Genomic DNA, 144179 nt, shown 5'->3' with positions numbered 1-144179 from the left:
TGCCTCACCACTACCCTAATGTAGGAGCCTCTGGATCATGACTATGAAGCTTCTGAAACCTTGAGTCCAAATAAACCCTGTTTCTCTCAGGTATGTGAAACAATATTACAACATACAAACACTGTGAAAGAAAAATAAAGTTCCAAGCCATCTGGGCTGCCTACTTGTAGATTCAGTATACTGGCATGTTTTTGTGTGACACTACTCCTGATGAGACATGAACAAAAGTCACCCCAGATAGAAAACAAGTAACAGACCAAAGTAAGGATATCATCACAGTCCAACTTTGTAACATGAGGGGCCGGCTTGTTGGGGTATCTGTTCCCGCCCGGTACCCCACAACCGGCAAGTCCCAGAGAAAATCAATCACACAGAGATCCCTATAAGTTATAAAGCTGATTGGCCCATTAGGTCAGGCTACTTATTAGCTCTTACAACTTATGTTACCCCATTATCCTTATCTACGTTAGCTACATGGCTCAACTTGGTGAATGAATGAGATTTTATTGGGGTTGCTCACAGAAGCAGAAATAACACAGAGACAGCTGCATCATCCACTCCCACAGAGCAGGAGGGCACTGCACAATCTGCAGGCAGCTCCACGGGTTGAAAGTTCCTCTTAGGGAGCTCAATTGGTCAGAGCTTCTGCAGGCAGCTCAGCTGATTTCTGCCTCTTCCACATGACTCAGTTTGCCTGAAGGAGTCTCTCAGAAGTCCTATGGTTTAGAAAAACTTGAGAAGTGAGGGACTTAATGAATCTGGTCAGTTTCAGGGATTTTCTGAAGGTTTGAGTTGTTTACTTCCTGTGCAAAAAGAGTTTCCTAGTAGGACAGAATGTTCTACCTCCTCTGAGAACAATCCGTGTCCTGGTAAGTGTCTTGTTTACTATTGTATTGTTGTAAAGAGACATGATGGTCTTTCACCCCACAACCTCACTAACAGAAGCTGTCATCACTGTTTTTGGTCTTAGCCATTCTTAAAGGTTTAGGATGGAATATCAGAGTTGTTTTGATTTGTATTTCTATGATGGTTAAGGATGTTGAACATTTCCTTAAGTGTATTTCAGTCATTTTAGATTCTTCTGTTTGGAGTTCACTGTTTAGGTCTGTACTCCATTTTTTTATTTGAATATTTGTTCTTTTGATGACCGATTTCTTGAGTTCTTTGTATATTTTGGAGATCAGCCCTCTGTTTGATGTGGGGTTGGTGAAGATCTTTTCCCATTCTGTAGGTCGCTGTTTTGTCTTATTGACTTTATTCTTGTTTTACAGAAATGTTTCTGTTTCAGGCGGTCCCATTTATTAATCATTTCTCTCAATGTCTGTGCTACTGGGTTCTGTTTAGGAAGTAGTCTCCTGTGACAATGCATTGAAGTGAATTTCTCACTTTCTCTTCTATGAGGTTCAGTGCGATTGGCTTTATGTTGAGGTCTTTGATCAATTTGGACTTGAGTTTTATATAAGGTGATAGATATGAATCTATTTTCATTCTTCTACATGTTGATCCAGTTATGTCAGCACAATTTGTTAAATATACTTTCTTTTTTCCATTTTATATTTTTTTGCTCCTTGTCAAAAATCAGGTGTTCGTAGGTGTGTAAATTAATATCTTGGTCTTCTATACAGTTCCACTGGTCCTCCTTTCTGTTTTTATACCAAAACCAGGCTGTTTTCAGTACTGTCGCTCTGCATTGCTGGTGGGAATGCAAGCTTGTACAGCTCCTTTGGATATCAGTATGGCAATTTCTCAGAAAATTAGGAAACAAACTTCCTCAAGACACAGCAATACCACTTTTGGTTATATACCCAAAGAATGTTCAATTGTACCACAAGGACATGTACTCATCTATGTTCATAGCAGTATTGTTTGTCATAGCCAGAACCTGGAAACAACCTAAATGCACCTTGACTTAAGAAAGAAAAATGGAAAATGTGGTATGTTACAGAATGGCGCCCAACGTGGATAACTGCATCCACAGAAAGCCTGAGAAAGCTTGTTAAAGACTAGAGTAAAGCATTTCTGTTTTCAGCCGTAGCAGAAAAAAGCCGCGCTGTTTTAAAATGCTGGTTTTCTGGGCTGTCCTGCCAGGGAAAACTCTGACTCTTTCAAGCAGATGGTCATGGATACACTGTTACAGCTTGCTTCTTGGCAAGGACCTTGAAAAGCCATAGGAGCTTTTGACTATTGTCTTCTCCATATTCTTAGCAAATTAAAGACCCACATGGTCAGAAAGAGAGATACAATAAAGAGAGATTCAAAAAAAAAAAACACCTCTAAATGGTTTAAAGTCCTTAAAAATAAAAGAGAGAGAGAGAGAGAGTAGTTGGCTATGATGGTAGACACCTTTAATCCCAACAATGGGGAGGCAGAGACAGACGGATCTCTGGGATTTCAAGGATAGCCTGGTCTACAGAGGGAATTCCAGGACAAAGATATGCAGGAAAAACTGTCTCAAAAAGCCAAAAGTTCAAAGTAAAAGTTAAAGAAATAGAGGTTAAAACAAAGCCATGTAAAGATGGAAAATACACACAGAATCTTGATACTGTATGCTATTATGCTCTCTTTAAATTATTTAAATGCTGAGGAAGGAGCAACAGTTGTTAAAAAGATATTTGCTTATAAATGCTACAGAATTAATCCAAGCTAGGTATTTTGAAAATACCTTGGCTTCAAAATTGAAGTCAAAAGGTATGCTACTTTGGAGAAGAGATTTTGCTTTTGTTTCCACAACAAACGAGAGGCTCTGGATTTATTCAGAGTTAAGAAAAATCATCTTTGACCAAGGGAGACCACCTGAGCAATCTCCTGTAGGAACAGATGGCCCAGATGTCTGAGTTCTTCATCCAGAACAGGTTCAAGACTGCTGCCTGAGATGATCAAAACTCACAAGATACTTCAGTCAGGACTTGAACATAACTCTAAATTTTCTTTTGGTCCCCATAAGATTATCAGCGCCCTCAACCAGCTGAAATTAGCCTGGAATACTACGTCCACATTCCCCAAAAATGGACTATGGATATTTTCCTTTGTTTTTTTTTTCTTTTTTTTTTAAAAAAAGAGGGGGAAATGGTACAGGAGAATTGTCTGTATTCTGTCAATCATGTTTTAAATAAACACTGATTTGTCAGGCAGGAGGTGTAGGTAGGAAAACCAGACAGGAAATGGAAATGATGCAAGGAGAGCAGGAAAATTCTGGGGAGGAGGAAGCTGATTACTCCTACTCCTGCCCAGATCACCGAAGCAGAAGGATGTGATCTGTCCCACTGAAAAAGGTACTGAGCCACATGGCTAAAATAGATCAGAAAAATGGGTTAATCAAGATATGAGAGTTAGCCAGTAAGAAGTCTGACCTAATGGACCAATCAGCGTTATAACTTATAGAGATCTCTTGTGTGATTTTACTTTGGGACTAAACAATTGGGGGGTCGGGCATGACAGAAATCCAAACAAGCAGGCCCCCTCGTGTTACAGTGGCACATTTACACAATGGAGTACTACAGAGCAGAAAAGAAATAATTACATCTTAAAATTTGCAGCCAAATGGATGGATCTAGAAAACATCATATTGAGTGAGGTAACCCAGACCCAGAAAGACAAATAACATATGTACTCACTCATAAGTGGGTTTTAGACATAAAGCAAAGAAAACCAGCCTATGATCCACAATCCCAGAGAACCTAGACGACCATGAGGAACTTAAGAGAACATGCATGGATGGATCTAATCTACAAGGGAAGTAGAAAAAGACAAGATTTCCTGAGTAAATAGGGAGCATAGGGACCATGGGAGAGGGAAGAAGGGGAGGGGAGAGGAAGGGAGGGGAGCAGAGAAAATGTATAGCTCAATAAATTCAGTAAAAAAGAGACACTATGATCAAGGCAACACATAAAAGAAACCATTTAATTAATGGCTTGCTTGCAGTTTTAGAGATTAGTCCATTATCTTAAGGAAACATGGTAGCATGAGGAAGACTGAGTGCTGGAAAAGTAGCCCAGTACTCCATCCTGAGCTGCAGGTAGCAGAGAGACTAAGCCTGGCATAGGCTTTTGAAAATTGAAGCCCACCCTCCAGAGACAAAATTCTCTAACAAAGAAGGGCACACCTGCTCCTACAAGGCCACACCACTTAACTCTTATACTCTTTTCAGGAGTTCCAGTTCCTAGTAATTAATTGCTCAATATATGAGTCTGTGGGTCCATTCTTACTCAAACAACCACATTCCACTTTCTGAACCTCACAGACTTATAGTCATTTCATAATGCAAAAAATGCTTTCAGTCCAACTTCAAAAGTCCCTTTATGCTATTATTGTCTCAACGCAGTAGAAAAGTAAAAAATTGAAAGTCTCAGATTCATAGGAATCACTTAACTGTAACCTCCTACAAAATCAAAAGCAGATCCCATACTTTCACCATACAACAGAGCAGAATTTACATTGCCTCTCCAAAAATGGGGAAAAGGGAAATATGGTGAGGAAATACTGAAAAATAATCAAGTAAGACATAAAACCAGCAGAGCAAACAACCAAATTCTGTATTCCATGTCTAATGCCAAGTGGTTCTTCAGAACTCTAGTTCCTTCCTGCTTTGTTAACTGTAGCACATTTCTTTCTCCTGGCTGGTTCCACACCTGGTCTATAGCAATGCTTGGCAGGTATCCCACAACTCTGACATCTCCAACATCCTGAGTCTCCAAAAAAATACAGGCTTCACCTTCACAGCTAAACAACAGCCTTTCTGATCCCCATGCAGGTTCACTCCTGACACATGCCTGACCTCAGTTTTCCTTGGTCTCAGAAAGAAATTCCACAACTGGTTTAAATTAAGATGTAAGAGCTACTCAATAGGAAGCTAGAACGAATAGACCAAGCAGTGATTTAATTGAGAGTTTCTTCGTGGTTATTTTGAGCCTGGGCAGTCAGAAACAAACAACCAAGCTCCTAGAGCACACAATCCCTTTCTTGTATCCTTAACTCTAAAGCCAGAATCACATGACTGATAGTGCCAAGTTCTGTAGCTTGATGGGCCTGGAACTTGATCCCCATGGTCAACGGCATCTGCATCAGCTTTTGTTGTTGATGGTTTCCTTTACTTCTTAAGCTTTTCTTTGGTTGCTTTACTCAAGGTGGAAGCTTCATGGGGGATATTGCTCTGAGGTCACCAATTCCTTTATTCCATTTACCATCATGCTTTTCTGTAAGCTTTTATTTTTATGAGCATTGGTCTTAGCTCCAACATTATAATTTTTGGTGTTTCTTTTCTCCTCACACTGTACATGTATTTCATTTTGCCCAGTTTCCTTATTTTCATTGCAGATTAAGAGTGAGTACTAAGAACAAGAGACAGTCTATTCAGGGATACTTTGAAATTTACTGTGTCAATGCCATTAATACAAAGCTCTTCAATTTAGCCTCAGGCAGAGTTTTAAGAGTAGGACGAAAAGCAGCCATAATCTTTGCCAGCATATCCTAAGAATGGATTCTAAACTATCTAGTAATGCTCTTCTCCTCTGAAACTTCCTGATCCATGCTGCCATGATTTACATTGCTCTCAGCATCAACTGTCTTCTGTGTTCCTACTAGAATGGTGCACTAAGCCCAGCTTCCAACTTTCAACTGCTTTCCTAATACAAAGTCCCAAAGCCCACATACTGCCCACAAGCCCCATGTTCAGGACTGCCACAGAAATGCCTCAGTCCGTGGTGTCAACTTCTGACTTAGTCACTGGGCTGTTGCTGTGAAGTGACACTATGTTCAATATATGTTCAATATAATAAATGTTTTAAAAGAAAACATTTAATTGAGGTCTTGCTTACAGTTTCAGAGGTTAGTCCATTCTTACCACAATGAACTTCCCTCCATAATGGGATGTTTTATCTGGAGGATTGACTGCACAGCACTCTGCCCCGCCTCTGGGTGGCGTACCAGCACAACTAGAGCCAAGTTCAAGCAAATGATGTCAAGATTAATGGAACACGCACTTTGGATGTTGCAGAATCAGAACCCTTAATTGCACATCACCAAGGGGGTTTTATATCTAACCCAGACAGGTGACAAACAGGATGGAGACCTCATCTCCGGGTCCTCCCGTTAGGGTCAAGGCAATGCCTACTCAGGAAACTGGGTTGGTAATCAACTCTGAGAGCACAGAACTTGCGAGTTTCTCAGAAATCCAGAACAACGAGGGCAAGAAAGGTCACCAACAGGGGATGTGAGTAGGAAGGCCAGGACTCTGTTAGGTCCCAACATCTGGGTCTTACCTTCTCCTCCTACTCCACTTCTTCTTCCAGTCATGTTACACATTTTGTTTGTTTAATTTTATTTTTTGTCTGTGTTAAGTAAAAATAATAAGAAAAGAGGAAGCTCTGCCAGCACAAGAAATCCAGTTAGGTCAAATGAAACCAAATCAAAATGCCCATCGTTTTATCAAGAATGATGTTCTCAGGTAACCGAGCTAACAACAGGGAGACCCTCAGGGAGAGTTCAGGATCTGACATGCTGGGATTTGGAGTCCATACCAATACAACTTCCAGGCTAGGGGTTTGGGATGGATGCCAGGGGCTGGGGGCTGTGCTTCCAACTTAACATTCCAGACTCTTTGGATATAGGAGCGACAGGAAATTGAAGTGATAATTATGACCAACAATTTAGGCTCTTTTTGGGAAAATGGTGTAGACTTAAGTCTAGCTACTTCCTGTGGGCATAGGGTGATGTAGGGGAGGGGAGAGCTGGGTGTTGAAGGGTCCATGCTCAGTGAGAGGTGTGGCTGGAAAGGCATCCTATTGGCTGTCATCCTGAAGACGCTGGGCATTTGTTTCTTGAGGGAGGTAGGAAGGCAGGTGTCTAGGAGGAGAAACTGTTGTAATGGGGCTAGCCTTGGGATGAGATACAATAGCCAATAAAAACAGATTTTAGTTGGCAGGTATCTGTGATCCAGTAGAGCTGGTACCAACGACATAGCAGGAGTAGTACAGATGCTGTTGGCATTGTCCTGGAAGCGCTTTGTAGATTGGTCTTAGCTTAGGCAGCAGGAGTGACTGCAAAATATGCTTCAAACTGGAAAATTAAAACCTTGGATTTTTACCAGACCTGATTTTGGTGTAGCAATGGAACTTTTCCAGGAACCTGTAGCAAAAGGCTATTTCTTTAAGTTAGAAGGCTATTAGAGGAAATTGGGAACTCTGAATGTCTGAAGGTTGAAACCTGTTAATCCTGGACTATGAAGCCTGTTAAAGAACAGTTATCTTAGGTTGTCAAATGCCTTTAGATACATCTGGGAGGAATAGATGATCAAAAAACAAGTCAGGTTTTGGACAGCAGGCAATCCCAAGTCCTCTCCTGGACTGGGAGAACATCAGGCTTAGAGGCAGTGTTTGCCATTAGCTGTTGAGTGCAAGAGGCCTGAAGGTTTTTCTGTGAGGTGAAGTATATCTTACCTGGCCTGACAGATAAAGCAGATCAATTCCCTGAGAAAATTGATTCCCTGATCAATTCCCTTTGTGGGTGCTTTGCAAATCCAGAGGAAGCCTGGAAATGCAGGCTTTTCTCTTTTTGGAAGACACACAGGATGTCAGTAAAGCTGGCTTATCTCTGTGTTAGAAGCTCTATATGAAATGCCATGGTCTCAGGTCGGTAAACGCACTTGAAAACCAAGTGTTATTGCCTGGTATCTTAAAGTGGGCATATAAGCTAAATTTTAAAGCTGTTCTAATCTGGAAGCACACATAGACACAAAACTAGAGACCTGTGTGGGCTTTGTAAGAGAGAAGAGAAACATAAAGACAAAACACTTTTATAGAGTTTAGAGTGAAGGGACGAGGGAGAAAGTGGATTTGTCAGTAGGGAAGGTTCGGTGTCAGCATAGAGGTGGGGCAGCAATTGTCAGACCATGGAGGGGCAGACCCGGGAAACAGCTGTGGAAAACAGAAGGCTGAGCTCCCGTGGTTGTGACAGGGTTCAGATAGGAACCTGTGTTGAGGGTAAGTACTGCTCTGCAAACCAGCCACTTTGACTTAATTGGGGCTTCCCTGCTCATGAGCACACAGCAGCATGTGGCTTTGGGCACAGCAGGTGCCCAGTGGCAGAGAGCCGTGGAGGCCACAGAGGGGCAGAAGTCTGGGCGGGACAAAGAGCTGTCTGCGAATGAACACACAGAAAGAGACAGAAGTGGGGGCAGGACAAAGCACATGGTCACCAATGAGAAGAGAAAGAACAGCAGAAGGGGAGGGCAGAAGCACCAAACTTGGAAAAGGCAGGCTTGGAGAGTAATTTGCTTTAATTTAGATTATTACAATTTAAAAAGGTTTTAAGTGCCGACTTAAGGGCTTTGAAATCAGCTAGGAATCGCAAGACACTCACTTTAAGTACACGCCTCTGACACGGGCCCGTTCAAGTGAGTCCACCAGAGCTGCAACACTGAGTCAGTGGAAATATACATTTTATCTATACGGGGTACATGAGAAATTCGATGAGAATGTCTTCTGTCACCCAAAATCCTATCTCAGCAGGAGGCCCGGCCTCTGCCTCATGTCAAGCCTCCTGCATGGGCAGTGACTCCAACAAGGCCCCGAAAAAATGAATGGGTCACCCCAAAACCCTACCCACATGCAGTTGAAAAAGGAAACTCACCAAGTGAAGCCAAACTTGCCTGGCAGTGCACGTGTGCAAGAAAGTCCGTTTTTCAGCATGGTCTTGGATTCCAGGCCCTGTGGCCTGGACCCTGCAGGAAAAACCTAAGGCCCCTAGGTGGGACACTCCATATGTTAAGTAAAAATAATAAATAAAGGGCAGTTCTGCTGGCGCAAGAAATCCAATTAGGTGAACAAAAATAATACAATGCAGAAACATATAGGATAGTATCTTTTATGTTTTTTTAAAAAAAATGCTGCAAGATCCTCAGCAGCAGTAGGCAGCAGAAATGCTGTAGGTCCCAAATGGTGGTAGTGGGCCATGTGGTGGCAGACAGTGGGCCCTGGGAGCAGCCAGTCCCAGGCAGAGACGGCTGCCGGTCCCCAAGCAATGGCTGGTCCCAGGCAGGGAGACACATGGCAGGTGTGCAGGAAACAGAGATATGGATAGACAGGACATGCAGAGTGAGGTTGAATATTTATTCAGGGGGTTATGGAGGGGGAAGGGAGACGGGGGTAGAGAGAAAGAGAGAGGGGGGGAGAAAGAGACAGAGAGAAGGGGGGAAGCAGAGAAGTGGGGAGAGAGGCAGAAGCAAGAGGAAGACGGAAAAGAGAGTGAACTCAGGCCAGAAGCTGAAGATCAGCCTGCCTCAGCAGATGGGGGAGGGAGTGGGCATGGCTTGTCTCTTAAAGAGGCAGAACAATCATTACTGTATTGGAAGGAAATTTCAGTGAGTGCTGAAAATTCACCTGTGTTTAATTTCCAACTGTTAATATACCCCTGACTCCAAAATGTAGGAGTAAAACAAAAGACTGCATTAACATACAAATAGAAAGTCATGGGCTACATTCACCACTCATGCCCTAGACTCATGCTTTAGACCAAACACTCTGTAGGCAAACCACTCCCTGGGTGGAATCCCAAGTTATTTCCATAAAGGGAACTAGAACTTAGTTGGATCCTTAGACTTTTGTTTCAGGTAGGAACCAACTACTTCTTTATTTCAGGAGCACAGGTCTGGCAGCTAGCCACACTTGTTGACAATAGCAGCTAGCCACACTTGTTGACAATAGCCCTGACAGAGCAGAACTCTGATTTACAACTAGGTGGGACCTTTGTTTAAGTTAGAAGCTCAATAACCTTGAATGAACTAAAGACAAGTTATAAATTCTCTGACCTTTGGCCTCATTGGGCCTCCAAGATAAACATCCTAATTATTGTTCTTTAAAAAGAATATGATGATGGGATGCCCCGGCGGCCTGTGAGCCAGGCAGAGGCTGCCACCAGAGCAGTGCAGGGTCCCCGGGCGAGCAGCAGAGTCAGGCAGCTGGATGCGGTGGACGCACAGTAAATGGACATAAGGCTATATATAAAGCTAAACATTTATTACTTAAAAAAAGGGAGACATAGACAAACATAGAGAGAGACAGAAAACACGTGTGCACATGGCAAGAGACAGACAGAAAAGGGGAAAGCCAAGATGGCGACGAGGTCAGAAGTGGCTGGATGTGGGCGTGGTTAGTCCTTAAAGTCACTGCAAAGGAATAACACTAAATCTTCTCCTTCTTTGTAATTATGGAGATTGCCTGGGAAGAGGTGTTAATCCAGGCTACCTGACAGAGTAGCCATAGCTGTGGATGTGACTTTAGACCCACTACCCCTGAAATAGAATGCTAATAAATTTCCCCTCAGTTTATGTTTTGGTATAAAAGCTGTTTGGAAAATAAAGGCAGGGGAATTTTTAGGATGTGAACTCAGGATTTCATGAGGGATCACTGAAAAACTCCCTCCTGATAAAGCCATGTGAGTTGTGTCTTTATTTCCAATGCCTCCCTGGCTGGTCTAGAGAAATAATTTATGGTCTGGGCTGCATTGAGACTCTGACACCCAGGGAGGGATCAGAGATTGGCAGACTGGGAGTTAGAGTCCAGGCAAAGGCATTTCCCAGGGCAAGGGCTGGCGCGACACTTCCAACTCAGTATTACATTCCAGACGCTTTGGATGTAGTGGTGTTAGAGCGCTGGGGTCTCATTTTTGACCAAACATCCCAGAGTCCTTGGTTATAGGGGTGTCGGCTCAAGTCAGGCTACTTGCTGCAGGCATGGGGCAAAGTGAGAGAGGGAAGAGCTGGGAGTTGGTGTGCTCACACTCAGCAAGAGGTGGGGTTGGAGCAGCACCTGGTTTGCTGTCCTCCTGGAGTCCTCAGGCAGCTGCTTTTAGAGGGAGATGAGAAGGCAGGTGGCTAGAAGGAAAAAAATATTGTTATTTTTGGCCCTATGAAATGGGGCTAGCCATGGGATGGGACACAATAGCAGATAAGACCAGATTTTAGTTGGCAGGTGTCCTTAATCCAGAAGAGTTGATACCAATAGGGAAGTCCCAGGAGTGAGTGCAGGTGTTTTGGCATTGTCTGGGGGAGCACTTTGTGGGTTGATCTTGGCCCAGGCAGTAGGAGTGACCTGTAAAATATGCTTGAAACTTGTTGGCATTAGTGTATTAGAACTTTTTTCCTGGAACCTGTAAGAGAACTGGAACAGATTTACATCTTGGTGTCATAGCAAAAGGCTATTGCTTTAGGAAAAGACAATTAAAGCGCCTTGAACCCTAGATTCTTTAAGATACACCTGAACCCTGTTAGGCATACCTGCCTATATTTCAGCAGGAAACTTCATTAAATGTCATGGGTGAAGTAATAAGTTAACAGTACCTTAATTTGTCAAATGGCATTAGACACATAAAGGAGGGATAAATGAGCAAAAAATGAGACAGAATTTTAGCTATGCAGGCAATCCCAAATCCTCTCTTTGGCCCTTGGAGAACACCAGTCTTAGAAGCAGTGCTTGCTGTTAGCTGCTGAGTACAAGAGGCTCACAGAACTTTCTTGTGGGAGAAAGATTTACCCTACCTGTCTTGGCAGAGTGAGAAGGTTGATTGATTCCCTAGGCGGCGTTCAAGAAGCTGTATAGGTGAAAGAGTGCTTTTTGCTGTGAGGGTTGCTTTGCCAAACCCAAAGGCAAGGCCTGGAGTCAAAAGGTCCTTTGCAACCATGTAACTTTTTGGAAAAGCTGTAGGGTGGTGTGGAAGCTGTATGTCTCTGTGTTAGATGCGTTTTTTGTTAAAATGCCATACCCTCAGATCTGTAAAGGTACTTGAGAATAGGGTACCATTACTACCTGTTATTCTAAACTGGGATTATAAGCTAAATTTAGATAAATATTTCATTTAATAAATTACAATTGACCAATGCTAGTAAATGTAAGAAGATTGAAAGGAATATTTTAATAAGTCAAAAAATTTTAAACTGAGCACACATGCACACAGAAATATTTCTGAAGTTACACAGACATAGGCAGGCAGCAAAAGCCAGAAAAGCGTAGAGGTGATCCCGTTAAGGACCAGACTAGCAGATGTTGTAAGAGGGAACATAAACATGAGGACCAAACAGCCATACAGTTTTAAAGTGGAAGGAGAGAGGAAAAGCGGGGTCCATTGTAGAGAGTCAAACAACTGGGGGAAAGGGGGCGGGGGTGAGGGATCCCGGCATGGGTGACAAAAACCAGCAAAGCATAGAAAACAGCTGATGGGCAAGCGCAATTCCAAAGGGATGGTGATGGCTCCATTGTCCTTGGCCGGTGGAAAGGAATTGGGTTTGGATCCCTGAATCCAGAACAGGACAGGAGCCGGCTGTGCCTCTGGGCACAGCATTGGAGACCACAAGGCTACGGAAAAATGGAAGTGGGTGCGGGACAAACTATGAGCTGCGAATCAGTTGAGAGGAAGAGGCAGAAGTGGGGAGGGGGCAGAAGAAGGCATCCAAAACCATGGGGCATTTGAATAATCTGCTTGAAATTTTAAGAACCCATTTTAAAAGTCCCATTAGGAATCACGTCTGTTGCAATGTGTCCATTGAACAGGGCCCTTGAGCCAAAATGAGGGTGCATGAGAAACGAGTGGGAAAGGTCTCCCCATGCCCAAGTCCCATCTCAGTAAGGGCCTGGCTTTTACCTTGTGGATCAGGCTCCTGGTTCAAACTGCAACTTCAATAAAAGCGTGAAAAGCTAATGGGTAACCCCGGGGACCCTACTGGCATAGAGCAAAGGAAGGGGAACTCACTGAGTCTTAACCAATCTAGTCTGGTGGAGAGCTTAGGGGATGGGCATTTTCCAGCACAGCAGCGCTGTACCAGAAGGGAAAAACAGATTCATCTTGGAAGAATTTCCAAGATGTTAGGAATATTTCCTAACTGAGCCTCTCTGCTATCGCAAAGAACTCCAATCAAACTAGATTAGACCGAATCAAAAATGCCCACATTTAACAAATGCCACACCCCTGGGTGTAGTGGGACAGCATGGTGGGAAGAGGAGCCCATGCAAAACCCAGAAACCACGACTTTCTTTTTCTGGCATGTGCCTAAACACCCTGTGGGAAAGGTCCTGACCCTCCCCAGAGAGGGGTCAGTGCTTGGCAGGCAGGGAGTTGGAGTCCAGGTACTTGGCAGGCTGGAAATTGGAGTCCAGACAAAGGCAATTCCCAGGCTAGGGGCTGGGGTGCACTTCCAACTCAGTATTACAGTAACTATTGTCTGTTCACATTCTGCCAGAGTGGCCATTCTGGATAATAACAATTTTTGTAAAACTTCTTGAATAATTGCTAACATTCTCTGCAAGATTAGCTCTGACAAAGGAACCTGGACTATATTTTCAAGACTTTAAGAACATTATTCTCAGGATGGCTAGAATAGAGTACAGGTATCTTTGACCTTTGAGACACTCCTTCCATGCCTTTCCTTGATTAGTTGGATGTAACAGGTTCATAGGTAAATCAAGCATGTGTGGCCAACCCTTGCTTGTTTGAGCACAGGCTGTGACCCCATAGTCAGGTAACAGTGATATGATTTCTCAGAACTAATATTTACTCAAGCTCTAGGAAATGGCCATGAGTTAATACTCATCAGTAATGTTTCCTTGATGCATGCTTGTGACTGAAACCACAGGTGCCTCACAGCATGTCCTTTGTCTTGATAGATGAGAAATTTTCTTTAAGGTGAGAAAAAAACAAATCATAACTTGCTTGACTACTTTTGATGCTTTATAAAACTACAGAAAACTCCATCTTAGAAATTCTACAACTCAACCGGTAAAACAAAACGCTTTAAGCACAAAACCTTCTTCTATGTTCTGTGTGACAGAAAACCCTGGAGTGCCAGCAAACCCATTTGACATGGTGCTACCAATATTTTCTGCAGGGTAAAATCTCATTACCTAAAAATTAATGTCCCTTTATTTATTTATTTAAAAAAATGAAGTTTTGACTCAATTACAAAGCTGGCTTTGGAGTTGGAGTGTGGCTCTCTCCTTCTCTAAATCCAATCATGTTGTTAAAAGAAAAATTCAGAATCTCTGTCTCATAGCAGAAGAGCCACCTGCTGTGGGACAGAAGAAAACCAAAATCCAGGGACCATTGTCCCAAATCTCTTTCCCTTCACACTTATTTTTGATTCTTTAGAACCTTTCATTGGATATACACATATCTTAAAACTTAAACTTTTTGTTTTGCTATTAATAATGTTAAGCTTAGCACAGTGAACAATAAATTCTCCTAACAGTGACCCCTGAAGTCTCCAAAAAGATAATGAGGCCTCACAACTATGACTACCTGGTCTATTATAATGCTATTGAGCCAATAAATACCACTCAAAGATCAGGTTTGGACTACAAGCTGCTCAAGACAATTCCAAGGTGGCTAGCTGATCTAGTCCATCTTTTTTTATGCGACACTAGCCAGAACTTCAGATAAGTCTTGCCCATTCATTACTCAGAGACTAGCTATAAATGTTACAGCTAGTCCTCATGAGTCTTACAGTTTCTTACAGGATCCCAAAGAAATACCATTGCACTCCAGACAGCTGGAAGTAATTCTAAGAATAAGACAACCCCTCTCCCAACAGATGGGATGGATTGTTTTTCATTTTCCTCAGCATTATAGATAATTGCCCACTGTAGGGACTGGTTATAAGTTATTATAGAGTTGGGAAAGGAACAATAAAGATTAGAATCAGGAATCTCATTCAGAATAGAAAAACAGGAACAGATAGAATAGTAGCTTAAATGATTCTGTCTACTTTAGAAATAAAATAGCAACTATCCATTTTACATAATTTGTGGTGGTATGACAGTCACATGATTAGGTTTGTTGCTACAGAGTTTTCTGTCCTGCCAGGTTCCCATAATCTTAAGTCCAATGAAATCACACAGAGGTCTACATTAATTATAAACTGATTTGCTTAGTATCTCAGGCTTCTTATTAATTGTTACAACTTATATTAGCCCATTATTCTTATCTGTGCTAGCCACATGGCTCAGTACCCTTTTCAGCGAGGTAGTCACAACTTGCTTCTTCTGTGGTGGTGCCAGGACTGCAGAAGAATGGGCTTCCTTCTTTCCAGAATTCTCCTGTTCTCATTGACCCACCTCTACTTCCTGTCTGATTGTCCCATCTATACTACCTGCCTGACTACTAGTCAATTAGTGTTTATTTAAAATATATTTGACAGTCGCTCCCTGTGAGATCTGTGAGACCAATTTTTGGTGGACATAATAGGTGAGACAACAGTGGCCCTAGGATCCCAGATCCCCCAATCCCTAAAACCTCCACGTGGAAGGAAAGAAAGGTGCCTTCGGCATTCCTAGCAACCAGCAGAGAGCTTGTCTGCTAGACAGCCATCTACCCTGCCCCCAACGGGTCGTTCTCTGCAAGCACCGTGGAGACCAATTCTTATAGACATAAGGAAGAGATGGGAAGGCACCAATGCAAAAATTCCTCCAACATACTAAAAAGCAACATGGTACTGCCAGAACCCAGCGGACACCCAACAGAAAGACTTGGTCATTCTAACCCAGAATATATAGAGGAAAACAACTTTAAACGTTAATTAATGAAAATGATGGAGACCTTTAAAGAGGAAGTGAAAAACTCCCTTAAAGAAATGGAGGAGAAAACAAACAAAAAGATGGAAGAAATTAATAAATCCCTCAAATAAACCCATGAAAAAGCAATCAAACAGGTGAAGGAAACAGTTCAAGATTTGAAGATTGAAATAGAGGTAATACAGAAAACACAAACCAAGAGAACTCTGTAAATGGAAAATCTGGGTAAATTAACAGGAACTACAGAGACAAGTATAACCAACAGAATATAAGAGATAGAAGAAAGAATCTCAGGTGCTGAAGATTCTATTAAGGAAATAGACTCATTGATCAAAAAAAACATTAAATCAAACATATTCTTAACACAAAGCATTCAGGAAATCTGGGACACCATGGAAAGACCAAACTTGAGAATAATAGGGGAAGAAGAAGGAGAAGAATTCTAGCTCAAAGGCACAGAAAACATATTCAACAAAATTATAGAAGAAAACTTTCCCAACCCAAAGAATTATATACCTCTGAAGGTTCAAGAAGCTTACAGAACACAAAATAGACTGGATAAAAAAAAAACATATAATAATCAAAACACAAAACATACAGAACAAAGAAAGAATGTTAAGAGCTGCAAAAGATACAGGTCAAGTAATATATAAAGGAAAACTTATCAGAATCACACCTGACTTCTCAATGGAAATCATGAAAACCAGAGGTCCTAGATAGATGTTCTGCAGACACTAAGAGACCATGGATGCAAGCCAAGACTACTGTACCCAGCAAAGCTTTCATTCACAATTGATGGAGAAAACAAGATATTCAATGACAAAAACAGATTTAAACAATACATATCCACAAACCCAGTCTTACTGAAAGTACTAGAAGGAAAACAAGAACCCAAAGAAGCTAACTACACCCACAATAACACAGGCATCTGATACCCCCACACACACCAGCAGAACTCAAAGACGGGAAACACACAAACACTACTTCTGAAAGATAACCAGAGATAACAACCACTGGTCATTAATATTGCTTAATATTAATGGTCTCAATTCACCTTTAAAAAGACACAAGCTAAAGAGAATAGATACATAAAAGTATCCAGCATTCTCCTGTTTACAAGAAGCACACCTCAAACTCAAAGACAGACACTATCTCAGAGTATAGGGCTTGGAAAAGGTTTTCCAATCAAACATATCTTAAAAAAAAGCAGGTGTGGCTATTCTAATATCTAACAAAATTTATTTCAAACTAAAATCAATCGGAAGAGATGGAGAAAGACATTTTATACTCATAACAGGAACAATTCATCAAGATGAAGTCTCAACTCTGAATATATATATATATATATATATATATATATATATATATATACCCCTAAATCAAGAGCACTCACATATGTAAAAGAAACACTACTGAAACTTGAATGGCACATCAAACCCCACACACTAATAGTAGGAGATTTCACCACTTCTCTCTCAACAATGGACAGGTCTGTAGTTCCCAGATTTTGTATAGATATGTAAAGCTGTGTATGCACATGAAAGTATATGACACAGGACATGAAAGTGGAAGTGCAACTATCCAGGGAATAGAGGGGACTGACAGGAGTGGGAGGGGCATAAAGGAGAAGGGAGGGTAGAGATTAGGGGGAGGCACACATGTTCAGCATAAATGTGACTGTTCACATTTCAGTGATTCAATTAGAACTCTGTATAACTGCATCTTCAAATTGATTAAAGTAAAGTACCTCAGTAGACCAGAATCATACTTAAGGTTTTAAATCAAAATCTGTCTTGATAAGTCATCACTGCCCCACCTAAAAGCTGAAGAAAGCTTTATTGTTTATGATACAACGTGCTCAGACAATAAGGATGTGAGAAGAAAGATTTAACAGGTGACTAATCTTGTGGTCAATGGTACAGAGTAGCAGTTTTAGAACAATGTCCACCTTGAGAGCTTATGTACTGGTTTGACATAGGCAAATGGCAGAGTTCACTACATGTGCAGTCACTGCACATTTTACAAAAGGTCATCCAAAAAACACAGTCACTCAACTGTTTAAAATGAGTGGGAAGGGAGAAATGGAATAAAATTTCATCTGGAGCTCAGAAAGCCTAAAGAAGCTGTATTTAGTGACAGTGAGTATGTGACCCTGAAATAATGAATGTCATTGCTTTCAATTAATAATTTAGATGGTAATAGGTGGAGTTTATATTTACCTTAGATAAAGATTGACTTAATTTGAAATTTATAACCTTGATTACATTGCTAAAATTAATTTTACTAAAAATACATTTTCTTTCTTTTCCTACTTGTTTTGGGTCTGGATGTTTAAGAAACTAAGGAAAACAAAGATGGACAGAAGCCAACACACACTGTACTTGGGATGATGCAGGCATCTATCTCTCCTACAGTAACTTGAATAGAAAAATGGGTGATTATTAGAATAGTACCAAGAATCAGGCACTGATCAGAGCCTCTGCAGAAAAGGGAATTTAGAGCCATATTCAATGTTTATTAAGAGCATTTGTACCTTTGTGAACATGATTTCAGAATACTCTGGAATCCTTGTGACAGTTGCAAGAAGCCAGAGTGGCAGTGTGCAGTGTGAACTAGACACTCTTTCGAGTTCACAAGTCCAGAGGACTGCTGACTCTGCTCTGTGTCATCATGCCAGATTATCTTCCTTCTGCTTTCCTCTTAGCTTTTCTCTGTTGTCATATTAAAGGGGTTGTATTAGCATACTCAACAGACTTTCATCAAGATGAAAAATACTCAGAAATAACCAGGTAAGTTAGGGCAGAAGAACCCTGTGAGATGTTCCAGAAAGACTAGTTTATTTCATAAAAACTTTGGTGGGAATGATAGAGAGAGACAAGTGGTTTTTATGCGAAGTGAATCAATTATCTTTCATGTCTTCCAAGCTGTTCTTTGAGAGGGAAGTAGGCACTGCTCAGATTCTTATTAGGTGATGAGACTAACTTTCAATTTGGAGGGTTACAAGTGGACTAATGTGCATCCAGAAAGCTGAGCTCAGACTGTGACACTTATTACAGCATGCTAACTATGTTTTCCAGAAGATTTAAAATGCAGTTGCTACTGCAAACATTGTGCATCCTCCTTACACTGGAGAAGACACTCTGCTTCCTTAAAGCGAAACCCAGGAATCCAGAAGCCAATATGAATGTTGTAAGTTCCTATTGTCCCTGACAAAAATACTTTGCCACTGTCAGCTTCACTCATTCTTTTAAAACTACTGCACTTATTGTATTTTGAATGTTTTCTTTATATAGATTATATCACTCCAAACCAAAAGGAAATTCTGTTTTGAGACTCATAGCAATAGTCAGCTAAGCAAACTCATGAAACTCGGTACTTTGAATTTTTTTTTTCCAGAGCGAGATGATTTCCTACTGGGGTTACCCAAGTGAGGAATATGAGGTTGTGACTGAAGATGGTTACATCCTTTCAATTAACCGAATTCCTAATGGGAAGAATGATTTCAGTAATTCAGGTGAGATTTGAGCAAGAGGAACATGTACTGAGCTAAATACAATCTATCCAGGGCTCCTTAATGCTGCTTGTAAATTTAGTGACTCAAAAGCTCACCGACTCTCTTATTTAAAGAGGACCTGAGTGACACCTGGTTTCAGTTCACAAATATTGCAGGAAAGGTGAGTACAATCTGGCTAGAATTTAGATTTCTGTAATGAAGAAGGGGCCAGTGCATCCAGGCACCCTGATTCTGTAGGTTAATGTGGTTGGAAAGAGAAAGTTCTTCCTAGACTAATGTATGTGAATCCTTAGTTGTCAGATACTGACCTTGTCTGGGGAACTTTAGGTAGGGCACCTTTACTTTAGGTAGGGTGGATAGTATGAGGCAAGCTTGAGATGAAATATATCAAGACTCTAAGTTCTCTCTCTGTGCTCATGCTTGTGTTGGAAGATATGAGCTTTTAGCTTCTTGTTCTTATGGCCATTCCTGCTGCTTGCTGTACTACCTCCATGCCTTGATGTACACTTATGCCTCTGGAAACATAAACCTAAATAAACACTTCCCTCTATAAGTTACCTTGCTCATGGTATTTTATCAAAGCAACAGAAAAATAACCAATACAGGTGCTTTAGGTATTGGGTGAAAATCATCATTACTGTTTCTGAGGACAGAGGAAAGCTGTTCTTCTCTGTGTCTAGGTCTTCATTCTCAGACTGACTATACAAATACTGGACAAGTTCAAGGGTTTTCTATTCTGCTTAGTAATCTGTTTGGAAAGTTTTGGGTCTAGAATATTCCTACTTACATATATTTTATACTGAAACTAAAGTTTCATTAGATAGGAACTCTTTATCAGAAGAGACCGTAACTATGAAATAATATATATATACAGTAAGTGTATTCCTATAAGAGTAAAGGTGAACAGAAGAAGGCCATGAGATCTTACTACTGCCAAATTTCTTTCTGTCATGAAGAATATGGAATAGTGTTACTAACATGACATGAAGTGTAATAGTCTTAACTCACCCTTTTGGGTTACAAATCAATTGACTTCAGCTGTACAATGAAGATTTCAAAATTCCATTGGAAAATATCTTCTGGGAATGAGAGTAGGCAAACAGAAGGTAATGAGATTTATATGAGCAAATTAAAATTATCTACATGTGGGAATATTATAATGTACCATGGCTTAACACACTAAAATAATGGTAGTGATAACAATAACATCATTAGGGGCTTCAAGATGACTCACTCATCAGTTAAGTGCACTGACCATTTTCCCAGATTCAAGTCTAAGTACCTACATGTCAGATCACAACTATTTGTAACTCTCTTTTTAGGGGATCCAACACCCTCTCCTATCCTCCATGGGCACCAGGTACAAATGTGGTACATAGGCATACATATAGGCAAAACATCAATATGGATAAATTTAATAAAGTTACTACAATCAATAATAATAGTAATTAGCATAATAATAATAGTACTATTACTACTAAAACAAGTAGCAACAGCAATACTTTCTATTTTTTTCTTTCAGTTCCAAAGCCAGTAGTTTACTTGCAACACGGATTTATATTAACGTCTGGCATCTGGGTTGCCAACCTTCCCAACAACAGTCTGGGCTTCCTGCTGGCAGATGCTGGTTATGATGTGTGGATGGGAAATAGCAGAGGCAATATCTATGCCAGGAAACATGTGTACATGGACCCTAAGTCTAAAGAATTCTGGGCATTTAGGTAGGAAGAGATACTTGGTGGAGTGTGTTATTCCCAACAGCTGTGCTCATTTATTCGTTTAGTTTTATTTATGCATGTGAAGAGCCCTTGGAAACCAGAGGTTGATCAACTATTTTCCTTAAGTGATCGCCATCATATTTTTGGACACAGGGTCTCTCACTGAACGTGGAGTGTCCCAATTTTGTGGGCTGCTTAGCCAGCAAGTTTCAAGGCGTCTCTTTTATCTACCTCCCCATTGCAAGGATTTCCTACTGCTACCACTGGATCAATTTTTATTTTTACCTGGGTTCTGGGTGTCAAGATCCTGTGTTTGCATGGAAGACATTTGTACTAACTGGAAAATCCCCCCAGCTAAATGTGTTAAAGATTTTTGATGTTAACATAAATTCCATGAACTAGAATGGGAACTTCATTAACATGTCTAATTGTCAAGGATGTATTTTGACTTATTTGTAATAACTTATGTATGACTTTTATTTTGCCTATTAAGATAAAGGTAAAAGTAAAATATGTAATTTATTATCTTGACCCTTGGCACTTACTTACCTATATCTTTGCTCATCTACCCATTACTTAAAAAAATCTTCATACAACTTCATGAATACAAATAATATTTATAATCTCATTATCCAAAACTTGATTTTACTCTAGTGAAGAATCATCTTGTTTTTAAGGAGAAACAAGGGCAAAGCAAAATGCAGATTTTTAAATTCTTCCATTATTTAGTAGAAAATGTAGTTGAATTGATTCCTGATATATATCAATCCTTCAATATCCAGATCTTTAGTGGCAGATTTACTGAGTTTTGCAAAAATTTAAATAGCTTATGCTTCTTATTTATACTATGGAAATCTTGAATGTTGTAATGTCATAGAATTTTGACTATAGAACAAAAATGCTCTGAAATTTAGCTGACCATTTATCTGCCTATGGCCATAGCAAGTATTCTCAGCTCCATGCTGTCTTCAGAATCGTAGGAACATAACAGGTATTTTGAGGGCACTGAATGAACTGGCAGTCTCAAGCAGGGACATAGGCAGTATCTGATCAATGTTCTCTTAGTACCCAGAACTCACTCCCTAATACTTCCTAAGGTCATAATATAAAACACACTGTAAATTCTAATTACTCATAAATAATTAAGGTTTTTTGGTCTGCTTTTAATGCAGTTTTGACCAAATGATAAAATATGATCTTCCAGCCACCATTGATTTCATCCTTCAAAAAACGGGACAAAAGCAATTGTACTACGTCGGCCACTCCCAGGGCACTATTATCGGTATGTTGTGTAAAATCTGACCATATTATGTTTTGGAGAAATAAAGAAATTATTTAAAAAATAACTTCATTGTAAGAAATATCGATTACAAACTTGTCAAATGGCACAAGAAATTTTTAGCAGGAGAGAACTCTGGTCTCTTACCTTACTTTCTTTCAGCATTTGGAGCATTTTCATCCAATCCACAACTGGCCCAAAAAATCAAAATCTACTTTGCATTGGCTCCGGTTTGTACTGCCAGATACATAACAAGTGCTCTTCGGCTCTTTGCGTTCATCCCACCACCAGTGTTCAAGGTTTGGTTCTCTTGTCTGTATTTCAAGAAGTAGCTTTGTCATGGTTTTCAGAATGAGGAAGAGTAGCTAAGCGAGAGAGGAGAAAGCTGATGCTCTTGTTCTGACTGCTCTGATTTTCAAAACTGGCCACAGCCCAGCCTGTTCTGTTGCTGGGGATGCATCTTGTATGGTGCTGAATTGTCAACCAGGTTTTTTTTTTTTTCTTAGCCATCTGCTCCCCTTGTCTTCTATAATCCTTATTAATGCTTCATATCATATGCAAATGTGCAATCTGTATTTTACCAACTTCACCATCATCATCCTTAATTCTATTAACTCTGTTTTCAATAGAATGTATATTTTTTCTTTTTTGTTCACCTCTGTCTTGCCACTGCTTACACTACGAACTATGTTCTCTTCTTAAAGTCATTATTTTAATTATATGGCTCATGTATAAATGTGTCAAAATCTGTAAGGGATGAGGTAACAAAAGATAAGTAAAGCCACTGGAAATTTTACATCTAAAGCAGCAATAATGGCCTTTTTCCTACCAAAGTTGCTTTTGGTCATGGTCTTTATTATAACAATAGAAAAGAAACTAGGACTGTGGTGTGTGTGTGTGTGTGTGTGTGTGTGTGTGTGTGTGTGCATGTGCGTGCATGCACAAATATCCATTTGCCAAAGACCACTTAGGAAAGTAAGCGACTACCTGGGAGTGTGATTATGTTATTAACCTGGAATCTTAATAGTTTCAATTTGCATTTGTCAACTGACTATAGATTTTGAACGTTACCTATCAATCATCTAGTCTTCATAGTTTGCGAATTATCTGTTTTGTTAGTTGATTTATTTATCAGGTTCTTTGTAGGTTTTTCAATTATTAAGCTTTTGTAAGGTCTTTTCTTCTACAGGTTTTTCTTTACTTCCTTGGTTAGATTTATCCCGAAGTAATTAAATAATTTGGATTTGGAGCTATGGCGAATGGAATTTCTTTCACTCTGATTTTCTTTTCACTCTGTTTATAACTGGCGAATAGGAAAACTGATAACTATGTTGATTGATTTTGTTTCTTGCTAGTTTTCTAAAATGTTTTTTAGTCTCGAGAGTGTTATGGTTGAGTTTTTAGGGTATTTCATATGCAAGATTTTACTCTCTGCAGTTATGTATAATTTGACTTAATGTTTATATTCCTTTAAATATAATATATGTGCTTGTATTATATTATATATCCCTTTTATTTCTTTCCTTTATCTTTATTGATTCATTAAGAATAGAATAATTATATGAATTAAAATGGAAAAAGTAGGTGACATTAATTCATTCCTGATTTTATGGCAAATATGAGTTCCTTTCCATTAAGTACGATCATTGCTGTGGGTTTGTGATAGATACTGTGTTATGTTCCATCTAATGTCATTTCTTGGGTGATTTTTGTCCTGGCATCCATTGAATACTGGGTGTTTTTGAAGAGTCTTCAGCCAATTCATTCCACCCTAGTTGTTGCAGCTGCTTGTATACAAAGAAGGATTGATGGTCAGGTCTTGTGTCTCAAACTGATGAGGAAGCTGGAGAGAGAAGAAAATGATAATCTAACCAGGTCTCACCATACATCACCCTCAGTGAGAGTTAGCATTTCCATAAACACAATAGGAATCGTTTCATGCATTTGATAAGTTTTTTTGTCAGCAAATACATTCTATTTCAAATTCCTATATTTATGTTATTTGTTTCTTCATGAGCAAACTTTATATACTCATGATGAATTATTTTCTCATGATATACATATCCTTAATAATTCAGTCTTGCATACCAAATCACCCATCTCAACAAGAAAATGTCAGGTACCTTGGGTTTTCATTCTAATCTCTTAATCTATTTGTTAACCTTTTAATATTCTTTCATAATTAATTTTAGAAGCTGTATCATTCTTTAATGCAATTAACTTATAAATTTGTATCTGAATATACGCAATACCTTTATTTTCAATGTTTGTTGACAAATTTGTAAATTCATGTAACCATCACCAAATATACAGAAAATTTTCATCAATCTAGGAAATTCATTACACTCAAAAATATTATTTTCTGGTTGAATTGGTAGTGTTTTTATTGCATGCTATTTTATTGTAAAACTTTCCTCAATCATGTATAAAAGGGCATTGTAGTAAATTAAATCATGACACAATTCGTCAATATTTTACAGGATCACTTTTTGACCCCTTTTCTTCTTGCTTGTTCTTTGGAAAGACAGTTTCCTTCTGACAGCTGGTCTTCACTTATGTCGTTTTCAGACACTGTTTGGTGAAAAGGACTTTCTGTCCCCCTCACAAGCCAACTCTATTGGTCAGTTTATCTGCCAGAATGAACCACTTGGAACCATTTGTAATAATATACTTTCATTATTTTTTGGATACAATCCAAAAAATTTAAACGAGGTATGATTTTGGTTTTAAGTTATTTTTTGTTTGCTGATGGCTTAATAATGACATATCATTATCTGCAAAGGTAAATAATAAAATCTAGGCAGTTTGTCCACCCAGCATATTATTATCTTAACTTATTTAATATAATTAATATCAGGCAACATTCACCAAACATACAATTTCTAATGTAAAAATACACAATTTAGAATTCATAAATTTCTCTGAATATCACAGGTTTAAGAATTTTTAAGTTATATCTTCTATCATCATTTTAATAGATTTGGTGTCAATAATCTTATCACTGGTCACTCATTTGAAAGGTTCTTTGGAAATTATATAATTTTGCTAACTACTTTCTTGCACACACAAAAAAATTATATTTCATTCTGCAGTGAAATTTTACTCTTTCCAAACTGAACAAATGGTTAAATCATAGGGATAAAACTTCTGCTTGTACTGGCTTTTTCGAACCTATTCCCTTTGGATGGACACCTTGCTCAGTCTAGGTATAGTAGAGACGGCCTTGGTCCTTTCTCAAACAATGTGTCTAACCTTCTCTGAGGAGTGGACTGGGATAAGAATAGGGGAGAGATGGAGGGATTGAGAATTGGGATTGGTAAGGAAATTAAAAAAGGAGAGTTTATTTTTTAAATAAAATTAAATTTAAAAGGAAATAAAAGTTTTACTGTCTTGAAAGCTTCCTGTTCTTGAAAATTCTACTGATTTACTAATACACATTATGCTTTCTTTCCCCTAGAGCCGGATGGACGTGTACTTGGGGCAGTGTCCAGCAGGAACATCAACTCAAAGTATGCTGCACAATTGCCAGGTATAATTCTCTGTGCTTCTTTCTTTGATCTTTTGCCCCTTGAAACATGACTTCTTTACTAGTATCTGTGTGCTTTGCTGGCCAATGCATTCCATCCTTTTTTTTTTTAAGATAAATTTATTTATTTATTGTACAGTGCTCTACCTGCATACCAGAAGAGGGTACCAGATCTCACTATAGATAGTTGTGGTTTCTGGGAATTGAACTAAGGACTTCTGGAAGAGTAGATGTTAATCTCTGAGCCATCTCGCCAGTCCCCACATTCCATCTCTTTAAAGTATTAACTAATACATTCTCCAATGTCAGTATGTATTTGAGGGAACATAAGTATGTGTGAGCAGAATTATTTCATCTTTATGTCCTCAGAAGTTATATTTCTGTTCAAAAATGAAATCTCATCTCAACTTTTTAAGTGTTAAATTAGCACCAATTCTTACAAGCTTCAGCAATGGTGAAATACAGGTATTTCAGAGCACATTATGTGACTTTATGAATTAATAAATGTTTTGGCCTTGCTTAGTCAAAAACAAACAAAAAATATTTGCACTATTGGTAGAATGAAGTTGTGTACATTTTCAGTAAAATATATTTAGCCAGAAATAATCATGGCAAATAAATTATATAAATCATACATATCCTTGCTTCTGTAGCTCCTAGATTTAATACGGAGATCCATTGTCTTATTTTAGTTTCAGAAACAATATTTAGAGAGTTCCTGAATCTTTAGCAAATTTATTTTTATTTCATATGTCTGAAGATTAGACTGCTGTTTTAGCTCCATTTTTTATTCTTCTTAAATCAGCCGAATAAACAATTATTTCAATACAAATCTGCATTGCTATTTCTTAAGTCCTCTCTCATAGGTAAAATTAAAAAGATTTTTGTGCAGAGGAAAGTCTACAGAATGAAAATTTTAGTCACATGTCACATAGTTGAATAAAATGATAATTTCATGATTTTCAAATATTCTTTGATACCAGTTGTATTATAAACCACCAAAGTAATCTTTATACTGTTAGAAAATGCATATTACACATATATTATTTTTAAATAAGGTTTTATTTACTTGGAATCTACTGCTTTATAACATTTTGCTTAAAATTATTTATAAGTTGAAATTGATTTGAATGTTATAAAAACATAATATTATTAAGACTTGCCTTTAAAATAAGAACAATTATTTGCTTGTCAGGAAACTATAATAATAGCAATTTTACATTATTTTTCAGATATTTTCTTAGGAGACAGCATAACAAGTTAAACAGTTCAAAATTATTAAAATATGTGGAAAGTTTTCTTTCCACAATGTTATCATTTCAATATTTTTATACTTGTTATAAATATAAATGGTTCGAAAACATTTTGTAGATGCTTAGCTGGTGGCATCTGAAATTGGGTCAATAGTAGTTGTATTATGGAATACACTGAAATTTTACCGAACAGTGAAATTGTATTATATAATATATATTATATTATATTATCAAAAGAGACAGTAAGCATATAGTAATTTCTGATTCTATTTTTAAACAAAAATATGTTTTGTCCTTTTAAGCTTATTAATAAAGGTACATTTCAAGCTTATGACTGGGGAAGTCCACTTCTAAACATGCAACACTACAATCAAGTAAGTTTCATTTACTTAAATGCGTTGATTCTTCCCTGTGGGAAAGAAAAGATATAACCAAATACTCACTTTCAAAAGATGGTGGAATTGCTTTACATTTCCCAGGATTTGAGGGAGAGAGAACCTGGGATGCTCTGACAACCACGCGGTAACTAGCTCTCTGGTACAGCACTATACAAGGCACATCCCTGTGAGCCATGTCATTTGAATCACACACTCTGCGAACTGCCAGACATCATTGCTCCCCTACTCTCATACATAAAGAAACTAAGATCCAGAGAGCTTTAAGTTTTGAAAAATCACTCAGTTTATCTCAGTTAAGACATGATCAATAATCTATTCCTGAATGAAAATAAAAGTTGAGATTTCATAAATAAGCTTATTGTTTAATCAGGTATCACATTTATCACTTCATTGGATAGAATTTTCACGTGTTATCTTTTCTCGTTTTCCTGCAGACCACACCTCCATTTTACAAGGTGGAGAACATGAAGGTCCCAACTGTCATGTGGAGTGGTGGACGGGATACTTTGTCAGACCCAAAAGATGTTGCAAATTTAGAACCTAATATCTCCAAGCTCGTTTACCATAAGAGGATTCCTGACTACAATCATATTGATTTTATAATAGGCTTAGATGCTTTTATTCAAGTTTTCGGTGAAATTTTATCATTCATCAATAAAGATCAATCACATTGAATCTTTTATGGTTTCTTGTGTGTGTGATTTTTTTGTTGCTCATTTGTTTGTAGGGATTTTTTGAAGATCCCTTGCTTTTCTCTGTATAAACAATTTCTAAGTTGTCTCTTTATTCTTATTTACTTTTGAATTTCAAATCATTCAATCATTTTTCTAAAAGTAGGAGCACTTAGTAAAATATTTCCTTCACCGCAAATGCTGTCTGATTCATGGAATTGGAAATTATTCCACTGAGAAAAGTACTCATTTAAGAGTGGGCCTGCCTTTTATATGTAAAAAGATATTCCTGAAATAAAGCAGGTCTTAAAACATCTGTGCAGAATGCCAAATCTAAAAAGGGGGGTTAACAGTGTGTTTCAAATTTGAAAAGTAAGTTTTATAGGGACTTATCACCAAAGACTTTAGCTAATTTCTGAATTTTTACCTGGTGGTGCTAAAAGCAGCTTGTTGCAATGGAACTAACAAAGAAATAAGGCAAACTGTGAGAGCTCTGAATCTTTACCATTCATCTTAAAACACTAAAACACAAGAGGTAAATCTATCTAGGATTTTTCTTCATTCTTCATTTTAACAAGTATTCTATCACCTCGCTTGATAGGCTTAATTATAGAATCCCACCCATCAGTTTGAGAAATGGGAGAAATAAAAAGTGGAGGAAATAATAGCAGAGAAAAGAAAAGAATGAAATAGGAGCAGTAACACAAACATGGAATGTGGAGTGATGGCTAAAAACAGAAGGAATATATGTAATGCCTCACTCATGAGAGATTGATTAAATAACATTTATAAAGATCTAAGAAAACTTACATCAGTTCCTAGATGCACTACATCAAATCCTCCTGCCTCTCAAACAAAATTTGAAAAATACAAACTTAAAAAGAAGAAGAGTGAGAGCAACAAAACAAAATAGTTTTACCTGTTTAATAAATATAAAAGATCTTGGGGTATGCTCTCTGTTACCAAAACATATAAAGACCTTAATTCAAGATGCCCTTCTTTATCTCATGTAATTTCTGTCTATAACCAATAGACATGAATTAACTTCCAAGATCAAACAGGGAGTGATTATGAGCTCCCAGTACACTGTACCACTTGTTTTACGTACCTATTATTTTTAACCTCTACACAATATAACTTATAGGAATAACTGCCATCAGTAACAACTGCAGATTTATGGAAAGAACATAATTGCTATGGAAGATATTGAAAATCTTAATTTCACAAAGTTTATGTGAAGGGAAAACTTGTAATATGAAAATTCTACTGGGATGGACAGAGCTATCTAGTGGAGCTATCACTTTAGTAAAAGTTTCATCATATATTATTCTAATCATCTCTGTGATCAGAGTCCAGAGACACCTCCCTGAGCATCAAGGATGCAGACTGTTAGAATTTTTAGTGCTAATTTCTAACATCTGATCAAGCTCCAGACTACTGATGGCTATTAATATTCACCATTTATGTAGTAATCCAGAAGCAGGCATCTTGTAGATAAGGGTCAGTGCTAGAAAAATAAATTAACTATAATTTGTTTGGTCAAAAAAATGGCATAATTTTGTATAAAATGACATAATTTTGTATAAAATGACATGTTCTCTACTTTTCAGAGAACTCAAAGTCCCAGAATAATATGTATTGCTTCCCTCTGTTTGAACAATTATAATTATTCCTAAAGTGTTCCTGGAGACGTACAGAGAATGAGAGAATGACCCCCATTGCCTAAGTGGCATCACTGGAGGGGTCTATTGGAGACCTAATGTTAGTAGAGATGAATGACTAGTAAGCAACGGGGAACGTGGGGGAAATAAAATGGTGAAAGGAATCACTAAATGTTACCTTGTTTGGCTTTCTGTATGGGGAATTTATAGTGAAGCAGATAACAGGGGTCCAATGAATTTCAGTAGCTAAACAGAAACAATTAATAAACTTAATTTTAATGAGTATATGAAATTCTGTTTGTATCATGTTTTTCAACAAAACAAAGATGCAATGTGGGAGAGATTGAAAGACCCCCGATATTGGAATACTCTTACTCAAGCCTCGGGATAACGAGACCCCCCCAGTAACTCTCACCACCCCCTCGGCTGCCAAGCTCTTGGGAAACACATGCTGGTACCATCTCTTCAGGCTCAAGCGGGTGCCTATTCAAGACACTTGGTCTGCCCATCACACAGGACCTTCCACCCTCTGGTTTTCTATAATGCCACGATGAAAGGCCTATCCGTTCCTCATTCTGGCACACTCATCTTTGGTGATAACTTTTTTTTCCTAGACACGTGCCTTCTAATCTCCCCCCAGGAACAGATGTCTGCTGTCTCCAGGATGACAGTACATGGGGATGTCTCTCCAGCCACACCTCTCACTGAGCGTGGACCCAACAACACCTAGCACTCCCCTTCCCCATGTTGCCCTATACCCGCGGGAAGTAGGCAGACTTGAGTCAATGCCCCTTTTTCCTAGAGAGCCCAAATTGTTGATTATCATTTCAGTTCATTTCCTATCATCCCTGTATCCAACGAGTCTGGAATGTTAAATTGGGAGCATAGACCCTAGTCCCCTCTATCCCAGTCTCTAGGCCTGAGAGTTGTATTGGTCTGGACTCCAAATCCCAGGGGTCAGGACCACTCCCACAGAATAATTAAAGAAACTCCCAAAAGAGGAACACATGGTTCCTTTTTCTTCCTCCTAGTAGTTGCATTCACCCCGGTTCCCCCTCGGGACCACCTGAGAGTGCAGGAATCTCATTAAACCTGGATATTTCTTAATTTGGCTTTTTTGATTTGGCTTGATTGGGATTTTGCATTGGCAGAGAGCTTGCGTTAGGAAAACTTCCTAGCAGAAAGGATTGTTAAATGTGTTTTGTATGACAAAAATAAATAAGAAGTTATACAAGTTACACAGGAACAGATAAAAACAGTATTGTTCTCAAAAAGAAGCTATAAGCAGCCACAAATACCTGCAATATGAGTGAATTTTCATGGCTCTGATTCATGAGCTGCAGCAGGGCAGCGCTGACATCATTTCTTCATCAGGCAGCAGTCGCTGGCTACAAAGCACAGACATCGTCTTCTCTTCTAATGCTATGCCATGGTGGGAGGGGACCTTCGTTATGTGTCTGAACGGCTAATTTACAAGGTGACACTCATGCATTTGGAGAGAATTTCAGCAAAAATTTGTTGATTGATCTGGTCCTGATTACAGAGAAGTGCTTTGGCCAAATAATGATCTTTGGAATGGTCCAGGTGTAAGCTTCATGGATTTCCACAGTGGACTGTCTGAGATGTAGCTTCTCTGCAGGGTGATGGTCTGTAAGCCCTTACTCATTGTGCCCCATTCAGAAATTGCTTCGTTGAACCTCAGTGAGTGCAGGACAATTCTATAACTAACACTGGTGTTTAATGAATCTAAATACAAATTTTCACATTCACTCTCTGAAAGATAGCAATATAGAATAAATATTCATTTTGTGACACTTTTTAATTACAATTCAAATCCCAATACTAGGACATAAGGAAAGAAGGAGTAATGGCTCCAAAAAGCAAAAACTAAATCCATTCAAAGAATAACAAACCCTTCATGCCTCTGTCATTCGAAAAATCTTTTTTGGGGGGGTAGAAAAAATTATTCGTTTGTATGCTCTGGAAGCATATTCTACTCCTTCAGACAATAGCCTTTAAGATACCAGCCAACTTGGACATGATCTCTTATACCATTTATACCTATGTAACGCATGCCTGACCTCTTTTCTGGCTGCAGGAACTGGTTGCTGTTCCCTGTTCCAGAAGAGGATTGTGATCTGTGAATCTACCCCTAAATAAATAAGCCTCTATTAGTCTCAATTCTGAGCTACTGTGGGATTTCTTTTAAGTGCCCTTCTTCATCTGTATCCCTACGTGGGGCTTGAATCCACAACCCTGGGATTAAGAGTTCCATGCTCTACTGACTATCTTTTGGGGGAAGGGTTGCTTGTTTGTCCCGGCTTCCCAGCCAGGAAATAACCACTCAGAAAACTATATCATTTGCAATACTATTTGGCCAATAGCTTAAGAGTATTTCTGACTAATCTCATATCCTAAACTAACCCATCTCTATTATTCTGTATATTACCATGTGGCTGTGACGTACCAGTTAAAGTTCCCAGCATCTGTCTCAGGTGGCTTTTCTCTGACTCCACTCTCTCCCAGCATTCAGTTCCATCTTCCCCACTGACCTAAGTTCTCCCCTGCAAAGCGGTCTCTTTATTCATAATGGTAATCACAGTATACAAACAGAAATCCAACATCATTTGTACACATTTTCCATTTCCCTTTGAAATCTTATCCTTATGTAGAAGCAATGCCTATGACCGGATATCAGAAAAACATAAACAAACACAAACAAACAAAAAACAGCAACATAGTTTTCAAGATGGTTGAATGATTGCTAATTTCTCTACTGTTCAACACGAACTCCTATCAGATTCACTTTGGATCTTTTAGATCAGAAGTCCCATGATACAATGCACCATGGACCCCTTGACAGGATGTTATGTTGCTAGGTTAATGCCTGCTCCTTAAATCCCGAAACTCCTTTTAAGAGAGTTCTAAGAAGCTTTCCTAGATGGCTAGGTAAGTTGTAATTCCTGGAAAAGTTCAGAGGAGGTGGATGATTTCTGTCACTCTTTTCAGACTCCATGCACTCTATTCTTGTATATATTTGTAACTCATCAGAAACACAATTATTCTATCTGCACATGATATATGACCACTTAATAAACTTTTCTCCAGTAATAATTTGCAAGCCCTACTATATCTGGCAGAAATATCTAAAAGGTTAAACGTAAATATATAAAAACTTATTTAGACAAATGTATCTGAAATAATTATTTAAAGACTATTATCTTTTTATAATAATCCATACACTGGTTTATAAAATTAAAAAAAAAACTTAGGATACATACATACACTGAGGAAAAAAATAGATTTCCAAGCCATCTGTGCTGCCTACTTGTAGAGTTCAGTATACTGGCGTGTTTTTGTGTGACACTACTTCTGGTGAGACATGAACAAAAGTCACCCCAGATAGAAAACAAGTAACAGACCAAAGTAAGGATATCATCACAGTCCAACATGGTGAATGGATGAGATTTTATTGGGGTTGCTCACTGAAGCAGAAATAACACAGAGACAGCTGCGTCATCCACTCCCACAACTAACAAAGCATGAGGGCACTGACAACCTGCAGGCTGCTCCAAAAGTTGAAAGTTCCTCTTAGGGGGCTCAGTTGGTCAGAGCTTCTGCAGGCAGCTCAGCTGATTTCTACCTCTTCCACATGACTCAGTTTGCCTGAAGGAGTCTCTCAGAAGTCCTATGGTTTAGAAACACTTGAGAAGTGAAGGACTTAATGAATCTGTTCAGCTTCAGGGATTTTCTGAAGTTTTGAGTTGTCTACTTCCTGTGCACGAGGAGTTTCCCTGCAGGACAGAATGTTTTACCTCCTTTGAGAACAATCTGTATCCTGACAAATGTCTTATTTACTGTTCTATTGTTGTAAAGAGACACTATGATCTTTTACCCCACAACTTCTCCATCATAAACTGTCATCAGTGTTTTTGATCTTGGCCTTTCTTACAGGTGTAAGATGGAACCTCATAGTTATTTTGATTTGCATTTCTCTGATGGCTAAGGATGTTGAACATTTCCTTAAGTGTCTTTCAGCCATTTTAGATTCCTCTGTTGAGAGTTCTCTGTTTAGGTCTGTACTCCATTTTTTTTATTGGATTATTTGTTCTTTTGATGACCAATTTCTTGAGTTCTATGTATACTTTGGAGATCAGCCCTCTGTCTGATATGGGGTTAGTGAAGATCTTTTCCCATTCTGTACGCTGCTGTTTTTTCTTGTTGACTGTGTTCTTGTTTTACAGAAGTGTTTCAGTTTCAGGAGGTCCCATTTATTAATTGTTTCTCTCAGTGTCTGTGCTAATGGAGTTGTATTTAGGAAGTGGTCTCCTGTGCCAATTGTATTTCCCACTTTCTCTTCTATGAGATTCAGTGTGGTTGGCTTTATGTTGAGATCTTTGATCCTTTTGGACTTGAGTTTTGTGCATGGTGATAGATAAGGATCTATTTTCATTCTTCTACATGTTGATATCCAGTTATGCCAGCACCAGATAAATATGCTTTCTTTATCCATTTGATATGTTTTGTTTCTTTGTCAAAAATCTGGTGTTTGAAGATGTGTGATTGATATCTGGGTCTTCTTCAGTTCTATTGGTCCTCCTGTCTGTTTTTAAGCCAATACCAGGTGGTTTTTAGCACTGTAGCTCTGTACTGCTGGTGGGAGTGCAAGGTGGTACACTGCCTTTGGATATCAGCATGGCAATTTCTCAGAAAATTAGGAAATAAACTTCCTCAAGACCCAGCAATACCTCTTTCATGTATCTACCCAGAAAAATGTTCATTCATACCACAAAGTCATGTACTCAACCATGTTCATAGTGGCATTGTTTGTCATAGCCAGAAACTGGACACAACATAAATGCCCCTTGACTGAAGAATGGAGAAAGAAAATGTGGTACATTTACACAATGTAGTACTATACAGCAGAAAAAAATAAGGATATCTTGAAATTTGCAGGCAAATGGATGGATCTAGAAAACATCATATTGTGTGAGGTAATCTTAGACCCAGAAAGACAAATATCATATGTACTCACTCATAAATGATTTTTAACCATAAAGCAATGAAAACCAGCCCATGATTTATAATCCCAGAGAACCTAGACAACAATGTGGACTCAAAGAGAGACTACATGGATGAATCTAATCTAAATGAGAACTAGAAAAAGACAAGATCTCCTGAGTAAATTGGGAGCATGAGGACCATGGGAGAGGGAGAAAAATGGAGGAACAAGAAGGGAGGAGAGCAAAGTAAATTGTATAACTCATAAAATCAATAAAAAAAGAGACACTATGATCAAGGCAATTCATAAAAGAAAGCATTTAATTGAGGGCTTACTTGCAGTTTTAGAGATTAGTCCATTATCTTCGGGAAACATGGCAGCATGAGGAAGACTGAGTGCTGGAAAAGTAGCCCAGTACTCCATCCTGAGCTGCAGGTAGCAGGAAAAGAGACTAAGCCTGGCATAGGCTTTTGAAAAAGCAAGCCCACCCCCCAGTGACACACATTGTGTAACAAAGAAAAGTATGCCTACTCCAACAAGGCCACACCTATTAACTCTTACAATCCCTTCAACAGTTTCAGTCCCTAGTAACTGATCACTCAAATATGAGCCTGTGGGTCCATTCTTACTCAAACTATCACATTCCACTTTCTGAACTTCATAGACCTACAGCCATATCACAATGCAAAAACACTTTCAGTCCAACTTCAAAAGTCCCTTTATGCTATCATAGTCTCAACACTGTAGAAAAGTCGAAAATTAAAAGTCTCAGAAACTCATATGAATCACTTAACTGTAAACTCTGGCAAAATCAAAAGCAGATCCCATACTTTCAACATATAATGTAGCAGAATTTACATTGCTACTCCAAAAGTGGGAAAAGGGAAAATATAGTGAGGAAATACTGAAAAATAACCAAATAAGACATAAAACCAAAAGAGCAAACAACCAAATTCTGTATCCCATGTCTAATGCCAAATGGTTCTTCAGAACTCCAGCTCCTTCCTGCTTTGTTAACTGTACAACGTTCTTGCTCCTGGGCTGGTTCCACATCTGGTCTATAGCAATGCTTGGCAGGCATCCCACAATTCTGGCATCTCCAACATCTTGAGTCTCCAACAAAATAAGGGCTTCACTTTCACAGCTTCACACAATAGCCTCTCTGAGCCCCATGCAGGTTCACTCCTGACCCATGCCTGGCCTCAGATTCTCTTGGTCTCAGAGAGAAATTTCACAGTGGTTTAAATTAAGATATAAGAGCTAGCCAATAAGAAGCTGGAGCTAATAGGCCAAGCGGTGATTTAATTGATAGTTTCTGTGTGGTTATTTTGAGCCTGGGCGGCCAGAAACAAACAACCGAGCTCCTAGAGCACACAACCCCTTTTTTGTATCCGTAACTCTGAAGCCAGAATCACATGGCTGAAATTACCAAGTTCTGCTGCTTGATGGGCCTGGATCTTGATCCCTGTGGTCAATGGCATCTGCATCAGCTTTTGTTGTTGATGGTTTCCTTTACTTCTTAAGCTTTTCTTTAGTTGCTTTACTCAAGGTGGAAGCTGTATTGGGGATATTGCTCTGAAGTCATCAATCCCTTTATTCCATTTACCATCATTCTTTTCTGTAAGCTTTTGTTTCAATGAGCACTGGTCTTGGCTCCAACATTATATTGCTTGGTGCTCCTTTTCTCCTCACACTGTACAAGTATCTCCTTTGCCCAGTTTCCTTATTTTCATTACACATCAAGAGTGATTACTAATAAGAACAAGATGCAGTCAATTCTAGGATATTTTGAAATTTACTGTGTCAATGCCATTAATCCTAAACTCTTCAATTTAGCCTCAGGCTGATTTTTTAAGAGTAGGACAAAAAGCAGCCATAATCTTTGCCAACATATCCCACGAATGGATTCTAGGCTACCTAGTAATGCTCTGAACCTTCCTGATCCATGCTGTCATGATTTACATTGCTCTCAGCATCAACTGTCTTCTGTGTTCCTACTAGAATGGTGCACTAAGCCCAGCTTCCAGCTTTCAACTGCTTTCCTAATACAAAGTCCCAAAGCCCACATACTGCCCAGAAGCCCCATGATCAGAACTGCCACAGAAATGCCTCAGTCATGGTACCAACTTCTGACTTAGTCACTGGTATGTGGCTGTGAAGAGACACCATGTCCAATATAAGTCTTTTAAAAGAACAAGTTTAATTGAGGTCTTGCTTACAGTTTCAGAGGTTAGTCCATTCTCACTACAGTGAGCTTCCCGCCAAGATGGGATGTTTTATCTGGAGTACTGACTGCACAGCACTTTGCCCTACTTCTGGGTCTTACCTTCTCTTCTGCCTCCTCTTCTTCTTCTAGTCATGTACATGTTTTGTTTGTTTAAGTTTGTTTTTTGTTTGTTTAATTGAAAATACCTTTTTTATACTCCTCCAGGTCTACTCCACTTCCATCCCTGCCTGAATCCAAATACACTTCCTTGAAATTTCTCCTTAGGGAGAAAAACAGGCATATAAAAAATAATAATGAGATAAGATTTAAAAAAAGGAAACAAAATTAGAATAGGACAAAACAAACAGAAGTAAATGCGCGTGCGCGCACACACTCACACACACACACACACACACACACACACACACACACATACACACATAGCGCAGCACAGGAAACACATATGGACAATGATACACACTTTTTCACACACAGGTAAAGTAATGTATCATATGTGTTTTAGTAAATAAAGCTTGTCTAACAAAGCAGCCATACTAGTCAGTCATACAGGCCATGGAGTGGTGACACACACATTTAATTCCAGAATTTGGAAAACAGAGGCAGAAGGACCTTTGCTAAGTCAAGGCCACCCTGGGCTACTCAAGATTGAATCTGTCTAAAAGGGAAACAGAGGTCTCACAAAGGTGATCCTAGCACTTGGGGTCACATGTCTTTACCCAGCACTAGGGATGTGGAGACAGTAGAAATATGGCTGGGCAGAGAGAGGAATATAAATGGGAAAAGACAGGAACTCTGTGTAGTGTGGAGTTTGAGAATTCATGGAGACAGGATCTTGCCCCTTCACCCCAAAGATTTGGTGAACTTAAAGGAGCTCTAGTGGTTGGTTGGCTGCTTTGCTTTTTGATCTTCAGGTTGAACCTCAATATTGGCCTCTGGGTTTTTATTATTTGTGCTACACATAGGGATCTCTTAAAGACAATAACTGGAAGCCATAATACATACAGAAAATGCTGCAGAATTTGCCAAACATCACACAGACTTTATCAGCCAAATTTTATTTAACATTCAGCTGAGCACAGCCCTTTGGTCAGATTCTAGACTGTGGCCCTGACTGAAACTGGGAAGGGTTATGAGAGGCAAGAGCCACAATTACTTCATTCTTGCAGATGTGCCCTCCTGTAAGCCTGAGATAACATCCCCAGTCTATTGCATCCTGGGAATGGTTTATCTGTCTTAAATTCCTGGAATTGTCTTTACAGACTCAGGTTCCTGACAGGGTTGGTCTCAAGTCTCTAAGATGGCATCCCCAGCTGCTACAAACAGACCTGTAAGGCTTTTAAAAAATGCTGTTACTCAACATTATGAGGAAAAGAACCTCCATAGACATTGAGTTAATTTTGTGTTGGCCAACTATGAGGGGACATTAGGCCTACCCTTGACAGTGGTTTGTTTATCCAATGAGACTTCCTTGAAGAGAACTAATTTTTCAATTGCAAGGGGTTATCATTTGGAGATAGTTTCTGGGTTAGGGACGGGAGCATGTCTCCACTCCTTTTTTCAGATCTAGGACCCTATCTGGAATAGACCCATGTAGTCTTTAGTTGGTTGGGGCTTGTTTGTTTGTTTGTTTGTTTGTATGTATGTATGCTTTGTTTTGTTTTTTACTCTGTTGTTTATTTGGATGCCCACCAACCAGCTCCCAAATAAATCATAGACAAAGGCTTGTTCTTCTTATTATTGTCAGCCTTAGCTTGGCTTGTTTCTAACCAGTTTTTCTTAACTTAAATTATCCTCTCTGTCTTTTGATTCTGAGCTTTTTTTACCTGTTTTTACTTTTGTATTTCTCACTTTGACTCTTATTCCAAGGATTACAGTGTGAATGTGTGGCTGGCCCCTTCTTTTCTCACTCCTTAAACTCTCATGTTTTCTCCTTCTATTTATTCTTCCTGTCTGCCAATCCTACCTATCCTTTCTACTGCCTTGCTATTGGCCATTCAATGCTTTATATGATAAATCAGGTGTTCTAGACAGGCAAGGTAACATAACTTCACAGGGTTAAACAAATGCAACACAAAAGAAGGCAACACATTTTTGCATCATTAAAACTAATGTTCCACAGCATAAACAAATGTAACATATCTTTATTTCCACAACAGTAGGCCCTATGCATACTGCCTCAATCTCTGTGAGTTTTACAAGTTCATCTATTAAGCTATGTTTATACGATCTTGTTTTTTGTGTGTCGTACATCCCTTCTGTTCCATATATCCTCTGTAGCACATCCAGAGTCCTGAGGGGAGGTATTTGAGGGAGTCATCCCTTTAGTAATGAACATCCCAATATTTGTCAATCTCTGTGTGTTATCTGGTGGTGGGTCTCTGTATTTGTTTGTATCTGCTGCAGGAGGAAGCTTCTCTGATGGTGACTGAACAAAGCACTGATCTGCTTCCCTGGCAGGTATGACTGTCAGGTTTTCAGGGAATCCATGCAGAAGCTGGCAACTGAGACAAAGGGATGGGATAGTGTGGGAGGCTGAAGGAAGAGATCTTTCTGATCCATTGGAGACAGGGTTAGAGAGAAAGAGGAAGCTGCAGGATGTGGTCTGTTGCAGAGATGGAGATGAGACTGGTGGATTGGATCGGGAGAAAGGGGAGAGGGTGAAGGTCTGACGGTCACCTACCTGTTTCTCTGGCCTGTCTTTTACTTTCTTTACTCCCGTCTTCCTTGGTGTCTCCTGAGCCATGGTGTGTGATGTAGAAGACGGCCTCTCTTCAAGTCTAGCGCATTACCAAGAAGTCGTGCCCTCTGTCTGCAGAGTGACTGGTGGCAAGGCTTGATGGTATTTTTTTCTGCACCAAAAACAAGTAAGAAAAAGTAGCAGGCTGTAAATAGAAAACCGTATAAATGGACACTGACAGCAGTAGTCCCTATATTGTTTTAGGGGCATCTAGTGTAGTCATGGCTAATTTTCCTAGGGGGTGGTAACACACTCCTAGCACTAGGGCTTTTTACTTCCTCATGGCTTTGAGGAATATCTTTTTTTTTTCATAAGATATTCTTTTTTACTTTGCAGCATTTATTTGTCCAATCTGTTGTAGGATTTCCTTAAACATCTTGTGGGCATCCACTGAATCTTACCCTACCACAAAACTCCCAGGAATTTCACAGCTGCATTGAGGCACTTTGTCAACTTATTTTCTATCTTCCTTTCCTATCTTTTTTTTATTTAGATACTCAAATAGGTTTCTAAATCTGCAAAATACTTTTTTTTCACAATGAGGGTCAGCATTACAGTATTTATATACAGTGAATGTTTTTGGCAGCGGAGGGAAGGACAATAACAAAGTTCTGACCCAGCATCCTTTAATGAACCATGGGATTACAGACAAAGCTTTAGTGAAGCACTCTTGAATCTATTGGCATCCATCCCAAGCAAATGTAGGTGATGTCATTAAAGATTCTAAAGTACACTGTTAACAAGGTCAATTACAACATGAAAAGGTTTTATTTATTTTGCTGTGCCTGCGTTCTAAAATCCCCAAGAAGACCACCGTGGAGACACCCTTCCAAATGCAAAAGGAAGCTTTTGTTTATTTATGGGCTAACATGGGTCCTCTGCCTCACAGTCTGACACAGCAGATGGTGGGAAAAGAACCCGGTCTACTATTGTAGAAGGTTTATAAAGACAAAAACCACAAATCAAACACAAGGTTACAGTCTCAAAATACAAAATTACGTATTCTATATCATAATTGGCTAAATATTAGGTAAAGTTCAGCTGTTAGTTCCTAATAGGCTATTATTATCTAAGGGGGATAGCAACAGACCCCCTGGTTAAGTCCTCCAGACATCTGCTGACCCTGTGCTAACTGCAGTAGCTGCTTGAACTATTGCTTAGCTGATAGGGGAAGTTGGGTGGGGGAATGGGATACAGTCAGCAACTTTATGTAACTTAGGTTTCTCATTAACTAATACTTCTCCTACAGAGGGGTCCTACAGCCTTAACCTTATCCTGGGGGCTGAGATGGAGGTCCACTTTCAGCTCTTCTGTAGCCTTCATCTCATCCTGGGGGCTGGGATATAGTTCAAGGTTCCAAGAGTGCCCAGCAGAGAAATAAAATCTTTTCTGGCCTTTCAATTTTGTTGGAGAAGGACCGCTTGTTGGTTTCCAGCCACTTATTAAATCACTGCTTGACCCATTAGATCTAGCTTCTTATTGGCTAATTTCTTACATATTAATTTAACCCCTTCCTAGTAATCTGTCAATGGCCATGTGACAGTGGCTTACTAGCTAAAGTTCCCAGCTTCTGTCTCCTTATGGAGTTGGTTAGCCATTTGGGCAAGAAACTGCTCTGCCTGGACTGCTTGATAAGTTGGACATGCAGGACCCACAGAGAAATGACTGCTGAACTTGAGTAAACTTGGGACAATCCTTTGGGGTTCCTGTTTCATGAAAGAGTCTGCCAGACATTCTTCAGGACACAGAAAAAAGTAACTGACAAACTGCCAATATAGGCAGAATTGTCTTTGAAATTTCCGGCTTCGTGGAAAAATCTGTTGGATACTATGGACCTGTAGGCTGAAGATGAACACTCCAATGATACAGAAGACCTTTGTGTGACTGTCCAGGCAGTAAGATGTCTCTGTCAAATCTAGAGTTTTGGAAGTTTCTTACAATGCACTTCTTGTTAATTTAGGTGATATTGCATCTTTCTGGATTCTTTGATGGATTTGAAAAATAGATTGTTATAGTTATAGTTTTCCTTAGTTATGATAAAAAATAAAGCAGATATAAATATTGTAACTATAATTATTGCTTGATACCTGTTTTGTTATATGTAATTTTACTATGTTAAAGCCTTCTTTTTGGTTTAAACAGAAAAGGGGAAATGGTGCTGGAGGTACTTCTGTCTGTGTGTTGCTTTTATTGGTTAATGAATAAAGAACTGCTTTGAGCCTATGGCAGGGAAGAGCAGAACTAGGTGGGAAAAGCTAGGCTGTATGCTGGGAGAAAGAAGGCAGAGTTAGGAGAGAACCCATGTAGCCCCGTCAGAAACAGACACCAGCTTGAATCTTGCCAGTAAGCCATAGCCACATGGAAATACACAGATTGCTAGAAATGGGTTAAATTAATATATAAGAGTTAGCCAATAAGAAGCTAGAGCTAATGGGCCAAGCAGTGATTTAATTAACACAGTTTCTGTGTGATTATTTTGGGGCTAAGTGGCCAGGTACAAATAAGCTACCTCCCTTCTCCAACATAGTTAGTTGTAATAAACTAGCTATCTCATCCTGGAGTAACCGCATGTGACCTCTGCATGTTTTCTTCAACTCTGATGAATGCAGTGGGACAGACTTTTTGACATCTAGGCTGGTCTAAGATGAATGGGATAAAAATCACCCATGTTCTTGGCCATGCCTTTGCCTGCCACTACAGGTTTCTGCTGTGATGAACTCTGACACACATTTCCCATGGTGGTGACTGAAACTTTCTGAAATAACGAAATCAAAACAAATCATCCTCCTATTATTTGTTTCCATGACATATTATAGCCATAGAAATATTAAAAGTGTAACCATTTTCTTCACATCTGGAGCCATAATTCTAAATTAAAAGAAAAACTGATAAGTTTTTTTATATAAAATTGTGTATCTGGATTCTTAAAGAAATATCACAGGGTGTATTTTTTAATAGAAGCCTATTTCATGGGTTTGTTTTTATTATTTATTTATCTATTTAGTATTCTATACAAATTATATTCAATGTTATAATGACATTTAGAAAACAGAAAACTTCAAATGAGCATTGCAGAAGAAGGGTTTTTATTGCTAATAAATCACAATGAAAATGAGTCTCTCAAGATGCTTTGGAACCACATCCTGCTTTGAATTTTTCACTTTATACTTGATTTCTTATCGGAAAAAGTGTGAAACTTCACTGCAAAGTTCAGCAACTGCCTTGTGGAATGAATGTTTGCCCTCCATCCCCACAGACACAAACACACAAACACACGCATACACACAGACACAAACAAGGTTTGTTAACACCTTGGTAAACAAGAAATTGGAAGCAAGACAGTCAGGGAAAAGCTTTTAAAGGCCCCATCCTAGTTTTAACCTCTGATGTCCATGCCCATCTACTGTGCACATCTTCAAGAACACAGTCACACAAGGAGAATCCTGGGAGCTTGGGAGAAAGCTATACAAAACCATGGACTGTTTTCTTTGATTACGCCTTTGTTCCCCTCCCAGGTAGAGTGAATTTCTCCCTAACCCTGCAGTGGCTTCCTCTATCAAGACAGCTCTTTCATTGCTCTCCCTCTCCACCCTTCCCCCAACTCATCCAGTTCCATCATGTTCTCATCCCTCATTCTTAAGGGTGGGGTATTTTGCTCAGCCTGGATGCAGCAGGGAGTGACTTGGTCTTGCCTCAACTTGATATACCAGGCTTGGTTGACTCCCTACAGGAGGACTTCCTCCATCTGGGGAGTGGATGTATAGTTTGCAGAGAGCAACATGTTTCATCGGAAGGGCACTAGGAATCCAGAACTTTCCATCTCACACAGACATCATTTTAAGAATCTGCATTGAGATAGCTCTCTGGTAGGTGGCAGAAGAAATTAGCATTTGACAAGTGCTTATCTGCATATTCATGTGAAATCCAATGAGAAAATAACTTCAGTAAAATGCGCTTTGCTCCTGTGACGAATTCATCAGTGTTATTTATTGTGTTTGTGGATTCAGACAGTACTACAAGACACTGCCTAAAGAGACAGTGGTAAAAAATAGTTATAGATTAATACTACATGAGAGAAGGGATCAAAGTTATACTGACTTATCAAAACATAGTAGCCATGACACTCTCCTCTTGTTAGAACATTGAGAAACACAAGTTTTCTCAGCTGTATTTCTCAGCTAAGATCAAATAAAATAAGAACAGTCTCATGGCTCCTCTGTGTTTCTCAGTTCAGTGGTTTTAGATGAATAACAGGGAAAGTGTTCATGAAAACAAATACACAAAACATTTAAATAGTGCTTTTTAAAGAAAATGTACATCCTTCACATTAGAACATGTATAGTTCATCTAGTCAGTTTCTCTTTGATACGTCATCGAATAAGTGTCCTTGCCTTCCCCTGTCTTAGTGAGTGTTCCATTGCTGTGAAGAGAGACCGTGACCACAGCAACTCATAAAAGAAAGTTTTCTATTAGGGCTGGCTTACAGTTTCAGAGATTTATTCCATTATTATTGTTGCAGGGAGCATGATGGCATACAGGCAGACATGATGCTGTAAGAGTAGCTGAGAGTTCTACATCCTGATCTGCAGACAGCAGAAAGTAAAACACTCTGGGTTTGGTATGGGCATTTGAAACCTCAAAGCCCAGCCCCAGTGACATCCCCACGTCCTCCAACAAGGCCACACCTCCTAATCCTTTCAAATAGTGCCACTCACTGGTGACCTAACATTGTAGCCTATGAGTCTAGGAAGGCCATTGTCATTTAAGCCATCACATCTCCTGAACTCTCCCCAGGCTTAGACTGGACTTCTGTATAAGTCAATGAGTTAACAGGGTGATTACCTTCTGTGTTTTCTAAGAAGTAGTGACTAATTAAAATGAAGAGGGAAGCACTGAACTCACTGTTTTATGTTCCTGTGAAACTCAATTTAATTCCCTGTATAAACATAGACCTCCTTAATTCAGCATCATATTTTAATGGTAAGGATATAAAGACTAATTAACCATAATGTTCCAAATGAAAGCAAGAATTGCCAGATGACTCAGCAGATTAAAGCATTTCTATAGCTGGCTAGGCTCTGATCCCTAGACACCACAAGATGCTGCTTGCCTATACGTTCAGTATTCTGTAGCAAAACCATGTGTATAGCTTTAAGACACTGGGCTTACAGTCCAGATACAAAAATATTAGGTTAGATATGTTGGATTTTATTCCAATATTCACTTTGAAATCATGTTTACAACAGAGACTTCAATCAATGACAACTGTTTGCAAAAGTGACAAGGTATACAAAATGATCTGTGATTGGCAGCTTTATCCTCCATCACAAACTCAGCTACAGGCATTGTATAACTAAAGCAGCCAAGAACATTTTGATTCTCATCAGACTAAACTGTAGGTACAAACTAGTCTTTGTTCAGTCTTCTCTTTGCCTCCATAATTGCCTGTCCCTTCTTCCTCTGGTCCCCTCCTGCAATCGCTCCTTTTGTTTCTTCCTTTAGTATGCTTCCCACACACGGCAGCATAGACAAGGCTTTTACTACTCCTTCCATAATTGCTAAAACAAGAACAACCTCTTTCTACACATTTCTATGCATTTTTTTCTGTATGGAATAGTAACCAAAAGAAAATGTTGCAAATTCCATATTGTTGAAAAGACTATTTATGGAACAATGAATTTCTTTTCTTTCTTTTTTTTACTTTAAAAACAGTATCTCTCTCTTACCTCCCCCCACTTTTAAAGAAATTTAATGCTACACAGAGGTTCAATGAACTTTTACTTCTGTATAGTAAGTTTACTCTTTCCAATTAGTCTTTTACTGGGAATTTGAAAACTGTTACACTGTCAAAGTTAAAAAAATCTCTGTATATTTCTTCTGTCTAGCCATTAAGCTCAAAGTTGGAGACAAGTTTTTAGCCTCTTTATTTGTATTGTCCTGGAAATAATTATGACATTCTTAGATCTAAAAGAACTGCCATTCCACATAGATAGCCATAAAAAATCTTTTCTTTTGCCATTTTTCCATATGGATCACTTACTAACAGTCACATGATTTGGTCTGCACTTGTGTAGGATTCTTTTGTGTGTAAGAGAGGAGATTCGGAGAGTAACAATTGTTTTTAACTAAAAGCCAACAGAAACTTTAGGAGTTCCTTGAAAATATAAATAGGAGGCTTTAGGAACCAGAATTTCATTTTCAATTTCAGTAGGGAACCGGAATGTGTGTTTGTTAGTGTTGGTCATTAATATTTTTATTCCTGGAAATTTGTTTTCTTTAAATCCCAACAGCTTTATAAACCCGAATTCATTCATGTTTTCATTCAGTCTGTTCATAAATGTTTCGTTGTCTCCATGTCTTGAAAATATTGTCACAAAGATTTATTTTTATGATTAGTTCAGAGACAAGACATATCTCAAGAACTACAATAGATCTCCCACATGATCCAGCTATATTGAGGTTTCCAAGTCAGCCTCTCACAGAGTTGTGCATCAATTATTACTGCGGCACTGCTCATAGCAGCTAAGTTACAGAATTGATGCTGATACCCTACAAAAGAAAAACTGATAAAGAATATTGCTGTCATCAGAACACTAGAGTTGTATACATTTGCAGTAAAATGGATTTAATCAGAAATAATCATATTAAAAGAATTATCCAGTCTTCAGATACAAATCACATGGCTCCTTGCTTCTCTAGTTCCTAGATTTTATATAGATATGTAAAGCTGTGCATGCACATGAAAGTATATATCACATGACATTGATGTGGAAGTGCATCTATCCAGGGAACAGAGGGGACTGACAGGAGTGGGAGGGGCATAAAGGAGGAGCGAGGGTAGAGGAATTTATGGGGGAGGCACACATGTTCAGCAGAAATGTGACTTTTCACATTTCAGTGATTTGGTTAGAACTCTATATAACTCCATCTTCACATTGATTACAATAAAGTTCCTCAGTAGACCAGAATCAAAATATTTAAGGTTTTAAATAAAAATCTGTCTTGATAAGTCATCACTGCCCCACATAAAGCCAAAGAAAGCTGTATTGTTTATGATACAGCCTGCTCAGACAATGAGGATGTGAGAAGACAGATTTAACAGGTTACACATCTCGTGGTCAATGGTACAGGGTAGCGGTTTTGGAACAATGTCCACCTTGAGAGCTTATGTATTGGTTTGACATAGGCAAATGGTAGTCACTGCACATTTCAGAAAAGGTCATCCAAAGAACACAATCACCCAACTGTTTATATTGAGTGGGAAGGGAGGAATGGAATAAACTTTCCTCTGGAGTTCAAAAAGCCTAAAAAAGCTGTATTTGGAGACAGTGAGTATGTGACCCTGAAATAATGAATGTCATTGCTTTCAATTAATAATTTAGATGATAATAGGTAGAGTTTATATTTACCTTAGGTAAAGATTGACTTAATTTGAAATTTATAAACTGGATTACATTGCTAAAATTAATTTCCCCAAAAATACATTTTCTCTCTTTTCCACTTGTTTGGGCTCTGGATCTTTGGGAAAATAAAGAAAACAAAGAAGAAACAGAGACAACACAAAGTATGCATGTGACAATGCAGGCATCTATCTCTCCTACAGTAACTTGAATAAAAAAGTGGGTGATTACTAGAATAGTACCAATAGACAGGCACTGTGATCAGAGCCTCTGCAGGCAAGGGGACTTGAACCCATATTCAATATTTATTTATAGCATTTGTGCATTTGTGAAGGCGATTTCAGAATACTAGTGGAATCCTTGCGACAGTGGCAGTTACTGAGGCCAGGCTGACAGTATGCACTGTGAGCTACACATAGGACTCTCGAGCTCACAAGTTCTAGTCCTGATGACTGCTCACTCTGCTCTGTGTCACCATGCCAACCTACCTTCCTTCTACCTTTCCTCCTAGCCTTTCTCTCTTGTCACCCTGGAGGGGGTCTGTATTAGCATACTCAGCAGATGAGAAATACTCATTACTAAACCAGGTAATTTAGGGCAGTTCCCTAAGTACTTTCTGTGAGTTTTTCCAAAAAGACTGAGTTATTTAATGAAAACCTTGATGGGAAAGAGAGAGAGAAATGGTTTTTATGAGAAGTGAGTCAGTTATCTTTCATTTCTTCCAAGCTGTTCTTTGAGATGGAAGGAGGTACTGCTCAGACTCTTATTAGGTGATGAGACTAACTTTCAATTTGGAGGGTTACAGGTGGATTAATGTGCATCCAGTAAGCTGAGCTCACATTGTGACATTTATTACAGCATGCTAACTATGTTTTCCCAGCAGATTTAAAATGCAGTTGCTACTGCTAACAATGTGCATCCTCCTTACACTGGAGAAGACACTCTGCTTCTTTAAACTGAAAACCAGGAATCCCGAAGCCAATATGAATGTTGTAAGCTCCTATTGTCCCTAACAAAAAATATTTTGTCATGCATTCTTTTTAAACTAATGTATTTTTTATGGTTTAAAAATTTCTTCGTATACATTATAGTAATCCAAAGCAAAAATATTATGTTTTGAGAATCATAGAAATGATCAACTAAGAAAACTCATGAAATTCAGTACTTTGCATTTTTTTTCTAGAGTTAGATTATATCCTACTGGGGTTATCCAAGTGAAGAATATGAGGTTGTGACTGAAGATGGTTACATCCTCCCAATTAACCATATTTCTTATGGAAAGAGTAATCTGAGTAATTCAGGTAAGATTCAAGTGAGAGAAAAATGCACTGAGCTAAATATAATTTATCCAGGGTTTCGTAAGGCTACTTCTAAACTAAGTGGCTAAGAGCTCCCTGAGTCCATTATGTAAAGAGGTACTAAGCGACACCTGTATGGTGAGAAAGGTGGGTATAGTCTGCCTCGGAATTTAGCTGTCTGAAATGAAGGAGGGAAAACTGCACTCGGCACACTGATTCTGTAGGTTAATATGGTTGGAGAGAGAAAGTTCTCCCTAGACTAATGTATTTGAATCCTTGGTGTCACATACTGATGTTCTTTGGGGAACTTTAGGTAGGGCACCTTTGCTGGAGGAAGTGCATAGTATGGGGCAGGCTTTAGATGAAATGTATCAAGGCCTCTAACTTCTCTCTCTCTGCTCATGCTTGTGTTGGAAGATGTTAGCTTTTAGCTTTTTGTTCCTATAACCATTCCTGCTCATTGCTGCACTACCTCCATGCCATAATGGATATTTATCTCTCTGGAAATATAAACCTAAATTAACGTTTTCCTCTACAAGTTACCTTGCTCATGGTATTTTATCAAAGCAACAGAAAAATAATTAATACAGGTGCTTTAGCATTATGATAGTATTATCATTACTGTTTCTGAGGACAGAGGAAAGCTGTTCTACTCTGTGTCTAGGTCTTGATTCTCAGACTGACTATACAAATACTGAACAAGTTCAAGGATCTCCCCCCTTAGCAATCTGCTTAGTAATGTTTTGGGTCTAGAATATTCCTAATTACATATATTTCTCATGATACTAAAGTTTCATGAGATAAAAACTCCTTATCAGAAAAGAACATAACTGTGAAATTCTAGGAATAAAATATATTCAGTAGTGTATTTCTGTAAGAGTAAAATAGAGCAGGAGAAGGCCATGATCTTACAGGTGCCACAATTCTTTTGTCATGAAGAATATGGACTAGTGTTTCCTAACATGACAAGAGGTGTAATAAAGTCTTAACTCACCTCTTTGAGTTACATGTCAATTGACTTCAGCTGTACAATGAAGATTTCAAAATTCCATTGTAAAATATCTTCTGGGAGTGAGAGTAGGCAAGCAGAAGGTAATGCGATTTATATGAGCAAATTATATTTTCTAAATTTGAAAATGTCATAGTTCACCCATGGGTTAACACACTCAAATAATGGTGGTGGTAACAAAAATATCATTAGGGGCTTGAAGATGACTCACTCATTACTTAAGAGCACTGACTATTTTTCCAGATTCAATTCTGAGTACCTACACGGCAGATCACAACTATTTGTAACTCTCCATGTAGGGGATCCAACACCCTCTTCTGTCAGCTATGGGCACCTGGTACAAATGTGGAACATAGGAAAACATACAGGCAAAACACCAATACACATAAATTTAACTAAGCTACTTAATAATAGTAATAATCATAATAATAATAGTAGTACTATTACTACTATTACAAGTAGTAACAGCCATACTTTCAGCACCAAAGCCAGTAGTTTACTTGCAACATGGATGGACATTAACTTCTGGCATCTGGGTTGCCAACCTTCCTAGCAACAGTATGGACTTCCTGCTGGCAGATGCTGGTTATGATGTGTGGATGGGAAATAGCAGAGGCAATATCTATGCCAGGAAACATGTGTACATGAACCCAAATTTTAAAGAATTCTGGGCATTTAGGAAGGAAGAGATACTTGGTGGAGTGTGTTATTCCCAACAGCTGTGCTCATGTATTAGTTTAGTTTTATTTATGTATGTGAAGTGCCCTTGGAAACCAGAGGTTGATCAATTATCTCCCTTAAGTGATTGTCATCATATTTTTGGACACATGGTCTCTCACTGAGCCTGGAGTGTCCCAATTCAGTGGACCACTCGGCCAGTAAGCTCCAAGGAGTCTCCTTAATCTACCTCCCCAATGCAGGGATTTCCCACTGCTACCACTGGATCAACTTTTATTGTTAACTGGGTTCTGGGCATCAAGGTTCTGTGTTTCCATGGAAAACATTGTACTAACTGGAAAATCTCCCCAGCTAAATGTGTTGAAGATTTTTGATGTTAACATAAATTCCTTGAACTAGAATGGAAACTTCCTTAACATGTCTAATTGGTAGAAAATTTAGTTGAATTGATTCCTGATATATCAATCCTTCAATATTCAGATCTTTTTGGCAGATTTACTGATTTCCTGTAAAAGTTTAGATTATGCTTCTTATTTACATTATGGAAATATTGAATGTTTGTAATGTCAAAGAAATTTGACTGTAGAAAAAACACGCTTTGAAATTTAGCTGAAAATTTATCTGGCTATGGCCATAGCAAGTTTTCTCAGCTCCATGCCATCTTCAGAATCATAGGAACATAACAGGTATTTTGAGAGCACTGAATGAACTGGCAGTCTCAAGCAGGGACATAGGTAGTATCTGATCAATGTTCTCTTAGTACCCAGAACTCACTCCCTAATACTTCCTAAGGTCATAATATAAAACACACTGTAAATTCTAATTACTCATAAATAATTAAGGTTTTTGGTGTACTTTTAATGCAGTTTTGACGAAATGATAAAATATGATCTTCCAGCCACCATTGATTTCATCCTTCAGAACACGGGACAAAAGCAGTTGTACTATGTCGGCTACTCCCAGGGCAGTACTATTGGTATGTTGAGTAAAATCCGATCATATTGTGTTTTGGGGTAATTAAGAAATTCCTTTAAAAATAATTTCATTGTTAGAAATATCAATTACAAACTTGTCAAATGACACAAGAAATTCAAAGCAGGAGAGAACTCTGGTCTCTTACTTTACTTTCTTTCGGCATTTGGAGCATTTTCGTCAAATCCACAATTGGCCCAAAAAAATCAAAATCCACTTCTCATTGGCTCCGGTTTGTACTGGCAGATACATAACAAGTGCTCTTTGGATGTTTGTATACATCCCACCAACAGTGTTCAAGGTTTGATTCTCTTGACTGTATTTCAAGAAGTAGCTTTGACATGGTTTTCAGAATGAGGAAGAATAGCTAAGTGAGAGAGGAGAGACACTGTTGCTCTTGTTCTGATTGCTCTGATTTTTTAAACTGGCCACAGCCCAGCCCGCTCTGTAGCTGGGGATGCATCTTGTAAGGTGCTGAACTGCCAACCATGTATTTCTTCTTACCCATCTGCCCTCCTTGTCTTTTGAAATTCTTATTAGTGCTTCCTATTATATGCACATGTGTAATCTAAATTTTACCAACTTTACCATCGTAACCTTTAATTCTTCTCAGTTTTCAGTCGAATGGATATGTGTGGTTTTTTTCTCCTGTGTTCCCCACTGTCTTGCCACTCCTTACTCTATGTTCTGTTCTTGAAGTCATTATATAATTAGATGGCTCATGTATAAATGTGACAAAATCTGTAGGTAACAAAATGTTAATGATGTGGTAACAAAAGTTAAGTAAAGCCACTGGAAATTTTACATCTAAAGCAGCAATAATGGCCTTTTTCCTACCAAAGTTGCCTTTGGTCATAGTCTTTGTCATAGCAATAGAAAAGAAACTAGGACAGTGATGCGTGTGTGTGTGTGTGTGTGTCTGTGTGTGTGCATGCACACGTACCTGTTTGCCACAGACCACTTAGGGAGTAAGGGTCTACTTGGGAGTGTGATTTCTTTATTAAGGTGGAATCTTAATAATTTTAATTTGCATTTGTCAACTCACTAGAGATTTTGAACTTTTTATCTATTGATGATCCTAGTCTACATAGTTTGCGATTTATCTATTTGTTTTGTTATTTATTTATCAGGTCTTTGTAGGTTTTTCATTTATTAAGTTTTTCTAAGGTCTTTACTACTACAAGTTTTTCTTTACTTCCTTGTTTAGATTTATTCCTAAGTAATTAAATGCTTTGGAGCTGGTTTGAATGGGATTTTTTTTTCACCCTGATTTTCTTTTCATTGTGTTCATAACTGGCATATAGGAAAACTGATAACTGTGCTTATTAGTTTTGTTTCTTGTTTTTCCAGAAAATGTTTATTAGTACCGAGAGTGTTCTGGTTGAGTTTTTACAGTCTCTCATGTTGCAGTAAGAAGAACGCTTGTTTGTTTCTCAGCTGCTGGCAGCTCAGACCCAAAAATAATCACACAAAACCTGTATTAATTAAAACACTGCTTGGTCCCTTAGCTCTAGCATTTTATTGAATAACACTTATATTTTAATTTAACCCATTTCTAGTAATCTATGTATTGCCATGTGGCTGTGACTTACCAGGTAAAGCTCTGGCATCTGTCTCCAGCAGGGCTCCATAGTTTCTCTTTAACTCCTCCTCCTCTCTCCCAGCATTCCCTGCCTACCTCTGTTCCCCTATAGCTCTGCTATAGGCCCAAAGCAGTTCCTTTATTAACCAATGGTATACATAACATAAAGAGGAGAATACCATATCACTCATATAGAAGATTGTACTATCTGCAATTATGTATAATTTGATTACATCTTTATATTACTTTAATGTGGAGGGCCGGACCACATTCTCCATTGCTTCTAGGAACAAAGGTAGAGATTGACCTCTGTGACCCCAAGGTGTGGCGGCACACGCCTTTAATCTCAGCGCATGTGCTTTGTAACTCTCTACCGCTGCGTCCCTGCCTACTCCCGAGGTTTCACCTGGGACTGGGAGCAGTCAGCCAATCCGGGAATGACACGTCCAGGGCAGGGTCTGTTTCCTTTATAAGGGATGGGTTCCATCTTATCTGGGTCCCCACGGCCGTGTTGGCTTATGCTCTGCTCCCAAGAGACATAAAGCTATTCTGCAGAAGGATCCTAGTGTTCCGTGTGGTTCTTGCTGGCGAGACGGTAGCGCGGGACATCTGGTGCCGAAGCCCTCGGGACGCCGAGGAATCTTGACCACCGCACCGACGGGGATCTCTTGGATTCACTTTGGATTCAGGAAGGATTCAGAACTGCAGGGTCTGCATGTCAGAGAGGTAATGTCTGTTCCTGGATTTTTCGGTTTTGAGCTCGACTTGTCTCCGCATTAGGAAGGTTTCATACAGGCCTTGATGCTTATCTTAGCAATTCTCTTATTTTCCATCAAAAATTGCTTAAAAGATGAATCTTGCCAAGCGGTTGTTGCAAGGGCGGAGGAAATTCAGGACAGAATATCAGAAACTGAATGCAGTGGGAGGTTAGACGCGCGCGTGAGAGAAAAAATTAAGGAAAAAGGACCCTCCAGGAATTCTAAGGAAACAGAAATGGGGGAGAATATTGGCCCACAAGGCCAAAAGTTTTCTGCAGGAGAAGAGGAAGGAGAAATGGATACAGAGGAGGAAGTAGAATTAGCCAACGGCAGGGCCATGAGGTTATCCCAAACGGTCCATCCGCCTCATTATAGGCTACACCTTCCCTCAATTGCCCCTTCGGCGCCTCCTTATGAGGAAAGCCTTGGGCTAAAGACCTTTTCATTTATCCCTGATAAGGTCAAGAGAAAGCTACACTTGGCTTTCCCCGTTTATGAAGGGGAAAACGGGCGATTACATGCACCTGTGGAGTACAACCAAATTAAAGAGTTAGCAGAGTCAGTCAGAAAGTATGGAGTGACTGCTAATTTTACCTTAGCCCAGTTGGATAGATTGGCCTTGTCTGCCATGACTCCAGCGGACTGGGAAACAGTTGCAAAAGCATCGCTCATCAGCATGGGTCAATATTTGGAATGGAAAGCGCTGTGGCACGAGGCAGCCCAGGAACAGGCCAGAGCTAACGCTCAGGCCTTAATTCCAGAACAACAGCAATGGACATTTGACCTCCTGACTGGGCGAGGGCACTATGCCGCTGCCCAGACAAACTACCCTTACGGCGCCTACCGCCAGATAGCCGATACAGCTGTAAGAGCATGGAAAGCCTTGTCAAAAAAGGGAGAAGGGAGCACTCCGCTCACTAAGATTATACAAGGGACTCAGGAGCCTTTTTCAGATTTCGTGGCAAGAATGATTGAGGAAGCAGGACGCATTTTTGGCGATACTGATACGGCCACGCCCCTAATTGAGCAGCTCATTTTTGAGCAAGCCACGCAGGAGTGCCGTGCCACCATAGCACCTAGGAAAAATAAAGGGCTACAGGACTGGCTCAGGGTCTGTAGAGAACTAGGAGGACCCCTGACGAATGCAGGTTTGGCTGCAGCCATCATGCAATCACAAAAACACCATTTTAAAGGGCCAGACAGAAGAGTTTGTTTTAAATGTGGGAAGCCAGGACACTTAAAAAGGGACTGTAGGTTATCGGAAAAGGAGAGAGCGCCCCCTATGCTTTGCTCACGCTGTGGTAAAGGTTATCATAGGGCAGAGCTCTGCTACTCCGTTAGGGGCGCCCATGGTAAGATCCTCCCACCATTAGGAAACCCACAGATTGATAATCCAAAAAACGGGATGGCGGGCCCTTGGTCCCAGGGCCCCCAAAAATATGGGAACAAGTTCGCCAGGGCAATGACCGAGGGACCCTCGGAGGCAGAACAAGGGTGGACTTGTGTGCCTCCACCGACTTCTTATTAATGCCTCAAATGGGGGTACAGCCCGTCCCTGTGCAGCTGCCTGAGCCCCTACCCCCTGGAAGCGTGGGCCTGCTTTTAGAACGTGGCTCGCTTACCCTACAGGGATTAATCGTCCACCCAGGTCTCGTTGATAGTCAGCACACTGCTGAGATACAAGCCCTATGCTCTTGCCCTAGTGGAGTTTTTTCCATCAGTAAAGGAGACAGGATAGCTCAATTACTGCTTCTTCCGGCAGACATCCACCAGAGGCCGGAGAATAGATTAATGGGGTCAACAGGACAGGATTCAGCTTACTTGGTTGTTAGCCTTCAAGATCGACCCAAACTGCCCCTTTGGGTCAATGGTAAATGCTTCAAAGGCATTTTGGACACCGGCGCAGACAAAAGTATTATCTCGTCGCGCTGGTGGCCACAGTCCTGGCCAGTTACTGAGTCGTCTCATGCCCTACAGGGCTTGGGCTACAGTGCAAATCCCACCATTAGCTCCACCAGATTAACCTGGGAAACAGATGAAGGGCAGTCAGGATATTTTACACCATATGTCCTCCCCCTGCCGGTCAACTTATGGGGAAGAGACGTGATGCAGGGCATGGGATTGACCCTATCTAATGCATATTCATCTCGGGCCCAAGATATAATGATCAAAATGGGTCATAGGCCAGGAAGGGACTTGGGTCGCTCCCAGCAGGGAATACGGGAGCCAATAAATCCCAAACCTAATATCAGCAAACAGGGCCTGGGTTTTTCCTAGGCGCCACTGGGGCAGCACGGCCCATACCGTGGAAAACAGAGACCCCCGTATGGGTTCCCCAGTGGCCACTTACCTCTGAGAAGCTGGAAGCAGTGAATCAGCTAGTTAAGGAGCAGTTGGCTCTGGGACACATAGAACCATCCACCTCTCCGTGGAATACACCCATTTTTGTCATTAGAAAGAAATCCGGAAGGTGGCGCTTGCTGCATGATTTGAGAGCCGTTAATGAACAAATGCACCTCTTTGGGCCTGTGCAGCGAGGACTCCCGGTGCTTTCAGCTTTGCCCAAAAATTGGAGTTTGGTAATAATAGATATTAAGGATTGTTTCTTTTCTATTCCCTTGCATCCTGCTGATAGGCCTCGCTTTGCTTTCGCGGTTCCTTCAGTTAATCATATAGAGCCTGATAAGCGTTTTCAATGGAAAAACCTCCCTCAGGGTATGTGTCTCAGTCCGACCATTTGTCAGATGTTTGTGCAGGAGGCTCTTAAACCGCTTCGTGAACGGTTTCCATGTTTGCTCGTGGTTCATTATATGGATGATGTCCTTATGTGTCATGAGGACTTACAGGTCCTAAAGGAAGCCTACCCACTACTCGTTAAAAGTTTACAGCTATGGGGTCTTCAAATAGCCGCTGAGAAGGTCCAGATTGCAGATACTGGCCAATTTTTAGGTTCTGTTATTCTTCCTGAAAAGATTTTGCCTCAAAAAATAAAAATTTATAGAGATGATTTGCGAACGTTAAATGATTTCCAAAAGTTGTTAGGAGATATTAATTGGCTGCGACCGTTTTTAAAAATCCCCTCTGCTGATTTGAAGCCATTGTTTGATATCTTGGAAGGGGATAATCATATTACTTCCCCTCGGGCCTTGACGCCGGCAGCAGAGGCAGCCTTGTTGCTAGTGGAGGAATCCATTAAGGAGGCACAGCTGTGCCGTATTGATGAGACTCAACCATTTGCTTTATGCGTGTTTAAAACAAGAAAGTTACCCACCGCTGTGCTATGGCAGGACGGACCGTTACTGTGGATCCATCCGCATGCTTCTCCTAACAAAAGTATTGAGTGGTATCCCGCCGCTATAGCTCAAATTGCCCTTAAAGGCCTTAAAATGTCTGTTAGTCATTTTGGCAAGCACCCAGAGGTTATGATAATTCCTTATACCTCCTCTCAGGTACAAACTTTGGCCGCTGCCTCTGACGATTGGGCCATTTTGGTTACCATCTTTTCAGGGAAAATTGATAATCATTATCCTAGACATCCTCTATTGCAGTTTGCTGCATGTCATCCCATTGTGTTTCCCCGAGCTACATCTTTTGCTCCGTTAAAAGACGGGATAACCGTTTATACAGATGGCTCCAAGAATGGTGTGGGAGCCTATGTTGTCGGTTCTAAAACATATATAAAGAACTTTTCTGCCACCTTGCCCCAGGTGGTGGAATGTATGGTGGTTTTAGAGGTTCTTCAAAGATTTCCTTGTCCCCTTAATATTGTTTCTGATTCTGCCTATGTGGTTAACGCTGTTAAATTATTAGAGGCCGCTGGAATTATAAAACCTACTAGTACAGTGGCAGCTCTTTTCCAGAGGATACAGGATTGCTTATTAAGTAGGAGAGCTCCATTTTTTATCACACACATAAGAGCACATTCGGGGCTTCCAGGCCCAATGAGTTTGGGCAATGACCTGGCTGATCGTGCTACGCGGCTTGCTGCAGTAGCTCTTGCCTCCCCGTTGCAGACCGCTAAAACCTTTCATGATAATTTTCATGTTACAGCTGAAACCCTGCGCAAACGTTTTTCTCTTACCAGAAAAGAGGCTCGTGATATTGTAACTCAATGTCATAGCTGTTGCCAGTTTCTTCCTATCAGACACACTGGCGTGAACCCTAGAGGGATTACGCCTTTGCAAATATGGCAGATGGACGTAACTCATATCACTGCCTTTGGAAAACTTCAGTATGTGCATGTGTCAATTGACACATGCTCTGGCATTATTCATGCCACACCGCTTACAGGAGAAAAAACCTCTTATGTCATTCAACATTGCCTTGAGGCATGGAGTGCTTGGGGCAAGCCCACATTTTTAAAAACGGATAATGGGCCTGCCTATACTTCTCAAAAGTTTAAGCAATTCTGTGCGCAGATGCAAGTCACCCACATTACAGGCCTGCCTTATAACCCCCAGGGGCAAGGTATCATAGAACGAGCGCATCGCACCCTCAAATCTTATCTACTTAAGCAGAAAGGGGGAATATTGACAGAGCTGCCCACGACACCAAGGGTGGCCATCGCCATGGCTCTGTTCACCATAAATTTTTTAAATCTGGATGATAATGGCCAAAATGCTGCAACACGACATTGTTCGGATTCGCAGCGGCCCAAAGATTTGGTTAAGTGGAAAGATGTGCTTTCTAATGAATGGAAAGGCCCGGATCCCATCTTATTGAGATCCAGGGGAGCTGTTTGTGTTTTCCCACAGGATCAAGAAAGCCCATTCTGGCTGCCAGAGCGATTGACCCGAACAGTGAAGAGTGATCCACAACACACGGATTCGCCTGAGGACCTGGCTGCTGTTCCTCTTGCCATTTTGCGGATGGATGACAGAGCACCGATGGAGGACACTCTCAGCCTTCCTGAAGTTGTTACCAGTCAACCATAGGATGGCTGTGTCTCCCCGATTTTTTACAACCAATAAGATTTTGGGCCCCCTCCCTACTGTCCTAGAGATGATTTATAAGCTTGGCCGTAGGACTTCAGTCCTGGGCCGTGTCTCTCATTCCCCTACTTCAAAGAATGGGTGGGGGTGGAAATGTTTTGGAACAGTCCTATGCTATGGATTAGTGTTTTTCCTATGGATGGTCTGCTGACTCAAATCCTAAAATTGTAGGGACAAAGTGGTTATTGCACAAGCGCTGGCTGCCCTGAAACAGGGGGCCTCTACTGATGTGTGGTTATCTAAAGCAGTAGGGTTTAAGCCAACCAGCTCCTGCACCCCTAGGACTGTGGTCCATTGCACAGGGTGGAGTGCTTGGCTTAGCTAGCCCTGAAGGTTGTCGAGCTGAAGAGCATCGCACAGAGAATGGCCCTCTCTGAGAGATAAGTCGCTCTGCTTAAGGGTTTTCTGCTGTATATTCCCTTTCCCAGAAAAATGGCAGAGGGCAGGCCGGATAGGTTCCAGGTGTCATGAGCCTAGGGACAGATTCCGTATAAGCCCATTTTTATGTTTTCATTTTGGGAAGTGCGACCTCTATCTTTACCTTCCTAGGGAGTTGCCTTTCTGCAAAGAAGTAAAAAAAGGGGGATATGTGGAGGGCCGGACCACATTCTCCATTGCTTCTAGGAACAAAGGTAGAGATTGACCTCTGTGACCCCAAGGTGTGGCGGCACACGCCTTTAATCTCAGCGCACGTGCTTTGTAACTCTCTACCGCTGCGTCCCTGCCTACTCCCGAGGTTTCACCTGGGACTGGGAGCAGTCAGCCAATCCGGGAATGACACGTCCAGGGCAGGGTCTGTTTCCTTTATAAGGGATGGGTTCCATCTTATCTGGGTCCCCACGGCCGTGTTGGCTTATGCTCTGCTCCCAAGAGACATAAAGCTATTCTGCAGAAGGATCCTAGTGTTCCGTGTGGTTCTTGCTGGCGAGACGGTAGCGCGGGACACTTTAAATATAATATACATGCTTATGTTATATTTATATATATCTTTAATTTCTTTCCCTTATCTTTATTGATTTATTAAGAATTGAAGAATTATATGAATTAAAAGGGAGAAAGTAGGTAACATTAATTCATTCCTGATTTAATGGCAAATGTGAATTTCTTTCATTCAGTACAATTGTTGATGTGGGTTTGTGATAGGTACTGAGTTATGTTCCTTCTAATGCTATTTCTTGAGTGATTTTTGTCCTGGCATCCATTGATTACTGGGTATTTTTGAAGAGTCTTCAACCAATTCATTCCACCCTAGTTATTGCAACTGCTTGTATACAAAGAAAAATTGATGGTCAGGTCTTGTTTCTCAAACTGCTGAAGAAGCTGGAGAGAGAAGAAAATGATAATCTAGCCAGGTCTCACCATACATCACCCTCAGTGAGAGTCAGCATTTCTATAAACACAATAGGAATTGTTGCATGCATTTGATAAATTCCAAAGATATCATAAATTGACTCTGACCATTTTTAGGAACTTTCACTAAAATTCCCAAAGAATTGATTTGGGGTAGAAGACACATACCTGACAAATTTAGGATTTTTTTTTGTATTTTTGAAAAGAACTTGATTTCTCCAGGATTTGTATTCATGGACAGAAGTTTCTTGTCATTCAAACATATTCTATTTCAAATTCCCATAGGTAGGTTTTTTTCTTTACATGCAAACTGAATACACTCATAATGAATTATTTTTTCATGATGTACATTTCTTTAATAATTCAGTTCTGCATACCAAATCACTCATCTCAACAAGAACACGTTAGGTACCATGGATATTCATTTAGATCATTTAATCTGTGGGTCAATCCTTTTAATATTTTTTCATATTTAATTTTAGAAGCCATATCATTCATTAATGGAATTAATTTATACATTTATATCTTAATATATCCATTGCCATTATTGTTTTCAATGTTTGTTGACAAATTTATAAATTGATATAACCACCACTGAATATACAGAAAATTTTCATTAATCTAGGAAATTCATTACACTCAAAAATAATATTTTCTTGTTGAATTGGTAAAAAGTGTTTTTATTGCATGCAATTTCATTGGAAAATTTTCCTCAATCAAGTATAAAAGGTATCGTCCTGAACTAAATCATGACACAATTCATCAATATTTTACAGGATCACTTTTCGATCCCTTCTCTTCTTGTTTGGAAAGACAGTCTCCTTCTAACAGCTGGTCTTCACTTATGTCATTTTCAGATACTGACTGGAGAAAAGGACTTTGTATCCCCTTCACAAGCCAACTATATTGGTCAGTTTATCTGCCAGAATGAACCACTTGGAACCATTTGTAATAATATACTTTCATTATTATTTGAATATAATCCAAAAAATTTAAATGAGGTATGATTTTGGTTTTAAGTTATTTTTTCTGTTGATGGTATAATTGTGATGTATTATTATCTCCAAAGGTAAATAATAAAACCTAGACAATTTGTCCACCCAGCATACTATTATCTTAACTTATTTTATGTAATTAATGTAAGTCAGTATTCACCAAACATACAATTTCTAATGTAAAAACACACAGTTTCATGGAATTCATAAATCTTTCTGAATATCACATTTTCAAGATTTTTAAGCTGTATCTTTCACCTTCATTTTAGTAGATTGGTGTCAGTAATCTTATCACTGGTCACTCATTTAAAAGGTTCTTTGAGAAAATGTAATTTTGCTAACTAATTTCTTACACAAAAAATTAGATTTTATTCTGCAGTGAAATTTTACTCTTTCCAAACTGATCAAAGGGTTAAATCACAGAAATAAAACTACTGCTTGTACTGGCACCCCTTCCCTTTAAATGGACATCGTGCTCAGCCTAGATATAGTAGAGAGGGCCTTGTTCCTGCCTCAAAGTAGTGTGCTTAACCCTCTCTGAGGAGTAGATTGCAGAGAAGGTGGAAGGAATCGGAAGAGAGGAGGGAATGGGAACTGGATTGGTATGTAAAATGAAAAGAGATAGTTTTGGTTTTGGTTTTTTTTTAATAAAATTAAATTTAAGAAGAAGCCAAAGTTCTACTATCTTGAAAGCTTCCTGTTTCTGAAAAATTCTACTTATTTACCAATACACATTATGCTTACTTTCCTCTAGAGCTGGATGGACGTGTACTTGGGGCAGTGTCCAGTAGGAACATCAGCTCAAAGTATACTGCACTATTCCCAGGTGTAATTCCTTCCTTCTTTGATCTTTTGTTCTTTGAAACATGCCATCTTTACTTATATTTGTGTGGTTTTCTAGCCAAAGCATTTCACCTTTTTAAGCATTAAGGAATACATTCTCCAATGCCAATAGGTAATTTGAGGGACGTAAGTATGTGTGAGCAGAATTATCTCATCTTTAAGTCCTCAGAAGTTATATTTCTTTTCAAAAATGAAATTTCATCCCATTTTTTAATGTTAAATTAACACCAATTTTTACAAGTTCCAGGGAATGGTGAATGATAAGTATTTCAAAAGCCTATTATGTGGTCTTAAAAATTAAGAAATGTTTTGTCCTTCCTTACTCAAAAACAAACAAAAATATTTGCACTAATGGTAGAATTAAGTTGTGCACATTTTCAGTAAAATAGATTTAGCCAGAAATAATTATAGTAAATAAATTATCCAGTCCTCAGATATAAATTGGATAAAATCTTGCTTGTGTAGCTCCTAGATTTAATACAGAGATTTATTGTTTTATTTTAATTTCAGAAACAATATTTAGAGAGTTCCTCAATCTTAGTGTTTCCACTTTAGCAAATGTCTTTTTAGTTACATATGTCTGAAGATCAGACTGCTGCTATAACCACATTCCTTATTTTTCTCAAATCAGCAGAATTAACAATTATATTAACAAATGTTTCAACACAAATCTGTGTTATTTCTTGTGTCTTCTCTCGTAGATAAAATTGAGAAGATTTTAGTGCGAAGTCTAATGAATGAAAATTTTAGCCACATGTCACAGTGTTGAATGAAAATGCTAATTTCATGAGTTTTAAATATTGTTTGATGCCAGTTGAATTATAAACCACCAAAGCAATCTTTATACTATTAGAAAATGGACATTACATATATATATATATATATATATATATATATATATATATATATAATTTTTCAAGTAAGGTTGTTTTTACTTGAACTCTCCTAATTCAAAAGATTTTGTTTAAAATTATCTATAAGTTGAAATTGATTTGTCATGATATACAAAACATAATATTATTAGGACTTGCCTTTAAAATAAGAACAATTATTTGCTCATCATGAAATTATAATAAAAGTTATTTTGAATCAATTTTTAGATATTTTCTTAGGGGACAGCATAACAAGTTAAACAGTTAAAAATTATTAAAATGTGTGGAAAGTATCATTTGAAATGTTAACATTTCAATACTTGTTATACTTATTAGACATAACCTATAGGAAAACATTTTGTAGATGCTTAGCTGGTGGCACCTAGAATTGGGGGCAACAGTAGTCGTATTATGGAACACACTGGATTTTCACCCAACAGCTATATTATCAAAAGAGACAGTAAGCTTATAGTAATTTCTGATTCTATTTTTTAAACAATAATGTGTTTTGTCCTTTTAAGCTCGCTAATAAAGGTACATTTCAAGCTTATGACTGGGGAAGTCCACTTCTAAACACGCAACACTACAATCAAGTAAGTTTCCTTTATTCAAATGCATTGACTCTTCCCTGTGGGAAAGAACAGATCTAACCAAATACTCAGATTCAAAAGATGGTGGAATTGCTTTACATTTCCCAGGAATATGAGGAAGAGAGAACCTGGGATGCGCTGACAACAACGTGGTAACTAGCTCTCTGGCAAAGCACTGTGCAAGGCACATCCCTGTGAACCATGTCATTTGAATTTCACACTCTGCGAACTGCCAGACATTATTGCTCCCATAATCTCATACATAAAGAAACTAAAATCTGGAGAGCTTTAAGTTTTGAATAATCACTCAGTTTATCTCAGTTAAGGCATGATAAATAATCTGTTCCTAAATGAAAATAAAAGTTGAGATTTCATAAATAAGCTAATGGTTTAATCAGGTATCACCCTTATCACTTCATTGGATAGAATTTTTATGTGTTATCTTTTCTCGTTTTCCTTCAGACCACACCTCCATTTTACAAGGTGGAGAACATGAAGGTCCCAACTGTCATGTGGAGTGGCGGACGGGATACTTTGTCAAATCCAAAAGATGTTGCATATTTAGAACCTAATATCTCTAAGCTCGTTTACCATAAGAGGATTCCTGACTACAATCATAATGATTTTGTATTAGGTTTAGATGCTTTTCATCAAGTTTTCAGTGAAATTTTATCATTCATCAATAAAGATCAATCACATTGAATCTTTTATAATTTCTTGTGTGGTTTCTTTTTTGTTGCTCATTTATTTGTTTGTAGGGTTTTTTTAAAAATCTCTTCCTTTTCTCTGTATAAACAATTTCTCAGTTGTCTCTTTATTCTTATTTCTTTTGATTTGCAAATTATTGAATCATTTTTCTAAAAGTAGGAGCATTAGTAAAATATTTCCTTCACCACAACTGCTGTCTGAAATTAGAGTCATGAAATTAGAAATTAGTCCTGAGAGCAGAGATCATTTAAGAATGGGGCCTGTGTTTCATATGAAGAAAGTGAAGAAAGGTACTCCTGAAATAAGGCAGGTTGTGATACGTCTATGTGAAATATCAAATCAAAAAAGGGGTTAACAGTGTGTTCCAGTTTTTGAAAAGTAAATCAAGTAGGAACTTGTCAACCAAGACTCTTGGTTATTGAATATCTCAGGAATTTACTGAATTTTTACCTGGTGGTGCTCAAAGCACCTTGTTGCAGTAGGACTAACAAGAAAATAAGGCAAGCTGTGAGGGCAGAGTACTATTATAAATCTTTACCATTCATCCAAAAACACTAAGACACAAGAGGTAAATTAATCTGGATTTTTCTCCATCCAAAATTTTGATACGTATTCCATCACCTCGCTTGATAGGCTTAATTATAGAATCCCATCCATCAGTTTGAGAAATGGGAGAAATAAAAAGTGGAGGAAATAATAGCAGAGCAAAGAAAAGAATGAACTAGGAGCAGTAACACAAACATGGAATGTGGAGTGATGGCTAAAACAGAAGGAATATATGTAATGCCTCACTCATGAGAGATTGAGTAAATATCTTTTATAAAAATCTAAGAAAACCTACATCAGTTCCTAGATGAACTACATCAAAACCACCTTCCTCTCAAACAAAATTTGAAAAAAAAAGACTGAGAGCAACAAGAAGCATACAGCTTTACCTGTTTAATAAAAGAATTCTTGGGGTATGGTCTCTGTTACCAAAACATATAAAGTCCTTAATTTAAGATGCCCTTCTTTATCTCATGTAATTTCTGTCTATAACCAATAGACATGACGAAACTTCCAAGATCAAACAGGGAATGATTATGAGCTCCCAGTACACTGTGCCACTTGTTTTACGTGCCTATTATTTTTAATCTCTACACAATATAACTTGTAGGAATAACTGCTTTCAGTAACAACTGCAGATCTAAGGAAAGGACATACTGCTATGGAAAATACTGGAAATCTTAATTTCACAAAATTTATGTGAAGGAAAAACTTGTAAATGAAAATTCTACTGGGATGGACAGAGCTATGTAGTGGAGCTATCACTTTAGTAAAAGTTTCATCATATATTATTCTAATCATCTCTGTAATCAGAGTCCAGAGACACCTCCCTGAGCACCAAGGACGCAGTCTGTTAGAATTTTTAGTGCTAATTTTTAACAACTGATCAAGTTCCAGGCTATTGATAACTATTAATGTTTGTCATTTATGTAGTAATCCAGAAGCAGGCACCCTGTAGACAGGGTCGATGCTGGAAAAATAAATTAATCATAATTTGTTTGGTCAAAAAATTGAATAATTTTGGATAAAATAACATCTTCTCTACTTTTCAGAGAACTCATAGGCCCAGGAAAACTTGAATAACTTCCCTCAGTTTGGACAATTATAATTATTCCTAAAGTGTTCCTGGAGACGCACAGAGAATGAGAGAATGACCCCATTGCTTAAGTGGCATCACTGGAGGGGTCTATTGGAGACCTAATGCTAGTAGAGGTTAATGACTCTTAAGCAACGGGGAATGTAGGGGAAATAAAAAGGCAAAAGAAAACACTAAATGTTATCTCATTTGGCTTTCTGTATGGGGAATTTAAAGTGAAGTAGATAACAAGGGTCCAATGAATTATAGCATCTCAACAGAAATAGTTAATAAACTTAATTTTAATGAGTCTATGAAATTCTGTTTGTATCATGTTTTCAAAAAATAATAATGCAATGAGGGAGAGGTGATTCAGTGATTAAGAGTGTGCACTGCTCAAGTAGGCGACCCCAGTTCAGGGTCATATGGTTTTTACTTAATAATAAAGAAAGTCGTTGGACTATATCTATGCCAGAGGATTATACTCATTTTCACAGACTGCAAATCTCCCTCTAGTGGTAATATAGGGAATCAGTAGAAGAGTAAAAACTTCCTTTAAGGGAGGTATTGTTTTAGAATCTGAGTAAAATATAGCAACATAGAAAAATATGTTATGTTTTAGGGAAGACAATAGGAATTAAAGTCATTTAGCAGAAAGAAACCACTAAGCAGACTGAAAAATTAGATATGAGGCCAGGAGAAAGTGTAGGTGGCAGCCACAATAACTAGATTCTAGTTTGGCAGATTTCAAAAAAAAAAAAAGAGCCATTTACAGAGATCCTTGCCATAAATTAATCAAGATTGTAGGTAAAGGGCAAATTCATTATGTAACATTTAGTTTGAAAAATTACAGTAGTCAATTTGAGCTCTATAAAAAGTTGGCTAAATCTAGCTAGAATTAAGGTGTGAAGTTTGTGCAAGAGAATAAATTCTGGTGTCATTAATGTAAGAATCATATGTGAAGTTATGAACTAAGTATAATATACTGGAGACAATTTCAAGTTAGAAGAGAACCTGTTACTTCTCCTTCAGTAACTTGATGTTCACAAGATGTTAGAAGATGGTAATGAAAAACACAAACAATTATCAATCACCCATGTCAATTAGACAACCCCAGATTTATTTATACATATATAAAAAGACAGGATGGTTTGTGAAAATCGCACAGATCTGTTTGATAAGTCTGTTATATTTATTAATAACATCTTATTGCAATGTTAACCAAATATGTTTTAAAACTCATTCCTTGAAAATTTATTTCAATACAACTAGGATGTATTGGATGCCACTTATAATAGTTGATTAATAGCAAAATCAAGCAAGGGACAGAATATGACTAGACATTACTAAAAAAAATTGTGAATCAAGCATTTGGTCAATGAATGAAAACAGCATGTGCTGAGTTACAAAAAAGTTCATGGGACACATGCTTCAATCTCCTTGAATAATTTTTGCCTAAAGCTTAAGAGTTGAGTTCCGTCTGAAAAGCAATGCTATGGTTAACCCTGAGGTTCTCAGCCACCAGTGATGTAAACATTTTGTACTTAGCTATGCGATTTAATCCCATAGCCATGATCTCTTTGGTTATCCTCATTCATGCATTGTGGCACACATATATCTAGGATAATCTTTGCTCCTTTTAGGCTCTATAAATGTAAAATAAGAATCATTAAAATATCCATGAAGATAAATTCAATTTTTACATACCTCAAATAAAGCCCAATTATTGACCCAGAGAAAGTTGTGTAACTGAAAGTTTCCATTCTTGTTCTCCAGTCATTGCTTTCTCCGGGGAATCAGAATCTATTTACATTTCCTCTGATCTTGTTCAAAAAACACAGAAACTAGGAAACACTCTGTGCAGTATTCTGATAAATAGATCCTTGGGGTGCAAGCATTGCCATTGCTGATCAATGGGAATGTTTCTTTTATTTTCCTATCAGTTACTATACAACAGGGATGAACTCTGCAACATATCCATTATAGTAGGAAATATTCACACTGCTTAATTTTGAAATATTTCCCAAAGGATCATGTATTGAATACTTGGTTCCCAACATGTAGAATCATTTTGGGAAGTTTGGCGAAATTTAGGTAGTAGATCTCATTGTAGGTAATAGGTCACTGCATTGTGACCTTGAGGGTTATATCTTACTCTGATTTCTCTCCACCTTTGTCTCTCTTTGTCTCTGTCTCTCTTTTTCCTACTCAGCTGCTGTACCCTACTGCCTCACTACTACCCTAATGTAGGAGCCTGTGGATCATGACTATGAAGCTTCTGAAACCTTGAGTCCAAACAAATCCTGTTTCCCTCAGGTTTGTGTCACAATGATGGAAGTCCAGCTAAGAGAGCTTTAGGAAAGAAACTGTATGAATAGAGGGCAATGCCTCAGACTGTGAGGAGGATGCTATGGAGTTAGAGCAACAGAGGAGTGAGTGGTTAAAGTTTATGTTCTTCACCAGACAGAAAAGGAGTTCGCTTAGAGCTGGGCAAAGCCAGAGATGTGATTTGACCTTTTAACATCCTGGGATATCAGGAAAGAAGGGAATAAGAGAGAGTGAGAAAGAGAGAGGCCCACCACAAGTATCTGACCATGCATGCCTAGGGTGCCAAGGTTCCATAACCTCCCAACTCATTAAGGTCTTTTGGGTATACAGTGTACAAGTCCTTTGAATGTGATCCATATGTTTGAACATTGCAGAATCCTGCTAAATTTACACTACCTTTTCGGAAGCTCATATCCTGGTTTGTGATTTCTGTGTAGACAAAGTTGGGTTCCTCTTCAGATACCAAGTTGACAAGAGGTTATATTGAACTTCATTGTAAATCTTTCTATATAGATATTTGACACCATTTTCTAGATTTATTAGCATAACAAAAGCACTAAGGAGGTGACCATATATCTGTGATGTTTGGGTTTCCCATGCAAAGAAGACGAAGCCCTCCTTTGTGTTGATGCAATGCTATGGAAATTCCTCTTACATCCTAAGAGACAGAACTTTTGTTGGACCTCACATCCAGAGTTAAGAATGCACTTGAGGATACTTAATTTTGTTAGCCTATTGCATACTCAGCCTATTTGCTTAACCACATTTTTAAGAAAGCAATGTAAGCACTAACCTTATCTGCCTTAGATTTTCCATGTAATCAACTTTCACGACCTAAACTAATACACAGTTGTAATCTTAAATTATGTACTCTTGTATGCCCCTGATTCACAACAATGCATGTATATCATTTGCTGAAGGCAGCAAATGCAGGAGAAATCTTCTATAATTAATATATTTTTGATTGGTTGAGAAGCTAGGATATTTGTAGTACTGTCTGTTGTTTGAGTCAGTTAGAGTCAGTTACTTAATCTCTTGTAAAATTCTGTTAATGATTTCTGTGAAGTATACCATTTTTCCCTGTGTGATGCTTTCTTTACTGTTCAATAAACACAAGGAGAAGATCTTTGTTAGGGACACACACAGACAGAGCACCACATATACAACCATGCAACAGACAGAAATGCACACACACACACACACACACACAATCTCACATGGAAACAGAAACAGGAACAGAAACAGCCCCCATGCAGGCACAGATTCAGACTCATATAACAGACAAAGAACAGAAGATGCAGGAAGCATGAATAGATAACTCAAAACTGGGTTCACATTGGCTAAACAACTCCAAGAGGGATGGTGCTCTTGTTTCTTTCCTTATTGCAACACTATTGCATTGTTGGACTGGGAGTTCATCACCAACACCTTCAGTCCACACTCTTTGGATGGACAAGATACAAAAGTTAAAAGGTATTAGTGGGCTGCCACCATTCAAACTGTCAAAAACCTTGTTCCATGCAGACAAATGCTTTTAATTAATGTTATGGGCTTCCCTCTTTCTCTTTCTGAGACGTCATGAGGCCTGGCATTTGTATTCTATGAGAACAACATGATCTATGTCCATCTTAGAATGCCAGACTGCTGCCAAATGGTTGTTCTTCACCAAGTACGTTCTTAAGTCAAAGCTATCAACCCAATCCTCTCCTGTGCACACACCACCCAATTATTCAAATTTTGATCTAATTTGTGCCAGTATTTCTTCTTGAAAACAAACTTTCAAAATATATGCTCATCCAGCTACACTGGCCTGTTGCAGTATTTTACTGTTAATAAACACATCATTAGGGTCTTATTTAACATTTTAACATTATTTTTTTCTACAAATATGTATCTTACACGAGGCAGTAAATCAGCCCCTGGTACATTAATATAAGCCTTGATTATCCTATTAATATGAACTAAGAGATGCAGATTTGCATGACTTTTTCTAACATTCTACTTTCTTCTACCATATGGAGTGTTCTGAAAGAATTGTCAAGATACTGTCCTAGAAGAGCGCTCTCCATTACTCACTGCTACTGTTCTTAATCACCTCTGAGAAGCATAATAGGGAAGGGGGGATGATGCAGGTGGGGATTTTTGTACTATATTTTTCAAATTTAGACCATTCCATGATAAACAAGATTTTCATTTAACTAAAATTAATAATCTAGCTAGAGTGCTTGACTTAATCACGGGAATCAGTTCTACCCCTGGTAAGCCTGATAACTGGGTCTCAAGAGTGAAGTCAATGTGCTGAGAACTTAGGATTGAATTACTTGTTTTAGTTTATGAGCTAAGTTGTCTATAGCCACTCATCAGCATGAATGTCCAAGAGGTAGATGAGACTTTTAGTGATGAGCAGGTATGGTGGGGATTAGAACCTACATTTCCTGGTGGCTTAGTCATGTAGGGAAAGCAGTGCTGAGAGAAAAGTTCATAGCTCTAAGTGCCCACATTTTAAAAACGGAGAAAGCTCACATTAGAGACTTAACAGCACAGCTGGAAGCTATAGAAAAAAAGATGCAGACTCACCCTGGAGGAGCAGAAGACTGGAAATAATCAAACTGAGGGCTGAAGTCAACAAAATAGAAACATAGAAAACAGTCCAAAAAAAATCAATGAAACAAAGAGCTGGTTCTTTGAGAAAGTCAACAAGACTGACAAACCTTTATCCAAACTAATCAAAAGGCAGAGAGAGAACATGCAAATTACCAAGATCAGAAATGTAAAGGGGGACATAGCAACATACACTGAGGAAATTTAGAGAATCATTATGTCTTACTGCAAAAGCTTATATGCCACAAAGCTAAGAATGTAAAAGAAATGGACTTGTTTTTAGATAAATACCTTTACCAAAATTAAATCAAGACCAGGTGAACAATTTAAATAGACCTGTAAGTCATGAGGAAATAGAAACTGTCATAAAAAACCTCCCAACCAAAAAAAAAAGTCCAAGATCAGATGGTTTTAATGTAGAATTTTATCAGAACTTCCAAGAAGAGTTGATACCTATACTCCTTAATGTGTTTCACATAATAGAAACAGAAGAGTCATTGCCAAACTCTTTTTATGAAACCACAGACACCCTGATTACAAAACCACACAAGACCCAACCAAGAAAGACAATTACAGACCAATCTCACTCATGAACATCGATGTAAAAATTCTCAATAAAATTCTGGCACACAGAATCCAAGAACACATTAAAAAATTATCCATTAAGAGCAAGTAGGCTTCATCCCAGAGATGCAGGGCTGGTTCAACATATGAAAATCTATCATATAAATAAACTGAAAGAAAAAACCATATGATCATTTCATTAGATGCTGAAAAAGCATTTGACAAAATTCAACACCCCTTTATGATAAAGGTCTTGGAGAGGTTAGGGATACAAGGATCATACCTAAATATAATAAAAGCAATATATAGCAAGTCAACAGCTAATATCAAATTAAATGGAGAGAAACTCAACGCCATTCCAATAAAATCAGGAACATGACAATACTGTCCACTCTCATCACATCTCTTCAACATAATGCTTGAAGTTATAGCAATAGCAATAAGACAACATAAGGAGATCAAGGGGATTCGAACCAAAAAGGAAGAAGTCAAGCTTTCATTATTTGCAGATGATATGATAGTGTACATTGTACATTAGTGACCCGAAAACCTCTACCAAAGAACTTCTACAGCTGATAAATACCTTCAGTGATGTGGCAGGTTACAAGATGAACTCAAAAAAAAATCAGTAGCCCTCTGGTGTGGGAGAATTGTCTGTATTCTGTCAATCATGTTTTAAATAAACGCTGAACAAGCTGCCCCCCCCCCATGTTACAGCCCTCCTATACACAAAGGATAGAGAAGCAGAGAGGGAAATCAGAGAAACTTCACTTTTTATGATAGCCACAAATAACATAAAGTATCTGGGGTAACTTTAACCAAGGAAGTGAAAGATCTATTTGACAAGAACTTTAAGGCATTGAAGAAAGAAATTGAAGAAGACACCAGAAAATGGAAGGATCTCCGATGCTCTTGGATTGGGAGGATCAACATAGTAAAAATGACAATTCTCCAAAGGCAATCTATAAATTCAACACAATTCCCATCAAAATCCCAACAAAATTCTTCACAGACCTTGAGAGAACAATAATCAACTTTATATGGAAAAACAAAAAACCCTGGACAGCCAAAACAATCCTATACAATAAAGGAACTTCTGGAGGCATTACCATCACTGACATCAAACTCTATTACAGAGCTACAGTAATGAAAACAGCTTGGTATTGGCATAAAAACAGAGAAGTCGACCAATGGAATTGAATAGAAGACCCAAATATTAACCCACAAACCTATGAACATCTGACTTTTGACAAAGGAGCTAAAAGTATACAATGGAAGAAAGAAAGAATCTTTTACAAATGGTGCTGGCATAACTGGATGTCAACCTGTAGAAGAATGAAAATAGATCCATATCTATCACCATGCACAGAACTCAAGTACAAATGGATTAAAGAACATTGAACCTGATAGAAGAGAAAGTGGGAAGTAGACTACAACACATGGGCACAGGAGACCACTTCCTACATAAAACCCCCATAGCACAGACAATAATGGCAACAGTGAGTAACTGTGACCTCCTAAAACTGAAAAGCAAAGGGCACTGTCATTAAGACAAAAAGGCATCCTACTGAATGGGAGAAGATCTTCACCAACCCTGCATCAGACAAAGGTCTGATCTCCAAAATATATAAATAACTCAAGAAACTAGACTTTAAAATTCTTATTAACCCAATTAAAAAATGGGGTGCTGAATTGAACAGAGAATTCTCAACAGAAGTCCAAATTTCTAAATTTGTAACTCATTATGCTTTAAATAAAGAGTTCAGCATTATGAAAAGGAAAAAACAAATGTACAGAAATAAGGATTTTTGTGATACAAAGATTAATTTGTAGATTATTGAACAAATATGAACAATAACAACAAAAACACTAATCTCAAAGTCTAGACACTAAGAATGAACCCAATCTTTGCTGATGTCACCAGAACAATAATTATAAATTTATCACAGTTTAGAGACTGGCTTGTTCTGTTCTGTTCTACTTCTTATCCAAGCTCTTTACTATTAGGATCCCAAAGGAGCAGAGCAAAGGGCACACTTCAGCTTAATGTCTTTCTGTGCAAAAGAATCAAGCCTGTGGGTTTCAACAGGAAGTTGGACTTTATCCAAGATATAATTAAACTTCACTTAAATGTGTTGATTACAATTTGAAATCAAAAGCTTTATGATAACAGGATTATGACCCTGTCACGACATGTATTCTGGCGGATAAACTGTTTTATTTCTCTTTGCCTTCCCACTTGTTGTAAATATTTGTCTTTTTTAGATGACTTTTCCTAAGAGTGAACAGTGGCTACCTTTGTAGTAAAGTCTGATAAAGAAGTTAAACATTGGAAAGCTCTCCAGATGGGAATGGTTCTAAAACATTTTTTTTTTTAAGTTTCATTCCACTGCTGAGTTACCTGCTAAAATCCTTAATCTCAACTTCATGGTTCCCACACTGGTCTTTGTAAATACCGTCTTTAGCTTTTAAATAAGAAAACCATGGGCCATCAGTGTGTATGTTTAAGTCATAGATACAAACATTTGCTGTGTCTCAAAGTATGAGGGGTAACCAGTTTTATAAAAATTGTTGAAGTTTTTTTGTAGAGTTAGGAAATAAACCATGAGGCCAGTGAGATGCCTCAACCAATGAAAAAGGGCACTTGTGATCAACCCTGATTGTTAAGAGGAATCCTCGTGTGTCTGTTTAATGGATATCAAGAATTTATTAAGATAGGAAAGGGAGGATGTACTTACGAATATGGGATATGATAAACCCAGTTGCAGAGTCCTTGGAAAGATGGGGACCAACCACATACTGCTTCAGATCACCTGACCCAGTCTTCACCACCCAAGAGAGCACAACCCCCTCCCTCCTTCCTTATAAGAAGTCACATAGGCAGACAAGAAGTATCACCCAAGGACATGGGTGGAGTGAATACCCTCTACCTATGATGACTTTGATCCCCAGAGCCCACAAGGTAGAAAGAGAGAATCAACTCTAAGTCATTACCTGACCTCTATAGATACACTGTGGCAGCATAGACAGACAGACAGACACACACACACACAAACAAACACACACACACACACACACACACACACACACATGCACGCACACACGCACGGTGAAAAACCTTCAAATGAAAAATTTCAAACCTTGCAAATGTGCAGTGCCCTCAGAGGCTGTAAGAGAGCATTGGATCCCATAAAATGGAGATGCAGGTAGGTGGCTGTGAGCCACCAAATGGGAGCAGGGAACCAATCCCAAGTTCTACACAAGAGCAGTAAATGTTCTAAACCACCAAGTCCTTACCTCCAGCCTCCAGAGGGAAGTTATAAATCGGTCTTTCTCCCACCGAACAAACACAAAAACCTGATGCAATTGTGTGACTTCAGTGATGACTTCAGAATAAAAAAAAAAGAGCATTAATATCCAAAATGAACTTAAACATTCATGAATTCATTAGGGGAAAATCCTAGGGGGAAAAAGCCTATCTCAGTAGGATAGAATAAAGAACAACAGCAATTCTCACCACAAATGCTAACAAGCATACTTCATATTCCTGATAGAAGAATGAATTAAAATAGTCTCTTTGGGAATTAAATAGAATTACAAAGGCATTTCTACTCCTATTTACCCTACAAAAGAACCTATCATATGTACAAAATGTGAGTTATGTCCCTAAGGTCCATGTGTTGGAAGCAAAGTGTCCAGAGTTAGCAGTACTGAGGTGGCAGAATTGTTAGAGGTGGCCCTCATGGACATCATTAGGTTTTGGTGATGGTACTAATATTTGAATTAATGCTGTATCCTTAGTGAGACTCGGGCCTGGATAGAAGGGACTTTTTCATAAGTAAGTTTATTTAAACAAATAAACAAACAAACAACAACCCCGGCTTCTCCTGTCCCCAACTCTTGTTTCTTGGGTCACCATGTCTTATTTCCTCCTCCTTTGTTTTAGCAACCAGCATTAAGCACTGACAATATCCACACATCTGCTTAGGTCTAAAATCTCCACAACTGGGAAGTGAGACTCTTTTTATAAAGTATGAGATTCTATGTTTTTACTACAGCAGAACAAAATGACATGTATAAGAATATTCAGCATAAAAATTTTCTGATGGAATATGCCATACAATATCTATGCACAGACTGCTAGAGTAACAGGATAATAAATATTAATATCATTTGGAGAGCCATCATTCAAGTGAGAGCTAATAGTAGGAAACACTGGCTTTCATTAGTAAAGCACTATCTATTTTTCAGAGCAGAACAGAGAAGGAGCCCAGAATCTATTAGAAAAGAATACCCCCTGTTTGAGAAGTGCTCTTCTTCCAATAAAATGCAACTGCAAAGGGCTGTAGCCATAGCTTAAGACAGAAAGAATGAAAAAAAATCTGCACTTCATTTTTAGTAGGGGGTATTTTAAAGTGGGGGATGTAAAAGGGAAAAAAGGGAATAAGAGGGAAGAGAAGACGTGGGAGGAGGGCAAAAGTGTCCATTACATTGGCGTAAGATATAAAGTAAGAGAAGTATACACTGAAAAAAGAAACAACATGGGATGGCTCCATTATGCATCACAGTGCTGTATGATGAGAGCCCAGTACACCATCAAGACATCATAACTTTTCACTTTGGAATCACAGTGTACCATTGTGTCATCAACATAATACTCCATTGTAATACCTCGATGTGGAATTCTGTCCTCACCATGTTGAATTGTGACACCACAGTGTTCAAATACACTATCATAGTGCTCACCCTTTCCATCTAAATGCTGTATTCTAACACCACAATTTGGAATTTTCATATCGTAATTCTCCATTGTTCCCTGACGATGCTGCATTATGACATCACAATACTGAATTTTGGCATTACTGTTTCATTTTTATCACAACGCTCCGTCATGCTGGCATAATTAATTTTGCATGGAGACATCTAAAACCCACATTGTAACATCACAACACTAAATTCGGACACCACAGCACTGAAGTTTTCCATCAAGATGTGCCTTTATGCCATTCCAATGCTGAACTATGTTTTCTTTTATAAATTGTTTTGGTCACAGAATCTCTTCACATCAATAGAAAAGTAACTAAGATAATTAGTTAAAATTATCGTTATAAATTTCATCTGATGCTTTGAAAATATATACAATGAGTGTATATGCTGTTAGGTGGACTATTCTTTAATGTTAATTAGTTTCTGATGATCTAAAATAATTATCAGTATTTGTATCTTTATTGATTTTCTGTCTTTGGCACAAATTATCAATAGAGGAAAACTAACATCAATGCATGTAATTGTGGATTTGTGCATTTCTCTTGACAATTCTACCAGATTTTTCCCCATGTGTTATGAAGCTTTAAGTAAATATATATTTAAGATCATATATTCTTTTAATAAAGTGGCCCTGAAATTCATTGATTTCTTACTCAATATTCTATATCCTATATTCTGCATTGCTCACAATTAGCATAGCTTCAGTTTTCCTTTTGATTAATTCTGGTTTGTTATTTCTTCTCCATTCTTAAGGTCATCCTATTTGGTTTTATTTAGAATGCTTACATTAGAAAGTACAGAGTTAGTCCTTAAAATCCTGTTTAACCATCACTATGTTTTAATTATTGTATTTGGTCTTTTGATCTCAAGGTCATATTTACACAAAATCATGCAATGAGTAACATTTTGTCAAAATAATTACATGACATAATATATCACTGTTTTTCCCCCATTGGAAGATGTGACAAATATACTGTCACTTTTTAAATGGGAGATTTGTACATTTATAGGCTTTTGTGTCTTCAGAAATTCTATAAACATGTCTTTGCATTCATTGAATGATATATATATATAATTAGTAATTATACATTGAAATTTTTAAGTATATTGTACATTTTGAAATTTAAGAAATTTAAAATAAAATACAGAGGAAAGACGGCAAGGCCAAGCAGCTTGTAGGCACTGCTTGATGAAGATCACAGTATTTGGACGACTCAAACTGACCCTTCACTGCCCTCACTGGAAGTTGCTACACAACTCTCGCTTTCGTCTTTGACATGTTCAGTGTTTGACCCTCTTGCAGTTAAGGGCCCCTCACTGAAGAGCAAAGCTGGGACAATGAGAAAATTCTTAGAAAAGCTGATGTTAAATAAGAAAAATTAACTATGCAAGAAATTGAGTATTCTATAAAAGAAATAATGTAGTAGATCAATAGAAGATCGTTATTATTCTACTTACCTACTATATCTGATCTTTCCACAGAAATCTAACTCCCTAGTCTCTTATTTAAGTTATTTCTTTTATATCTAACAAGAGACCCCCCCCATCCTTTCTCTTGCCTTCTAAAATACTGTTCTGATCTTTATTCCTCCTACAGTCAGAGAAGTCTTGATCTGACAAGTCTGCTCATGGAACCAGGCAGTTCACTGAGCCAAGATGTGGGTGTCCATGACAACGCTTCTAAAGAACTAGGATTGCACTAGCCCATGAGCAAGGGTCTGATTAAGCAGAAGGACAGGAGAAAAACTCCCCTTAACACAAGCAATCCATGTCTTTATATCCCAGTCACAATAAGTTGAACCTAATCAGCAACAAACTGCCAACATGGCCAGGAACCACAGAACCAGCTGTGGTAGACTGAAGAATCTGAAACTGTGATCCAAAATAAGTAATTCTTCATTTTGACATATTTTTCTCAGATATTTTGTTTCAGTGTTGATAAAACTAATGTAAATTTTTTTTTTGGTTTCTTGAGACAGTGTTTCTCTGTAGCTTTGGAGCGTGTCCTGGAACTAGCTCTTGTAGACCAAGCTGGCTTCAAACTCACAGAGATCCTCCTGCCTCTGACTCCCAAGTGCTAGGATTAAAGGTGTGCGACACCACCAACCGGCGCTAATGTAATTTCTTAAAGCTATCATATAAGTAAATCTTTCTTCATTTTCTTATCTCATATTTACCTTTTAAAATGTCTATACTGATCCAAGTCCAAGTAAATTCTATGGTACATCTAAATGGCATGCCTGACTTTCATCCATCAGTACCTCTTTCTGCGTGAGTCTAGTTCTGGATGAGGGCAGAGTCTCAAGATGGGTGGATGCAAGAGTGGTGATGGGAGAAATCAGACACAGCATTTTGTTTTAGGAGAGATGTCAGTAAGGAAGTGCATCTCAGTGTGGTTTTCCCTATTCTGACAATCTGTATCTCTCACAGGCTTTATTTATACAGAAAAATCCTTTCCTCATATACTTTAATTATTGATTACATCTTTTCATGATACATACTTTCTCTAAAATCTTCTGTGATTACTTAAGCATATCAAAGTAAAAGAAAAAAGGAGCAAACAGCAAATTTCAAAAGAACTAAAATCTATCAAATTACATGAGAACTAAAGTCTAACATTATGATAAAATCAATTCTTTTTAACGCAATATCTTCTTCCTTAAAAACTGGTGTTGCTAAACCCTGCGGTTACATGAAACTAGACAGAATAACTCTATTAAGTTTGACTAATATATCAACAGTTATTTCTTACTTTGGCTGAGTTTTGATGATTCTCTCCTTGTATCTCAATCCAATCAAGTTGAAAATTAGTATTAACTACCTCAGAAGTGGAAACAAAATAAGAAGGACACTAAAACAATAGACCCTCTAGGAATTAAAAATGCCCCCACCTCCCAGCCCCATCTTTGGAAAGATAATAAACCAAGGAACTGATGTCAAAGTAGGACCTTTCATCCCAGGAAAAGTGCCCAGGGTTCTCACAGGAGATCTCCAACTGTGTCTTCGCTGCCCACAGTTGCCAGCTTTCTTTCTATCTCTTCTACAAACCTGTTACACTGCTACATCAAAGTACAGAAAATCTAAAATCTGTTCTTTCTCCCATCTAACCAAACTGTAGATAAATCAAATCAAAAGTGTCAATTTACTCTTCCTATCACCATTTGAAATATACAGGAATTGAGATGGAGAGCTCACGGAGCTGAGTATCTGGTAGCAGTTTGGCCTAGACAACCCATAAGAAAATACGTGGTCAACTGTGCCTTTTCCCCTGGCTCCTTGACTCCTGGGCATCTGTTGGTGGTAAATGTAAACTGATAAAACAATAAAAGAAATGTTTTATTGTTTGGGGGAAGCTTGGTCTTATTCATGAAGAATATCTAATTATCTAGTTTCGTGAGGTCAAATAATGTTGGCAAACTCTCTCAGTCCAGATCTTAGCTTGCTTTGTTTTGCATTTGTGATGCAAGTTTCTTCTGGAAAAAAAAAGAGGTACTTTGAAGTGACTGTCATTTTGAAGGCTCTACTGAACCATTTGCTGAATGACTATAGAGTTATTTGGCAGGAAAATTAAGATTTTATTTGACAGAACATTTTCATCTTATTTGCACTTCTGTAAAGCCTGATATACCATTATGTGTTTGAGTTTTGGTTTAAATTTTTTCTCCATGTTTCAATTGTGACATTCATTTAGGCTCATCCTGGTTAACTTCACACTAGCATATATCATGACACCAGTTATTTCTACTGTCTGAGGCTTCCACACTGTTAGAACACTACTGTTTTGAAATAACAATACAGAGGGCTCTAATTCTTAGGACATGTGTCTGCTTGTAAGACAAAAATGTGTGGCTAAGAACCTGATAATCTGGGTTTTTCAGCCATCCCCTTGAAAAAAAGTTTTCTGCCCAATCCCAGTAGGACAACACTTAGAACCCCCTATGACTAATTTATGTTTTGATGGACACAAACCTTAGACTACTTTTAGACGAAATCTAAGTAAAAGTCAATTTATCAACTTAGGTCTGCCAAGGTCAAGACATACATGCTCTTAGAATTATGGAAGGTACAGATTACACAGGTACAGATCATTCAATTACATAGTGGATGGGGGAAAGAGTGGCTACAGAGAAAAAGAGACCGAGAAAGCTCAGAGTTCCCAGGAAAGCATCTCCAATCTTTGGCCAGTATTCAGAAGAAAGAAGTAGAAAGGAAAGAGAAAATAGAAATTGTGCTTTTCTGCTACTTAGAAACAATGAGCAGAGCATAGCTCTCTATAATAGAAGCCCTGCACACAACTGTCTGGGAGGAGTTTCCAGAAGAACCACACTGAGGGGGTAATTATTTCTCCCATCTCCTTAGCAAGACTTCCAAGTGAACCAACCTATAGTGAAAGTAGGTGATTGATAGGCCCAGTCGGATTACTCTTAAAAAAAGAAGACAGCAGAATATAATATTTTACATATCTTATAATGTTAGGTCTTTGGGGCTAGAGAGATGGCTTAGCACTTAAGATCATGGGTAATCTTCCTTAGACCTGGGTTCAAGTCCTAGCACTCACTTGTGTCTCACAATCATCTCCAATTACCAGGGATCTGACACCGTCTTTGTCCCTCACAGGCACAAGGCATACATGTTCTATCCATATATATACGCAGAAAAAAATCTAACCCACAAAATAAAATTTAAAGAATAAAAAAGAATGTTAGGTCTCTATCTAAGGCCAGACGTTGAATTTAGATTGTATCATTTGACTAGGAGAAGGTATATTTGTCTTAATGAACCTCAAAAAAAACCCGCATATCTTCAGCTTTTCATTGAAGAAATGTAACTCAAAACCACAATATACTCTTGCATCTCTACAGTTTTAACTGCTATGATAAAAAAACAAAAGGTAAGAAGTACTAGCAAAAATATAACAAAAGGGAACTCTTGCACAGCATTGGTGGGAGTTGGCATAGCAACAGCATGGAGGCTGGTCCAAAGAAGAGAATTAGAATTTGTATACAATATACAAAAATTATATCCAATGTAAAATATATCAAACTAATAGTTGGTTTTTAAAAGTAGATCCAGTAATCTATCTTTTTATCTTTCCATATCTATATCCTCCCTTTTTTTCAAAAGAAGAACTCTGAATGTAATCTCCTTTGTTCAACTTTCCTCCTGACCGTAACCAGTAATAACTTGTAACCAACCTCTCTAAACAATGACAACTATCCACAATCCATTGAATGACCAAAACCCACCCACCCCAACTCTTGGGAATATGGGTTTCATATCCTTAAATTTATTTCCTGCTGTCTGGGGATGATGGCAACTTTAGGGAATCCTGAAAAGAAAAATTTGGGTTAATTGTCAAATTCTGGGAGAGGTACCTTTATCATTTGGCCAGGCTTGTCTCAAGCTATGACTAGAGCAGTCTGTTAGGATGGATCACCTCAGCTGGCCACCTTTGAAATTGATCTGAGAATTTTGTAGTCCAAAGCTGATCTTTAGGTTTAGGTGTTTTTTTGTTGTTTTTTTTTTTTTTTTGGTGGTGATGGTGGTGTGTTTTTTTTTTTCATAGTGGCATTATCATAGTCCTGGTAGTCCTGGAGGAATTGCTGTTGTTGGGCTGCATCCTCATTTTGAAGACTGAAAAGGTCACCATTAGGCATGCTCATGATTTACTGAAGAAAACTGATAGAGACTTAAACCTGAAACCAGGTACAGGAAGGTAGATGAATCTTTTTTCTAGAATTAGAACTCTATATTACTCTACCATGACAAAAAGTTTAAAATATAAATATCCAAACAAGTGGCCACCAACGTGGTTGACTATAGCTTTAAAAGGAATTCTAGACACAAAAGAACAGAGTTAAGCTTTTTTTTATGGCAGCATTTTCTCATGTGGACTCTGTTTGCTAGAAGCAAGTAGAAGTGTGATTCCTTTAAAAGAAGGCTTCCTTACTCAACGAAAGCAACAAAAACTGTGCAACTGCACAGTTCTTTTAAGAAGGTTCATGCTACCAGCATGAACCGTGGCTCTTTCTGGATACTGAGCATTTAAATGGGATTTGTAAACAGCATGTTACAAACTGCTTAATGGCTTGACATAGACTGCTACATATGTGAAACTGTGATGGTGTGTGTAGCTTGCAACGGCAGTGAACATGCCTCCACCAAGTTCGACTGGGCAGAGACAAAAGACAAAACAGCTTTAGTCCCAGTCATACCACCATGAAGCTTTTCAAGAAGTATTTAGCATTTTAAGAAGTGCTCCTGGAAAGAAGAGGATTACAGATACATAACAGGACAGATTCAGACATAAAAGACCTCTAAATGAGAAACTGTGTTTAAAGAATATATGTAGGCATGGAAGAAAGAAGAAAAAGAGTATAGAGAGTTATAAAAAGAAGTAAATCATTTTTTTAAAAAATAAGTCTATAAAGAAACAGAGTATAGACAGTCATAAATTAAAAGAAGTAAAAAAAACATATGTCACATAAAGATGGAAAATATACAGAGTCTTGATTATGCATATTCTTGTGTTTTCTTTGAACATTTGTCTGCAAAGGAGCTAGGCACAGAGAGACATTTCATTGTGTGAATTGCTAAGCTAAACCAACATATATATTTAAAAGATATCTTGACTTCAAATTTGGATATAAGGATTTGTTGCTTGGAAAGAGGTTCTTCTTTTGTTTCCACAGAGGATGAGAATGTGTGGATTTCTTCCAGACTAATCTGATTTGATGGACTAGGAGTCCCCCAAAAAAGGTCACCATGAACAACCCCAAAATTACTTTGCCCAACAAAAATCAGAAAGCAGTTTGGAAAGACCTATGCCCAAATTCCCAAATATTGTTTATAAAGGTTTCTTTACATTTTTTAAAGGGGGGTATGATATACAGATCAATACTTTTCAGTGATATGGATCTTGGTTTATTGATACAAATTTAAGGTTGATTTTGTTATATATATTTCTGATCTTGATTAAGGTATTGTGTTTGTGCAACTTATTTAAAAACATAATGTATAATTAATAAATATAAGTTAATAGATAATCATCAATAATAGCCAAGCTTGAAGTTATATGAGTTAGGTTTTCTAGATATATAGAGATATATTTCAGATAGATATATAGATATATATTTCAGTTAAATAGGCATTATTCAAATCTTTCAGAGACCTTCAGTGTAGTAAGAGGTGTGAGCTCCTTATTCCATCCCGCCCGGCTAGTGTACACCTGAAATAACCACACAGAAACTATATTAATTAAATTACTGCCTGGCCATTAGCTCTAGCCTTTTATTGGCTAACTCTCACATCTTGATTAACCCATTTCCATTAATGTGTATTGCCACTTGACTGTGGCTTACCCGCATGAGTCTAACCAGGGTCCGTTTCAGGCAGGAGAATTATAGTATCTGCCTGTCTGTTTTTCTTCCCAGCATCCAGTTCTTTCTACTCTGTCCACCTAAGTCTGTCCTATCAAAAGGCCAAGGCAATCTCTTGATTCAACAAATGAAAGCAACATATAAACAGAAGAACCTCCTACACCACTTCAGAATATGACATTTAAAATGTTTTAATAACTTAGGACTTTCTATGACAATGAGACACATATGCTACTGTCAGCACCAATTATTTCAAGAGAAAAATGGGCATCAAAGAGGCTCCTCATGGAATTTTCTAACCATTTGGGAAAGAAACTGCTCTTGCCTGGACTGTTTGATGTTAAGCTGGACATGCAGGACCCACAAAAATGATTGCTGAACTAAAGGTAAGGTGGTTCTTCTTGTGTAAAGGTGAGATGGTTCTTTGGGGTTCCTGCTTCATGAGTCTGCCAGACATTCTGCAGGACACAAAAGAAGGCAACTGATAGACTTTTCCATTAAAAGACAGAAGAAATCTTTGGATTTCCTGCTTCGTGGAAAAGTCTGATCGATATTATGGACCTGTAGTCTGAAGATGGATGCTCCAATGATAACAACAACAACAACAACAAAAACAAACAAAAAAACCCACTTTGGGTCTTTGGGTGACCACCCAGGCAGTGAGATGTCTCTGTCAATTCTAGAGTTTTGGAAGTTGCTAACAATGCACTGCCTGTTAACTTAGGTAATATATCCTTCTGAAGTCTTTGATCGAGTTGAAGAATAAATATAGTTTTTCTTAGTTATGATAAAAGATAAAGTAGATTTAAATATTATAACTTTAATTTTTCTTGATACCTGTTTTGTTATATGTAATTTTGCTATGTTAAAGTTAAAAATTTCCTTTTCATTTAGACATAAAAGGAGAAATGGTGTGGGAAGTCCTGTTTATGTGTTGCTTTTATTGGTTAATGAATAAAGAAGCTGCTTTGGCATGTGATAGGGCAGAATAGAGCTAGGTGGAGAAAAGTAAACTGAATTCTGGGAGAAAGAACGCAGAGTCAGGAGAAACCATTTAGCTTCTGCAAGTGATAAATGCACTGGAAAAATGCCAGTAAGTCACAGTCAAGTGAAAATATACAGATTAATAGAAATGGGTTAATTTAGAATATGAGTAAACCAGAAATATGTATAAGCTATTGGTCAAACAGTATTACAAATAATATAGTTTTCTGAGTGATTATTTCAAGTCTGGGTGTCTGGGAACAAGCTAGACGTCTCTGTCAATAACTATCAATCTTATACATTTTGAGATAATATTTATATCTTAAGAAAAGTTGTTAAAGAGTCAATATAAAACCAAAAATTTATAATATTAGTAAAAATAAAATAGCACTTAAGTATTTATTTTTCTTCTGTCCCATATCAGGTAACTCTTCTGACATGAGACAGAGATTTTGGATTTCACTTTAATATGCATGCTTGAGTTTAGAGAAGGAGAGAACCACACCCCAACTCCAAAGACAATTTTAATCTTTAACTGAACTGGGACTACAAAAAGATCATTTGCATTGTATGTCTATAAAGAATAACAGAAACAAATATTTGGGAAGATTTATAAAATTTTATCCTGTTGGAAATGTGATATACCAATAGACCAATTTACTACTTTTTAGGACATTTGTTCTGAATGATTTTCTTTTTTTCTTCATATGTCTCATTTGTCCAGTGGTCTTCAAATTCCTTAGCTGGATGTCATTTTTATCCTGAAAGGCAAAAGCAAAACCTTTTCCCAACCCTAATTTTAGGAGGTTGTTTTTTGGAAAATTATTTCTGATAAAATGAAATGCATTTGTTAGTTTTATAGGTTAGTTTAGATTAAATGGCCATGGTATTTAATGAACTATCATTTTTTCTAATTAAGAGGTGTCTCTTGTTCATGTCCAATCTTTATCAATTTTGATAGTATCCAGAAATTTCTTCTCCTGTAGAAGCAAAATCAAAACCCTTCCCCAATGTAACATGTGTCCTGGATTCCATTAATTTCATGCTTTTTTTTTTTTTACTATTCAATGTCTTTGCAGCTATTGTTCCTTTCTCATTAGCGTTTAATAAATTAAAAGTTAATAAAACACTGTGCATTCTATTTCTGGGAGTCTTTATCATCCCTTTCTTTTTATTTAACATATGCTTTAGAGTTCATTTGATCTTTCTATAACTGCCTGCCTTGAAGGATTCTGCATTCTACATATACCTGTAATATGTTTTATATTAAACCAAACAAAAAATTGTTTCATTTTCTTAGAGGCATATGTTGGAACATTGTAAGTCTTTATTTATATTGGTATACCCATGAAGGCCAAAAGTTCTAGCAAATATGTGATTACCTAATTAGCCTTTTAGCAGTTGCCCATTGAAAACTTAAATAGTTATTAATGATGTGGTGTACATATTTTAGTTTTCCAAATTCTACAAAATGGAACAAATTCATATGCCAGATTTCATTCCTTTGAGTACCCTTTGGGTTACTTCCAGCAAGTAGTGGTGTTTGGTTGTAAAAAGGAACAAGTAGAACATTTCCTTATAATTTCCTTGGCTTGCTGCACATGATGGAAAAGTCTTTTTAAAAAATCTTTGTAACACAACGGCCGGCTTGTTGGGGTTTCTGTCCCACCTGGTACCCCAACAAGCCAGCAAGCCCCAAGGAAAATCAATCACATAGAGAATTCTATAAGTTATAAAGCTGATTGGCCCATTAGGTCAGGCTACTTACTAGTTTTTATAACTTATGTTATCCCATTATCCTTAGCTATGTTAGCACATGGCTCAGTACCTTTTTTAGAGGGGCAGCTTACATCTTTCCTCTCCGGTGGTCTGGGCAGAACTGTGGAGGGAGCTTCCTGGTTCCCAGAATGCTCCCAGTCTCTTTGCTCCACCTCTACTTCCTGTCTGGCTTTCCCGCCTATCCTGCCTGCCTGGCCAATCAGCATTTTATTAAAATATGATTGACAGAATACAGACAATTCTCCCACACCATTTTCCTCTTTTTTTTTTTAACAAAGGAAAATACCCATAGTCCATTTGTTGGGAATGTGGGCATAGTATTTCAGGTTACTTCCTGCTGGTTGGGGGCGCTGATGATCTTATGGGGACCTAAAGAAAATTTAGAGTTATAATCAGTGAAGAAAAATCTTTTAAATCATTAAGAGGGCATTCTTAAGCAACAGAGAAGGCAAAGGAATGTCAGACTGTAGAGAGTCCACTGACTGAATCACCTTATTAATAGCTCTTAGATCTGTTACCATTCTCCATTTTCCAGACAACAAATGGAACAAATGTTCCTGTAACAACAAATACAGGAGAATTCCAAGGGCTGGTTGATTCTTCAGTATGCTGGGCATTTAGTTGCTCCTGTACCAGCTGTTCTGAAGCCAGCAGTTTCTCTGTTGCTAAAGGCCATTGCATACCCCACACAGGTTTGTCTGTCAATAGTTTTACAGGAGGGCTGTTGGTGCCTTTGGAAGATCAGCAGTTGTTGTGCCTCTTCTTGTACAACCTGAATGGTCGGTGACTGTTCTTTATAGTACTTCCTAATATTTTCCCCAAGAACATATATTAATTTATAGTTTGTTTCTGATTTTGAGACAATGTCAATCTGAGTATCTATTGCTGTAACAAATCACATCCCCACAAATTCAATGCTATATTAGCCATATGTGGCTTTAATTGTTCTCTCCGTACTTCCATCCTCATACATTTAACCTATCTCATGCTTTGTTTTACCTGAGATAAAGTTCCAATCCCTAAAAGCTGAATATTTACCTCTTATAGAGGACAGTTTGAATGCCAAGAATCTGGTAAAACTGTTATTATTATTTTTTTTGAGACAAGACTTCTCTGTAGCTTTTAGTGCCTGTCCTGGAACCAGGCTGGCCTCAAACTCACAGAGATCTGTTTGCCTCTGCCTCCTGAGTGCTGGGATTAAAGGCATGCACCACCACCGCCTGGCAGAAACTATTATTACATCTCTACCTGTATCCACCAGACTGTCAATGGTAACATTTATTCATATTTTTAATTTGGTTTTTGTTCATTTATAGAAGTTTGCCAAAGTATTTGCTTTACGGTTTCTCCTGAATTTTTTGTTATCTCTTCTATAGTTGTTCTGTTATCCAGAGCACTAGGGTTTCTTACAATAGGCATCAGGTTCTTTAATTGCTCTGGGAAGGAGTTTCCTCTAAGATGGCAGGAAATGGCTCAACTGGATTTAGCATAGGGGCCTGTGAGAGGTTCCTCAAAGAGCTTCCTGATGACAAAGGATTACCTTGACTATTCCTCCTTGATCTACATTCATTAGTCCAGTGCCTGCCTTTGCCACACCTTCTGTATATTCTAGAAGAGAAGAACTTCTGTCTGGATTATGCTTAGAAAAAAAACATAGTTTCTAGGAATGCCCTGTTTACAATCCCTTTCAAGATGTCCTTGTTTGCCACAATTATAACACTTAACATTTCAATTTTCCCTCAAACCTCTGGAAATCACCTCTCCTATCCAAGCATCATCATGATCATGAGATTCAATATTGATCTCATGTATGTCAGATCCATTCTGCTACGTGTGCTAACCTTACCTTTAAAGGCCTAATTACCCTTTTGCATTGAGAACTGGCACTTTCAAAAGCCAGAGATTCAAGTATTATTTGTCTAGCTTCTGAATTTGGCATCATTTTATTTACTACTAAAATCAATCTTTGTAAAAAATTATGAAGGCTTCCTATGGTTCCTGTATAACTTTAGTAAGTAACTCATTTTTTCTTTCCTATTTATCCAATTCTGTCCCAAGCATATAAAGCTTCTGTGCAGCATGAAGTTAGGGCATGGTCATCATATAAAGATTGCCTTTCTACAGTAGCATAATCTCCTCCAAGTTGATCTTGGGATATTTTCATACCTCTGGCTTTACTCTGTTGTTCAATAATTTTAGCCTCTTCTCTGAACCAGGTTCTCCATTGTAATTGTGGACCAGGCTCTAAAACAGCTGTCACCAATTCTATACAATCTTTATGGATAAGTCTAATAAAACTGACCACAAGTTTAATGTTTGCTTCACAAAAGATAAATGCATGCTATATGAGACTACTGCTTCCTTGAATCTCCTTAAATCTAACAATGGCACAAGAGTCCAATTAGTTCTTACAGATCCTTTATCATTTGACAGTTCCTGTAAGGTTACTGGATATATTAAGGCTGGTTGTTTAAAATCTTAGGCTGTTCCTCTGTAACCTATAATGCAATATTGAAATTGGTTCTCCATTAAATTCTTTGTCTGGATCTGAATATTTCTATGATCTATTTTATTAAGTTTTTCGAAGGCCTGTATCTTGACAGTCAAACCAAACAACTTTTTAAGTGATAAGCCAAGAATTATCAAAACAACAACAACAAGGTTTATCAAAATGATAATTAGCAGTATGTAAACCCTGGTTTAGTTGATTATACCTTCATGTAATTGTTCCATTTTTAAATCATGCATTATCTAATAATACAGATACCCAACTTTCTCTATCATAATTACATCTTCCATTTTTTAACATAGGACAAAAATCTCTCCCTTTTAACTAATTCCTCCCTTAAGAATTCTTAATTTTCTCACCAAATCTGCCACCAATGATGATGAAGATGTGACAATTATTGCTAGTAGAACAGTAAAAGCCTGACTAGATTTCTAGGCAGCTACCGAATTTGGAAGATGCCTATGAAAGGGGCATAGTGGTTCATGGAAAGCCCATCAGGAGATAAGAAAGGAAAACCTATTCTGTAGGGATGTGACTCCGGCTGCATGTAGCTCTGACCTATGCCATTAGCTAAAGCCACAGCTAAACGGCATTTTTATGAATTCATATCCAAAAAGTTGGGTTCCAGCTGTAGCATGAATAACAAAAACCCAGAGACAGATACTGGAGTTCAAACTGAAAATCAGATAGAAGGCAAAACAACCAAATCACTGGAGAACTCTTACCTCTATGAAATCTTCAGACTGAAAAGAGAACAAATTCTTGTCTCATTCCACCTTATATTCCTTCTAGTGCTAGTATTAAAGACATGCACCACCACCACCTGGCATCTATGGCTAGCTAATGTGCCTGCTGGGATTAAAGGTGTGTGCCACCACTGCCCAGCCTGGCTGACTAGTGTGATTAGCTTTGCACTCTGGTCATCAGACAAGCTTTATTTGTTAGATTAATAAAGAAAATATCACTCTGTATGCAATTGAACAGCAAACCCTTTGATCTATTATGGTGTCCTGCCTGTAATATATGCTCAGACAATGGTAGCACAAGGCTTGTGGGAGTAACCAACCAATATCTGATTTGACTTAAGGCCTACTCCATTAGAGGAACCAATACCCAGACTAGGTGACCAAGAACATGAGATAGCCAGGGACCTAGAGTGAAACCACATACTACTGTTCCAAAAAGAAAAATAAACATAGCAATAAAATGACTCCTATTGACATTCTACTATACTCATAGACTAGTGCCTTATTCAGCTGTCACCTAAGAAGCTTCCTCCTCAGCAGACGGAGACAAACACAGAGACCCACAGTCAGACATGCAAAGAATGGGGACCTTGAAACACTCAGCCATAAGAGGGATGTCTCAAATTCTTCCCCTCAGGAATCCAGTGTAAGTTGAAGAGACAGAGCTAGCAGGGAAGGAGAACACCAAGAAAACAAGGCCCTCTAAATGATGAGGATCAATACACATGTGAGCTCAGAGAGTGGGCAGCAAGCACAGGGCCGACAACAGCCTGTATCATATCTTTTTGCAAATATATTATGGCTCTCAGAGTGGTATTTTTGTGGGATTCCTGAGTGTTCAAATAAGTGGTTGGGCTTCTCTTTAGATTGTTTTCTATTGTTCGTTCGTTTGTTTTATCCAATTCTGATATTAGTTTCTGTTTCGTTTTGTTTTATTTTATTTATTTTTTTATTATTCTCCCTTAAGAAACAAAAGTTTAGGGCTGGCCAGATGGCTCAGTCAGTGAAGTGTTTTCTGTGCAATCATGAGGACCTAAGTGTGAATCTCTAACATCCATGTAAAATTCAGGTACAATGGCAAATATCTGTAATTCCAACACTGGGAAGGGAGAGACAAGCAGGTCCCTGGAGCTCATTATCCAGACAGCCTAGATGAATCATTGACCTCCAGGTTCAGGGAAAGAAACTGCTGGAAGAATAAAGTGAAGCACACCCAAGAAAGACACCCGACATCTACCTCTGGCCTCCACATGCTTGTACATACATGTGCATACTCACCCTTCATATACACATGCACTTACCTATGCAATCGCCTATGTTACACACACAAACACACACACACACACACACACACACACACACACACACACACACCATAGCCAAGCAGCTGGTGAAGTAATTCACCTGCAATCCTACCACACCAGAGGTAGAAGCAAGTTTCTCATGAGTTAAAGCCCTTTACATAGAAAGACCCTTTCTCAAAACACCATAGTATGAACTATATAACTAAGGGATGGATCCCTGGGCTTCATCTCCAGCATTGTAAAAAATAGACTTTTTATAATAAGATACACACATATATAATTTTCCTTAAAAATTGATATACATATATATTATACTTAATATTGAAAGATTGAATTTGTGCCTCTTAGAGCAGAGATGAGGCTAGGATAGTGTTGCTCACAGTTTCTAGGCAGTGCCACAATGGAGATTGAAGGAGGTTCAATAAAGCCAAGTGGTACATGCAAGAACATGGTTGAGGTGCAGAAACATTACGCTAAGCCAGAGAAGCCCAGCAGGAAGAAAACATATCATAATGCTGCATCTGTATGAACTTCTAAAGCCAAGTCTACAGTGCGAGAATACAGGCCAGTGTCCCTCAGGTCTGGGACTATGATAATGTGAAGGACTGAAGTGCATCTGTCTTGATTATAGTGATGGTTCTAGGATAGCAGACATTTATCAAAAATCCTAAGACACTAGGAATAAATTACGGTCTATTGCTTGTAAATTGAAGCCAATAAAATGATTAACATTTGGGAGAATAAGACGTAAAGTTAGTCGGGCATGGTGGCACATGCCTTTAATCCCAGCACTCGGAAGGCAGAGGCAGGTGAGTTCTAACCCAGCCTGGTCTACACAGTGAGTTCCAGGAGCCAGAGCTGCGTAATAGAGACCTTGCCCCCCACACACAACAAAAAAGAAAAGGGAAGAGGAAGAAGAAAACAGAGCAAAAAAATATATTCTGATATTTGATTACCTCCATATTTTATGCCCAAATGTATCTAAAGCTTCCTTTCTCTGGACTCAGAATTCTTACTTTCTTGGGAATGTTCGTTTTTCTTTATTTATCCCTAACATCATATGCAGCTTGATTTCTGGAGCCAGAATATCAAAAGCGCTCATTTAAAAGCAGGAAGCAAAATTATAAGGTGGATTTGGAGACAGAATCCACAATACCAAACTGGAAAAGTACATAAGAATAAGATAAGATTCCTGTATCAGGAACGAATTTGCTCAGCTGAGGTTACCCAGGCATTAGAAAAATCTGGCAAGAGTTTTGACATAAATGTAATCATCAAAACGACCACAAACTCTGGAATAAGAATTTGATAAAGGCTCTTCGTCCTTGTATTAAATTTGTGGATATGTATTTACGATTTATAATTTGGATATCAATATTCAATTATATTTATCAAAAATGCATCAATTAACATCAGCATTAAAAGTGACAATTTCAACCTCAACTGGTAACACTTTGTTTCTAAGATTTAGGGGTGTTTCCATCATTCTTGTCCTTTGCTCCTTTGTTCTGAGAAGGTGTATACCACATGTTTCTAGTTCATTAGGAAGAATATCTCTCCTTCTGCTAACATAATCTTGAAAACTTATTAGAAGGCTAGGTATTTTTGTTGACTATCTCCAGCACTCTTTGGGGGAGAATCAATGGTTAGGATTTCAGGTCTTGCTGTGACTATCTTTCTTAAATTCCTATTTTCTCTTGGGTTGTCAAGAAACATGCAGGAAACTATGTTCTCCTCCCTTTGCCAAAAACTTCCTGTTTGAGAAAACACTAAGAATTGCCTTGGTAGAAATTCACATCCTGTCCCATACTGGAGAAAACCATCAAAAACCTCTGAAGGTTTCTATTGATCAACCATCAACTTTTTGCTTATTTTAACCCTAGAATTGAAGCTATGCTGAAGATTACTCACTAAGAAAAAGATCTACTAGTGAGAGAGAAGATAGTGGGTGTGGTAAGAGTTGAGGAAGTGAACATTCCCTGGTCCATTTGTTTCTTCATGCTTCTTTTATTTAATTCCCAATGAAAACTTGGGGATTTAATCTGTATGGATCTGGTAAAATCAATTATTGATGGAGTGCAAATGAGGACTACTCTTTCCAGAAGTGTATGTTCTATAAAGTAGAGACTTAAACCCAAATGTATTAGTCCTTAGAGGAGTAAGGAACCATAAAATTCAGAAATGGAAATTGTTAGAGGAAGGCAACTTCTACTTTTCAATATCCAGAGTCATGATTGGTTATAAATTGACACCTATTATTAGTCATTACCAATCTTTGCAAGTAACTTTGCTTACAGCTGAGATAATATCATCTTTTAGGAAGAATTTAACTTAAAAGACAAGACCAAAAAGTACCCAAACTGAACTTTTACATAGGTCAGTACAAGATCTTATCTTATGATAAACTCCTTTGTAGTTGTCGAGAAGGTTGGCAGGGTCAGTAAAAATGGTAGGTGGACACAACTGTCAAAAGTGTCCAGCTATCACCAGTTCTTAGCTGAGTGGACCTACTCAAGATGTTTTCTTTACTTGTAAACTAGAGGTTTTTCAAGTATTCTACTTGCTACTTTGTGTTTGATGCTAAACTTTACAGATAACACATAATAAGGTAGACAAAATTCCATATAATACACAAAGTGCTATCTTTATTTAATTTAATAGACAATTAATAACTTCACAGCTGTGTGACCTGTTCTGGCCATTATGTCTCACAAAGGCAATTTTATTCTTGTGCTTCTGCCATATACTTGAATACTGAGTGAGACAGCAAAATTGACTAGAAAGTTTGAGTCAAGACATCTTAGACTTTTTTTTTCTACCAACCATCTTTTCATAGTTTTATATCCGTGTACTTCTGAGACTTTAGATGAAACCTTTTCAATGCTTTTCTTACCCTATGATTGCCTTCACTGTGTCAGAGTTCTTCAAAATCTTTCTTACCCATCTAGCAGCTGAGCCTCGGATAGGAGGCAAGCCTCAGCAAGACTAAAGCTAGAATCTGCTGATACTCGGAGTGAGATCAGCATCCTTATCCCTACACTTAAGGTACTAACTCAAGACTAAGTAGCCAAGTAGTAGCATAGTCAACTTTGTAAGATTAGTCGTCTAAAAACTAAATATGCCTATCTTACTCTCTTCAAAGAAGTCAATAAAACAGACCCGGCTTGATTTTCAATAATCTATTCTACTGTTGTCTTAAAGGATTAGGGATAAAAACAAATTTCCCGCCCTATCTCATCTAGTATAGAAAGGCATTGTTACTCACGTTTCTATCTCTGACAAACACCTGAGAAAACCAACCAAAGGAGGGAAAGATTTCATTTCTCTCCTGGTTTTAGAGGTCACTTGGCTCCACTGCTTTTTGTCCTGTGTGTGGTGAGGTAGAATATTACAGAGAGAGGATGTGGACAGCAATGTCTAATGATGGACAGAATACAGGGAGATGGAAACAGCTCAAAGACCCTTTAGTAGCATGCTTGTTATCTGTTTCCTCCCAGTAAATCCTACTACCAAATAGTCTGTTCAGCTGAAAATTTGTCAATGAAAAGAAAGGAGGGGTTTGGAGCAAATTTCCTTCTCACCTTTATAGGTCACCATAATATGGTGGTTCTTCTATGTCTAGACCTTAAAACTCTTGAAATTATGAAGGAATCATGATCCATAGACTCCCTCACCTCTCCTACTTTGTCGGAGTAATACTAGCCTGAAAACCCTCTGTATGAATGAGATTCAGCCATGTATATCTAAATTTTTGCCCGAAGATCTTAATACAAAACCAAAATTGAGTCGCTTTCCCTTGATGACTTCATCCAATCCCACAGTTAGCTACCTTATGTATATCTATCACACACACATTTTCCTCTGTGTGTGTGTGTGTGTGTGTGTGTGTGCATGAGCGCGTGTGTATGTGGTTTCTACGCTGGTATTTTTCTTGAACTCCAGAGTCCCATGAGCAACCACCTGCTTCATGCTCTTGTCCACATATCTCTTATGTAGGGAATGGATTCCTTGGGTTCCAAACATCCGTGGTGTTTGTTAATGCCTGTATCAAATGTCTTAGAATAAAGGACTTTTCCATGAAATACTTTGTACAAGTCTAAATGATGTCTTTTAAGTTTATAAATTGTTTTCTAATGCAAATTACATTTTCTCTCTTTCATATATGGATACTTTCTAAAAGTCAGTCAAAATTTATAATGGTAACTACTATAACCTGAGAAGGGGAGTAGCAAGCGGTAATAATGAGAGGTTAGACAACTGATAATCCAAACGCAAGCCTGTGAAAGTGGTGTTCCAATAAACTATGGAACTCTGGGAGGACTAACACTCATGATGAAATATTTCATATGTAATGAATAACTAGGAGAGAAAAACCTGAAGCACCACACACAAAATAATATAAAGAAGATAGAAGTTAATTGTTCAACTGTGTCAGCACATTTTGTATATACATTATGAAATACCATGAGCTGGGGTGGGCTGAGTGAATTAGCCCACTGATTACAAGTGGGGATGCTGATCATAAGAAGCTCTAAATTTGATCTCCACATTACAAGTGGGGATGTTGATTACAAGTGAGGATGCTGGTTACAAGTGGCGTTGGTGATTCATAAGAAGCTCTGAATTCGAACCCCACATTAACAATAAAAGTAGAGCCATAATTTAAGGGTGGATATGATTAAAGTACATCATGTGAATGTATGATTGAAAATTCATTTTCTTATATAATTAATATATCTAAATATGTGTCCTATATCTGAAAAGAATGTACAAGTATTATTTGTTAGTATTTTTAATATTTTAAGAAAATAGAAACATTAATTTCCTGAGTTTGATCATTACACATGATCTACAAGTACATATTATCAATTTGTTCCTTATGAAATTGCCATTCTATTTATCAGAATTTTATACAATTAAAATAAAATCTAAAAGACTAGTTTCTATTGTTGTCACCAAATTTTTTACTGTTGATAATAGCAATAAAATTAATTATATTCTATATAACTTTTCCTCATGTATACTTAGGCATATTTTTTGTATTATGCTTCTATAAAAACAATCATTTGAGTTTCCTTTAATTACAGAGTTGGTTAAAAAGTACATATTTAATATGTCAGTTATACATATGCACAAATGTCTGCAGATATATTTGAAAATATTTTCTGACTTTAAATATTTTCTAATTAATAATTATATACATATATATTGATCATGTACACATTTTGTTTCAGGCTAATTGTAGGCATTGAGAAATGAGAGCAAATGAATTAAATGCAGTTCTTGAACTTCAGAAATGTGTGTATGCATGTGCGTGTGCATGTGTGTGTCCTAGTGAATAGCTGTAATAACCTTTCAAATAGTCCTTAAATAGAGATAAGTACAGAGTCTTACAGGAATGTAGGAATCAATTCTTTAAACCAATATTTATGGATAAAGAACAATGGATGGATGGTCTTCCTGTAAAAATTGACGACAAAGCTGAAATCCAAGATGAAATCCGGGATAAAAGAAAGAGGAAAGAGGGTATGAGGATAGTGGGCTATGAAACAGCACGCTGCAAATCGGAAATTAAATTCCACTATAGTAGCTTATATGGCTGCACTAATTACCCCAAAGAATCAGATTATTGGGGAATGAAAGTGGGAATTTGTTTGCTGTAATCTTGTAAACTGTAATCTTGGCAAAGATTTTCAACAACTAGTATAATTTGTATTTTTGTCCATAGACTCTTAGACCAAATTTTCTTCAATTACAGCTCAGACCAAAAGAACACACTGTATGTTTCCCTGCTTTTATTTAAGTAAGTTGGTGAAGAAACATAAAATCTGCTATTTGCTAATGAACAGAATTGAAATCATCTTAGAACAGTAGAGCTTTCCTTTTCCACTTGTTCTCTATAATAAAGTATTGTCTTTGCCTTCACAAATTTAGTGGCTATCAGTGGCAATCAGGGCACAGTGGAAGTGGAAGCTTAGCATGAAGAAATAAATACTTCTACTATTTAATAATCCTCAATGTTTCTTTATGTATTCAAATATATTTCTAGTTACTTGTATTGTTGAGCTTGCTAAGTGTTAGATTATGGATTATCTTTGTCCAAACTCTCATCAGAAAATTTCATAAAGACTTTGTTCAAACTTTAAGCAGTAAATTTCATAAAGGCTACATGACACGACTCAAATGTTCTTAACAATAAGGAGCTGTATTTCTTATATTGGTTCCAGGGCAAGAAACAATGGCCAACAACCATTATAAAATCTTCAACTCTGTGGAGCAAGTTGGCTTATCTAACCATCCAGTCAGAATAGCTGGTACCCTATTTCACAAAGAGGCCAATCTTTTACCACCATAAGCCATTTAAACTAAGTCCAGTTGCAGAACCATTTGTGTTGTAAGGTAGGTTTGACCGCTTTTATATGTGTAAGCTTATGCCTATCTCTAATCAGTCATCATTTTTATTGTTTCCTAAATCACTTCTAATCAACAATTCTTTGACCAATGTTTGCATTAGTTAAAGGTTAACGATGAGGGCTTAATAGTATGTGTACTCAACTGCAGTATTTGGCTTTAAAGTTTGTACTTTAATATCAGATGATGTCCATGTATGAAGGATACATGATAATTTAATCAAAGAATGAACAGTCAATTCACACCATTATTGAAATTTTGTATATAAGGAATAATTGCCCACTGGTCAAAGTAGGCAAGCAGAGAAGCAGAATCCTGTTTCTGAGGACACTGTAAGTACATTTGATGATCAAAATTGATTGAAATCTTAGTCTTTTTTTTCTTTACTTCAACTATCACAGTATAAATGTGTCCATTTAATTTATGTATTTTCCTTCTAGGATTTTTTATTTTTGTGTATAAATGAAATTCTTAATTGCTAATTGGTGAAGTTTTCTTTTAGTGTCGTAAATAGCTTCTGTGAGGGTTTATTCTTTCATGTTGTTCTTTTGAGACCAGCCCTTTATCAAAATAGAAAGCATTATTTTTGAAATTGAATAGCATAACATTACCCAGCAACTAGCAATGAGTTAACCATTATCAGTCACATTGGCTACAAATATATTTCTTTAAATTAAAACCGAAGAAAATGAAAGTTTGGTTTGTATTACAGAAAGCTTTGAGAAATTGTCCCAAACTCGTTCCTTATCTATGCTACTTAAGGTCATTTCAATGAAGCATCACAATTGTGGTGAAGATAGTCCTTAGAAACAAACAGCGCAGATTTAAATACAGGCTGGGATGCTTTACACATACCTGTTGGGTCTTGTTTTGTTCACCTGCAAAGCAAAGATTAAATGCTTAATAGAGATTAAAAGTATTTAATAGGATGTTTCAATTAAATGTAATAACAGCAATAATACTTATAATAATAGCAATAATACTTAGGCTTACTTACATAATCATAATGAATGCTTGCAGCACCAAGAAATGTACTCTTCCTGTTAGCCCTCTTTTACAGAAAAGGAAAATATTTGAAAATAACTCACTTGTATTATTGTATCATGTGTGAGTGTACTAGTGGACCCATGATAGTTATTGATATTCTGAAATTTGATGTCAGATATTTTGAGGAATTTAATCATGCTTCAAGGTGTGAGTGACTTCAAGAAGTGAGTGACTTCTCACTTATATTTTTTCTTAAGCTTATTATGTGAATATTCTAAAATTCATAGTTAGTGCTTATAAAAGCCAAGTAAACTTAGATGGTCTGAGTCTGATGCCAAGTACCATGCATACTGAAGGGTAAGTGGTAATTGCAATCACATGATCCAAATGAGCTTGTCATAATGTTCCTTTCCAAAATCAAAGTTTATTCTTTGAAATATTAATCAAAATAAAAACACAAGGAACTAGAACCTATTCAAGTTTTATGAGTGATTAGATATAGTAAGATAGACTCATCAATTTGACTATTTACAATCTAAAATTTTCATTCATTTACTATCAGCCTACATTGCTTTATAACTACATAAAAGATAACAACTTTGAAAACAAGCTATATGAAAGGTCAACGGTATAGGTAGTAGCATGGATGCAGACATTTCAAAGTCATTGCTTTCTAAAACACAGGTTTTTAGTCTCATGCTTAAATATGAGAGGATACAAATAGTAAAGTCCTTTCTTTAAAAAACACGTAATAGTAGCAAATGTGTTTTTTGCTGTTAAATACTTCTGGAAAAGGTCATATAAAACACTGCTGAATTATAATCTGTCTTACCTAAGTAATTTCAAAGAGATAATCTCTTTAGATATTCAGATATAATCTCAGTAGAAAGAGGTGTGCTTTCCTAGAATTATACCCAATGCATTATTCTAATTGTGACATCATTTTGAGATGGTGATGTCATCTTTCAAATTCACATAGTGTTTTCAAATCAGTCAATAGTAATGACGTGGCTACTAGTAATTATTTTAGTACAATGATTATTTTATTTATTCCAGTGTGTGTGTGACTGTACAGAGCACATGTGGATGTCAGAGGACAGCTTTTGGGAATGGATTCCAGGGGTCAAATTACAGGTCATCAGGCTTGCATGGCGAGTACTTTCATCCACTAAGCCATACCTTTGACCCCATAATGATAACTTTGAATACACATTATGTTAAAATTGCTATAAAGTCATCAAATGCCCACTTTAGTCCCACTCAGTGCTCAAAAAGCAAATTTGGCTGAAGTCTTAAACATACAGAATAATAAAACTATGCTTCCCTGAATAGAGGGAGGATTTTTTACTGGTAAAAATTCCTGAGTTGGAAATGTTTTTAAAGAAAAAGTATCAGGACTGAGTAGATTGCTCAATTGGTGAAGTACTTGGCATGCATGGCTAAGGACCTGAGTTCTACCCCAAACCCAGTGAAACAACTGGACATGGTGATGCATCCTGGTAATTCCAGGGATGAGGAACTGAGACAGGAGCATCCCTGGGACTCTCTGACCAATTTCCCGGTCTATTCAGCAAACACCAACTCACTGAGAGCCCCTCAGTCCTGAGGAAAACAGCCAAGTTGTTCTCTGCCCCTCTACGTATACCCATTTGGAAACACACACACACACACACACACACACACACACACACACACACACACACACGGAGAGAGGGAAGGAGGGAGGGAGAGAGAGAGAAGAAATAATCACAGTGGAAAATATGCTATGTATTAAGAAGATTTGCCTATATCCTTATTACCCGAGTTTTCGCTCAACAAGTATAACCAAACACAGTCATACCTATACTTCTCTTGGAGGTAAAATCATCACAAACTCTTAATCTCTTAATGTTATGGAGTGCTATGGATTAACCACAATATAGTTTGTCCTTTTGTTTCAGGACAGTCCAAGATGTGGCCACTGTTGACAGCAGCAAGTGTGATATTTACGTTTGGAGGTGCACATGGCTTATTTGGAAAACTGGCTCCTGAAAGCCCAGAAGCAGACATGAATATTGTGAGTTATTGAGAGATATTACTGGGATTAGAGTCATGAATGGTCTAAATTTCTAGTGAAATTAAAATTCATTTTAAATTAATTAGAACATAAAAGTTTTTTTTATTTTTCCTTAGAGTCAGATGATAAATTACTGGGGATATCCTAGTGAAGAATATGAAGTTGTTACTGAAGATGGCTACATTCTGGGGGTCTTCAGAATTCCTTATGGGAAGAAAAATTCAGAGAATTTAGGTATAAACTCCTTTCTTTCCTTCATTGCTTCTCTCTTCTTTTTTGCTTTCTCCCCTTTTCTTCCTCCACCTCTCCATATACCGTTCATCCCTTTTTCCACCTTCACTTCCTTCTTAAGGATGAAAAAAGTCTAGATCACTATGGAAATGCAAATATAACACAAAGTTATATTTCTAATCTTTAATAGAGAGCAACCAAGTCAATTGAGACAAAGGAATGAGAAAGTTATCATGATAAAAAATGCAGTCCTGTTGCTATATGCAAACTATTTAAGCCCTCTAACCCAGCTAAAGAAATCAGGGACAATTTCTCTCAACACAGTAACTGAGCTGAATCCCAGTGCATGTAAAAGTTAACCAGCTTGTCTTGTAGAGGGGAAGGTTCAGGGGCAGCTAGAGGTATATTTCCTAAACAGATAAAAGACATTTTATTTTGATGATATTATTAAATTTTTATCTTTTTTCTCATTACAGAAAATAACTTTATTTTTCTTACAGAGTAAGAATAAATAACTTTATTTATTACAGAGTAATAACTTTATTACTCTTAACCTACATATAAACAATGCCTAATTCCTTTAGACTATCATTTTAATATCTTTATTTACATATAACTGGCATATGCAGTAAATGCATATACATATGTACAAATTAAGATGAGGATATAGCTCAATGGTACATTTGCCTAGCATATACAAAATCCTGTGTTGATAAATACAAATGCAATAAATAATAATAAAAATTATGTGCCAGAGAGATTCTCAGTGGTTAATAGCCTTCGTTGTTCTTGCTTGAACTTGGGTTCAGTTCTCAGTACCCACATGTTGGCTGTTCACAACTGTCTATAATTGCAGTTCCAGAAGATCAGATGCCATTTTCTAGCCACTAAAGACTCCTGCAAACATGTGGCACACATAAACTCACACAGACTTACACAAATACATAAAAATAATAAATGTACAATTTGTTCAATGTTGGCACACAAAACACCCTTGAGAAAAGACATTTAAGATGCCAAATGCAACCTCAACAAAATGAACATACTTAATTCTGACCACATGTGTACCTACTATAAGGAATAAGTTTATAATGTTTGAATAATCTTCTTCCCTAGGCAAGAGACCTGTGGTGTTTTTGCAGCATGGTTTGCTCGCATCTGCCACAAACTGGATTGCAAATCTGCCAAACAACAGCCTGGCCTTCATTTTGGCAGACGCTGGTTATGATGTGTGGCTGGGGAACAGCCGAGGGAATACATGGTCCAGGAAAAATTTGTACTATTCACCAGACTCAGTTGAATTCTGGGCTTTCAGGTAAAGAAAGATAATAATTTAAAACAGGCATTATTTTGGCTCTCCAAGCATGGGCATTCTTGCTTTCCCATCAAAGTCAAGTATACTCCAGGTAGGAGGTAAAAGAAGCCATATCATTCTAATCCAACATTTGAGTCTTCTATATACCTTATTCCAAGGATAATTTTACTTCAAGCTTGTTAGTATCTCCATACCCAAGATCAAGAGATGCCTAAAAATGCTTTTTTCAAATAAAACTAACAATGTAGCTAAAGGGAGGACTCTTGAGTTTTAGAAACTATACTTTTGTCTGATTTACTTTATTCTTGCAGCTTCGATGAAATGGCTAAATATGACCTTCCAGCCACAATAGATTTCATTGTAGAGAAGACTGGACAAGAGAAGTTGCACTACGTTGGTCATTCTCAGGGCACCACTATTGGTAAGTAAAAGCCCTGACCCTGCATACAGTATCTATACACTACCCAGTAAGCATAGCCACTGCTTTGCAGCCTTATAAAATGCCATGTCCATGGCAATCCAGTGATATAAGGACAATTAGCCCTCCTACCCTAAAGATGGGTAAGCGAAGCAGTAGAATAAATAATTGGAGCAAGCGGCATGAGTCTTCATCAGTCGCCCAGTAGAATGACTCTGATAGCAATCCAGACCGCCTGACTCCAAAGGCAGTATGTTCCAGCCTCCCACATGATTTGCTCTTTTCATTTCTTCATTTTTAATGGAAACCAGGCCGTTTGCCCAAATAATATACCAAAGAAGATAAATTACAGATTACAAGTAACATAAAGTTCAACAAACCACGCTAGTGATACAGGAAATATACCTCATGCAGGATTTTAGGCAGTCTCCGAGGGCTTTGAAAGTCATTTTCAGCAGAGAAAAACTGCCAAGACCCGCTGAGTGAAGACATAGAAGAGCAATGCGCGCGCGTGGCAGCTGATGGTCTAAGGAGCGAGAACAGGAAATGCAATGGATCCCGAGCTACAGAACAGGTTCTGAGATCAGCAGTGACACTGTTCGCCTTGGGTAGGAGTCAGAGTAAGAGTCAATGAGAGAGAAACAGAGCGGGATGACATTGCAACAGCTGCGTAGAACAGAGTATTCAGGGTTCTACAAATATTGTAAGAACATCAGCCTTTACTAGCAGTAAAAAGGAAATCAATCATCAAGAAATTTTTAATACAGAAGTTACATGGTGCATTATATGATCTTTCTTATTGCTGGAATGCAGCAGTGGCAGGAACTCAGAAGCAGCTAGAGGACCCAAACAGGAATTCATACCAGCGATTAGGGTGTCCTTGATTACTGAGGGGTGAGGAGACCTGTGGAAATAATGATGCCCAATCAAGTGGCATGTGTGTATATACATACATACATACATACATGTGTACATGCAGTGTGAACAAATAGATGCAGCCAAAAATCTTTACTAAAATGTTGGATAAAGGGTACAGAAGCAAAAATAGGAGTAAAGATTATGCCAGAGTTTGTGGCTTGAGGTCCTGGGGTAATGGAGATTCTGTTATCCGAAGGAGTAGGGAAGTGAGTGGGAAACGCTGATATATAAGGACATCAAGAACTCAGTTTGAGAATGCTCTAAGTTATATATTAAAGAATCAAGTAAAGATGTCAAGAATCAGTAATAAACAATCTGAAGTTCAAGAAAGAGTAATGGACTAAAACACTCTATGGGAGGCATCAGTCAATGAGACTGAGTTTAATGTCAATTAACTGAAGGAGTCACTTCAGATAGCTGAGAGGTCTTAGAACAGAACTGAGTTATCCCTTCACTTACAAGATGAGAGTTCTGTGATAGAGGGAAAAAGTCAAAGAGAGTGAGAATGATGTGCACGGGCAGGCAGAATTCTGGAATCCAAAGGTAGGATGAGTTTACTACTTATCACAAACCTGTGAAAATGAAGTCTAAGAGGTAGTTGGAATACCTTCCTAGAAGTCATAGGTATCTGTTTTGTTGTTGGCAGTAGGTTGTTGTTTTGTTTTGTTTTTTATTTTTTTTAATGAAACAAGGCTGTCCTGTGTAGCTCAGACTGACTTCAAACTCCTGACCCTCTTAAATCCGTCTCCAGAGTGCTGAGATTATTGGCATCTGCCAATAAATGCTTGGCTATAAGGGTTCTTATAGCATTACTTTCTGTGACACACACTTAATATAACTCAGTGTTCTGCACCGATTATTATAATCACATTACTATAATTAAAATTGTTGAATCTAGATGCAATACAATAGTTTCCTTACAACTTACTGAAAGAAGTAAAACTACTTGCCTTGATACCGAGTTACTCCACTCTGCCTCTATCTTGAGTCAATTGAAGATTGAACTCAAATTTTGTTCATTAGTGGATATTTTAAAGTGCCATCACCATGTGTACACATATCTCAACAAACTAATGCGTACGTTTCTCAGTTTGCCTCAGATGGTATTTTGAGCAACTCCAAAATAATATCACACTTGTGAAAGAAGAACAGCACACACGTGCACACACCTTCTTCACCGATGGTCTGTTCGGTTTCAGGTTTTATTGCCTTTTCTACCATTCCTACACTGGCTAAAAGAATAAAGACGTTTTATGCATTAGCTCCAGTTGCTACTGTGACATACGCAGAAAGCCCTTTGAAAAAACTTTCACTTATTCCTGCATTTCTTTTCAAGGTACGTGATTCCATTTAAGGTATCCACTTGCCATTGGCTTTCCAAGTGATCAAAGTAAATAAATGTTCCTTAAGGCTGAACATATTTAGATCCACAAACTAAATTGTACATGTTTATATTTTCTCTTTGCAAGCATTAAAATGTATCGATCATGTCTTGCCTCTGAGATTCCCATTTGTTCCTTTGGTTTTGATTAGCCTAGAGTGGGCTGTCAATGCCATAGGTGTTTTGGTTTTTCAAGGGTGTCTCACTGGCCAAGCATTCCACACACCCGTGTCAAAGTAGAAGTCCCAATTCTTCAACAGGGAATGGGGTGTGAAAAGCAGAGAACAATCGCCAAGTAAGAATCCCAGGTAGTACCATAAAACTTGGGAGAGGAGGACAAGAAGGCAAAAGGGGAGGGAAAAATTAAGAAAACAAAGAAATCAATGAGCATGCAAAGTAAATTCTGTGCAACATCTGATTAAACACTCTTGGGCTACCTAAGAGCTCTTGTCCCACAAAATGGAAATTTCATAGGAAAATATTATGGGCTTCAATACACCACAAATACTTAGTGCCTTGTTGAGCAGGCCCACATAGGGTGAAATAATAGCACTTACTCATTCAAATATTTAATGCCCTACTTTCCTTGCACTCAAGCCAACACTGAAGACACACCTGCACATTTGCACAAGTTCCTTTAGAAGAATGGTGTAGCCTGAGCCGATAAATACAGCACAGTGATTATATCATTCCCTTCACTGCTGTATTCATTCACTGCCCCTCTAGGTTAGCATGCACGCCTAAAGCCAGAGACACTGCCCACAGTCAAAGGTATTCACAAACCTTTTATGCAAAACCTAAAACATTAATATGGCCGCAGCTTTTTCCTGCTGCACGGAGCCTCTCGTTTCCTACTTATGCTCAAGTAGCAGGAACAGAGAAGGCATTTAGACATTAAGCCACAGGCATGGATCAGAATTACAGGTATACTCTCTTACTCATTAGCCTGAAGCACTATTTCCTAGTCATGTTTCCTTGGGCATAGAATTGAGAAAGCAAAATGTCTCAAACCTCAACACAATTGAGTCTAAAGATTTCCCCAGAGAGATCACTCTGAGTCCCCATTTTCTCCTCCTGATCTCATAATTTATTACTCAAACCACAAATGTCGATATGTAGTTATAACATTCTGCCATGTTACTTCATGGTTTGATTCCACGGCCTTTATTACTCCAGCTGGGTTATAATACATTGTTTCTTCTACTTGCTTCAAGAGGCTATACAGTTCTCAATGCAATAATACACACCGAGTGTTATATCTGCTCTTTCCATTTCACAATCTCATTGAGAAAATTAAATGAGAGAAAGGGGGCAAAATAGATTGATGGGCAGAGTTGATTGCTACCAAGTCTGACAACTTAAGTTCAATTACTGGGGCACACATAGCAGGAGGAGAAAACAACAGACTCCCATGGGTTCTCCTCTGATCTCCACACGAGTTCTTCGGCACACATGTACCTCCCCATGGCTCCCAAACACATAATAGTTTTATTTTATTTTATTTTGAGATTATAATAACAACATTTCCCTCTTCCCTTTTCTCCCTCCAAATATTCCCACATATCCCTTCTTGACCTCTTTCAAAGTCATGGCCTTTTTTTTTTCATCAACTGTCGCTGCATGCATATACGCCTATTTATAGCCACCTCTGTTTCTAATACAGCCTGTTCAATCTGTATAGTGATATTTGTATATATATTTTCAGGGCTGATCATTTGGTACTGGATAAAAAAATGGTTTCTGCTTCCCAGGAAATGGCTCCCTCTCCAGTTCTCAGCTTTTCTTAGTTGCCTGTTCTTGCTTGTGTAGGATTAAGGCCTCATGCTCTTCCCTCCTGTCTGCAATAGCATGTCTAATGGTACCACCCTTATTCAGTTCATGTTTAGGCAATCATGTTGGTGAGACATGTTTGTGGGTGTAGCTTCTGGCATTACCAGGATACACAGTGTCCCAGCAAAAATCTCTGGCAATCTGACTATTACAGTCTTTCTAACCCTCTTTCTCATGTTCTCTGAACCTTAGGTATGGGAATGTATTGTAGATGTATCAATTGTGGCTTGGCCCCACAACTTTGCATTTTGATTGATTGTGATTTTCTGTAATTGTTTCTTGCTTGCTGCAAAGAGAAGTTTCCTTTATGAGAGGTGAGGACTACACTTATCTGTGGGTATAAAGACAAATATGTAGAATATAGTTTGGGATTGTGCTGGTTTAGTAAAGTGGTGGTTATAGGTTCTTCTCCAAAATCCATGACCTTACTATCTCTGGGGACTTTGATATCTGAGTGAATTCCTCTTGTTGAATGGCTCTTAAGCCCAATAGAGAGCTGTTGGTTACCATCTCAGTAAGTGTATGACTACTACACCTTTAAGATTTTCTCACCATGCTGGTCATTGTTGTGGTTTGTAGATGTCATAGCTGATTAGAACTGTTAGTTGCTCCCTCCTTTCCAAGTTTTCATTATGACATTTGGAACCACGTTGGGAGGACACATTCCAGTCAGTTCCAACTCAGGGGCCTCTGGGTCCTGTGTCTGAATTGTATGGTGCCTTCAACGGCAGGGTCTTACCTTCCACCTCTGGGCAGCAACCAAGGGCAATAGCAGCAACCTGTAATATTTTGGAAGTCTCTTGGATAATCCTGATCAACAACTTCAACCAGACGAATGAGAGCTGCTCATGCTTGGTGTTGGGGCTTTTGTTGATGGCCTTTGGCTTTTCGAGAGCCAAATTATCAGTCCAGATGAGAAATTTTCATTTTAACTATATATGCATATTCATATAGAAAACTTTCATGTATTAGTTTTTATGATCAATAGTTAACAGTAAAATCCCTTACACTTTAAAAACAGCCTTAATGTTATTTTACTCTTTTCTCTTCTGTACTTCTCTCCATCCCCTTCTCAATTAGAGCCCATTCTTCATCCCATTGCCCAAATCAGATCACTTATACCCTGATATTCCTCTGTTTATTGTTCCCCAACTTTTCCACCTTGGCAATGGTCTCTTTTTTACTTTCCTTATTTCACAATTACTCTAGAACATGTACTAACATATCTAAAGATTTGGAGCTAGGAGCCTCCAAAGAAAGAGAACATGGGACATTTGTCTTTCTGGTTCGGATCTACTTTACTCGATATAGTCTTTTCTAGTTCTATTTATTTACCTGCAAAGTTCACAATTTCAGTTTCTTTACAGCTGAATAGTATCCCATAGTGTACATGCTTTGAATTTGTATTATCTATTTATCAGTTGAAGGACATTTAGATTGTTTCTGCTTCCTAGTTACTGTGAATGAAACAGCAATGAAAATGGCTGAGCAAGTATCTCTGGAATATGATGTGGAGTAGTTTTTTGAGCACATGTCAATGACTGGTATAGAGAGATAGATTTATTTTTAGCTTGTTGAGAATTCTCCATACTGATGTCGAGTGACTGCACAAGTTTGCAGTGTCCTCAACAGAGAGTGTGGGTTCCTTTTTCTCTATTCTTTCCCCCCAGCAGCTGTTGTGTGTTGTTTTATTGATCTTTGTCATTCTGACTGGGATAAGATGAAATCTAGGAGTCATTTTGATTTGCATTTCCTTAATTGTTAGAGACAAGGAACAATTTTTGAGGTCTTTTTTAGTCACTGTGTTTTATTTGCTTGTTTGTGTTTATTTGAACTCTCTGCCCAGGTTCTGGGTCCATTCTTTGAACAGTTCCTTTTTTTGTTCTGTTTTGTTGCCCTTTATATATTCTGGATATTAATGCTTTACCAGAGGTACAACTAGCAAAGATCAATTTTCATTTTGTGGGCTTCCTCTTTTCCTAGTTTTCTCCATCTTAACCTATGCAGAAACCTTTTAGCTTTGAGACCCTCCTGGTCAACTTTGGCCTTAATTCTTAGACTAAGAGAGTCTCGTCCTTTGCTATACATACTCCATCATATATGGTATTGCCTATGTTTTCTTCTAGAACTTTCAGTGTTCCAGTCTTCACACTTAGGTCTTCGATCCAGTTGGCTTTTGTACATGGTGAGAGAAACAGGTCTAAAGAACAGGAAATTTCTAAAACAACTTACAGAACTAAAGAAAAATACAAGCGTAATCACACCTGGATTCGTGGCTTTAGCAATTAAGGGTTTCTACAGCTTGGCTGCTGTCATGTTCTAACGATACCTTTGTCCTTCAGATTATATTCGGTAACAAAATATTCATGCCACACAACTACTTTGATCAATTTCTTGGTACTGAAGTGTGCACGCGGGAGCTGCTGGGACGTCTCTGCAGCAACGCTTTGTTCATCATGTGTGGCTTCGACAGGAAGAACTTGAATGTGGTACGTACTCATCGTGGCCTCCATTCAAGGCCCTCTTCACAAGCACATTTGATTGTCTAGTCGCCGTCACATAAGAACGGTCCTTCACAAGCACTACGTCGCCTCAGAACTGTGCCCGCAGCACTGTGGTAGTTCACAGAAAAATCACAAGCTACTTACTGCTCATTCCAGTTTCGTCTCTGGCTCCCATTCAAAACGTGATTGACATTTAGCTGGCATGAAATTTCCCTTCTGTGCCAGAAGGGAATGAAGCTCATTGGGCAGACCCTTCTGAGGAACAATGCATCAAATAAATGTGGTCAATGCTGTTAATGTTGCTAGTCATACTCATTCGCTTTGTAAAACGCATTTCTGTGAAGCTGTGTTAACAACTTATGCATATCTTGATCTGCATTTTTATTCTCTGAGTTAGAGTTTTAAAGCTTTCATGAGAAAATCCAATATCTTGAGTTTCTTAAACACATCAATTTATGTCAGCCTTATTTATTTATTTATTTGTTTGTTTGTTTGTTTATTAGCTTTTCGAGACGAGTTTTTCTGTACCTTTGAAGCCTGTCCTGGTACTAGCTGCCCTTGAACTCACAGAGACCTACCTGCCTCTGCCTTCTCAGCGCTGGGATTAAAGACGTGTGCCATCACTGCCCAGCTTTATATCAGACTAATTTAAAACCTACTATTGTAACTGATTTAAGCTCTTGTACTGGTTTCCTCACACACACACGCACAAAATATGCTCTTGTAAAGTTTAAATAAATAATTTATACTAAATTTTTATTAGTACAAATATAACATATAACATATATATATATATATATATATATATATATATATATATATATATATGCACGTACTTCTCCTTTTTTATTTTGTACTAAGGGCAGAACTTAGTAATTTTAGGATCATGTTCTACCACTGAGGTATACTGTCAGACTTTCTTTTTAAATAACATTTTTTGTGTGAGAGACAGAATCTTGCGAAATTTCTCAGTCACTCATTCAAAAGCTAAGGCAGGGCTTTAACCAGAGATCGTCTTGACTCCACCTTCCAAGTAACTGGAATTACAGGGCTACCATGACTCTAATTCATAACTTTGAATTCCTAAATAATGAATTTTATTGATAAAATGTAGTGTACTAATTTCTGTACTCACTGGAAACTTAGTAGTGAAAATGTAATTACTGTCTCCATGGAGACTAAGTTGAGAGTTTAGGTTCATAAACTAGGTAAAACTTTCTGGCCTCATACTGATGATTGATATTCTTGTGAAACTAATATTTTTCAAAACTACTTTGAGTCTCAAAATCTGCTTTGAAAAAATATGGGGCTAATAAGCCATCCGCATTGTTCATTGTGGTTAAAGCAAGTGGTGTGCTTTGTAGACCCTAGGCTCGCATGCAACTCTATTGCTCTTCCTTCCTAGGCCAGCATGTAACTGTATTGCTCATCCTTCCTTGGCGGGTGTGCAACTGTATTGTTCATCCTTCCATTAAGGTGTGTTACAGGGTAGCCTGCAACACTGGATTGAATCACAAAGCTTAGCTCCTAATTGTTTTACAGAAACCAAATATGTCTAAGCCTCTGTGTATGTGCTTGATTTCTAGAGTCGTTTCGATGTATATCTAGGCCATAATCCAGCAGGAACGTCCGTTCAAGACATCCTCCACTGGGCCCAGGTATCAGTAGTCCAGTGTTGTTGGCATTCACTTTGTGGGGCTGAACCTTTGCACTTAACCTAAAGCACAGTCTTAAAATGTCTCTGACAGGCAATTTTTCTATATGTGTTAACCTACAAAAATAACTCTGAACCCACGTGCATGAAAATCTTATGACATGTGCCTTGAGTAACAAAGGAATAATTACTTTTATGATATGCCATGCAAAAAATAGAAACAATGCTGTATTTGCACTCACATATGTTCTCTATTGAACAACACATATCCTAGATGGTTATTGCAATTATTTGGAATGAGAAAATATTTTCTCAATAATTATAAAAAAACTAAAGTGAGGAATTTGGAGGTTTACTTGTTTTCAAGAGGGTTATGAGAAAGCTTTTACCTAATTAATCTTAATTACTTCTTATTAATTTTTACTTACTCTTTACCTTTACATTTTCATTAGGTTGCTAAATCTGGGAGACTTCAAGCCTTCAACTGGGGAAGCCCATTCCAGAACCTGTTACACTACAATCAGGTAAGTTTCCTGAGATTGAAATAGCTCACAATTTAAAAGACAAAGAGATAAAAGTCTGGAAAGAAAAGTATGATAATCAGGCATCCAATTCCCAAACCAATGCTGCTGTCCAGTTTCTCATTATCCCACTACTATGTTCTGAAAATGGAACTGAGTCACACCTGAGTATTTAATTTCCATAAATTAACAGCACAGGCTCTTTGCACAGCCCAGCTTTACAATCCTACCTCCCCACAATACACAGGTTAACTGTTATGTCTGTTCAGAATACTAACCAGTTTTCTCATACATTAGCCTCTCCTTTTAGACAGCCAGGTGAATGATTTCATGAAACACATTTCCATGCAGAAGAAAAAAGTAGTGTGTTTTCAGGCCAAAGGTAGAAATATTTTTGAGCATGAGGGTGCCTTAGAATCCTCACACAAGCTATGGTACAAAAGACCCAGATCCTGGAGTTGATCTACTCCGAGGTCGTTACAAAATTGCACAATAATTCACAGAGTAGGGAATTATTGATGGGATATAAGAATGATAATATCTGTAACCCTTTACTCAGGGCCAACTCTCAGGTTATCATTGACAAATTTTTAGTAAGGCTAGCTCCCTACGTTGGTTTGTGATCCACTGTTCCTATTTAAACATCCCCATTTTTTTCTCTTCAAGTGGTAGATGAATAACCCTAACTTCCCTCTGTTTCCCTGACTCAGAACTTATAAGTATGGGTTTTCAGAACAAGATTCTACATATAGAGAAAAGTCCTACCCTTTATTTGATGTCTTTAAAGAGGATTTTTTGGACTACTCTCAGATCAACTCACAAAGTATAGACTTGCTTTGAATTTACTTTGCTATTGGGCAAAGGAATCAATCACAGATAGCCAAGTAAGAACCTTAAGCACCAATAATCAAGTCTACCCTTCTTCCAGCCAATAACACTTCTGGTTGTCATGAAATCAGTGATGCTAATTTAACAGGCAGAGATAACATCTAAGAAGTTGCTTCCTCAATGGCGTGTAAACAAAACAAAGTGTGTTTATTTTAGGTACTCTGCACATTTCAGCCATTATATGAGGGAATATAAGAAAAAGAATAAATTGCTAGGACAGTAATATAATAAATGGTTTGCACATGTAAGCTGGCTTGTTCATGAAGTGTGAAGACACAAACTTTGAGGATAATTGATTAGTATCCTTGAAATAATAATCTAAAGAACAAGAGTACTTAAATAAAGCCAGTCTAGATTATGGGAATCATGGAGAGAGCATTCTTTTTCCACTTTCTGCTTTATGAATCTTTATAAGCCCATTGTGCTAATGATGGTGTTCTAGAAAAAAGATCCAAGACAATTAGACTGTTTCTCACAATGTGAAGCACTATTTAGTAAAATTATATGAATGTGCAGTAGATACAGCTTCTTACCTGTCCTGGTCACTAACCACATGTGGGCAGTTTTTTGTACAGTTCAGAGTAGTTTATGATAGTTGTGCCTTCAGTTTTGAAAAAAATGAGTTTATTAACTGTATTGCAAGCAGATAGTAAGATGAAGATAGAATCAATGGAGAAATAGCAAAATATTTTCAAATCAGACACTCAAAACATCCAGCAGAGATCCCTGAGGCAGGCTGATTGAGAAGCCAAGCAAAATATAACATCATCAAACAGGAGGGTGAGAAACAACCAGCGGAAAGTGGGATGTGACATCCTGTTGAGGTACCAGCTGGAGCTCTGTATCAAGAATCCTTGGTAGAATAAAGCAGCCCCTCGGATGAGTCTGTGAACTGAAAGAATGAATAGCAAGCAGCAGGCAGGCAACATCATCAAATCATCGAGCAGAAATGACTGGGGGAAGTTGTACAGCTGACACAGTCATGTTGAAGATCCTAACTGAGAGATTTCCAGACAGAGTAGCTTCTAGTGAGGCCAAACAGCATATAAAAAAATGCCAAAATAATGTACACTGCAGCAGTCAACACAAAGTCAAAACAAATGACTCAGGACCCAGGATCATGATTCAGAATGGTAGAGGCAGTCTGCCACCACCATCATCTACTTGTTGTGTTCTAGGAAAATCCTTGCTGAGGCGATGGATCAGTGGGTAAAGTGTTTGCTATGTAATAACTTCAATGTGCCCCTAGTAGGAGGGGGGCAGAGACGGGAATTATCAGACACTTGTTGGCCGACTGGCCTGACGTATCCACCAGGGGATGGAAGAGACCCTATCTGATGGATGGCAAGGACCATCATGAAGGCTGTACTCTACCCTCCACATGGACACAGTGGTTTGTGTGTGCCCATCCTGTACACACACAAGAATCTAATTAAATCCTCTTCCTTCAGCCGAACTGAAATCTAGGTTTTTAATTGCTATGAACTGTCATCTAAGGCCCAACCACTTAGGTCATAGTTTAGAACCAGTAGCATCAACATCACCTGTATCTGTGAGATCCCTGACTTGCCTCCCTGATCTGCTGAATCAGTCTTCATTTTAACAAAAGTCCTTGCAGATTGACAGACCTATTAGAAGTTGAGAAGCATTGACCCAAACCGTGCTGTATTCACTTTGCTCTGTGGGTAAAAGCGATTTACTTAAAACAATCATTAGATTTTATTTGCAACTAACACACATTCGATATTGCTCCTGAAGTATGGTGGCCTAAACTCTGCTTCTTTCACCTGTTTTAGATAACGCCTCCTGATTACGATGTGTCAGCCATGACTGTGCCAATTGCAGTGTGGAATGGTGGCCATGACATCCTGGCTGATCCCAAAGATGTTGACATGCTTCTTCCCAAACTTCAAAACCTCCTTTACCATAGGGAGGTTCTTCCTTACAATCACCTGGACTTTATCTGGGCAATGAATGCTCCTCAAGAGGTTTACGATGAGATCCTGTCCTTGATGGCAAAAGATTAAAAGAATTGCCTACAAGCATTCCAAAATCCTTTCTTCTTTCATATACAGTTTTGTAATGTTTAAAATGAATACTTATTGTTGTAATTTTTACTTTGGAAATACAGTAGCATCAACAAAGTTCTCATTTGTCATTTTTTTAATTTAAAGAAATACAGGATTTCATTTGTCAAGAATCAAATATGTCTTCTATACCATCTTGAGAAAGCTTAACCATTGCGTTCCTAAAGTTTCTGGTATTTCTGCCTCTACTTGCCATTCTCTTAGGCTGTGTCTAGCAGATGGTGGCTGTTTAGGTCTTGTTCTCTGAACAGAGGTAAATGTTACTATAGTAGCTGCCACAGCAGCTCAGGTTCACTCTCTCGTTTGCTGCTCTGAATTGTGGTCTTATCTGTCAGGTTGGGGAGTTATTCACATGGGATTCCTTTACCCATTCTCTGGACAACATCTCACCATGTAAAGCTCAGCAATGCCAAAACTACATGCATCATTCTCACTTCTCTGAGCCAACAAAGTCAAGCAAATAAAGTGTTTATAGCTATACTGTACCGCACCAGCACGGTCTGGAACCACAAGTCTCGGCGGAGGGTGTCCAGGTTGAATGAAATCCACAGAGCACGAGGTTGAGGTGAAACAGCAACTTGTTTATTGTTCTGCTGGGGCTAGCTTTTATACCATGGCACCAAATGGGGAGGGGGCTGCGAAGGGACTGTCACCTGACCCAAGGAGGGACTCTCACCTGACCCCAGTAGGGGTCAAGGACTGATCATGTGCATTCAACCTTCACCTGTCCCCAGTAGGGACTGTCACCTGACCCCAGCATGGATCAAGGAATAGTCATGTGCACTCAAACTTCCTCATCCAACTCCAGGAGCAGAGGGAAGTCATGATTCTTTGCAGATAAGCACCTCGAATGGGGGCAGGGAAATATAACTCGGGGTAGCAATTCCCACAATACTGGAATGAGATTTTGTAGTGACTTTGAATATCTCCCCCCGCAAGTGTATAGAAGTTTAAATTAATTTAGTATTAGCATAATTTGATGAACTTCCTTCTATTCTTTACTATTTCCACTCTCTCAGTCAATCCTGTTTCACTGGTGACTTTAGCCACTTTCCTCCTCCCACAGAATGGATTTTGGAATGATAACTTTTCTTTTTCACATAACGATACCATTGTCATGTCAAAAACTTCCTTCGAGCTACATATCCAGTCAGATCAAATGCCCCATCATCTCATAAATGTTGAGCTGTTTGAAAGAGAATACAGATAAGGGCTACAGGTAACATATTTTTAAATCTTTGTTTATTCATTCTTCTCTCATGCGGTACATCCCGACTGCAGCTTTTCCTCCCTCCTCTCTTCCCAGTTCCCCCCTCGTCTTCCCCGTTTTGGGTATTACTAACACTATGGTCCCCACTCTACCTATCAGATGCCAGTAGCCCTCACACACTCCAAGTGACTACCACAAGTATTTTGACTACCAGACATTGCTTAATATTTCCTGAGATGCAATTGCCCCACCTTATGTAAGCTTTAACCTTGATGATACTATATATTTAATAACTTCACAGCCAACTGTTTTATTTTTACATCTATTGTGGTGTACTTAGTTTCTTCATGTTTCAATAACTTTTGCAGATAAAATTTAATTTTCAGTGACCAAATATTTCAAATTACGTACAGGTCTAGAAATGTACGACATTAGAAAGGGAAAAGCTTTACGGTTATATCAGAATTACTGAAAGTCTAACATAATTTTGCTTCTAAGAAACAAAATTTAACTATACTAAAGTTAACTCCATAAATGCCATAGAAACATGACTAATAATATTACAAAAATCGTTACTTAAATAACATTATCCCTTCCCCTAACTTTTTTTTAAGTAATTTTATTAAATTATAAAAAGTTTCCACTTACGCCCCTCCTCCCAACGCCCTCCCACTCCCCCCTCCCTCTCCTCCTCCCTCTTTGTCCCCAAGGGAAGTCAGGGTCTCCTGCCCTGTGGGAAGTCCAAGTTCCTCCCCCCTCACTCCAGGTCCAGGAAGGTGAGCATCCAAACAGACTGGATCCCAAAAATCCAGTATATGCAGAGGAAACCAGTCCCAGGGTCATTGTCAATGGCTTCTCGGAAAGACTGCAGGCCAGCCACATTCAGAAAATCCGGCCACATTCAGAGAATCTGGTTGGATCACATGCTCGTTCAGTCACGGTCCATCTGGCCTTGGTAAACTCTCATTAGATCCGACCCCTTGTATCAGTGGGTGATAGTATCCCTCGCAGTCCTTCGTCATTTTCTTCCTCCTTCTGCTCCTCATTTGGATCTTGGGGGGCTCAGTTCGGTGCTCCAACGCGGGCCTCCATCTGTATCGTCATCCAACGCCAGATGAGGGATCTATGGTGATAAGCAAAATATTCATCAGTATGGTCACGGGCCAAGGCCGGTTCAGGCACCCCCTCCTCTGTTTTTTGTCCTACAATGGGTACCTGCTGTTTTGAATTTTTAATTTTTTTTAAAATATACTTATTTATTTATTTATTTATAAGAATTTCCACTTCCTCCCTCCTCCTAATACCCTCCCGCTCCCTCCACTCCCTCTCCCCCTCCCTCTCCAATCCCAAGAGCAGTCAGGGTTTCCCGCCCTGTGGGAAGTCCAAGTTCCTCCCCTCTCCCTCCAGGTCCAGGAAGGTGAGCATCCAAACAGACCAGGATCCCAAAAAGCCAGTCCATGCAGACGAAACAAGACCCAGTGCCATTGTCAATGGCTTCTCAGTCAGCCCCCATGTCAGCCACATTCAGAGAATCCAGTTTGATCACATGCTCGTTCAGTCCCAGTCCAGCAGGCCTTGGTGAGCTCTCATTCGAATTTTTAAAATTTTTGAAATTAAAATGTAATTAGATAATTTTCCTCATGTCTTTTTTCTCCCTCCATCCTTTCCTATGTAGCTCTCCCTTGCTCACTCTCAAATTGATGGCCTCTATTTTTTTAATTGCTTTACACACACACACACACACACACACACACACACACACACACACAATTTCTAATATATATTAGAATATAGCACAATTGTATACATATATTTACGAAAATACATTCCTAAACATATACAAGGAACCTGCTTGGCACATACAATGTTACTGGAATGTGTATTCAAGGCTGACCACTCAGCATGGGATTACCCAACCTTTTAAGACAGGTTTCAGGAACAACGCGGTATGCATTTCACCACTAGAGGGCTGGATGGGCTTAGTGATTGTGTTTTTCTCTGCTGGGGAGCAGTTCCTCTGATTTATCCACCTCTTAGCCTCCTTAGTAAACTTATGAAGCCCGCTGGATAGTTTCCTGTTGTGCGGCGTCGGAGAAAGCGGAGCTGGGGAGACAGACTGTTCCCTCAGCCTTGCACCTATACCCCAGAATGAGCTCAGTTCTCTGTTGCTCCCACTCTGCTGGTCTCCCAGCTCCCTGCTTGGGCATTGGCTGTCCCTGGTATGAGACTGGAGGAGACCGTGTCTCTGGAATGAGTAGGAAGCTACCTGGACCTACAGGCCACAGGGTTCATTGGGATCAGCAAGGGGTTTCAGTACACAGGAAGCAACTGAGGTTAAGTGGAGGCCTGATGTTGACAACATAGCCCTGGCCAACCCGCCTTCAGCCAACACTCAGCAACCTACATGGAGTGAGAAGATAGAGAAACTCTAATATGCTTCATGAATGGTCCAGTGCCAACAGAACTGATCAATTCCAGTATTGGAGGAACTGCAACAGAGCTTAACAATCTTTTTTTTTTCATTTTATAATTTTCTATGTGTTTCTACTTTTCTGTACCAATGAGCCTTATTCTCAACTTTCTTTGGATGTTTTGTTTGGAGAAACAGTATCACAAATTTGTCCAGGCTGGCTCTTATCCTACTCCATAGCCCAGGCAAGCCTTGTATTTATGATTAATCTTCCCTCAATACCCTAAGTAACTGAGGTTATAAACCTATGGCACAGGTCCAGTTTTATTCTATTTTTACATTTTTTCAATTTATATTTGTCTTTTTTTATACAGCTTTTTAAAGTATTTTTATTTTGTAATCCAATTGTAGTCTCTTTTTCTTCTTTATATTGTTTCCTTTTGTTTTTGTTGTACTTTAACCCTGCTTCTCCCCTCACCCCATTTCCCACCATCCATACTTTTATACTTGTGCTATTATCATATTTACCTTCATTGATCTTTAATTTTGTAATTTATTTGAGGTTATCTTGTTGAGAGAGGCCATTAGTTTGTTTTCTCTGCTGTTCGGAACCAAAACGACCACAAGAAATATATATTAATTGCAATACTGTTTGACCAGTAGCTTAAGCACATTTCTGGCTAACCCATGTCTTAAATTAACCCATGTCTATTAATTTATATTTATCACAAGGTTTGCGGCTTACCAGCAAGGTTCTGGTCAGGTCTGGTGGAGGTGGTTGTTTCTTGTGGGCAGTTACTTGGCTTCTTTCTGGCTCCACCTACTCTCTTCATATATATATATATATATATATATATATATATATATATATATATATATAATATATATATATATATATCGTCCAGCATGACAAAATTCTGTTAAGCCTTTGGCTGAAAGCAGCTTCTTTATTAACCTTATCTTTCCCTTATCTTCATTGGTTATTGGTGCTTTTTCTGCTGCTTGTAATTAATTTTTGTTAAATTCCTACATCTGATTTGGTTTTGTGTTGTCACTATGGTGACGACCCTCTGCTGTGGTACTGCAATTCTGATGTCTGCTCTCTCTCTGAGTGGCGCTGCCATTTAGACCTCAAGAGAGGGCTGCTCACTCTGAAAAACCCAGATATAAAAGAGGCAGCTAGTCATTTCAACAGATGTCCAGATTATATCAGAGGAACACGAGCAAGCCCGGCAACATTTCTAGAAATGATCATAACTTCCTACTAACATAATCAAAACATCCTGAAGCTGTGGAAATGTGCGATAAAAATTCGACCTTGTTTGAAAAAAAGCAATTCAGTCTTGTTCAAAAATGCTCAGTGGCCTCAGAGAAGACTTAAATATACAGAGGCAGAAAGCAAATAACTAATTGAAGGTGCAGATGGAAAACTCAGAAACTTTGATGAGATGTTCAACAAAGGGGACAAAACAGGCAAATGCTGAAAAATGAAGATCTCAGTAAATCAAATTATAAAACACAGGGGAAAGCATTACCAACATATCATATAATGTAAAAGGTATAAAAGTGGTTGGAGAAAATGTTGAGAATTTGTTACAATTAAATAAGAACAGAGAAAAAAATAAGAATAGTGAGAACACTGAGAAAGTCTGTGACACACTGAAGAGACCACACCTATAACGATGTGGTGTAGAAGAGAGAATCGAGATGGAGGCTTCAGAAGAATCATTGTAGACACTCGCCCAGAAGTGACATGGCCAGAAAAGAAGCTTTCTCATCATATAGCTAAAGCCTCAAGGGTTCATTGTGTCCCACAAGTTTGGGTATGTTGTGCATTGAATGTTTTCACTGAATTTTATGAAGTCTTTGATTTCTTTCTTTATTTTTTCTTGAACAGTGGTGATTCAGTAGAAAGTTGTTCAGTTTCCATGAGTTTGTAGGCTTTCTGTTATTTCTGTTGTTGTTAAAGTCCAGCTTTAATCCATGGTAGTCTGATACGGTACATGGGCTTACAGTTACTTTGTATCTGTTGAGACTTGTTTTGTGACCGAGTATATGGTCAATTTTGGAGAAGGTTCCATGAAATGCTAAGAAGAATATATATTCTTTTTCATTTGGATGAAATGCTCTGCAGACATTTGTTAGGTCCATCTGAGTTGAGTCTTAAAGTCTGTTAGCTCCAAGACTTCTTTGTTTAGCTCTTGTCTGATTGACCTGTCCAGTGGTGAAATTGGGGTATTAAAATCTTCCAGAATTAAAGTGTGGGGTTCGATGTGGATTTAAGTTTTAGTAATGCTTCTTTTACAAAAGTTATTGTCCTTGTGTTTTGGTGCGGGAGAATTATCTGTATTCTGTCAATCATATTTTAATAAAACGCTGATTGGCCAGGCAGGCAGTATAGGCGGGAAAGCCAGACAGGAAGTAGGGGTGGAGCAAAGAGACTGGGAGAATTCTGGGAAGCAGAGAGGTTCCTCTGCCACTCCTGCGCAGATCACTGAAGAAGCAACATGTAAGCTGCCCCCGCTGGAAAAGGTACTGAGCCATTATGGCTAACATAGATAATGATAATGGATTAATATAAGTTACAAGGACTAATAAGAAGCCTGACCCAATGGGCCAATCAGTTTATAATCTTATGGGAGTCCTGTGTGTGATTTTCCTTGGGAGTTGCCGGCTTTGGGGTACTGGGTGGGACAGAAACCTCAACAAGCCAGCCCTCATGTTACAGTGTTTGGGGCATAGATGTTAAGAATTACAAATCTTGGTGTATTTTTCCTTTGATGAGTATGAAATGCCCTTCATTTTTTTTGTCTTGTGAGTCTGCCTTTGTGTGTCTGTCTTTGCAGCATTTGTCTTTCTGAGTTTGGTTTATGTCTCTTAATATGATAATTCCCAGTCCACCTGTTTTCCTGAAAACTCCATGATATTACTTTTCTTTATGACTGAATATAATTTTATATATATATATATGTATATATATATATTGTACTTATCCATTCATCTCTCAGTGGATGTAAGAGATCTGCACCCCATTTTAATTATTACCAAACACATCATTTTTAAATATAATATTTCACTCCTAACCTGCAAAATCTTACCATTTCATAACTATTGTGAAGTATAGTTAACGCATCTTCAGAGGGGTCCAAATACGTAATCTAGCTTCAGAGGTGTCCAAAGCCTTAGCATGCCCAATGCTTCTCAAAAGTCTAAGAACTGAGTCTCTGCTGATATTTTGGCTTTTAACTGTGGACCACTGAAAAGATTATTTTTTAAAAAAAGTTGCATACTGACTGAGGAGATCCATCCAGAGGGGTAAGTGTGTGCCCAGCTGGAAGTTTCCAAGAACAGAGTACAGGGTCCCTCCAGCTCCTGTTACAGCGGCTTCCTTGTTTCACACGGCCCTGCTCCTGCACTGAGGAGATCCATCCAGAGAGGTAAGTGTGTGGCCGCCTGGCTGGACGGTCTGGGAACGGAATAGAGAGCCCCTCCAGCTCCTGCTGCAGGGGCTTCTTTGTTCCACACAACCTTGCCTCCCCCAAGCCTGCCCTATTGTCTGTGAGGTCCTTGGCCCAGGATGAGTTCCTGCTCCTGCACTGAGGAGACCCATCAAGAGGGGTAAGTGTGTGCACGCACAGCTGAAAGGTCCTGGGAACGGAGTACAGGTCACCTCCAGCTCCTGATGCAGTGATTTCTTTGTTACACATGACCCTGCCCCACTCGCAAGTCTGCCCTTTTGTCTGCAAGGTCCTTGGCACAACAAGAGTACCTACTCCTGTACTGAGGAGATCCATCCAGAGGAGTAAGAGTGTGCCCATCTGGTTGGACGGTCCCGGAACGAAGTATAGGCCCCCTCCATTTCCCTAAATGTTTCTGGCCATTCAGCAGGATGCCTCCCTGGCTACAGGCTTTCTCTAATTACCTCATCCCTGCCCATCTCGCACAGAAGCACTCCTTTCTATCTGTGGGGTCCTTAGCTCCACCAGCACAGCCTGCTTCAGTGCTGAGGGGCCTAAGAGAGGGCAGATCAAGAAAATCCCCCAAGTACACAGTCAATCACAGCAAAGATTGAACTAAGACCCAAGACTCTGCTGGCTACATTTGAAGGAAGAGACGGGCAGACGCCAATGCCAAGAATTCCTCCAACAGTCTGAAAAGCAACATGACCACACCAGAATCCAGTGAACATGCAACAGGAAGACATGAACACCCTAATCCAGAAGAAGTAGAAGAAATCGACTTTAAATGTAACATTATGAAAATAATAGAGGCCCTTAAACAGGATGTGAAAAACTCTTTTAAAGAAATAGATCAGAAGACAAACAAAAAGAAGAAATGAATAAATCTCTCAAAGATACCCAAGAAAACCAAGAAAAAGCAATCAAATGGGTAATGGAAACAGTTCAAGACTTGAAGAACAAAATGGAGGAAATAAAGAAAATACAAACTGTGGGATGGCTGGATATGGAAAATCTGGGTAAACGAACAGGAACTACAGAGACACGTGTAACCAACAGAATACAAGAGATAGAAGAAAGAATCTCAGACTCTTAAGATACTATAGAGGAAATAAACTCATTGATCAAAGAAAACAGCAAATCCAACAAATTCTTAACACAAAACATCCAGGAAATCTGGGACACCATGAAAAATAATCAACTTTATATGGAAAAGCAAAAAAATCCAGGAGAGCCAAAACAATCCTATACTGTCCCGTGCTACTGTCTTGCCAGCAAGAACGACGCAGGGCACGTAGGATCCTTCTGCAGAACAGCTTTTTAATGCATCTTCAGAGCGAGAGCATAAGCCGACATGGCGGAGACCCAGAGCGAGGCGAACCCAGCCCTTATATAGGAAACAGTCCCCGCTTCGGACGTGTCACTCTCAGATTGGTCAGCTACCCATCATCCCAGATGACGCCTCGGGAGAGGCAGGGACTACAGCGTTGGAAATTTACCAACACATGCGCATTATCCTGTTTACCGGGCGGGGGAACCGGATGTCAGCGCCATCTTGCAATGGCGAATGTGGTTGCGGTCCTCTACATCTTCCCCTTTTTTTACTTCTTTGCAGAAAGGCAACTCCCTCAGAAGGCAGAGATAGAGGTTGCACTTCCCAAAGTGGAAAACATTATAATGGGCTTGCATGGAATCTGCCCCTAGGTTCATGACACCTGGAACTTATCCGGCCTGCCCTCTGCCATTTTTCTGGGAAAGGGAATATACGGCAGGAAACCCTTATGCAGGGCGACATATCTCTCAGAGAGGGCCATTCTCTGTGCGATGCTCTTTAGCTCAACAACCTTCAGGGCTAGCTAAGCCAAGCACTCCACCCTGTGCAATGGACAGAGGTGTCCTAGGGGTGCAGGAGCTGGTTGGCATAAACCTTACTGCTTCAGCATAGATAACCACATCAGTAGAGGTTCCCTGTTCCAGGGCAGCCAGCGCTTGTGCAATAACCACACTTTGTCCCTACGACTTTGGGATTTGAGTCAGCAGACCAACCAGAGGAGAAACACTGATCCTCAGCATAGTGCTGTTCCAAACATTCCCACCCCCACCCTATAAGCTTATAAATAGAAGGTAGGGGAGCCCCAGAGTCTTATTGGTTGCAAAATAAAAAAAAAAAAACGAGGAAACACTGCCACTCTATGGCTGACTGGTGTCGGCTTCAGGAAGGCTGAGAGTATCCCCCATCGCTGCTCCTTTGTAACCATTGTCATCCATCCGCAAAATGGTAGGAGGAACAAAAGCCAAATCTTCAGGCGAGTCCGCGTGTTGTGGGTCACCCCTCACCGTTCGGGTCAGTCTTTCTGGCACCCATAATGGATTTTCCTGGTCCTGCGGGAACACACAAACAGCTCCCCTGGATCTCAATAGGATGGGATCCGGGCCTTTCCATTCATTAGAAAACACATCTTTCCATATAACCAAATCCTTGGGCCGCTGCGGATCCGAACTATGTCGTGTTGCAGCATTCTGGCCATTATCGTCCAGATTTAAAAAATTTTATAGTGAACAGAGCCATGGCAATGGCTACTCTTGGTGTCGGGGGTAATTCCTTCAATATTCCCCCTTTTTGTTTAAGTAGATAAGATTTGAGTGTGCGATGTGCTCGCTCTACAATACCTTGCCCCTGGGGGTTATAAGGCAGGCCTGTAATGTGTGTGACTTGCATCTGTGCACAAAATTGTTTAAACTTTTGAGAAGTATAGGCAGGCCCATTATCCGTCTTTAAAGATGTGGGCTTGCCCCAAGCACTCCATGCCTCAAGACAATGTTGAATGACATAAGAGGTTTTTTCTCCTGTAAGTGGTGTGGCATGAATAACGCCAGAGCATGTGTCAATTGACACATGCACATACTGAAGTTTTCCAAAGGCAGTGATATGAGTCACATCCATCTGCCATATTTGCAAAGGCGCAATCCCTCTGGGGTTTACGCCAGTGTGTCTGACAGGGAGAAACTGGCAACAATTGTGACATTGGGTTACAATATCATGAGCCTCCTTTCTGGTAAGAGAAAAACGTTTACGCAGGGTTTCAGCTGTAACATGAAAATTATCATGAAAGGTTTTAGCGGTCTGTAACGGGGAGGCAAGAGCTACCGCAGCAAGCTGCGTAGCACGATCAGCCAGATCATTACCTAAACTCATGGGGCCCGGGAGCCCCGAATGTGCTCTTATGTGTGTGATAAAAAAATGGAGCTCTCCTATTTAGTAAACAGTTCTGTATCCTCTGGAAAAGAGCTGCCACTGTACTAGTAGGTTTTATAATTCCAGCGGTCTCTAATAATTTAACAGCATTAACCACATAGGCAGAATCAGAAACAATATTAAGAGGACAATGAAATTTTTGAAGAACCTCTAAAACCACCATACATTCCACCACCTGGGGTGAGGTGGCAGAAAAGTTCTTTGTATATATTTTAGAATCCACAACATAGGCTCCCACACCATTTTTGGAGCCATCTGTATACACCGTCACCCCGTCTTTTAGCGGGGCAGAAGGCGTAACTTGGGGAAACACAATGGGATGACATGCAGCAAACTGCAGCAGAGGGTGTTTGGGATAATGATTATCAATTTTTCCTGAAAAGGTGGTAACCAAAATTGTCCAATCGTCAGAGGTGGTGGCGAAAGTTTGTATCTGAAAGGAGGTATAGGGAACTATCATAACCGCTGGATGCTTACCAAAATGACTAACAGACATTTTAAGGCCTTTAAGGGCAATTTGAGCTATAGCAGCTGGATACCAATCAATACTTTTGTTAGGAGAAGCATGCGGATGGATCCACAGTAACGGTCCATCCTGCCATAACACAGCAGTGGGTAGCTTTCTTGTTTTAAACACACATAGAACAAATGGTTGAGTTTCATCAATACGGCACAGCTGTGCCTCCTTAATGGATTCCTCCACTAGTAATAAGGCTGCTTCTGCTGCCGGCGTCAAGGCCCGAGGGGAGGTAATATGAGTATCCCCTTCCAAAATATCAAACAATGGATTCAAATCAGCAGAGGGGATTTTTAAAAACGGTCGCAGCCAATTAATATCTCCTAACAACTTTTGGAAATCATTTAATGTTCGCAAATCGTCCTTATAAATTTTTATTTTTTGTGGTAGAATCTTTTCAGGAAGAATAACAGAACCTAAGAATTGGCCAGTGTCTGTAATCTGGACCTTCTCAGCGGCTATTTGAAGACCCCATAGCTGTAAACTCTTAATGAGCAATGGGTAGGCTTTCCTTAGGACCTGTAAGTCCTCATGACACATGAGTACATCATCCATGTAATGAATCACAAGCAAACGTGGGAAACGTTCACGAAGCGGTTCAAGAGCCTCCTGCACAAACATCTGACAAATTGTTGGACTATTGGCCATACCCTGAGACAAAACTCTCCATTGAAAGCGTTTATCAGGCTCTATATGATTAATTGAAGGAAAAGTAAAAGCAAAGCGAGGCCTATCAGCAGGATGTAATGGAATAGAAAAAAAACAATCCTTAATATCTATTATTACCAGACTCCAATTTTTGGGTAAAGCTGAAAGCACTGGGAGTCCTCGCTGCACAGGCCCAAAAAGATGCATTTGTTCATTAATGGCTCTCAAGTCATGCAACAAGCGCCATCTTCCTGATTTTTTTTTAATGACAAAAATGGGTGTATTCCACAGAGAGGTGGATGGTTCTATGTGCCCCAAAACGAATTGCTCATTAACTAGCTGATTCACTGCTTCCAGTTTTTCAGAGGTAAGTGGCCACTGAGGAACCCATACTGGTCTCTGTTTTCCATGGTATGGGCCGTGCTGCCCCAGTGGCGCCTAGGAAAAACCCAGACCCTGTTTATTGATATTAGGTTTAGGATTTACTGACTCCCGTATTCCTTGCTCAGAGCGACCCAAGCCCTTTCCTGGCCTATGGCCCATTCTTAACATTATATCTTGGGCCTGAGATGAATATGCATTAGATAAGGTCAATCCCATACCCTGCATTACATCTCTTCCCCATAAGTTGACTGGCAGGGGAAGGACATATGGTGTAAAATATCCTGACTGCCCTTCGTCTGTTTCCCAGGTTAATCTGGTGGAGCTAATGGTGGGGTTTGCACTATAGCCCAAGCCCTGTAGGGCATGAGACGACTCAGTAACAGGCCAGGACTGTGGCCACCAGCGCGATGAGATAATACTTTTGTCCGCACCAGTGTCCAAAATGCCTTCGAAGCATTTACCATTCACCCAAAGGGGCAGTTTGGGTCGATCTTGAAGGCTAACAACCAGGTAGGCCGAATCCTGTCCTGTTGACCCCATTAATTTACTCCCCGGCCTCTGGTGGGTGTCTGCCGGAAGAAACAGTAACTGAGCTATCCTGTCTCCTTTACTGATGGAAAAAACTCCACTAGGACAAGAGCACAGGGCTTGTATCTCAGCAGTGTGCTGACTATCAACAAGACCTGGGTGGACAATCAGTCCCTGCAGGGTAAGCGAGCCATGCCCTAAAAGCAGGCCCACGCTTCCAGGGGGTAGAGGCTCAGGCAGCTGCACAGGGACAGGCTGTACCCCCATTTGGGGCATCAATAGGAAGTCGGTGGAGGCACACAAGTCCATTCTTGTTCTGCCTCCGAGGGTTCCTTGGTCGTTGCCCTGACAAACTTGTTCCCATATTTCTGAGGGCCCTGGGACCGAGGGCCCATCACCCCGTTTTTTGGATCAGTCTGTGGGTTTCCTAATGGTGGGAGGATCTTGCCATGGACATCCCTAACGGAGCGGCAGAGCTCAGCCCTATGATAACCTTTGCCACAGCGTGAGCAGAGGGTAGGAGGCGCTCTCTCCTTTTCTGATGACCTACAATCCTTTTTTAAATGTCCTGGCTTCCCACATTTAAAGCAAGCTCTTCTGTCTGGCCCTTTAAAAGGGTGTTTTTGTGACTGCATGATGGCTGCAGCCAAACCCGCATTCGTCAGGGGTCCTCCTAGTTCTCTACAGACCCTGAGCCAGTCCTGTAACCCTTTATTTTTCCTGGGGGCTATGGCCGCACGGCACTCCTGCGTAGCTTGCTCAAAAATGAGCTGCTCTATGAGTGGCGTGGCCATATCAGTGTCGCCAAAAATGCGTCCTGCTGCCTCAGTCATTCTAGCCACAAAATCTGAAAAAGGCTCCTGAGTCCCTTGTATAATCTTGGTGAGCGGGGTGCTTCCTTCTCCCTTTTTAGACAAAGCTTTCCATGCTCTTATAGCTGTATTGGCTATCTGGCGGTAGGCGTCATAAGGGTAGTCTATCTGGGCAGCGGTGAAGCGCCCTTGCCCAGTCAGGAGGTCAAAAGTCCATTGTTGTTGTTCTGGAGTTAAGGCTTGAGCGTTAGCTCTGGCCTGTTCCTGGGCCGCCTCATGCCACAGAGCTTTCCACTCCAAATATTGACCCATGCTGACAAGCGACGCTTTTGCAACTGTCTCCCAGTCTGCCGGAGTCATGGCACTCAAGGCTAATCTGTCCAATTGGGCTAATGTGAAATTAGCGGTCACTCCATATTTTCTAACTGACTCTGCTAATTCTTTTATTTGGTTGTACTCCATAGGCGCATACACCTGTCCATTTTCCCCTTCGTAAACGGAGAAGGCCAGGTGCAGCTTTCTCTTGACCTTGTCAGGGATAAATGAAAAAGTCTTTGGCCCAAGGTGTTCCTCATAAGGAGGCGCTGAAGGGGCAGTCGGGCGAGGGCGCAGCTCGTAAGGACGCGGATGGGCCCTTTGGGATGACCTCATGGCCCTACTGCTGGTTAATTCTGCCTCCTCCTCTGTACCTAGTTCTTCTGCCTCTTCTCCTGAGCCAGAACTTCCATGCTCACTTTCATGGTCACTTTCAATTTGCGGAGCTTCAAGCTCCTGCAGAGGATATAAACTACTGTCCTTTCCTTTTTTCTTATTGTTGGTTCCAGAAATCTTTCGACCTTGTAAATCAGTCCTCTCCCCCATTCTTATTTTCTTAAAACCACTGGAGGGTCCTTTTTCCTTATTTGAGACTGTGCGCGCACCTAACCTCTCACTGTACTCAGTTTCTGACATGCTATCCTGGACTTCCTCTGTTGCAGCAACCGCCTGGCAGGATTCGTCTTTTAAGCAGTCTTTGGAGAAAAATAAGAGGACTACTAAAAGAGGTAGCAAGGCCCCTACGAAACCTTCCCAATGCGGAAACAAGTTAAGCCCAAAACCGAAAAATCCAGGAAAAGCCATATCTCTCTGAGTATACAGACCTGCAGTTCTGAATCCTCCTTGTGTCCAAGGGGTCTCCGGTGGTGCGAGCAGTTGTCAGGGTCCCTCAGCGTCCCGAGGGATTCGGCACCAGATGTCCCGCGCTACTGTCTCGCCAGCAAGAACGACGCAGGGCACGTAGGATCCTTCTGCAGAACAGCTTTTTAATGCATCTTCAGAGCAAGAGCATAAGCCGACATGGCGGAGACCCAGAGTGAGGCGAACTCAGCCCTTATATAGGAAACAGTCCCCACCTCGGACGTGTCACTCTCAGATTGGTCAGCTACCCATCATCCCAGATGACGCCTCGGGAGAGGCAGGGACTACAGCGTTGGAAATTTACCAACACATGCGCATTATCCTGTTCACCGGGCGGGGGAACCGGATGTCAGCGCCATCTTGCAATGGCGAATGTGGTTGCGGTCCTCTACACTATACAATAAAAGTACTTCCGGAGGCATTACCATCCCTAACTTCAAACTCTGTTACAGAGTTACAGTAATGAAAACAGCTTGGTATTGGCATAAAAACAGAGACGTTGACTAATGGAATGGAATCGAAGACCAGGATATCAATCAAAAAACCTATGAACACCTGATTTTAGACAAAGGAGCTAAAATTATACAATGGAAGAAAAAAAGCATCTTTAACAAATGGTGCTGGCTTAACTGGATGTCACCCTGTAGAAGAATGAAAATAGATCCATATCCATCACCATGCACAAAACTCAAGTCCAAATGGATTAAAGACCTCAATATAAATCTTATTACACTGAACCTGATAGAAGAGAGAGTGGGAAGTAGTCTGCAACACATGGGCACAGGAGACTACTTCCTATGTATAACCCCAGTAGCACAGGCAATAAGAGCAACAATGAATAAATGGGACTTCCTGAAACTGAGAAGCTTCTCTAAATGCAGAGGACACTGTCATTAAGACAAACAGGCAACCTACTGAATGGGAGAAGATCTTCAACAACCCCTCATCAGACAAAGACCTGATCTCCAAAATATATAAAGAACTCAAGAAACTAGACATTAAAATTCTGAAGAACCCAATTTAAAAATGGGGTACTGAACTGAACAGAAAGTTCTCAACAGAAGAAGTTCAAATGGTCAAAAGATACTTAAGGTCATGTTCAGCTTCCTTAGCAATCAGGGAAATGCAAATCAAAACAACTTTGAGATACCATCTTACACCAGTCAGAATGGCTAAAACCAAAAACACCAATGATAACCTATGCTGGAGAGGATGTGGAGTAAGGGGAACTCTCATCCATTGCTGATAGGAATGCAAACTTGTGCAACCACTTTGGAAATCAGTGTGGTGGTTTCTCAGGAAACTGGGAGTCAACGTACCTCAGGATCTAACAATACCACTCTTGGGAATATACATATGGTATGTACTCACTCATTAGTGGATTCTAGCCATAAACAATGGACATTGAGCCTATAGTTCATAATCCTAGAGAAGCTAAATAATTCTGTGAACCCCCCCCAAAAAAAACATATATAGATCCTCCTGGAAATTGGAAGCAGACAAGATCACTGGGCAAAAGTTGGGAGCATGGGGTTGGGATAAAGTGGGGGGAAGGAGAGAAGGGGAAAGAGAAGGGAGAGGGGAGGATTGGGGGGAGCTTGGGGTAGTGGAATGGAGTTTTGGAGGAAGGGCAGATATGGGAGCAGGGAAGAAGATATCTTAATTAAGGGAGCCATTTTAGGGTTGGCAAGAGACTTGGCTCTAGAGGGGTTCCCTGGTGTCCAAGGGGATGTCCCCAGCTAGGTCCTTGGGCAGTAGAGGAGAGGGTACCTTAACTGGCCTTGTCATATAGCCACACTGATGAATATCTTGAATATCACCATAGAACCTTCGTCCAGTGATGGATGGAGATAGAGACAGAGACCCACATTGGAGCACTGGATTGAGCTCCCAAGGTCCAGTTGAAGAGCAAAAAGAGGGAGAAGAAGAGCAAGTAAGTCAGAACCGTGAAGTGTTTGTCCACCCACTAGATGGTGTGACTGATCTATTGGGAGCTCACCTAGGCCAACTGGACTGGGACTGCATGAACATGTGATGAAACCGGACTCTCTGAATGTGGCTGACAATGGGGACTGACTGAGAAGTCAATGATAATGGCACTGGGATTTATTTCTACTGCAGGTACTGGCTTTTTGGGATACTAGTCTGTTTAGATGCACACCTTCCTAGGCCTGGATGGAAGGGGGAGGGCCTTGGACTTCCCACAGGGCAGGGTATGCTGACCTCTCTTAGGACTGCAGGGGGAGTGGGGGAGTGGGAAGGAAATGGGAAGAGGAAAGGATGTGGAAATTTTGAATGGTATTATTAATAAGGCAAAAAATAAAAAATAAAAACAAAAAAGTTGCATACTTCCAGCATAATGTGCCACAAGGTAAGCATTCAGATTCCAAAATGTACATGTGGGAGAATGACAAGGAAATTCAGATGAAAACAAGACAGAAAAGCATCAGAATAGCCTTGAGGCTCTGTGTTTAGCATCTGAGAATTGTAATGGCACTATCTGGGCTTCAGACTTGAGAAGACAACTGTTCCAGTTAAGAGACCTTTAACACGTGCCATTTCTTTGTCAGACTACATCCTTCCTCAGTAGGCATCCCATGATCCAAACATCTCCAACATTCTAGAACTTATAATTCAGACTATATCCTTCCTCTGTAGACATCCCATGATAAAGCATCTCCAACATTCTAGAACTTAACTTAGGCTTCACCATCACAGCTTCACATAATGGCCTTTTAGGGCTTCCCTGTTTGTGTCATCATTACTATAAAGTGTTTTAACTCAGTCGTCTTCTGGAACCTTGGTATATGGCTGCACCATCCCATAACTCTCACATTTATTTCTTGTATATTGTCTTAGTTTTGTTTCTATTCCTGTGATGAGGATTATGACCAAAAGCAAACTTTAAAGGAAATAGTTATTACCTTACACTTTCTATACCTCAATCACAAGGTATCATGAGTGAAGGAAGTTAAGGCAAGAACCTGGATACAGAAAGTGAATCAGGGGCATAGAGGAATGCTTACTGGCTTGCCCCCCATGGCTTTCTCAGTTACCATTTTAATACAAATCAGATCACCATTCTAGGGGTAACACTGCCCACAGTGGACTGGGCCTAAATACATCAATCATTGATGAAGAAAATGCTAGATAGTATTGTCTACAGGCAAATACAATGGAGGCAGTTCCTCAATTGGCATTCCACTTACCAGATGACTCTAGCTTGGATTAAGTTGACAACAAAGAAACAAACACAAACAATTATAATATTACTGCCATGTAGATAGCATATCCAAGTTCTTCTACTAACTCAAGACTCAGGGTACAATATGGCCCTATATCACAAATAAGTATCTTAAGATTACATTCTTGTTTGTTTGCTTTCCTTGTTATTATTCACTGTCTTCTCCCCTCAAATTGGGTAGTGTAATTTGTCCTTGCGAATGCTTCAGAGGGATTTTATTTTCTCTATTAATAATTCCTTTTTTGTAAGACCATCTACACTATCAATTTTATACCTAGGTTTTCAACTTTTAAAATATTTTTTTAAAAAAAATAGTCTCTGAAACAATTACTTTTACAATATGATAATCAAAGTACCTGAAAGTTGAAAGGGAGGTTTTATTTTGCCCATGTTTTCAAATGTTTCAGTCTACAGTCACTTGTCCCCGTGCACCTAAAAATAGCATCACTGCAGTGGGAGCCTGTGGCCAGGTAGCTTTGTCACCCTGCTGAGGACAGAAACCTAAAGGGGCCAGAGATAAGAGTCACCAAGAACATGTTCCCACACATTTACTTCTGCCAGACAGGTGCCACCTCTCAAAGTTTGTGACCTTCTAAAATTGCACCACCTGGATATCGAATGCTGACACTTAATGCCTTTCAGGAAGACAGTTTATATCTAAGCCATGAAGACTGTATTTAAAATCCCTATGAGAGTACTACATCCCCAATAACATGCCACTCCCAATTTCTTCCTTCCATCAACTCCTCCCATCAACCCTACAAGGTTCTACTCATCTTTATAGATGAGAGCTGGAATGTCTGCATAAGCATTGTCACCCTGTCTTTCCTGGTCAAAGTCATCACCACAATGCTCTCACTCAGGTAACAGGGGCCTTAATTACTAAACTAGAAATAAGTTTACTTCTGAGTTTCTTTTGGAAATCTTCCATTGTGCAACAATAGGATTTTAGCACTAATAACCTTGTGCTTCAAGGAAGACATTACCATTCCCTCAATTCCTACCCTCCTATCAAAGTATCAAGGTATGCATTCAAGATTAATTAGTGTACAATGGGGCTGTTTTTCTTCCTAGACTTGTTTGATTACTCTGTTGCCTGTGTAAGGATTTGTATTCATTTACACCACTCCTAACAATTAAAAGCTCATTCTGGAATCTTTATTATATTCCATGAGTAGACAGGATAATGGAGTCAGCAAGGCATTTTCATCCAAAGTGGCTACGGACCTCAAGAACATTAAGGTTCTTCTAGAGAAGCATGATACTCACTGCAAATTCTGCAAGAACTTAACTGAGCAAAGTCTTTTTTATTTGTTTCCAAGTTGTTAAGGAAAATATCCTCGTTAAAACATATTCTTGTACTCTAGTTCTCAATAGTTCAAGAGATAACTCATCAAAACCAAACTTAATACATAATGCAATGAGAAAATTATTTAGACTGATTATAGAACTACTAATCTAGATAGCTACACTGCTATCTAGAAGAGACTGAGATAATTCAAAGCTTTTTAGAACCCTGCTAGCACAGCAAAAAACTTTGAGGGCTCAGTGGTAAAGAGCACCACACTGCCCTTCCAGAGGACCAGGATGTTCCCAACCCCATATCAGAAGCTTAACTACTGCCTGTGACTCCAGCTCCAGTGGATCTGGCTCCCTCTTCTGAATTTCTCAGGTACTAACACTCACAGGTTCATACCCATATGCAGACACTTACACATATACACATAATTCAAAATAAAATTAATTTAGCAAAAAGTTTGCCTGAAAAAATATGTAAAGATACCTAGTGATTTTAAAGTCATGGTTAACTTATATAGAATTTCCTGATGACCCTTTAATACAGCTCCTCATGCTGAGGTGACTCCCAAACACAAAATTATTTTCATTGCTACTTCATAACTGCAATTTTGCTATTGTTATGAATTGTAACGTAAATGTCTGAGATTGAGGATATCTGATATGTGACTCCTGAGAAAATTTGACTCCAAAGGGTGTGTGACCCACAGATTGAGAACCACCAATATAGAAGTTATGAGCATGGGCTGTGGTTGCACACACCTTTAATCCCAACACTTGGAAGACAGAGGCAATCAGACCTCCATGAGTTCAAGGTGTGGTGGCACAAAACTTTAATCCCAGCACTTGGGAATCAGAGGCAGGTGGATCTCTATGAGTTTAAGGACAACCTGGTATACAGAGTAAATTCCAGGACAAAGATACAGGGAACAGGGCAGAAACCTCAGTCAACAAATGGTGTCCACGTGGAAAACGGCATCCACATAAAACCTGAGAGAGCTTGGAAAGTAATTTTAGACAGAAAGGAATTAAGTTAAGCATGGCTTATTGATAGCAGCATTTTCTCAGGTGGGCTCTGCTTGCTGGAGGCAAGCACTCTCATTTAAGAGAGGCTTCCTGACTCAGCTTTAGCTGCAAAACCTTGCAGTTCTTTAAAGCGGTCTTGCCACGAAACACTTAATGGTGCTTATGAATAGCTGACCACATGCTTTCTGTTGGTAGCTGGGACTTTGAATCACCATAGAGTTGTGACAATAAACATGGCGCTGGCTAGTACCTAAGCCATGAGGCTGGAATCTCAGAAAGCTAAGGAATGGGCTGGATCCAGGCATCAAAGCCATGGCTTTAATCCTCTCCATAATGCTCCGCAAATTAAAAACTCATGTAGTCAGAAAAAGAGAGATATACAGTAAAGAGAGACTCAAAGACAAAGACAACCTCTAAATGTTTTACAAAGTATTAAAAATATATGCAGGCTTAGGAGAGAAAAGAAAAAGGTTAAAGTCCTTAAAATAAAAAAAAGAGAGTAGTTGGGTGTGGTGGCACACACCTTTAATCCCAGCACTTAGGAGGCAGAGGCAGGTGGATTTCTGTGAGTTCAATGACAACCGGTTCTACAGACTGAGTTCCAGAACAAAGATACATGAAAACCATGTCTCAAAAAGCCAAAAATAAAAAAAATAAAAAATAAAAGAAATAGAGGTTAAAATAAAGCCTCATAAAGATGAAAAATATACAGAGAGTCTGGATACTATATGCTATTATGTTCTATTTGAATTGTTTGAATGTTAATGCAGGAGCAACAGCTGCTAAAAGACATTTAAATATAAATGCTTCTGAATTAATAAAACAAATATTTTGTAAATGCCTTGCCTTCAAAATTGGAGTCAAAAGATATGTTACTTTGGGGAAGAGATTTTGCTTTTGTTTCCACAGAAAATGAGAGGCTATGGATTTATTCTGAGTTAAGAAAAATCAAGTTTGATCAAGGAAGAACCCCCTGAGAAATCTCTGGTAGGAACAGATGGCCCAGACGTCTGTGTTCTGCTTCCAGAACAGATTAAAGACTGCTGCCTGAGATGATCAAGACTCACAGAATACTCCAGTTGGGACTTGATTATAATTCTAAATTTTCTTTAGGTCCCCATAAGATTATCAGCACCCCCAACCAGCAGGAAGTAGCCTGGAAAACTACACCCACATTCCCCCAAAAATGGACTATGGATATTTTCCTTCTTTAGAATGTTGGTTACAAGTTGTTATGGCTAATGGTCAGGAAAAAAAGCTCAACAAAGGATATTAGATTCAGAGTTCTTTTTTTTAAAAAAAAAAGAGTTCTTGTTATTTTTTTTTTTAAAAAAAAGAACTCTGAATCTAATATCCCTTTTATCTGCAGTTCTGACCCGATCACAGAAGAAGCAAGATGTGACTGCCCTGCTGAATAAGGTACTGAGTCATGTGGCTAACACAGATAAGAATAATGGGCTAATAATGGGCTATATAAGTTATAAGAGTTAATAAGAAGCCTGAGCTAATGGGCTAATCAGTTTATAACTAATGTAGACCTCTGTGTGATTTCTTTGGGACTTAATGATTGCAGGAACTGGGCAGGACAGAAAACTCAGTCAACAAAGGGCTAATTATAAGATTTTTTATTTCACTTTTATTTTCTTCTTTCTTTCTTTCTTTCTTTCTTTCCTTCCTTCATTTGTTTATTTGCTTATTTTATTTCCCTTTCAGGAATAGTTAGAATAGATTTTACCCCAATATTAGTTTACTAAGGCTGTTTATTTGGGGTAAGGTTTTATCATCTCAGAATTTGAGAATGTCTATATCATTCTGATTCCTTTCACTAAGTACAATACTTTATTCTAAGATCACCATCCCCTCCAAACATGTCTTTGCATTTTAGCTTTCCATTCTTGACCATTTTTTCTGCCAGTGTATAATGCAGTCTTATTATATGCTATGCAATGTATTTTAAATGTCACTTTGCTATTTTATAATTTATTTTGGCCTCTCTGTTCTTTATAGACTGCAGTCAATTACCTCTCCATCCTGAAAATTAAAAGCCTGAGCTTTTAAAATCTATTTTAAAATATGATTAAGTCTTGTTACTTTGCTTCAAATCTTTATTGTTAAATACGTTCATTTCATACGGTCACTTTTTTTCTTAAAAAAAAACCTAAATTTTCACTGTTTTCAAAAACCAAAAGAATTTTGATTGAAGTTTCATTAAATCTTTCCAATAATCTTCAAAAATCTGTCTAATTTTCCAGGTTACTTGCACTCCAAATGTTATCGGTCCTAACTTATTCATATTGTCATCTGTGCCTTTAGGTAACTTTGTGCAGTTCTCTACACTGTCTCCTTTTTTATTATTACTCAGGATGTAGCTGTGACTATTCAAAGACAAGTCTCAAATTTCCTGTGAGTGTTCCAAAGTCTTGTCAAATGGAACTCTGACACCGGCTCCAGAGAGTCCTTGCTACCTCTTGCTGATGAATTCCTATATCACCCTTCAAGAGATGAAACAATACAGACTTACAAAAGTAAAAGTAAATAGTTGAATTTGATGATTTTTACAACGTTCTTAATTTGTTCCTTAAGAGTTTTCCTTTAGCATAGAGTTACTTGTTTTCTAAAATTAAACTCAAGTATTTATTTTAGCAAGAAAAGAAATTGTCTCTATTAATCAACCAGCCATGAATCTAATGCATGAAAAAAACCTAGAGTGAAAATCTAAGGAGCAAGGATGCAAAAATCTGACCTTGGACTTTGGTCAGTCAGCTTTGGATGAGAAGTGATGCTTGATAGGCCAGCTGAGGTCATCGAATGATGAAGAGCAATGTGCACTGCTATTCTTCTGCTCACAATAGTATGGCTCTCTCCTTCTTTCTGTTAGTGTAAACTCACAATCTGAGAAGAAAAATTCTAAATTTCACCCTTTCATCACAACTGTAGCTTTTTCCGTCATCACAGCTAGGTGTGTATGGAAACCTGCCATTGGATGAAGATATGCAGATAACTTATTACACAAGACTGTAGGAGGCAGTGTAATGTTCTAGTGTGATCTGCTGCTTACAGATGGCGTAAATGACCTTTTCTGGGTTAAAGGAAGTGCTCATTCCCTTTTTCATAAAGACAATGGGAGATTCAGTTAATAAGGGGCTGTCTCTAAGTGTTAAAATCTAAGTTGTGCAGTTAGAACTTGCAACACAATTCATATGGAAACGTTGCTCTAAATTAGAACCAACTTTAGCTTGTGCTATAATCTAGAGATCTTGATCGAGCATACTAACCCAAGTTCAGAGACTCTGACTCAGTATGTTTGGAGTGGAACCCATGAAACTAGACTTAAACAAGTTCCCAGAGATCCTTGTTGGTCCACAAACTGATTTGAGAAACCCTGGCTTATCAAATAATGGCTCCATCAGCTCACCTGCATCTATTTAGGTCATCAAACACTGACTCTTTGATGTAGGTGGATCTTATTTTTATTTGCTGCTTTCATTGGTTAATTAATAAAGAAACTGCTTGGCCTGATAGGTCAGAACATAGGTAGTCGGGAAAGACAGAACAGAATTGTGGGAGAATGAAAGCCAAGGCAGGCAGACTCCATAGCTCTCCTCTCCGAGATGGATGCAGGTTAAGATCCTTCCTGGTAAGCCACCACCTCGTGGTGCTACACACATTAATAGAAATGGGTTAATCAAGATGTGAGAGGTAGCCAATAAGAGGCTACAGATAATGGGCCAGACAGTGATTAAATGAATACAGTTTCCATGTAATCATTTCAAGTAAAGCTAGCTGGGAGCCGGGACACAGCCCTCCGTTCCTTTAACAACTCTTGATATTGATGGAGTCTAATTTGCACTGTACCAGAAAATTACAGGAACATATTCAGCCGCGCTCCAAGTTTTGATAACTCCCATTAAAACTGAAAGCATTTCAAACTGCCATATGAAACATGACACTGTACAGATTCCTCAAGGAGGAAAGGGAAGACCTTGACAGTAAGGTTTAAAATGGTGGGACTGGAGAGATGGCTCAGCAGTTAAGAGAATTTGCTGTTCTTCACAGGGACCCAAGTTCTGCTCCTCACATTCACATGGTGGCTCCCAACCACCCTTCCAAGGGAGCTAACAATGTCTGAACATACAAACAGACAAGCAAGATAACTCGTATATGAAGAAAAATTATTATCTAAAATAAATTTTTAAACAAAGGATTTAGACAATAAAGGAGAATTAAGAGAAGAAACATATTGGGTGGGGATAGTATCGGTGGAAAGAGGAACTGCAGAATTTTTTTTGATGACCAGTCTCATCAAGTTCCATGAAAGCAGGATATTAATATTGTGACCACCAATCATAATACACCCACCCACCACACACAATAGCAAATGGAACAGACCCAGAGGAATAGAGAAATAAAGGATTTAGGGACACAGGCTACCAAAATGGTCTCTTTCCCAATTCTTGTCAATTTGTAATGTTATATTTCCTGACCATGGTTAAATATGTAATACTAACCCTCTCTAGAGAGAAGGGAATATTAGTTAATATTTATCTATTATATATTTAGTGCTGTTTTAGGCCTACTACTTGCATTCTCACCCTAGTTTCTGACACCCTTTTAGAAAAGAGAGCCCACAGTGAGATAATCAAAACATTGTGCTTACCAAGAATCTGGATGGGTGGCTTCACAGTTCCAGTCATAGTATTGTCATTTGTAAGAAAGGACAGTCCTTCCTTCTTCATCAGATTGTTGCAAGGATTAATATATGTAGGTCAAAAACATAGCATAGTGCTGGCCTGTAGCTGACATTCTAAATGGTAGCTTTATTGTCATAATTACATAATTGTCCTATTGAAAGAAACAGAAGAATTTGCAAAACTGAACTACTTGGTAAGCAGTAGGCAGACTTCAGATCTGGGAACTGTTTTTCAAACGTCATTGCCATTACCCTAGTTTGCCAATAATGAAAGTGTGTTCCACATTCTAGAAGGACTTTTGTGTCAACAACCAGACTGAGAGAAATAGAGAATCATTGACTCCACACAGGTCAAAAAAGTCTGCACCAACACTCCCAATAAAGTCTGCTGGATACTAACATGATTTTAATTATATCTTTTGGTGATTTGTTTGGATATTAAAATCTGGGAGGCACATCTCTGAGCTCATTGCCATTGGTAGCATGAACATAACTTGAGTTCTGTTACCAAAACCCCGCTCTTCCACTGATAGAGAAAGAACTCTGTAAAATATGTTTTTCACAACTGCAACACACACACACACACACATACATATATATTCTAATAGCTTTCCAAATTAAAACTTTAATCATGAAACTCTGTAAATTTAAATGGCAAATTAATTTGTCTCCAACATTCCATCCCAGCCTTTTGGCAAAGACTGGGCATACTTTGTCTCCAGTATTCACTAAAGGAGTTTTCTATCTACCTCAAAGTTAGATTGTCCTCTACTAATGGGCTGAAAAGTTCTGCATAGACAGTGTTTTTTGATTCACCACAATCTAAATATTTTACCTTTGCACTTTGTTAGCTATTTGTATACAATTTAGAAACATCACTAAACTGTATATATATCATATTGTATATATATATATATATTACACTGTTTCCTTATTAAATCAAAATTATAACGAACAATGCATGCACATATATGTACAGATATGCATAGACAATTGTGTATAGATATACAAAGAGATTATCACAGAGATTGTGTATATATATATATATAATTGGCACATGCCTGCTTATATACATACACACATATTTTAAACACCATTCTTTTTATGCTCACTAATAATCATTTGGCTTGATAGAACTATAATCGATACCTCTTTTAAGTATAATGCTATCTTATTCATATTTTTTATTGCCTTTCACTTTTTTCTCAGATCTCTTAATGTTTTCTCTTGCTTCTAAAGTTATTGCTGATTATATCTCACAATATAATATAATCACAAAGTTCTTATAGGAAATGTTGCCAAGTAACACACTCAAAAGAATACATGAAGCATGTGTATGTTTTAAGATATAACAGTAAATCAAATGCCTAAATGCAGAATAACATGAGAAAAAGAAATTACAGACTCTGTTAGATCAGCCTTGTGATTAGCTGGGGGGAAATGCTCTATTATGTGTGTGTGTAATCTCTGTGATAATCTGTATGAATATTTACACACAATTATATATGTGTGTCTGTGTATATATATATGCATGCATTGTTCATCATGATTTTGATTAAAGAAGAAAACAATGTAAAATTCCAGAAAATGACAGTTCTAATCTTCATTCATCCACAACTCTTCAGTTCATTCTAGAAAGTTGAAGTGTAAGTTTCTTTTTTATAGAAGTATGAACATAAAACTACCAAAGAATACATTTGCTTTAAAATACTATAATTCTAAGAAAGTATTTGTGAAGCCACTGATGTAAGATTGCAGAAGAGGGTTAAGTAAAGTTTTAGCATAACTATCAGCTTAAGTAGGTTTTGAGAAAGTTCCTTGTACTTGCAGAATACATTTAATGATTTATTTTGTTACTTTTGCGTCTGATGATGTATTGAAAAACCATTTCACCTTCAAATGTTCTAAAAATAGTCATCTGCATTTCTTTTGGTTTTATATTGTTTTGCTTAATATTTAAATACTAATTCAAATAGAATTTCTGTTGCTATCTAGCATGAGATAGCTATTTAACTTTATTTTGTTCCAAATATTTAGCTAATTGCCCTAGTGCTATTTGGAAAATACTCTACTCTTTGTTTATCAATCTTAAACAACTTTGTGTTCTTAATGTCTTGATGTGAAATGCATCTGTTTGCTGAGCTTTTTATCTATTGTGTTATTTCCCCCTTTTGTTTAACATATTTGTGAATTTTATTTTGCATTAATTTCAAAATTTATGAGTATACTCTATAGGTAAGTCTTTCTTTTTTCTTTATTTTTTTTCTCTTTTTTTAAAATAAACTTTATACATACCCAATCCAAGTTTCCACTCCCTCCACTTACCTCTCCACCCCACCCCCTATCCATTCCTCAGAGAAGGTAAGGCACATTGCTATGGGGAAGGTCCAAAGCCCTCCCTACCATATTAAGGCTGGGCAAGATATTCATATAGAGAGAATAGGTTCCCCCCCCAAAAAAACAGTACAAGCAGTAGGGATAAATCTTGCTGCCAATTCCAGTGGCCCCTTAGTCTGTCCCAGCCATGCAACTGTCAGCCCCATTCAGAGGGACTAGTTTTGTCCTATGCTTGTTCCTTCCCAGTCAGGTTGGCATTGGTGAGCTCCCATTAGCTCAGGTAAACTGTTTCAGTGGGTGTCCCTATCATGGTCTGGACCACTTTGCTTATATTCTCACTCCTCCCACACTTCAACTGGACTTTGGGAGCTCAGTTCAGTGCTCTGATGTGGGCCCCTGCCTCTATTTCCATCAGTTGCTGGATGAAGGTTCTATGGTGACATTTAAGATATTTATCAGTCTGACTACAGGACAAGGCCAGTTCGGGCACCCTCTCCTCTACTGCTTAGTCAAGATGGAGGAAGTCTTTCTTTTTCTTATTTTAAGCTAGGTTTATTCTAGTTGGTCAAATACATTGCAATTTTCATAAAGCCAGCAAGATGGCTCAGAAAGTAAAGGCACTTGCTGTCAAGTCTGATGACACAAATTTGAACCTACCTTATCTATATTCAAGGACAAAAACGGTAGGAGGAAAGAAGCAAAGAAGCAAGTCCCATTGTACCCTGACCTCCATATGCTCACCATGGCACATGCTGTTCATATATATACAATGTATACACACATATTTTTAAACACCATTTTTTCACACTCTTTAGTTGTTGTATGTGGATTTAACTAGCACACATTGGAGTGCCAATTTGTTGTATGGGGCCACTTGTTTATTCCTTGCTGCCCAGACTCCCGAAAATAATCACACAGAAACTATATTATTTACAATAGTGTCTGGCCAATAGCTTAAGCGAATTTCTGCCTAACTCTTACATCTTAATTTAACACATTTCTATTAATCTGTACATCACCATGAGGCTGTGGCTTACTGGGTAAAGTTCTGGTGTCTGTCTCCAGCGGGGCTACATGGATTCTCCTGACTCCACTTTCTTTCTCCCAGGATTCAGTTTGGTTTTCCCCACCTACCTATGTTCTGCCTTGCTATAGGCCAAAGCAGTTTTTTTTATTCATTAACCAATAGAAACAACACATAGACAAAAGGACCTTTCCACACCATCTAATAGTCTTATGACTTAATAAAGTTATAATCTACACCTCTTCATGATATCTTGCTTATATTCTTTTATTGCTTTTACATTTTTCTCAGACACATTTATGTTTTCTTTTGCTTCTGAAGTCAGTGTTGATTATACTTCACAAGAAAGTTTATTATCATTGAGAAGCAGCTGTACAGATAATATCAAGAATCTCTGAAAGCAAAGTCAAAAGTGTTTGAAACACTTTTGTGAGTGAATGTGTTCCTGCTGTGGGTCCAAATCAAACCTTACATGGCAGCAGGAGTTGCACAACTAAATGTGAGGGTCATGAAACTTTTCCATAAAAAATCTTACTAAGCATGAAGAGAGGTAAAGTGAATTCAAAATCAAATGTGCAACAAATCAATGATATTTCTTGTGGTACTGACCCATGTTTCACAACCTCACTGTAGCTTTGTTTTTTAATGCACATGTGCACTGGTACTGTGCATGCCATTAACTACACACCTTGAATGTTCTCTAAAACACCTTGACTCTAATCTCCAAACAATTGTGCGCTGTGAACTGCAGTGGTTTTACTAAACATGTGAAGCATTCCACTCCCACGGAAATGTATTTAATTTTGGTACAGAAAAAAAAAACCATCATTTTCTTACTGTCAGTCTTCAGCGTGTAAGTATCGATCAAACTTATCAATGGGCTGTATTACACTTGAAAACGTGATTTTTCAAAAAATTGGTCTTTAGTCACTGATATGAAATCTCTTTTAAAATCATTTATTAAATTGTGACTTGGGATATAGACAAAATTTCCAGGAATTTCTGGTTACACTAAATGTAGTTATTCCACTTTGTATCATGTATTTATATGAAAGTGTTGTCATCACTGACAATTATAAAATAAAAATATTGATCAATTATTTAAACTGTTGAAGATACTCTCTGTTATGAAGAATCAAGTATACAACTAAGATTTAGCTATTTATACAAAATAAATAAGCACATTCTTATAATCAGTGTGTAGATGTGTTTTATCATTAATAAATGGTGTGATTCTATATATCAATTGTTTTATAATAAACCTATGATTTGGCATTGGTGTTTTATTTGTGGACCTTTTTATTTACTTATACATGCGAGTCAAGTCGAAATTTGTTGTGTGGAGGCTGCTTGGTCGTTCCAGCGAAACCCGAAAATAATCACACAGAGACTGTATTATTTAAATCACTTCTGAGTCCATTAGCTCTAGCTTCTTATTGATTAACTCTTACATCTTATTTTAACCCATTTCCATTAATCTGTGAATCACCACATGGCTGTGACTTACTAGCTAATGTTCCAGCATCTGTCTCTGGTGGGCTACATGGCTTCTCTCTGACTCTGCTTTCTCTCTCCCAGCATTCAGCTTAGTTTTCCCTGCTTAGCTCTGTTCCCCTATAGCTCTGCTATAGGCCCAAAGCAATTCCTTTATTTATCAATGGTAATAACACCATACAGAGGGAAATCCCACATCAAAATTTTCTTTGCAAAATGAGGTTGCAGACCAAAAAGTTAAGAAGCCCTCTTTTAAGTAATCTTTCCATAGGACTATTGTTCCATAGTATACACGTTAGTCACTGCTGCCACCGTGTCTTAAAATATTCATTGAATTTTGCCTCAAAATTCTGTCTTAATAAATAATTACATTTCCTGTATGATGACTTTTCTCTAGTTACATAATTGTCTATATCAAACATGTATATTATTTTTTTCTGATTTTTCTGGGTTGTTTCTTTAAAAATATTAATATTGTGTTTTCTATAAAGATATGCACCATGGATTATAGGTGCAGAAATATTTCAAATGTAAGAAAATTTCTGCTTTCCATTGTTTATGAGTCAAATTTTCTACCTCTATATGTTGTTTAATGGATAATAACAGACATAAATAACATGGGTTTTGACTCCTTATTCAGACTAGATTATAAACAGAATTTCCTATTTCTGTATGTGTATCCAAATATATGGATTATAACTACAAATAACTACTAGACTCTAAAATCTATCCCTAAACATCAGAAGCCTATATAATAGAACAATTTAGGCACCTAGTGCCCTCTGAATTTTTCCAGGAGGAGTTAAATGTTCCATTATTTAGCCTCCATTGGCCACTTCTAAATAAAAGCTATAATGTCTCTGAAATTTTAGTTACTAAGCCTCATTATGGAGCACCTAATGTCTATCATGTAGGATATGGATGACAAAGATAATCGGTAGCCATCTCAGGACCCTCTTTCAGTCTTAAAAGATTTAGAAAACTAAAGGAATAAGATCCTTATGGTACATAACAATATGAGACTTCACTTTGTAGAATCTAAAGCATGGGAGTGTTTAGTAAACATATAGTTTTGAATTTAAGGCATGTTTTATAAAGATTTATGATCCTGCCATTGTAACAGACTGTATCACTGACTTAAAATTGCATGTTAAAACTGCATTTATGTTCTGTACTCCAAAGCTTTTATATAATTATATAATTGGAGAAACCTTACAAATATAATTGATACTTTTCTTTCCTAGTCTTACAATACACAATGACATTTTATAAACATCTTAGAATCAATAAAGCATATATTTAA

The 144179-nt window shown here is 38.6% G+C and overlaps 2 protein-coding genes, 1 long non-coding RNA gene and 1 pseudogene across 3 annotated transcripts; 3 read left to right on the top strand and 1 right to left on the bottom strand.

The window, feature by feature from the left end:
* The first annotated feature begins 7885 nt into the window (after positions 1–7885).
* On the top strand, positions 7886–27913 carry LOC125403348 (gastric triacylglycerol lipase-like). The gene is made up of 11 exons (XM_087908680.1): positions 7886–7976; positions 18280–18340; positions 18629–18740; positions 18948–19065; positions 20588–20786; positions 21956–22074; positions 22234–22361; positions 24631–24774; positions 25520–25591; positions 27144–27215; positions 27674–27913. Exons 1-11 carry the CDS (start codon positions 7886–7888, stop codon positions 27911–27913), a joined length of 1356 nt encoding a protein of 451 aa, XP_087764806.1.
* Positions 27914–47908: 19995 nt separating this feature from the next.
* LOC125403350 (tear acid lipase-like protein) lies at positions 47909–52307 on the top strand (annotated as a pseudogene).
* A 7046-nt stretch (positions 52308–59353) lies between these two features.
* On the bottom strand, positions 59354–98466 carry LOC125403483 (uncharacterized). The gene is made up of 3 exons (XR_007232969.3): positions 98396–98466; positions 97432–97454; positions 59354–59545 (listed from the first exon to the last, which is right to left on the bottom strand). It is a non-coding gene; the product is annotated as an uncharacterized LOC125403483 (long non-coding RNA).
* Positions 98467–99741: 1275 nt separating this feature from the next.
* Positions 99742–113424, top strand: LOC125403351 (gastric triacylglycerol lipase). The gene is made up of 8 exons (XM_048438663.3): positions 99742–99853; positions 100967–101165; positions 101477–101586; positions 103701–103837; positions 108055–108201; positions 109803–109874; positions 110323–110394; positions 113076–113424. Exons 1-8 carry the CDS (start codon positions 99742–99744, stop codon positions 113304–113306), a joined length of 1080 nt encoding a protein of 359 aa, XP_048294620.2. The 3' UTR covers positions 113307–113424.
* Positions 113425–144179: the final 30755 nt, after the last annotated feature.

This window comes from Myodes glareolus, chromosome 7, assembly GCF_982192425.1.
Source record: "Myodes glareolus chromosome 7, mMyoGla1.1, whole genome shotgun sequence".
In the NCBI taxonomy this organism is placed as follows: Eukaryota; Metazoa; Chordata; class Mammalia; order Rodentia; family Cricetidae; genus Myodes; species Myodes glareolus.
The sequence above is the reverse complement of the archived record's forward strand: the minus strand, read 5'-3'. Positions and strand labels throughout refer to the sequence as shown.

Bases quoted from the DNA above. Each gene is read 5' to 3' on its own strand.
- LOC125403348 (XM_087908680.1), top strand. From the start codon at position 7,886: ATGGAGGGGCAGACCCGGGAAACAGCTGTGGAAAACAGAAGGCTGAGC. The intron at 18,341-18,628 runs GTAAGTTAGGGC...TATGTTTTCCAG, and splicing joins AAATACTCAGAAATAACCAG to AAGATTTAAAATGCAGTTGC. The intron at 20,787-21,955 runs GTAGGAAGAGAT...CTTTTAATGCAG, and splicing joins AAAGAATTCTGGGCATTTAG to TTTTGACCAAATGATAAAAT.
- LOC125403351 (XM_048438663.3), top strand. From the start codon at position 99,742: ATGATAAATTACTGGGGATATCCTAGTGAAGAATATGAAGTTGTTACT. The intron at 101,587-103,700 runs GTAAGTAAAAGC...GTTCGGTTTCAG, and splicing joins TTCTCAGGGCACCACTATTG to GTTTTATTGCCTTTTCTACC. The intron at 109,875-110,322 runs GTATCAGTAGTC...CATTTTCATTAG, and splicing joins ACATCCTCCACTGGGCCCAG to GTTGCTAAATCTGGGAGACT.